This window comes from Rhopalosiphum maidis, chromosome 3 (genome assembly GCF_003676215.2).
Source record: "Rhopalosiphum maidis isolate BTI-1 chromosome 3, ASM367621v3, whole genome shotgun sequence".
In the NCBI taxonomy this organism is placed as follows: Eukaryota; Metazoa; Arthropoda; class Insecta; order Hemiptera; family Aphididae; genus Rhopalosiphum; species Rhopalosiphum maidis.
In genome coordinates, this window is record NC_040879.1 from 22376018 (window position 1) to 22519216 (window position 143199).

Sequence of the window (143199 nt, forward strand, 5' to 3'; positions counted from 1 at the left end):
CTTCATCACTCCCCCCCTCACCAATAGACGGTAACTTTATACCTCCTAATCAATCGATTTTTCGTGCCCCTCGCAGGTCGCAAGAAGAAGGACAAGGCCATGCAACAAGCCATGATGATGGCCGGTATGATGGCTGCAGCGGTCATGGGTCCAATGGCTTTCAAAATATTGGCGCTGATTGCCGGAAAGGCACTGTTGCTGAGCAAAATCGCACTGGTGCTGTCCGGCATTATAGCACTCAAGAAACTGCTGCAACCGCAACAGGGTGGTCACGAATCCGAATCGGTGTCCCACCACTACGGCCGGAGCATGCAACAGCTCGAAGCTCATGACGTAGCGTACTCGGGCCAAAAGCCGCAGTAGACGGTACTTTGTCATGGCACTCGCATTATCGCGACGCGTTTAGTGTGCTACTATTAATTTATTACTAATTTATTTTTTATTTATTAAGCCAAGTCGCGTTGTTTTACGATACGAAACCGGCCGTTAACAAAAATTGTATTCGTTTGGGTTTTGTACTCGTCTTTTGAAAACATATTTTAATCATTGTTTTAATATTATTTATGATGTACTAAAGAAATATAGATCTGATAAATGAAAAAAATTCAAAATATTTATGAATTCGAAGTGTTTATTTTGTTTTTAAATTAACATATCTAACCATTTATTGTCACCTTTTAATGGTTAAAAAAAGATTCTTTCAGTGATTCGCGATCATATCACAATAATTTGTTTGCTAATAATATTAACACGTAAAATTATTATTACTATTTCTCGCGGACGAGACTGTTTATCACACGTTTAGTAACGTGTCAATAGTACAGTTGGATTTCCCAAAATTTAATATCACACAAAATAATACATAATAATGGCATGCGCCGTTTATAATAAGGTGATCATATTATTTGTACACAGCAAACGATATTCACTCAACTCTAAAAAAAAAAAAAAAAATGGGCAGCATTTTCAGTAGTTTTTATACCTATATACCTATAATAATAATTTGGAGATTATATTTGCCTGTTATATATGTGGTAAATATCACTCTTGTTATAGGGATTCATAATATTACACTGTGCAATACCACAATACGTACTCGTATTCATCACTAACAACTGTACATCAGATTATATATATCATACAATAAATAATAATATAATGATCACATAAAAAAGATCATTCTTGTTACAGTCCATGTATTGGTTTAATTTTTATATACTAGTATTTACAATTAATGAGATACTTAGTAATATTTTAAGTGTATATACCTAATACATAAAACTTGCCGGTTAAAAAAAATTTCACAAATTAATCGTTTTTATAATTTCAGAATAATAAAATAAAATATATAAGATAAAATGTTATAATATAGGTAGTTAAAATTTTGCTATTAGTTATTACTTATTAGTTTATTACTTTCACTATATACCTACCTATAATAGGTATAATATTAAAAAAAAAAAAAATGTTATTTTTATGAATTGTTAATAATTAGGGCTCGGATTTATATGTATTTATGAAACCAAAATATGTATTTACGTTAGAAAAATATGTACATAAATATGTGCTAAAAAAATCAAAATATGTATTTTACTAATATGATTTATTTATTAATATTTAATTATATAATATATCTATATGAGTTTCTAATGAAACAAATTATATTTTAAATAGTACAATAATTTAAAAAAAAAGGTGTTACAAATTATAAAATACAAATAAAAAAAGCTAAAAAAATTTTAATTATCTTGATTACAATGTATGATAACAGCTATTTTGAAATTTTGAAATTCAAAAGATCTTTGATTTGGTCGTAAAATTGCCTTATACCGACTAAATGATCTTTCGGCTTCCGCTAATGTCATCGGATAGTATTGCATTTTGACTATGTCTGAGGGAGTAAGTTATACCTACCGTAGATTAAGTTTAATAATTGGTATTATTTTGTTACTATTTTTTACTCTTGGAAATTAGGGAAATTGTTTGTATTAAAAAATACAATCGTACATAATTAATAATTATTAAAAAAATCATAAATGAACAATTTGTAAAAATATGTAGGAAAAAATGGAATTATTGAGAAATATGTAAAAACATGTACTTATTGCAAAATATATAAAAATATGTAAAATAAAATATAGTCAATTTCATTGAAATTACTTGAAACGAATTTATCACTTACCTAAATTAATTTATCAAATCACAGTAAAAATATGTATTTACATATAAATCCGAGCCCTATTAATAATATATTATTTAATTAAACGTGTTGTACCTACCCATCGCAATATTTATTTAATGCTCATCAACAGACAATATGAAATTTATATCGTGTCATTGATTAATTTAGGTACTATATCTATTAGTTTTATTATTTATGAATTCGTTATATTTAACATTTTAAAATATTATTGAGTTTTAAAATATCCCAAAATAGTTTGTTGTTATAATTTACTAGCTACATTCTAAGCATAAAAATGTAATTAATTTTTAAACTTGGTTGGATAGTAGTTTTTTAGGAGATTTTTTTCGCAATACAGTGTATTACATAATATGTATTATATATTTATATACAACTACAGTTATTAGCAATGGGGTGAGCGTATTTTTTCGAAAACCCTTTATTAATTATTATTTTGAGATATATACGTATAGGCAACATCGCAATTGGATTTCAACCAAATTATGATATTTTGGTTTTAATTTCGTTACGAGATTATAATGAAAAAAAAAGTGGTAAAGTTTATTAAAATCCTATAGGTAATAATATATTGATTGGTACTTATTTAAAAATATGTGTAACGTATTTCATGTCCGAATTACAAAAAAACAATCGTATCCGTTTGGCATGATCGTTAAATGTATAATATGTGTCTAAATAATATTATAAATACCTAATAGCTCTATAATTATTTGTTGCAACCGCCTACCAACAAGTTTGTGAACCTTTTTATACACAAATCATACAATCATAATAACTATTGCAGGCACATATACTCTAAAATAATTATATATGTGTTATATCTTATATGTATGTAGCCCATTATCTAGTGCTTTATGACGTGTTTATCGTATACTACTTAAGCGGATCGAAAACGGAACATTAACTATGAAATACTTAGGTACATCCTATAATACACATATTATTATTATCTTGATACGTTCAGCCTGTTTGCTGACAACTATAAATTATTTTATACCTACTTACTCGATAAAATGTAATGACAGTGATGATGATGGCAACGAATTATGTACTTATATGGCTTATGCTCTATAAGCAACATTCGATAAGTTAATATACATTAAACGATTTTAATTTGTAAGTATCGTTTTAAATAATTGCATTAATTACAGAATGTATGATGACTTTTGAATTTTTTTATCATAAGTATAACTACTGCAATGATAAAATAAATTCGAATACTATAATGAAATTACGCACTTAATTTCCAATATTAATACATATTATAGGTAAATTAACAAATTTGCACAAATTATAAATATACGTCATGTAGAAATATAATTATAAGTTGAATTTTATTCTGTCATTTTGAATATAATATTATGACATTATTATGTCCGAACTACGAAACGCGTGTCACACAAAATTAATTTAAATAAGATTTCATTTCACGAAAATTTAACCACCACGAAATGTAAAACGAAATATTTCCGTTTAGTGAAACGAATGATATTATACTAGGTATGTTCAGTTCGTAGATATAAAAACTGATATCACGGTAAATATGAGTCACGACTTCAGACTTGGGCTTTCAAATCGTTCAAAGATCTTATGCACTTTTCAACTCTAACCTACATTGTTGTGCAAGTACTAGTTAAAAAAACTTTATTACTACTTACTGGGCCTACTGAATGTTATTTTCTTTTATAACAATTGTCTACCATCAATCTTAGAGATTTATGTAGAATGTTGATACTATAGATATAGTGTAGATAAATTATTACTCTCGTTAAATTTTGGACAAATATTGTTCTTTTCATAAATGATTATCGTGGGAGATCAGAGAGAGACTTAACCCTTTAAAATTGTTTGCAAGCTTCCCAAATAGTATTTTTAAGTTAATTAAATATGTACGAGTACCTATATAATATTATATTAATGTTTATATTTTTTAATTTTAAGACAAAATCAATCACTATTGATTTTGTCTAATAGTGATAATAATAACTAATTATCTAACTTGGATTAGATCTTTGACATTCTCAGAAAAGTTACCATATTATATCGAACCTAACCTATACTTTAAGTTTCTTAACTAATTTTATCCTCAAAAGTTCAACTTTTTTATTCATACTTATTATATTTTATTTATTTATTATTAAATGTATTATGTTATATTGCTTACTTATCTAGCATACGATAATGATAATAATTAATAATTAAATTATATTTACATGTAACTTTAGATTTGGAACTATTTACGACTCACAAACCCGGTATTATAAATTACTAGCAGACTAAGCTGGAGAGGCTTGTCTACCGATAAAAACAATTTCAGAAAAAAATTATCTTAAATTATTAATTGTATTATGTTCTAAAATAAAATTATACTTAATAATAAATAATTGATACATTAAAATATGTTACTGATATTTATAATTAGATACATAAATAATTTAATTTATTTGTAATAAATAACTTGGTACCTATATGCTAGTAATGTTTTTGTTAAACATTTTTTTTTATTGACAAGTTGGTTGAGTGCCCTTCAACCAAGTTCCCTTCTGATATTTACAGGATTTCCATCGACTATATACGTGGTTCCTTACTAGTTACTTTCTTAACTTTCCTTTTGGTCAAATATATTAGTGGTTACTGGTTTAAGTGAAGACTGTATAGACTACAAATTAATTACGATTATACATTTACTCTATAGAGAATTTCTCGATTAATCCTAAAAAAGAGACATATGTAGTTGAAATAGCAAAAACAGATTACGGAAAACGTTCTGGAAAAATCTAAAAGTATGTATTGGTCTTTGAGGCAATTAAAAGTAAATTGTTCAAAATAAAAAACTAGTATGTATGAATATACTTTATGTCTTTATACATGTGTGTACTGTGTAGATACATTACTGGTATAATTATATTGTATTTAAGAATTTGCCTGGTCTACTATTAAATAATTCGAATGTTTTTTTTTTCGCTTTCAGTAATATAATAAATTTAAGTGTCTAGTAAAATAGTAAAACATATGTTGAATTCGTGAATTTCTTTATAGTAATTATTGTTTAACACGTTTTTGAGAAAATATTATATTTTTAGCAACTTGCCATATATTTCATTTTAAACAGTTATGAGTATTTAATTTAGCGAAAATTCTAAGTATATAAATATATATAACTATAATTATATACGTTTACAAATAATTAAAAAAAAAAAAAAAATAATTGTTCGAATCATTTTTGGCAATGGTATAATCTACTATTATTTTTTTTTTTTGTACTCAATTAGAGCATTAACAACATTGGTTATTATCTTGGAATTATACATTGTAGACACATCATTTTAGAATTTATTCTGTTCTTATACCAAAAATGAAAAAAAAAAAGTAGGACAAACTAAGTACAGCTGTCCGGTCAATGATTCCTATCATTCCTATCGCTTCGCTCATCAGTCGGTGGTAGCCAGAGTGTTAATTACATACATTATTAAACATTTGAAAGCAGTGATAATTTTTCATTTAAACACCGATTTTGAGAAAAAAAATATCTTTATAAATATTAATTAAAATTTTAAAATTCTATTTAGAATGATATAGTTGTTCTCCAAAATTTAACATCACAAATTAAAATTTTCCAATAATTCTTTTACGATAAAATATACTAATCACGTCCAATTTTTAATTGATTAAATAACTTACAGAAAAAAAAATTTAAATCGTAACTCTATAACTTTAAAAAAAAAACCGGAGAGAACGCAGATTTTGAGATAAAATTCAACGCGTTCAAATTTTTGTATTTTGAAATTGAAATGATAAGAAATATGTCTAAACCATAAACACTATAATTTTGTAGGATTTTGGGAACTAAAACAGTTGTATTTTAAATGTTATTTAAAACAGTAATTATCATAGATGTCTACATAGATAAAAACAAAATTATAACTCAATATTTTATGTGATGAATATTGTCTTCAATAATATTATTATGTTTACCATAACACTGCAGACACCTGTCAGCATCACACTAATGCATCATTCCATTATATTATAATTATAATAATATGATAGATACACTTATTGTTTCGTTTCGTATTTTTATTTTTTATTTTATTAATTATTATTAAATAAAGTCTCAACTGTGGCCATTGGCAGAATTAAATTACATATGTTTACATGTACACTTGATTTTAAATTACATTGTGTGCATACCAACTTAATGCTGCATGTCACTATGTCAGTATCGTTTTGTTTATTTGTTAAGAACATTATAATTATATATGATGTAATAATATAAACTATATTAGTTAATTGATTTTGGTAAAAATAATATGAATGTGGGTAAACAGAAGAAATTATATTTAAAAAGTATTATTGTTGGTTCTTTTTTACTCTATGGTTTATTAGACCGAATTTATCCCTAATCCAATAACAAATACTAAACGTTATCACTAAAATGCGCTTATTGTTTAGACTAATAAGCAATAACATACTGAAATTTATCGGTTGCTATATTTTCGAAATTGTGTAAAATTATGTTACGTAGTTGTAGGTATACAATTAGTATATAGCAGGGGTGGCCAAACTGTGGCTCACGAGCTGCACGCGGCTCTCTTCATCGTCGTATGCGGCTCGCGGTCTTATTTACAAAAACCAAAATTTTTTTTTCTTTTCGCATACATTTATAAAAAAAAAAAAAAACATTTTTATTATTATTATTCTTATTTTATAATTTCATATTTCGTAATTTGATATGTTTATCGGATGTTAGCTGTCCTTATTATTTTTGTGGTATAAAAGTACAGATTAGATAATTTGGTTCTTGATATAATTGCATTAATATATATGGCTCGCGTACATAGTCATGTTGGCCACCACTGGTATATAGTATGTAGGTAGGTACCAATACCATAATAAAATAATAAACCTTATGACATGGGCACATGTATATAAATATATAATGACATAATGTATACATTTGCACGTGTATTAATATTTGTAATATAGTTGTACCATTGATAATAAATACTATGATCTCTCACAACTGTTAAATCTTCATCATAAAAATTCAACACGCGGCTTACTGATTTGTATGATTAACAGACGTAGTTATCTGCAAATTTGAATTATAAGCCGGTGAACAGTGATCTGGACTCTGGTGATTCTAAAATTATCAACAATATCACACACTATTAATAAAATATTAATGTTACGTTATGTTGGAGAAAAAATTACTTTTAGAATAGACATTATGGTGTTTTTTAACAACAGCGTGTGGAACTAATGTCAACACTTAAGCTTTTGGGTTTATTTACAATAAGTACATATTTCAATATTTGTTTAAAAATGGTCATCGCATTTATACCGCTGCCCAAGACGTTTTAGACTTAAACGTCCTGAATTTAACAAAAAATAAATTATATTTAGGTGTAAATAATTTAATTACAATACTACTGTACCTACTAAAATAGTATTAATAATTAATTATAATAATATTCATACACGTTCAGAAATGAAAAAATTTAATACAAATTTATATTTTTTTCATATTTAGCTCATTGTTTGGAAGCAAGTGAAAGTTTAAGTTTGGATAATCGCGTTTTTTACCACAATAATTAAAGTAAAAACACTTAAAACTAGAAGCCATGCTTATAAAAAGTGAAACTGAACAATTAATGCAAAATAAGTATAATAACTCACACAAATCTATAATATTGGAACTATGATGAATAACGATAGTCGTGATGAAAAGATGACGTCAATAAGGACATATTATGAATAATGATGGGTTCTATAAATATATATATTATGAAAAAGAAAAGGGTAGGAAATAAATCGTATTATTGAGAAAACCGACAACTAATATAATTATTTTTATATTTCTAAAAATGTGTTTATCATATTTTCCAAAAATAATTATTTTTATGCTTTTCAATTTAGGTCACATAAGAAATAAAGAAAATTATTCATCTATTGAGGGGGTCGATAAATGCACAAATATATCAGAGGAATTCTATTATCCTTCTGTTTTTAAATTAGTTAATAAACTATTAACTAATTTAAATTTAAATTGTTATTAAAAATCTTGAAAATTGAATACAAAATGTCTTATAAGTTGTTCCAAATATATATATATATATATATATTTGCTTTTGATCCCCAAGATACCAACTAGATCGAATTAGTTACCGAAAACACCCAGTACTCATTTAGTTGAAAATCGAAATATTTTCGTTGCAATATATACTCATTGCTCCGCTCTGAATCTAAAATGGTTATGATTATTAATACGATTTACTACATAAACCTCTACAAGAATATCGATTGATGACAGACGGTTTAATATATCAGTTATAATAACAGTTGTATGCTGGTTTTAGACGATTCATTTAATAAAATATGTTTACATTTTTTAACTGTCATAAGAAAAATAGGGAAACACTTAATGAATTCTTCGCTGTCGTGCAGTGAGGCAAACCGTGTCGGAACAAAATACAATATTATGCAGCTGTCGAGTACTTACTTAAAATATTATTATATTAATATGATGGAATAAAATCCTCGTCCGATTACACATGATGTTTACGTCCATGGCACGTGTTTTCCTATGTGAAAACCAGAAAACGTATCGGACGGTCACGGTTGAACGCGTACAGTATTCCCGCTGCGGAGCCAACAGGGACAGTAGATATACGTCTGCATCAGTCGCCGTCGAATCCGATGAAACTCGTCCATAATTTTCACGGTGCTCTGATCAAACAATACGCGAGTGTGTGTATATAAGTTACCGGCGTCCGATTAGGAACCATCACATCCACACCGACCACTGTCGAGTACGCACGTGGCCAAATAATATTTTTACTATTTGTACGCTTTAATATTACAATATAATACCACAACCGCGGTAATCGTTCGGCAACGAAAGACGGTAAAATCGTTATTAATCGTTATTTTATCGTTATAATAGTACTCGCGGAAAAAAAACAATGTTTTCTCCAGTCACGATTTCGTTCGTTTGCGTCTCTCTGGCCGTTTCCGCTTCCGCCGCTTCCGTGCCCGCGGCGCAACAACAACGGCAAGAGGACGGATTCGGCTCGGTACTGTGGTCGGTGCTGGACGACTGTTTCTTCGGCGACGGCGACGCGGCCACGCCTGCCACCGTGTGCCTCAAGACCAAAGCGCTGACGGCACTGGACAGGGCGCTCGGCAAGCCCGCCGTGACCGTCGCGGAAGGCGTGACGCTGGCCGCCCGGGCCGGCAAGTCGCTGGCCGTCGACCCGCAAGCCGAGCGGGCCGACCGCGCCGCCCTGGACGCGGCCCCGGACGCCGACGCCAAGAACGCCCTGCTGGACGACATGCTGGCCAGCCGCATGGACAGGCTCATGTCCACCAGGACCATCGTGATGGACGGTGCCGGCCAAGAAGGTGAGCGAGCGCGATTCACGCATTATTAAAAATAATGTCAAAATGTACATAGCGCAAAAGTATTTAAGTCGGACTTCCTGCTACATTAATATTGTATACCTACCGTATCGTGTTTAGAGTTGAATAAAATGCTCATCTTGTATTCTTGTCGGAAACGCATTTTCGGAATTACCATTTCAGTAACACCGGGTCCCGTTTAAACTATATTGGGTATAGCTGTATAGGTAGTTAACATATTATGTGACGTTACCATATTAAATTGTTTTTTCGGAAGAAGGCATTCGCCTCAGCTTAGACTTACTTCACGACAATATAATAACTATTATTGTAGGCACATATTATTGCCGTATTGGCGCACACTATTTACACGAAAGTACGTTATTATTTTATTACCTTCGTATGGCACGTACGTGTTCGGGGGTAAACAGTCGTTGCATTTCCTCACCTTGTAAGTCTATTTTAATTGCAGTTTAAACGGCTCGCCGTATCGTCGAAATTACTGCTTGTAAGTATTACGTATTAACCTCCATACGTTTCGGCCAATATCATAACGCGCGCGCGAGTACGCCAATACCGAGATCGACGCACAGCGACTCAACGTTTATACCCTAGAACCGTGTGTTGTCCTCCAAGTGTATAATAGCTATGTCCTATTGGTGAGATCTGCAACCAAGTTAACTGTAATCAGTTACAAATCGTATAAAAAAAATTTGAATTTACATATGATATTACTAAAGTCCTTTCTGCACGTTTAACTCGTGAAAAGCTGGAAATCACAATGGGGCCACCACAATGCTTATACATTTATAATATATCATCATAAAACGTGTTTTCCTTACTACACGATAATAACGGAGGATTCGCTTTAATTTGTCATACCATAGGTCGCAAGAAAAAGGACAAGGCCATACAACAAGCCATGATGATGGCCGGTATGACGGCTGCCGCTATAATGGGACCGATGGCGTTAAAAATCATCGCTTTAATCGCAGTCAAGGCATTGTTGTTAAGCAAAATCGCGTTGGTGCTGTCCGGTATTATGGTGCTCAAGAAACTTATTCAGCCGCAACAGGGAGGTGGTCACGAAACTGAGTCATCGTCCCATCATTACGGCCGGAGCATGCAACTCGAAGACGCTGCTCACCACATGGCGTATTCGAGCCAAAAACAATAATACTAACCATCGCCACGTGGTTTAATTTATTATTTATTTATTTCGTGTACATGATGGTACTAATAATAATATTATAGTTTTTACTATTGTTAATTATTCATCGTATAATATTTTATTTATGTGACTAAATGGTACGTATTGTTTGTGCATTGTGCTCAAAATTCATTTTTTGTTTATTTTTAAGCATTTATAAACTTTTTCTTATTGCCTATCGCAATAATAATAAATATATTTTTAGGATCGATAGACAATATTCACTTATTATTTATGTTTATTTCCACCTTTAAACATTTTAAAAATTTTAAAATGTTATCACTTATCAAAGACTCTTTTCCATTATCAACAAATTGATAATTCATGTTGACTGATGGGATAAATGTACTCCTTATTACGCAGTTTTGTCCGATCAATGGCGTTTCTACGGAAAATGATGCGACGATGCGAGTGATGGATGTATCATCCCCATTTTTTTATAAACTTCAACAATTTGGAAAATTAATATTGCACAAAATACGATCAAAAAAGCTTATTATTTAGACCGTAAATAAAATTAAAGTTACACAACACTTTGTATTTCAATACTAGAGTGAAGTGACATATCATCAAACATAAAATAAAAATATTATTAGTGTTAATACAAATTCATCAGTGATATATATATTATAAGCATTTTAAAATTATAGTTATTTACATACTCATACTTTAAAATTTGAATACAAACTAAATACTGAAACATCGTAAAACGTAGATAATTATTTTCATCTCTTGACTTAAAGTTTGACAACAGTTCAATTTACTCAATACTAAAGCAACACTACAAAATTGGTTCTGCTGAAATTAAGGTTGCTTTGTTGATCATGGGTTAGAGAAAGAAAATAAATAGTGTTCAGACATCCTTTTGAAAAATAAATATGAATATTTGCTTTCATTTTCTATAATTGTGGAATATATTTTAACTATAGAATCAGGAAATTACAAAAATGTTAATAAAAAATACTAAAATGTTTTATATAATGTTTAAACATGAACTTCTTTGGAGTAGTTAATAATTGATTATAAAAACTAGTGATTTTCTCATTTTTGATTTAATACCGCCGTGTAAGTTATTGTTTTATCGTAATAATTACTGTTTTAGATTATTTCTTTTTATTATACTACGAGTTTTGTTAAAATTATTTTGTACATATTTGATATAAATAATCGACCTATTAACAGTCATAAAACACGAAGTCGTCATGTACGCAATAATATTAATTTAAAATTTTAAGAAAATATCACCAATAACCCAAACTTTCTGCCACTCCTGCTACAAATTACGTCAATCTTTACACATCACTGAATGATCTACCTAAACTACAATAACCTTATATCCAATCTTGTACTTATTTTCTATAAATAAACGTTTTAATTTTTTATAAAAATATGTATTTAAGTATTAAAATTGAATTGCATTATAAATTTATAAATTCTTACAATCAAATACCTATATAGGCTATACATGGATAATATTTTAGTCTAGATATACCTACGTCTTACACCTCTTAAAATTATAAATTGGTCTAGCCCACATACAATTAATATCCCACATAGCAATTTTAAAATATTTCTTATTTTCCTTCAAATATTTTAGAAATGTTATAATAATATTTTCCGAACAATGTTTTGCTGTAATACATTGGAAGAACATTTTCAAAATATTTATATGACAATATTTTATAATCATGTATGGTGTAATATTGCGAAAATGTATGTCAATAAATAAATTACATTTATGTTAATTACATTGATATTTGTAAACAAAATATTATGAACCATGGTCAGAGGGTGCCTAGAAATTTTTTTCGGCATGGGTTCAATATTTTTCCGCATATATATTATATTATGTACAACTTTTGTTAATAATTATTTTATTTTTTTGGGAGGGGGTGGGGAGGGGGTGAACAATTCATATATTAATGCATTAATGCACCATGGTGACAAATTATATTTACATATAATTTATTCGAATTAATTGAGAATAATATTGTATATTACTTATTATATATTATAGTTTTTTTTTTAAAGATTTGAAACCTTATACTTAAATTATTGACGAAATTACGATTTCCTTTTGATAATGATAATATTATATGATGATAGATAACCCAAAAAAAGAAAAATCGGTAGACATCTCTAAACCTAGCGTATAGTAGTTATATATATATAATAATTTTTTTTCTTTGAGGTTATACTTTATTGTACTTATAATATACAATTTATTATAATGTCCAACTTTATAACCATGAAATGCAAATTTCATTTAAAATACCTATAATAACCAATACAGAGTCCTTGTTATTTGAGTTGTATAAGACCTAACTCAAACTTTTAAAATACCTCTTTAGGTATTTATTATATGCTTATAAAATATAATTCACAAAGCCAATCTTTTTGAAACATATAGATTGTAGTAGCTTGCATTTTAATTTGTATAAGGTTTTTAAAATGCAGTAGTTGTTTTTATATATTATAAATTCATAATATAGGTAACACAATAATAAAAAAATATATTATGTATTATATATAAATTCGAAATCAATGTTTAAAAACAATTAATCATTGGTCTTATCAGTTATATATTATGTTCATATTTTTTATCATATCATCGGAAAAATATGCGATTATCGCATGTGCATGCGCATTGAAGGCTACATAACTGTTGACTTGTCTCTAACATGTACATCAAAATATTGAGTTGTGACTCTATCCATAATATTGTATATTATGAATTATGATCTATTATAATTATTATATAATCTTAGTCCGAAGTATTATAATATAATAAGTTTATATATATTATGCCACCACAGAGGGGAGGGGAGGTATTAGAACGACCCATGGTACTGGGGCTTAGCGTTCGTACCGGGCTAATAATTATTAACTTCTAGATATATTAGAAAAATGTTTTAAATACTTAAATTTTTTTCAAGATTTAAGTAAATTTTAGGATTATGTTGATTAAAAAAATCAACTCTAAAATCATATGCGAAATCTATAGCTTATGATTACATCTTAAATATTATGATATTACACCAATTATTAATAACTTGAAAACAATCAATCGCCTATGAAATTTTTTCCTGTTTTCCCTAAATTAGTTACCATAAACTACTACATGCAGTAGTCCGTAATCAATTATTTTAAGGATATTTTATAATATCACTATGTTTTGTTTAAGTATGTACAGTGATTTACTCAGTGACGAATGACGATCATTTAATGAAAGTATTTTAAATTTTTAATTACTGCAAAAGGTGAAGATAAACAATTTTAAAATTAAAATATACAAGGAAATGAATTTAAATATATAAGGCACGCATCACACAGCATTTTGAAACAAAAAGTCAAAATATTCTTTGATCCGTTTAAAACTGAATACATATTAATCTGAATAACAATTGTGATACATTTAAGTAGGAATTGTAATTATTAATATAATTAGTGATTATTGTGTTTTAATTCATAACTTTTAGACTGCGTCATTTTGAATTTTTATCTAAAATTTTCTATTAGGAAGTAAATTAGCAAAATAGTATTAGAAAGATACATTAGAGAACGGTTAATGCTTTTAGAACAAGCCCCACGGAAAGCATCTTTTGCTATGCAGGAGAAATACCCCTCCAACTCATTAGAGATAAGAATACTCTTCTACATTGTATAAAAAGGAAAGCTACTCTTAACCACATAGGCCATATAGCACTTTTCAAAAACCAAAACTCAAACACCAACCACAATGTCACGAAAAAACTAAAAACAATACAAGACATCTACTCCAATTTATATGGAATAAAATGAATATATATATTCTTTTAAAAAGCATATTTCCCATTGACTCCAATATCAATATAATGCGTGTAAAATTTAAAATTTAAAATATTGTATAATCAAATATCATGTTATTTTATTGTATTTCTATTTATTATGTTTTATATTTCAGATATGTAATATATTATTAAGAATACTGTATACTTAGATAACCCTGAGCCTCCACACGAGTTCTCTCAGTGAGGCCCAGTAATCTTTTTGATTTAAATTAAAATAAATAAATAAAATATACCTCCGTCGAAGAAAAAATTATTTTTTAAAAAGCACCACCCTGGCTATGGAACTTAAAACTCTCAATAGAATTACTCACACTCTTCAAACACAAAACAAACTGCAACATAATTATTTAACATTTTTACAAAATTATCTAATTTCACTTCCCTAATCACACTCAAATTTACATGGATGCCTCTAAGTCTGAACACGGAGTAAGGTTCTCAGTTATTCACAATCAGACGACCATCCAATACAAACTCCCTGCAATAACAAATATATTCACTGCTAAATACTATACAATACTTGAAGCAATAAAACTAGCAAACTCACTACAAACAAATAACTTTTTAATAATGAGCGATTCCCTCAGCGTCCTAACTACACTTAAAAACCCGTGGCCCAAAAACGAGATTTCCTAAAAAAAACCCAATCCGAACTAATCAACTCTCAGAAGATTATTGATTTTATGTGGGTACCTTCACATGTAAGAATAAATGGAAACGAAAAGTCAGATAAGCCAGCCTTCCTAGCCACTAAAAACCTAATCAACAACACTATTGATAAAATATAATCCAATGACATCTTCACATCTATCAAAAACAAAATCTTTTTGTCATGGCAGCACCACTGGGATTCCATCCCTCTTACCAACAAACTGAAGTCCATAAAAAGGTCGGTGAAACAGTGGCATACACCTCCAGATCTCAGCTGACGTCAAGATATCGCCATCACCCGAATAAGAATTGGCCACACTTTAGCTACACATTCTTTTCTAATCAGCAAAGACCATCCACCTATATGCAATATATGTCAAATTCGCGTCACTATAAAACACATACATGAAGAATACCCTATCTACGAACCAACACGCACGTCCTCAACTAACTCCACAACATCAAAGAAATCCTTGACGAAGGACAGACCTCAAACATCATTAAATTCATCATCAAATGCAACCTCATCAACAAACTTTAATTTAGTCAAACTACATTGTTAACACACCTTATATTAACTGTAAATACGTATTTTATCAATCAATTAATCTTTGTAAATATTACCTTTTTTTTTCTTTAATTCTTTATATTTAGTTTAAAAAAAATATAATGATGGCTTATAACCTTAGCAGTTGAAGCCTATAAACCTTAAAATAAAAAAAAATTTATGTTAGATATTATTATTAATATAAAACTATCATATATAAATTTATTCAACAGTTCTTAAACAAGTTTAAGTTGAGAATGATCTGCAAATGTAATCATGTTTTATATAATAATTGGCATCAGTAAATTGTATCCACTACTGTTGCAAATGTGCAAATCGTCGTTAGTCGTTTTATGCTATAATGTTCTGGACGCCAACACTAGTCTGCGTTTTGGTCGTGGCCACTTTGACGTCCTAAGGTGGTCAGCAGACGATGGTCGGCGATATAGGCCGATCGACAAGTCGTAAAAAACGTATCGTCACATGGGGTGTAAAGGGTTGACTGAGACGAGAGTTCGCAAACGGAAGTCAACGGATCGCTTTCGATGGGTCATCGATACACCGTCGCTTAGCCAACGCCATCTATGGGCGCCGATAATCGTCGTTCTAAACTGTTCAATGCGGCGAGTTGACGCGACGTCGCGACGTGCTATGAATGCTATGGTACTCACATTCGTGCGTGGATATATTAATATAATTAATTACAATAATTATATTATATTATATTAATATAATATTTGAAAGCATACGGGTGTTGACGGTCGATTACTTACTCGCTTTTTAAACAAAAAACGAATCGATTCCATAATCATGCAGTAGTCTGTGCTAGTAACTAAAGTTGGCGTGTTTTCAAGTTTTAAGGGATACCTATAAATGTATTGATATTTTATTTTTTAATTTTACCTAATCTTATAACCTATACATACAACAATATTTATGATATATTAATTTTAAAAATTAATTGATATTAAAGAAGGGCCTGAATTTAGTTCTGTACCAGAGCTAAAAATGTGATGCGGAAGGCTTGTATAACTATATATGTATATTTAAATATAATAAGAGTTTTTTGGCGAAAAGTGTTAACGTTTCGTATTTTCTCGTATCACTCTATACGTTGGTATCATATTATTTTGAAATAGAATTAATGCTTTGGCGGAGCACACAAAAAGATTTTACCAGCCGGCGTCCGTGAGGACATTGGTCTGGTGTTTGTAGCTTGTTATATAAGTCGATGTCTACCAGGGTCGCGACTGAGTAGAGGCGGACGAATTTGTGCGCTGCGGAGTCGTTTCTACCCGAGTTAGTTGAGGTGAACAATCAGATGACGCCCTGCGCCCGTGCGCAGTCTTTTATGATTTAATAATAGACATCGATAATAGTGATGTAGTGGATTAGTGTTATTATATATATATATATATATATATATGCCCCAAGAATCAGTGCAGCAGTGCACTGGTCTAACTTTAACCATAAAATGTAATTATTCAATACTCATAGTGTATTTTTTTTAATGCTCTAAAGCGTGTAGTCGTAGGTACTTTATATTTTATTTATTTGCATTGCCTACCTACCGCAATAATTTCAAGTAACTTACAACTCGTGTAGTTGTATGGTCGACTTTCGTATTCTTTACTTACAGCGTACAGGTTATGTTATGTATTAATGCAAATAGTAAATACCTATATATTATTAATCCACAACTGACGTACCTACTTGTTGACTAATTTTGCATTAGTTAATAACGTGAAATAAAAAAATCTTCTTAGTTCATGGTAAATACGTACAATAGTAATTAACATGTCGTCGAATAAATCACTTTTTTGTCATTATATCCTATTGTTTATTTTCCCAATATTTTTTATTTAATACTTTCTATAATACGTATTGACTTATTAATTAAGTATACCTACATCAGTTGTTGGCATCTTCATAGATATTATATCTTTTGGCCTATAGTTGAGAAGAATGATTTCTCATGGACCATTTCATTATTTTAGTACTAATTAATCATTGAACGATATTTTTGTTTAAGTAGGTTCCTATCATGTAATGGATAAATGTGATTAGAATATTATTTTTTTAGTTAGGTAGGTACTTGATTTTTTTAAACTAATTATAATGATTTAATATAATTTGCAATGTTACTTCTCTCCAAGTTTTTAAATACCTATAAATAATTTAAATAAAAATAAATATTAAATATAAGTACTTATTATAAACTATTACTAAATATATAATATAATAGGTAGGTAATTACGACGTGTGTCGGCTACGGCTACAGCGGAGCGGCGGTGTTGATTACTTCGCGAACTTTTTTAAAGCCACACTCCACCTTAGGGTTGTACTGGTTGACCGACTCGATGGCAGGAAACGTATCCACGTTCGAACGACAATATAGTAAATAAAAAATAATCAAGTAAAAAATCTCAATAATAATATTTTATATTATACATTTATACATACATTTATTTGCAGCCAGCCGGACGTTACCATCATAGCGCAATCATTATAATTATAGGTGATGTTTCTATGGTAATGGTGTATAGGTTTGGCAAAAAAACGATCAATTGTGTATTTTATTATATTCGTCTTATATACGTAATACTAATTATAAAACGCACATTTAATCGCAATCTCAAATAGAGGTATTTTTTTACAGTATCGTTAATGATTTGCCGTACAAAATGCAGCCAAATCGTATCTACAGCGGTAATTGACTGTAATAAGAATATCGTTAAGGACGGTTATTTGTTATTGCGACATATAGACTTCGCTTTTCCAAACGTCAACTATAAGTTTCTCTATCCCCGATCGATAATTTCCATGCCCACCAGATTACGATAGTATGGCATCGGTAAATAACACGATCAGCAACATTTGTTCGAGAAATATAATCCATGAACCAATGCAGCACACGGATTCGATGGCCGAATACGATGGAATACGATTCGTCAGTAGATATTCAACGGCTGTTTCCCGGCTTCACGAAATTATGAGTGTGTATGATAAATCAATACAATATCAAATGCTTTCCAAAGCGGGTTCATTTCCAGATGGTTTCTTTACCTATAAAGCCATATGTGGAAAAATCGAAACTTACGGACACGGTTCCTCGAGTTATGAAGCAACAAACGACGCAGCGAATAAATTTTTGGATAAGCTAGCGTCTATTTCTAACCTAGATGAATATTTTCTGAACTCAACAAACTTATCATATCTAGAGAGTAACGTTACATTAACACAATCCAAAAATTACATTGGTATACTGCAAGAGTTATGTGTAGCACGTGCTTGGAATCTGCCAAAATATGAATACAATAAAAATGTTAACAGTGAATACAAACAACATTTTTATACTGCAATATGTTCCGCTGGGCCCTATAAATCCACAGGTATGGGGAAAAGCAAAAAAATCGCAAAAAATCAAGCCGCATATTTGACGTATAACCAAATTAATTTAAGTCAAAATAAAACCAATAAGGCTAATACGTCGAATGCTAGAAACGGAAAAACGATAGATTTCGTACAAGATTTTACAAAAAATGAAACCGAAAACGAAGCAGTAAACATAGCTATGAACCAAATCTATCATGTCGACAGCAACAAACCCACAATATTTACCAACTACATTGGTAAACTACAAGAGATTTGCTTAGCTAATGGTTGTGAGCTGCCAACATATGAATACCACCAAGAAAATAAAAATGAAAACGAGAAGTATTTGTATTGTGCTGTATGTTCCGTTGGACCCTATAAATCCAAGGGCGTTGGGATAACCAAGAAAATCGCCAAAACCCAAGCCGCTTATTTAGTGTATAATCAAATTAATATGAATCGACATGAAATCAATGAAACTTACACGTCAAATGCCAAGAGTAAGGAAACAGGATATTTCTCATTCGATTTTCCAAAAAATGAAACCGGAAATGACACCATGAACATGGCTTTGGACAAAAACTACCATATAAACGCCAACGAAACCAAAACTTTTACCAATTACATTGGTAAACTACAAGAGTTATGCGTAGCTCTTGATTGGAAGCTACCAAATTATGAATACCGCCAAGAAATTGACATTAAAAATAAAAAGTATTTGTATTCTGTGATATGTTCCGCTGGACCCTACCAATCCACGGGCATAGGTAATGCCAAGCAAATTGCAAAAAAACAAGCTGCTGAATTAGTGTTTAACCAAATTCATTGGAATCGACAGGAAATCGCTATGCCTCGTGAAAATGTCACACATGAAATAGCTGATAAATGTAAGTCTAAATGATAACTTTAACAAATGTCGATTTATCTGATAATTTTAAACTCAAAAATTTTAGGCTCTAACCAATTACTATGGTCTAAAAAAGAATGTGTGCAAAAACTAAAGAAATGCAATTCATTAAATGAACTTAATATGAGTCCTTTTAAATTTTTGAAAAAACTTGCAAATGAAGAAGACTTTGGTACCAGATACATACCATATCAAATGGATTGTTGTAAACTTGAGATGTCTTTGGAAATAACAAGACTAACAACTAAACCTGACTTGATCTGCTTAAGTACTGGAAGTACCATTGAAAAGGCTCAAAATTCAGCTGCCAAATGTGCATTAAAGTACATAAAACGTTTCATAATTTAATGGTGTCACTATTACTATTTAATTAAAAATTTTTGTTAAATATTAAATAATATTATATGCTATGATAATTGTTAATTATTTTAATTGATAACTAAAAAATATAATTTTTAAATATAGTAATTAGTAGGTAGTTACTTTCAAAAAGGTTTCAAATTAATTAATAGTCAATTTTTATGGACACCTTCATAGCCGGACTAGATCAAAAATTTCTACCGGAAAAATGAAACAAATTGGCCCACTTATGTATATACATTCAAAAAGGAATTATACTTAAAAGTCCGGTAAAAATGTATTTTTAAAAATTATATTAATATATATATATATATATTAATGTACACTAATTTGATTTATATATTAATAATTATTAATTAATGGAATAAGAATAATCATTTACAAATATTTGCTTACCTAAATTATAATATTGTATTATTATATTTACGGTTCCTTTTTTTTATAAAAGTTATTTACAATTTTACATACTTAAATAAAACAAAATATTCAAAAAACAATACAATTATTACGAATTACGATTTTTGTTAATATATGAATTCTTTTAAATATCCCAAAAATACAATAATAATAATAAAATATATAGATAATAAATATGTTTTTCTTTACACTTATTTTTAATGTGAAATTAATTATATTTTGTAAATTATACAATGTATATAAGCAGGGCTCGGAACTTATAGAACTTAAAATCATTAAAATAAACACTTAAAAACATCATTATAATCACTCAAATAAACATTTAAAAGACTTTTAATTTTAGCAAAAATATTTAATAAAAAAAAAAAAACTTTTTTTACATGATAGATTAGGTACTAGACATAATTTGTAACTGTGCTAAAAATAATATAATTTAAGATTACAAATAATATTTAAACAAAACGATTAAGAAAAGTTTCTAAATAAAAAATCAAAATAAATCTTTATATTATAAAAAAATCAAACTTCACTTTTGAGACATTTTGCCTATTGTTCATAGATTTTCCGAGGGATTTTCTGAAAAAAAGTAAAAAAAGGAGAAAAACTTGTCAAAAAAGCAAAAATAACCAGAAAAACTGGAAATAAGCATCTTTTTAGAAAATCGTTGAAAAAAGCAAAAAAAAGCACTTTCAAATTTAATAATTGAACGTGTTGTAACATGACATACACTTCCATAGCACTCTGTTACATTTTAAGTCAATCCATAAAAATAAGCAAATGCTTTAAGTCTCGAGCCCTAGCTGTATATAAGATTATTGGGTAAACACTTGGTGAGAATTTAAAATTTCTAAGAAGATTCTACTTCATAGATTTTTAATTTTGTTGTTATTCAAAAAATATTAATTGTAGATACTTGAAACATTTTATTATTGCTTAATACTTTCAATGACGTAATTTGATTATATTTTTAGGGGAAAATGAAATGTTTTTACCATTAACCTACCACTCCTCCCCAAAAAAAATTGTATTTATCATAAGAATCTCATTTCAGTGAAACAAGTGTATATATACCTATATGACATAATAGAAACAAATAATTACAAAATATTCAATAATATTCATCGTTAAATCAATAAATAAATGTAGTTTACCAGTATTTAAAAAAAAAGTCATAGGAAGGGATAGGATAACCAAATCCCCCCTCCCCCATAATTATGCCACTGATTATTTTAACTAGAATTTTCTATTATATAGGCAATTAAATGTAATTATATTTAGAGTAATTTTAAGCTAGTTATAGACATTTGATATTTTGAAATAATGACAATAATAAATAATTTTAGTTTTTTATTTTTATTTTTAATATTGATAAAAGTTTTAAAGCTCTTTGAAAAAATTGAATATTTAATACAGATTCCACGTAAGATTTTCTTTGACAATTTAAAAAATATAAAAAAATATAATATAGGCATGATTTTTTTATAATTAAAAATAATTAATTAGTTAGAATTTAAAATGTTGTTAAAATCATGAAAATATGCAATTTATTTCATATTTTAATATTAATAATATATAACTTTTAATTTTCATAGCTTAGGAAAGCTTGCATATTGAATATAAGAATTCTCATAAGGTTTTCTTACGGAAACCTATAATAACTAAATTTAATTTAAATTACTTAAAATATTTTATTAATTTTTAAATTACATTCGAAAGTTTCCATATTTACTTTTAGGTAAATTTGATTATATAAAAGCACTTTACTTCATAAAACCTAACTTTACCTTAGTTAACTAAATATGCTCTACTCATAACTATTTTTCAAATTCGACGATAAGTCATTACTTTCAAATTTAAAATAATTGGCGTTACCTTTGCCCCGGGCTCTTGTCGTTGTTAAGAATACGCTATACGACTACGCAATATATATATATAAAGAACATAATTGCGATAGATCCACTTCTATCTCTCTTTTAAACACTTAAGGAATGAAATACACATATTAGGTGTTGATGGTAACAAAAATTTATGGAAACTCAGTATATTATTATCATTATTTTAAAAGCACATCTGTCTGAGTTGTTGCTAGATAAATTCGTGTAAAGCCGTAAAGGTCAATACCGGTTACGGTTACGGGAACTAATCTCCGTGCAAAATAGAAGTATCGGTTATTATATTAATTATTGTTATAATAGTTTTAGTAAATTTACCTATATTATATTTACTTAGGTACTAATTAATTTATATCATCAATAAATATGTAAATACATACGGGAAACGATAAAAACGTACAGTGATAAAAAAAAAAAATTATTGGTTTAGATTATAATTTCAAGCCTATCATTATTAATGTATTGATATTATGGTATTATACGAAACCATAAAAATAGTATCAGATTTATATATTATTTATTACATTGAACATAATGTATCAAACTTTCTTGTGATAAATTACGAATATACATATAGGTAAAATAGATTAAGTTGGTTGATTAGAACATACAAAACTATGTACTAAAAATGTAAAGCCCTAAAAGCTAAATCAATTAATTATACAATTTTAGTATTGTGCAAAAAAATAGTTTATATGTATATTGTATACCGTATATTGGTGAATTAACGAAGAGTGCAATCAAATAATCGATTTTCGATGTAGAATTAGGCGTTATAAACAAAATGTGTAATGAGTCGCAAACAGTCCAAAGGACTAGTTTTTGATCTGGATGCAACTGAATCACTAAATAAATTCTTAGACACAATTATGAGAATAAAGTTCCTACAGTGATGTGAATAGGGGGGCTTTGGAGGGCTTGAAATAAATTGAATTTTGCCAGTTCTTAATTTTTAATGGGTCACTAAGGCTATCTACCTGGTACTTGTATATTGCATTATTATATTTAATTTAATATAGTATTAGCCTTATGTTCGTTATGGATTTATTTGAAATTTGTACTCAATCTCTGAGATCTGAAATGTCCGTTATAAAAACGTGTTGGGTGAAAATTCGAGTTAAAAGAAAATTAATCATAATTTGTCATTATAATGTGATGATACAATATTTTCTAATACTTGCAAGACGTTCCAAGTAGCTGAATTACTCTTATAGTAAGTACAGCAACCTGCAAAAAATTATTTTCCATAATGTGACGATTAAAAACGTGGTTGCGTACTTTTATGAATCAAGATATCTTCAACGATTGCTTAAATACTTTTTAATAAATAAAGTGAAATTATAGTATCAATAGTAAAGATTTATTAAATATTTTCGAAAAACTAAGAGACGGGTATACGTATACACATTAAATATCTTAATTTATTATAATAAATATGTATAATTTTAATTTATGTTGCTAAATTTTACAACAGACTGTTTATTTGATTTTCTTATAATAAAACAAATGCATTCGTTTTCTATCACAAAGTATGTCACAATATTTGTACACAAATTATAGAATATAATAATATATGTAAATATCAATATACATTACAATACAATTTAAAAAAAAAATTTCTGGTGGCTTGAGTCCCCCCCCCCGACCATATTTTCATATTTGCGCCACCGAGTACCAATTATTACCTATTATTAGTGTATAGTACCGTTGGTTATATAAAATACGATCGTATATCGTGTATTTACAATCAACGGTAATACTATTATTTTTCCTTCGCATCGGTCGCGTATAAAATATATCGAAAAAGGAAACTTAACGTTTTACTCTATACCACGACGCGATGGACAGGCGTAATATACAGCGGTAATAGAGCTTACGGCGATCCGCAAAACGCGATAATTAGAAACGAAAAAAGCAATTAAAAAAAAAAAAAAACGCACACGGAGATAATAATATTCACCGACAAAACGAGCGTAGCGCGTCAAATGGATCACACTTGATCACTAGAACGATATCGTACACGATATATCATAATAATGATAATAATAGTAATAATTACGACTGTGATAACGTTAATGGGACAGAGTGCCGTACGCGGACCGAGTGCGCTGGGAAAAACGACGACGGCCGCAGCAGCCGTAGCCGAGTAAGCCGCCGCCTCCGGTGAAACTCGTCCGCCCACTATTATATTTTCACGGTGTTCTGGTCCCGACCGCGCCGCCGTATATATAAGCGCCCGGCGACCACGTCCGTACCATCACATCCGCACCGACGACGGCCGCGTCCACCGCAACCTGCAGACAACCGATAAAGCCATCACCACGACCACCGCACAAACGCAGAGATAATACTATCGTCACGATGTCGTCCACGTACGTGTTTGCGCTGTCGCTGTTCGCATCGGCCGTTATCGGCATCGCCGCAGCTTCCGTGGCACCGTCGCAACAACAACAGCGGCGGCTGCAAGAGGACGGCGGCGCGGCCGGCGCGGTCCTGTGGTCGGTGCTGGACGACTGTTTCCTCGGCGACGGCGACGCGCCCGCCACCGTGTGCCTCAAGTCCAAAGCGCTGACGGCCTTGGACCGGGCCCTCGGCAAGGCCACCGTGGCCGTCGCGGACGGCGTGACGCTGACCGCCCGGGCCGGCAAGTCGCTGCAGCCCGTCGACCCGCAAGCCGAGCGGGCCGACCGCGCCGCCCTGGACGCGGCCCCGGACGCCGACGCCAAGAACGCCCTGCTGGACGACATGCTGGCCAGCCGCATGGACAGGCTCATGTCGACCAGGACCATCGTGCTGGACGGAGCCGGCCAAGAAGGTGAGCTTTTTCGTTGAGAATACCACTCTCGATAACCTACCTCGTATCGCTGCGATATTTCAGCTGGTTAACCCACGCCGTCTTGGCGATTCTTTTGGCCACAGCGATCGCGGCGCTTACCTTCATTTCGAAAATCATATATTTTACGCGCGCTTTATGTCGACATTCGAAATGTACTTTATAGTTGGTCCCGTCGTGTAAATGGCACGACAAATGTCCGCTATAAGTATTTTGGCAATCGGTTCTTAAAACACGAAAAGCCTAAAGAGACGAGTTTAATAGTTTTTATATAATACTTTATGTGCAATCGGTGTGCCATTGTTTCGTGTTTATTGAAGGAGACAATAATTTATTGTTCGTCGGAACTTAACACTCAAAAACCACCGTTAGTACTATAAACCTATCATAGAACGTTATAGAATTCCACGCCGTCCGTTCTTTAAATTGTCCCGAAATACATTTTTAAACAATAATTGAAATAGTCGACAATTTAAAAATATTTATAAATCGCTTTACAATATTAAAATTAAACCAAAAACTTGTATGTTTGTAAGACGGAGACAACTGCCGACACGCGTCCCATACGTCTCAAAAACGAAAAATATTCGCTAATTTTCAATATTTAATTTTAGAGGCTCGAAAAAGGGATATAGGTTAAACGCTCACCATAACATATTCTATTCTATAACCATATACATTTCAAACAAATTTGGATTACATTGAGTCACTAATAATTTATAATTAAGTCATAATACATTGGGTTCTAAATTTATATACCTAAATAATTGTTTAATGATTATTAACAAATATTTGCTATACTATTTGATGACACTACTCATAGTAAAAACTCTCTAGTCTTACTGTCATACATGTAATGTTACCTACATATTTTTATTAAAACAAAAATACATATATTTACTTTATTGTCAACTTAAAATTGGTAAAATGAAAAATAAAAATTGCGCGAGTATATTATACTCGTTACCGAGAATATTCTTTTGAAAAAACTCTGCTCTCGAATCACTAGTCCCGTCACAGAAAAGTAACCTTTCAAAAATAATCTCAGTCGTCGTATCGTGTAGGTATGTGATTTCAAACCATAATAAATTAACGATTGTCGGTTATTTACGTTTCGCTCTGTATCGCAAACTCGTACCATAGAACGTCACCTAAGGACGCGGAGGGTTCGCTAAGTCACGGTGTATGAAATTATTCATATAGCAATCAGTGTATAAAGAAAAAGTTTCTAAAAAATTTTTATTTGGTTGAGTTCTAAAATCACTTTTCAGCATAATTATTTTTGGATTAAATTAAAAAAAAAGTTTTAAGTATGCATAAACATTAAACACATCGTTTCATTATAATATATATTATTAAGTAGGTCAATTGCTACATCACTTCGAATTAAACAATTTAAAAAGCTGTAACTACTTTATAAGATAATTATAATTATATAGGTGCTTCTAACATATCATTCAATATACTATGCTGAGCTGAGTTTTAATTCGTAACCTAAATCCTACGTCATTCTATCAGTTCGAGTGTAAAACTATTTAAACACTTACAGAAACACAGGTTTTAACTGTTGTGGAGTTAAACTTAAAAACGTACAACATATCAAATGTGTGCACTCGGGGTAACTTATCGAATTAGGACGCATTCAGGCTATGTAAAATATGTGATTGTTTTTCCTTAAAAAACACCCCAAACTACTTAATTTCTTCCTTAAAGTTTCTATCCCTATTATACCGGGGATTCGGATTAGGTTTTCCATATATTTCGATTAAAAACAATATTTATAATATCAGTGCCACACTACTGTACGATTGCGCTACATGAGATATAGATGTCCATTTTATAATTTGCCTTCTCAATTGTACAGGCTTAAGATTGACAACAAAGTTAAATTGTTGGCTATAGTTAAAAATTGTTTTATATTAAGATATGTAGGTACATACAATACACTATTTAAAAATATTAATACATGTCATATGGCATAATAAATATTAAATATTCGTCACATTTTTTATAATAAATAAATATTTTCTAAAATATATTAAGCCAACTTGATAAAATTAATAATATTTAAAAATAAGAAATCTAACAGGACCTTATTTTTGGGCTACACAAATATATAATTGTAATTCGTGATTTTTATTTTTTGTAAAAAAAAATCAATTTTATTAAGTTATTTTATACATGTATCATATATTAAACAATTTTTACCTAGCCTACAATTTAATATTTTTGTCAGTCCTGAGCCAATAAAATTGAGAAAGAAAATTGTTAAAAAGTATCTATCATCTATATTTCATGAAGTCCAATCGTGTTGCGTTTTTTAGGTAAAAAAGTAAAACGAGCGTAGTCGTGTAACGCTGTTGAAAACGGGTCGTTTTTCGTGCATTTAGAGCAATAAGCGAAAGAAAAATTTACCCAGTAACAAAAGTCCGATTTTGAAAGCATATTTGAATTCCTTATTCTCTTTTCTACGTTATAAAGGAAATGGGTTAAACAATTTTTTTAATACACTAAGGTAAGGTGAATTTTGAAAAAAAATATATATATACATGTAATTAGTTACTATAGTAATTAAGCAATACAAAAATCGAAAATCCATTTCCTACATAACCTAGAAAAGATAATAATAGGAATTCAAATATTATTATGTTTTTAAAATTAAAATCGGACTTTATTGTTGAAATATTCTTTCACTTTTTGGGATTTTCATGTAAAAACTTTTTTTATCGCAAATTTTAGCGACTTGTGACTGCGCATAATTTATCTTTAATAATTACATAAATCGTTCGGGGAACTCACGTACACTAATGATCAGTCACAACCCACACAGTTACACATAAATCACGATGGAAATCGAATGTTGTCTAAATACGACCCCTTAAAAATGGTTCGCTTTCAACAGCCTCAATAATACGTAATGTATTTGTGTAGTATACTACAACTACACAATGCGTTGTCGGTTGCTACCTACTCGAACGGTTTACGCGCGCTAGTCTGCATGGGACCCTGGTTGTCACGACACACAAATTCACGGTATCGACTGTTTTATGTTGCAAATGTTTTTGGGTGCTGTCGGACATATTATTTTTCAGTTTGTGTCTTGTTCTAGTTGCCCGAAGTACATATTTAGTATTATTTTCAACGACATCTAAAAATCGAATGTTTAATACTTGATAAAATGAGTACAGAAAATTGAAAACAACTAATTTGTCATGCAAAATATATTTCAAACACTGCTTATTTTTGACATTAACATAATTTATACCGCCGTCTTACCTCCAAAATACAGTCTTATGAGCGATCGTTTTATGTATTTTTTTAATAAGAACATGAGGTATTTAATTTTTAATTTTTAACAATTTTGAATTCTAAGGTCATTTTTTTCATTATTGAGAGTATTTCAGGGTTTTTAGAGAACATTAAACACTAAAATCTGGGTTTTTTTAATGTACTCGAAAAAAATCGATTTGCTATCAAACTAACATGGTTACGTTCTGTCATCTATATCGTCAATAATATTATTATAATTTAACATGACGTATTCCTAATGATTTGTGTATCCCGTCAGGTCGCAAGAAGAAGGACAAGGCCATGCAACAGGCCATGATGATGGCCGGTATGATGGCCGCCGGGGTCATGGGCCCGATGGCGTTGAAGATCATCGCCCTGATGGCCGGCAAGGCGCTGTTGATAAGTAAAATCGCATTGCTCCTGTCCGGCTTGATCGCGCTCAAGAAACTGTTCCAGCCGCAGCAAAGTGGCGGACACGAGCATATCGTCGAGGCGGCGCCGTCCGGTCACCATTACGGCCGCAGCATCGACGCCCATCGCGCGGCGTATTCGGGCCAAATCCAATAGTTGATTGAAGCAGACAATTTATGTTGATAATATCGCAATCTTACTACTATATGTACGAGGACGCGATACTGCCAATACAGTTATGACATATTAATAATAATTATTATTATTATTGTATACGTGTGGTTGCCACCACTAATTAATTTATTATTTATTTATTTATCTATTTATCAATAAATCGAGCCTACGATGTATTCGTCATTTCGAATACCGTAGTGTATAAAATATGTTTATAAATGTATTAACATATAAACATGAATTGACTATATTATGTATTATTGTTATAATTTGTATAACGAAACATCTTACTCGTGTAAACGATAAATTTTCATAATTTTTTTTAATAGTTTTAGTAAATTAGTAATTATTTTTATTGTATTTGAAATGTGATTTATACCTATTTAGTTCAAAAAAATAAACATGAATCTGAATTTCAAATTATTCTACTATTTAAGGAGTATTCCGAAGAATTACAAACTTCTGTTTTTAAAATGATAACCTCTCATTTTTCCTATAAATTATTTAACGGATAATTTTTCTGGAAATTTTGACGCATCAAAATCAAAATTTTAACCTCGGTTCACAATAATGAGTTTAAAAGATGTAGTAGTGAGTTTTAAAGAGCGTATAATATGATAATTTGAAAATGCTAGTAATTATATTAATCTAACAAAATATATTTTATAATTTATAATTTATAAAATACTCCAAGTGTTAATAATATAATATACAATATTTGATATTAAATCTGTGTTGTATAAAAACAATTGTAATACTGTATAATTGATTTGAGGGTAAAAAAAAACCACTTGTGAACATATCTATATTATCTGTATTTTGTACAGTAGGCACTAATTATTTTACTTTAAACAATTTACTAATAAAATATATAATATTCTTTTCACATTGGAGAAAAAACTTGGATGACAAATTCAGAAAATTTGCATTTTTGCCGATCGATAATTACAGTAGTTATATTTCTATTATGTTAAAAACTATTTCATTTATTTAGAAACCAGTAAGTAAATAGTTTCAACATTTCATGGGATTTATTCGAGTGATTGTATATACTTAGATACTCATAAACTTGATTTGGCTAACAATCCGCTATTGCATTTAGCAAGTAGTCTAAAAATTACTGGTAATGAATTAGGTATGTGCAAAAAATTTTAACTTCTAATGACAAGGATCACCAACTTTTTCATACAAGCAAGCTATATTCGATATTCTAAGTCTTCGGTAATCGAAATCTAGGAGATTTTAAGAGGAAAATATGTTTGATGAAAAAAAGGGTCATCATATACATTCATTATAAACTTGTATGTCTGGGCGGAAAATATATTTATTGTAAAAATATGTAATTACAGAACTTATACCTACATTTTTTAGAGTTAATTATAATATCTGAATAATATAGTTATATTTTGGCCTAATTTATTTTGATTTTTAAAAACAGGCTGCTCTTGGTTCAGTTTTGATTTCATTGTTTTTAGCTTATCTTGTTGTTGTTAACTGAAATTTGTCGAAAAATTTAAATCGAAATATGTATATGTCTAGTTCGATAATGCCTTTCTAAGTTTCCGTGTTTGAAAATTAAAAGAGTATCTCGGATTCCCGGCAATCAGCATAATAAATATACTCACTTACAATTAACGTCAACTCTCACTATACTAATTAAAATAATAATTTTTACACTTTTTATTTTTATTTATTTTATTGTAATATCAATTTAAAATTTTTAATAAATCCGGAAATATATACAGAATATTAACAACGTTTATGTACGTTGCATGTAATTAATTGACTGCCATGTTATACTATCATTTTCTAACAATAATAAACTATTCGACTATCACGATCAACCGATAATGATAAATACCTAGAATACAATATTGTATAATCATAGACAATTTGTCTGTTTCGTGAACAACGCTATACGTTAGCTTTTTAAGGGGTTTCGATTTAGGTAATTTTAACGACATATTGAGACTTTTTTTGAAAAATCTATAAACTGTCCTAGCGAAGCAAAATAAGTAAATATAATAGCATAATAATATATACAAGTATTTGTATGAATTACATGTGAGGAGAGAGGTCATCCATAGTGATGGAACTCAACATGATTGTAATTATGACTCTTTTGAGTAAGTCTTTGCATCATTAGCATTTCAAACAGCGAATTAGATTCCCTGGGAGAGATTTGAATAATAGTGCGGAAATTATAAGGTTTGTATAAATAGATAATTTATAGTGGAATCTGGAGTAATGTTTGGTAGCTGATTATCGAACTGTTTCCATTTTTAGATAGAGCCTAATAAGCTAGACCGTTTTTAGCGATAAAATATGTGGGTATTAGTAGAAACTAGCCAATACTGTGTAAACTATTATCGACTACTCATAAACTATATTTATCAGTTATAATATCACTTATTACAGATTATTCAATTATTCAATACTTGACACGCCATGATGTATCACAAATATGTACACGTTAATTATTATAATAATATGACAGTTTCAGTGTACAATATTCACGACTGAACTATAAAAATAATAACTTATAAAATTTAATTTAAACATAAATTTAAAGAAGTAGTCACACCTAAACATTAATATTACATGGACTATGAATTTCTACTTGATTTTGTTGGCATATAAATCATAATATTAATATATAGTAATCGGTAGACAAAACTAATTCGATGCCCATATATAAGTAGTTGTTTATAAAATATTAATGTATATTTTTAAATTGTTAAGTATTATTATGTCAACAATGGGTGAATACTAAATAAATTGTTACCAAGTTATAAATATTGATTTTTGTATGAAACCTTGTTTTTATATTTAATTAATTAAACTAATATATTATAGATTAGAAAATTAATCGTATTTATTAAATTGTTTACATTACAAAAAAAATGATTTTATCAATAGAAAAAATCATGACCACATTACAACTATTATTATATTATACATTGGCGTTAGACAAAAAGGTTTTTATCTCTATAAATTATAATGTATAGTTATTTTGTTTTAATATTAATAATAACACAACTACAATTATCACAGTTATTAAAAAATGAAAATACATTTAGTTCAGATTGCATTAAATAATATATCATAGAAAAAATTCACACTTTTAGGGAATAATCATATTATAACCAAGTTAAATATATATTATATACTATAATATTATGAAGGACATATTATATGATTACTAGTTCAATTTAATAATAAATTGTTATAGTTTCAGTACTAATTAAAATAAATTATAAACAATGTAAGACGTTATTCATAGTACCAAAACAGAAGTTTAACGATGGTTAATGAATATATTAATGTTCGTCTACAAATTTATAAAAACATAATTTATTTTATGAGCAAATCATATAATAAACAATTTTAAAGCAAAATAAACATTATTTGAATGATTAAAAACTGAATTCCAAAACAACGACCGTTTGTGCCGATTATTTATAAAGTCTATTCAAAATAATATTTTTAACCTATATAACTCATCATTAAGGATAGGATATAATAGCATTTTTTTTTTTTTATATCTAAAAGACATGGCATTTAAAATGTATAATCAGATTTATAGATCAGAGTCCATACAATTTTAAATTATACATTTTTATAACTTTATATTTTTCTGACTTGATTTTAATCTGAATTTTTTGCATCTTATTAAAGCTCGGAAAATTGTTTGTTTTTATTTTATATTTACATACATGAAAACTTTTTTTTTATATTTTACTTGGTGAATTCAGGATCAATTTTTGAAATTTCATCACCCAATTAAAAATTAAAATATATTCTTAATTTGATATTCATATTTCAAATACTTAAATTTATTAATTAATTTTTGTATATTATGGAACATAAAAATAGTGTATTATATATTTTTTTTTAATTTTATGAAGGGCATTTTTTATTTTTAGAAAATGTAAGTTGTTTTATTTGTGATTTGATTTTGTATTTTGCAAGTCCACGGTTGAAGTGCACAACGTTAAAACGAAAAATATTAATGACAGGCATGCTACAACATGTTTCTATAAAATATATACAATTTAAAATATTTTATAATTAGCTTATTAAAGAACATACCTAACCTAACTTAACCTCACAAACTCTCGCCCGCAGCTCGCGAAGCGGTGCGAGAAATAAACTGTATAGTTAGAACACACACACACACACACACACACATTTTGTTCATTGAATAGGCTTCAAACGGTTATTGTTTTGAACGCGGTGATACAGGCGATATTATATAATATTATGTTACGTATAAATAATTTTATGCCTAATAATAATTTTTATTGATAAAATAAAATATATAAATCACGAAAAAAAGAAAAGAAAAGTTAATAAGGTTAGAGCGGTTAGTTGTGTGACGGCGGGCGGACGGGCGGGACGATGGTGCTTCAGACGTCCATCATCGCCGCGCGCGCGACGGCCACCAACAGCAAGACCACCGCGGCCACGGTGTGCGGCCCCACAGTGTGACCGGCGTTGGTCTCCAGCAACGTGTACTTGAGCTCCTCGCGGATTTCCTCGGTGTCCACGCGCATGTGGTCGGTTCCGTCGGCGTTCCGGGCGCCGCCCTTGGGCCTCACGTCCAGCGAGTTCGAGTTGGTCTGGTTCCGTTCGTCCGCGGTCGTGTCGATTTCCAATTTCACTGCGAAAAGGGCGGACGACGAATTTTATTTTATGTTCATGAAATCGTAAATACAATATTAGCAAGTAATGTGTTTCAGCTGTAGACACAGACAATATATGCACCAAATCAAAAACAATTTTTATCACCAACATACGGTGATTTGCCCCCATCTCAGTTAGTAAAAAATGTAAATTGTGATTTGCACCAAAATTCGAATGTATTATTCTTTCGATAGTTTTCAAACTATAAATGTATAATAGTATATAAGTACATAAAAAGCTATTAACAGACAATTTCGTTTTTAGACTCTGAGCGATCATTTCACTAATCGATTCACACCTTCATATTATTGTAACATAAAAGCTACCTAATCATGAGAATATAAATGAAAAACATATTATCTAATAAATTATCAATAATATTTTAATAAATATACTATTTTTGTCAAAAATGTAGGTATATAGATATAATACTGAGAAATAAAAGGTTTACAACGAATCGGACATCAAACTTAATGATGGTAATGCCTACCAGTTAAGAGACAGCGTATAGTTAGAAATCCCGAAAAAATATTATTGTTATTTGAGTCTCGGCATCAACGAGGATATACTGACTATTTATTATAATCAAATACATAAATACTCAATTCGGTGCAAATTGCAAACTCCATATATTTTGTCATTGGAACCGTTTTTTTTGCGTATGAAAACTCTAGGATAAACTTTCAGTTTCGTGTAACGCGAAATTGTATTTATTTTAAAAACACTTCTAACGCTTTATGCATGTCAGATTAGACTTAGATTTTCATAAATCTTCATAAATGTAAATTTTTTGGATATTTTTTAACGTTGCTATTCAAAGTTTATTGAAGAATTCGAGTTCAATGCGTCCAAATCTGAATTTTATTTTTTCGACACTTACTGTATAGCAGAACGATTTCCTACTCCGTTATTATTTACTCCGTTTATCTAACAACCCTTTTTTTTATTATTATTTGCTGTAATCGTACCCTATTTGAGCGGTGATTTTAGTGATATATAACTTCTACAAACACGTTATTTTTAAGGGGTGATGTATAGGCAATATGTCGTTCAATGCGTACATGTTTTGCATTAAGAATACTACCCTATTCAGTGATAGAGCTAGTTAAACAGGAACTGATATTTATAACGGTTCTGATATTACACAGTAGGTAATGCCGATAAAATTAATTTTTTTATCATTTGAACTCAAAATATTAAAAGAAAGATTTTTTTTCTATTTTTAATTATTATATTTATTATTGTAGAAGAAACTAATTGTTTATTTTATTTATTTTTATACAATAATAATAAATTAATAAAAAAATATATAATTTTTTAAATACAATTTGATATTAGGTATACATGAACAATCAAAATAATTCACTGTACACCAAATGTGTGAATAAATGTTAGAATATATTAATTGTTATTAAATAATGTGTTTTTGATTGAAAACGTTTTAAAATTTGTGTGTTGTATTTCATAAATAATAATAAAATATCTACTCCAATTTTCTACTATGAATTACTGACGTTGTTAATGAACATAAATACGTTGTTTTTACCTTTTTCTCGGGCCATTTCACTCTTGTAATCTACTTTGATAAAAGTGGTCATGGACACTTCAAACACCTTATTTGGGTCAGGTGGAATACCACTGATTTCTCGCTTCTTCCTTCCGAAGCCCACTTTACCGTTGCTACAATCCACCTAAAACCAACGTTTTATATAATACTGGGTAAAATAGGTCATGAAAGCGTACTCTTAAAATCTTTTTACTAATAAACACTATAACACTACTTATAATATTATTAAGACTTATAAGTCATATGAGTTTACAATTTAAAAACAAACTTTTACATATTATAATTAATTAGGATGTTGAGTAGTGGATGAAAACTGAAAATAAATTTTCTCAGAATTTGCATAGTTTAAATTAGTAGTACAATTTATGCTTTCCTGAAAAAATAGGCCTATCTGTTACCGACTACACTGGTTATAAAATGCGTATTGCGTATTAAGCAATTTAATAATAAAAATACAAAGTCCTAGGCTTAGATTAAATAGAATATAAAATGTATGCGTGTTTCTAATCAATTTTAACAGCGATTTTTTTTGTATTAAGCTTATTTTAATTTTTTCTTTAGTCTTTTAATTAAATATTTTGTAATATTAAAAATCAATTTTAGAAAACTCGTTTTACTTCTTTACAGACGAAATTATTGAGTGTAACGAATTATCGATTTTTAGTCAGTCGTCTTCTGAATTGTCCAACACACAAATTTAGTCTCAGAATATTGGCTATTCCAGTAGTAAATTTAGGAATTATTATAGCGGTAGATAATAGTATCAGTAGGTATTAAAAGCTAAAATATAAAAACTGTTAGACGTGTCAAAATGTAATAGATATAATACAGTATATTATTATATTTTAAATTTTATTTGATTGTACAATAATGAGATAAAATAATAGAAGAATATTTCCTAATTTAGAGTAGACATCTAATATATTTTTAAATACTAACGAGATCAAATCTTATACAAATTGATAAATTACATTTGTTGTAACTTTATTTGTATATCTTACTAAGGTATAATGACACACGCGCTTTTTACAGTTTATTCGCACTTCGTTGATCGTGATTCGTTTTTAATGAGATATCTGTTTAACAAACTGTAATGTCATTAGTGTTCTAATGAACATTTTACGAATAATGTATATTACAATTTATTATTTATTTTGGACGTAATATTTTTTCAATTAATGTCTGTGTAGTTAGTACCTAAATATCATCATTAGATGTATTTACGACGCTGTATGCATTCATTGATGTAATGCGGAAACTTGGGTGGGCAGCGCCAGACAAATAAATTCGGAAATATTATATAACTAAGAAAACATTTTTTTGTTACCTACTGTCTTATCATTTATTTATCGAGTATAAATAGAATCGATCTCTTTAATATTTAGCTCTAAACGTATTTAGCAAGTAAAATAATAAATAGTTATCGAATATTTCTTGTTGCTCTCAGTTATGTTACATCTATAAATATTTGTATTTATATTTTTGCCAAATGTGAAAAAAAATTACATTTAGTTTAAAATTGTATCTTATAAAAATATCTTCTGGATCTTTAAATTTATTTTTAAGCACTTTTAATAATGAAATTTATAAACTATCGTTATAAATTATTGAAACCTGCTGATTTTTTTTTATCAAATTTCGTTGAAATTTATGTGTATACTATAATGCGTATAGTAATGCACTGTATAAAGATAGGTATATATTTTAAATTTTTTTAAATTTAAATAATGAAGCACCTACTATTATTTTTAAATGTAAGTTTGTTTACAAAACTATGTTAAATGATTAAATTAAATTTTGTTTAATAACACAAGTATGGACGACAAAAACATAACTATTATTTTAGAATGGTATTAATTTAACGTCTGAACAAATAGGTAGTTAAACGTGGCGTGCACATCATTATTTTTGTATAAACATATATAGACATTAGACACAATATTAAAGTCATCGTCGTTTGTCTGTAGTGTTCATTAAAACAACACGCGTCATATAATATAATTACATATAATATTGTAGTTGTATTATAAATTATAATAGTATGTATACGCAATATACATTAATGGAGTGTAATGTAGGTACTAACCCCTCTGCACTTGTCTAAACAGACATTAACGGTGCCTTTGAACTGCACGTACGTTGACTCGGGGAACTTGAACGCCCTGAATTTAGCGGTCAAAAAATCGCCGTCCACCGTATTAAAGTTTTCAAACAAATATGGATCCACCGAACAGCTGTGGGTAAAATATATATTAGTATATTATGTACAAATATTCAGATCGAAGACGGCGTATTCATAGGTACACTCATACATTGTAAAATATTACGGGTACACAAAGTAAAACGTATTTTTTTTTTAAGTAATATTTGATACAATTATCAGTTATCACATTTATTGGACTTGAATATATTTTGTAACTTCTATCGACGGTATAAAGCATAATATTATAATATCGCAACTTTCAAGTTTCAAATAATTATTATTTGATATTTTTACTTTGAAACGAATAATTAAAGCGCACAAAACAGAATTAAATTGTTTATATGAACTAGCTATTACTTGTAAATTAATAGGTTGACAGGGTATAAAAAAAATAATTTAGCTTAGAATCTATTTGAAAATGAAAGACCAAAAACGATCTTCTATCGATACGATTACTTTAAATCATGTAACTTGTGTTTGTCTTCCAAAACCACCACTATATTCTCCGTATAGTGTTTTTCGTATGAAAAATGTAGAGGTTCAACGGATTTGAAGTACCTTACGCTATTATTTGTATTTTCCGCATCGATGACTATATTTACCCATTGAATATGATAGTTTCTTCTTGCGCTTTGGTATCTGTCACTTGCATGTAGCTCACTAGCAACCCATAAATTGGAGCACTATCTTTGTCCAGGTATATTTCCATTTGCAACGGAGTGCCCGGGTTAACGTTGAGTTCGCCGTTTACGATACTACCGCCCTGTCGTACGCCCACCTTAAGCATGGGAACCGGCGCGTTTTCTGTCAACGATGTAGTTATCTCCAAGTCCCTGTAATGCAGTTGATAATTAAATATATTGTACACGGCATCCGGCGAATTCGTTGTAAGGAACATCGTTCGCTGGTTATTTTTAAAATCGATATATATATATAAAATACGGCGCTTTATCGGATATACACCCGATAAAGCGCCGTATTTTATGATAGTTAATTTTGTCCCTGTGAGATTACAGGTTATACAGCCAGTGCCCAATATAAATGTATAATATATGTATATATAAATATATTATACAATATATATTATGTAAGTCTAGTCTATATACTCTATAGTCTATAGTATAATAATAGCTATGCAGTATAAACTATTATAAAACAGTAGCGATCATTTTTCAAATTTCCTTAACAGCATAGGTTTTATATATTTTAATACCATAAACAAGAAACAAGTTAAAAAAACATATTTTAAACACAATGTCTGATTTTTGATATGAATTAAATTTGACAACTTGTAGACTTAAAAGAATATATTATAATTTGCTTTCGAATTTTGATAGTAATAACAATGATTGTTTAAAATACCACACTATTCAAAATTTGAAATCATAACAATATTTTAGTAATTACAAAAAAATACTAAAATAACGGGACTATAATAGCATGTAATTACTAATTAGGGTATAGATATAAATAACCTGTTTTATTTAAATAACTATGTCGGAAACTAGATCGTTTTTTTTTTCAACGATTTTTGGCAGTAAATTCCAAAAACACATTTTGACTACTTACTTTTATACTTATATTTTGTAAGTTTTCAAATTTTGTTTATGTATCTGGTATAGTAGATACATCTACTTAAAAATGTAACATTGAAAATTCAATTGACAATTTATTAATTATCCCTCTCCCAACACCATCCTATATCAATGGATAATTGTTGTGGTTATATTATTATAATACATACTTTCATTTTTTATTTCGTTCAATAATACATAATATTAATGTACTCGATGAAATCGAAAACGAGCTGCTGTAGACAACTGTACTACAATTGAATATTGCCGGAGAATAAAGATTAAACCGGTATGGCCGGAATTGCAGTGTATAGACCTATAGTAATTATACCTATTGGTAAATACAGCATTACTTACATAATATAAGTACTTTGATTTTTACCGCATATTCGATATGATGTGTACAATAATAAAATAAATAAATGTATTATTATTATATTATTAACGATCCACAATGTCCAGCGATAGACGTATGGTGAGTTATAGATACTCATATCAAATAACCGTATCAAAATCCTTGGTTCTATATATATCAAACATTAATGATATTTTTTAAAACCTAAACCTTTTACCACGCGATTAAATATTATCTTTAAATCATCATTAGTCAATCATTACAAATAATAAAGATATAAATACTATTTTTCATAATTTTTAAAAATAACTTCCTCGCTTAGCTACCTAGCCCATAAGTTAGCCACATTATACGCTTCGAGAATAATACAATAATATGCTCGAATGACTATAATGTTTATACTCTATACTACCTATATATTAACATAGTAATAGATATAAACAAATAAATTATACACGTCAGCGGGCACGTGCGATCGTGTGGTAAATCAACGAAGTATATTGTTTAAATTGTATTGCCTTATAATGTATTAATTATTAATGTTATCATCGACGTAGAAACTTTTTATATAGTTATATCCTACCAACTGAATATTTTGAAAATTATTTTGAAACTGTCACACCTCAGTACTGAAAATGGTTTTGAAACTTACGTAGTAATAAGTTATATTTTTATAAGCATTAGCATAAAAATAGTTTATTATATTATATTCGTAGAATTTCAGGTTGGATTAGTTCAAGTCTTAGGCGACGTAATCGTAAACTAACTGTACAAAAAAAGAAAAAAACACCAAAGTTGATATAATATTACATTATTTTTAATATCTTCGTTTTGAAGACGATTATTATATAAATCTTCATATAGTGTATTTTCAATAAAATAATTATTCGTTAAGTAACAATTATATTAATAATAAATATTAATGAAATTAAAACTATAATTTAGAATACGTAGTAGATAGCCAGATAGGTAAAGAATTTTCAATACTAAAGATTGTCTATGTTTTGCATCAAAGCCGTGAACTATAACGATTGTATTTACATTTATTATTACACATTCCATTTAATTATTAATGTTTTGAAAATTAATCATAGTATTAATATAAATAAAATATTAGCATAAATTATATGATCTCTGGTGCTTTCAAATTTGTCAATAATTTATAGATTACAGCCGATCCCTGAACTTATACATGTGCACACATAATAAACTTACTCTGGCTCTTGGAATCCAGCGGGTAGTACGTTCCTCTTGGCCACTGTGTGATTTTTAGTTCCAGAAAACCAACACTTCACATTTACGAAAGACTTGTGTTCATAGTTGTTGCCGCCGTCTTTCTCTATGACTATCTGATGATAGTACGTGACTGTACCCTAAAAAGTCAAAAGTTTTCCATGCAGAATTTATGAAAAACTTAAGAAATGTTCCAAACTCTTACGGTTCCTTGATTGGTCACTTTTGTCAGTCCGCATTTGAACACGTCTCGTAGAGATAGTTTGAACTGAATGAGGTTTTTTTCGAAAACCGGTTGGCAAGCAAGTTCTGATTATGATAAAAAAATAATTGAAGAATGAAGTTTAAAAAATTGTGTAAAAAATAGATATTATATAAATACACTGGATTTTCACATTTTCTACAAAAAATCTACGACTTATTACTGCAATAGACGGGGCAAATTTTAATTTTTTTCTTATTCTTAAAGAACGTTTGTTTTTTAATAAAAAATACTATTCCAATATAAATCTATAATAACGAATTACTCTTTTATGTAGTTTTACCGCATATTCCATCAGTACATTTATATACATGGGCGATCTAATATCTATACTGTCCACATACAAAATGCAATTTATCAATAAGATTTTAATAATAATAATAATTATTATTATTATATATTATATAAACAATATTATCATAATACTGTAATAATAGTACCTCTAAACATATATAATAAAACTAGATGTTTCATTGTTAAATAATATGTATTATTATTATTAAGAAAAGCCTTATTAACATCTGGGCTGACAATTTTTTATTTATATAAATAATTATCAATTTTTTTTTATTGACTTTATTAAATATTTTACATTACATTAGGACTACGTCGCCTAACATCAATTCAACTTTTTTACTATTAATAATATAAATTAAAAATATCATATTACCTGGATAAAATTTCATTTGGTTCAGATAAATGCTTTTAATGTCATCGGTTTTTTTAACATCGACGGTCATGTATTCATCGTCACAATTCACTTTGTATTGAACTGAAACAAAAAATTTAATTATTTTTATACAACTTTTTCATTAGTTTTAGTTTTATAAATCTATTTTTATGAATAAAAAAAATCATATAAAAGATAAAAGAAAATATATTAAATACTATTGACAATTTTCTATTATAGTAAATAGTAATAGCAAGAAAATAGTATAATACATTTATATATATATGCATAATATATATTTAAACTATCCATTATAATTGTATCATTTAACTTAATGTTGTAAATACTAAATTACAACTTAATTAATATAATAATTACTAAACTGAAAATGTATATTAAAACGCATGTTAAAAATCACAAAATTCGTAATTTATTATAGTTGTATATTTTTAATGAATTAATGGTCATTTTTTATAGTAAAAATAGACTAGACACATGTGACAACATAGAAACCTGTAGCATGTGTTCAAACTAATCTACATATCTTCGTTTTACGAACGTACACACATCATACCAAATTTGTGTTCAACACTTCCATGTAATAAACTTTAATAATAGAGTGTGAATTGACCTATTATTAACTTATGGTGTGAACACTGCAAACATTTATACTTAACAGTGTTATAATGAATTTTTACAGTGTTTAAATTTTAAATATTACAATTTAAAAATGTTCATAAACACGTGATGTGTTCTTACGTTTAAAATGTATAATAGGTAAATTCAAAATTATACTTAAGTTTAGTAGACAGTAGTCACATTACACAAGACGAACCATGTGTTTAGTTTTTTAGACATTTTATACTTTTAATAGTGTCCATAGTGATAAATTCAATTGTACTGTATAAAATTATACAATATATTTTTAGTAATCAGATATTTTGACTATATTCAACTATTATTTTATCTTGTTGAATAAATATTACAAAAATACTATACACCTAAATAAAAATATAAAATTTATTTAATGTTAGAATTTCAAAATGCATGAAAACAACTAATGTTTTATTACAATTTACAAGTCTATCGAATTCAAATTCGATTTCAGTTTATAATGACAAATTAACTAGTTTCATACAATTATTTATTTATAACATAAATCGAGATAATTTTATCCATCATGATTTGAACGATGTATATACCTATAGCTTATTTTTAAAACGAGATCAAGTTTTATAATATACATTTATATTTTTATCGAACAAGTCTTTATTGGTAGTCATTGGAAAATAATAATTATACAATTTTACATCTTACCAAGGTGCTAATTGGATACAGAAAAAAAAATCAATTAAATCTGTTATCAACTATTCAAGTAATTTAATATACCTAATAATAATTAAAACAACAGTGCAGTGGCGGTAAACTATTTTATACGTGTAAGTAAAAAACGAGCGGCGTGACTGTCGGAAAACCAGTAACGCAACAACAATGGTTTTGGTAGCAACAAAGACGATGTGTGCGGCATACGAGATCGATAATAATTTCCATTCATTTTCCGGGGATTTTCTGCAAAAGATTTTGTGCCGTGACCAGGATTCGAACCTGGGTTATTGCGGCCACAACGCAAGGTCCTAACCACTAGACGATCACGGCCGGGTGGAAATAACTCCCGTAATCAGGATATTTAAGGAGCGCGCTGTCGGCGCCGTGACGATAACTGTAGTGAAACGATTTCCACGGAACGCACTATCATACTATAACAACTATATAATAAATATTATTAGTAAGTAGGTATTATAATTGTATACAGGTAGAACTGGTAATACTGTAAATTATTAATTGTTTTAATAATGGACGTAGAAAATGTCAACATACGTTATAGCGGACATCCGGATAATCATAATGTTCATAAATAATATTATAGATTATGTTATTATAATTTATGTTACTACATATTAGTTTTGTATTTTTGTTCTGGTCATCAAAGAATTAAAGAATTAAGAAAACAGTTTACAATATTTATGATGATAATTCATAATTCTTTGTTTACGTTATCGTTATCACTTACTAGTCTATCATAATCATAAAATAATAATAATTAAAAACTTCACTCTGCGGAAATGGAATTACAATGATAATGGTATAATAATGGTAAGCTTATAACAATTCAGGAAAATGGATAATTTTAAAATTTTAAATTACTTCGATAACTTTATTGGTAGGTAACTGGCAACAACTGCCTATAAGCCTATGTAGTACCTATGTAGAATTAACACAGTTGATTTTATATTATTATGCTTATAATAAATTAAGTATATAAATATTTATACGCTGACTTTTGGAAGCAGTCGTTATAGCTACTTATTGCCGTTTAGGCACAATACATTATTATAATATGTGTTTAATAATATAATATATGGTAATATTATACATAAGTAAATAAATTATAATTCATAATAGTTGTAAGAAACCGGTATTTATCAGTTTTATTTATATTAAATATTAAATAAGCATGCATACCGTATAAATTAAACAAATTATACAATATATTTATATGGGGTTAGGCATAAGAATCTCAAAAGTTTTTAAAAGGTTTTTAAAATTAAAATATTGTATATTATTCCTCTATGCACTAAGTAATGATTAAAAAGGTAGAATCCGATTGCCCATGATTTACCTATGGGTATAAAATTACGTATGATATTTGATAATTGATAATAATAAATAAACCCGTCAAATGCAATATGATGACGTTTGAACTTTTTCGGGAGATAAAAACAATAATCTGAAACATAGATGAAGCCACTTACTTATTTCTGATTCGCTTTTATATTCAACACTCAGTTCAAAGTTTTGAATTGCCCTCCACCATGATTGGAAATACTGATTTCAGATAATATGAAGATGAAATTATTAACAAATGAATCGATCTCACCTTGATATAATATTTTTTTCAATTTCGACATATACCATCGCAATAGATGTTAACGTATTTAATGTGAGAAGGCACATGTCAATGTGAACACTGACCGGGTAAACAAAAATAACTGGCGGAGTTTACATATACCCATTTCAGGTAAGAAAAAAAAACTGGCGGAGTTTACATTTTTAGTTTATTTTTATTACCATTTTATCTTCACCGGTATTCTGGCGGAGTTTACAATCGCCCGTTTTAAATAGGTCTTAATAACATTGACAAATTTGTAATTATAACATTTTCAAAATAACACGATCGAATAAATGGTTGTTTAATAATATCTAACTATGTTTTAAAAGTAAATATAAATTAATAAATAAATAAATAGTCAATCGCATACTACGTTTATATGCAGCAGTTATAACTAAATAACTAAATGCGCGGTGAGTTAATTCGCATTAACCGCTACATATAAACGTAGTAACATAATACTATAGCACTCCATGACAATATCATTAATAAAACAATAATTAAAAGTAATAATAAATTGAATATGGTTTGGTATTGTGTTTATTTAATCTCGTCATAAAATTTCAAGATAAAGATAAATATAAATTATATTATCGTAAACCTGTCATCTAATAATATCATATATAAGGTACCTCCACTATACACGCACTAGCGTATTTTTATCATTATTTTTTAATACATTTATATATTTTAGAAATTACAACGAGCGAGTAGTAATAAAAGAGGTCTGTGAACTCTAAACACTTTTTATGCAGGTATGCACTTAAAAATGACAAAATGTGCAGATTATTATAGGGACAATATTCAAATTAATTTGTTAAAACAATTGTAGGTACATTATAATTGATGAAATGTACCATTTAGCATACATATTTTTAAGTGAAAAATATAGATGATATTATCATTATATGTAGCCATATAGGTACATGTATTTTAAAATATAATAGCTTTACCTAATAATACCTGTTGGCTGTTGGTCAAAACAATGTAAATGATGTGCTCGCTAACGCATATATATATTAAATGATATTATGATAAGAGTGTATTATATTATTGATTCTTATAATGCATAAAAATATAGTATAATTATTATAATGTTTATAACAGTTTATTAATATTTTATAAAAATGCTATCTCAATTCATTGTACAGTGAATATTATTATTTTTTTTTATAACAATTGCATTCTTATTTACGACGACACAAAGCAGGATACCGGTTGACGGTTACTAATTAATTATGAGCAAGGCGTATTATCTCTATTATAGGAAATCCAAACTTTTATATAAATTGTTTTAACATACCTTTATGGCTTTCTTTTAAATTCTGTAAGTGGAGCATGGAATGTTTGGTTTTGTAATTATATATATATTTTTAACTAAGTTATTCTAGTTATTTTAGGTAAGACTGAAGAGCTATACTGAAAATAATTGAGAAATAAATTAAAAAACCAACAGAATACATTTTTTAAATTTAATTTTAAATCAGAAATTTTTCTCTAGAGACTTTAATTCTCACTTATTGTTGTTATTGATATATAAACATATATATATATATATATATAGGTTCGTGAAATATATTTTAAAAATAGATATAAAATAATATTAAATGAAATATTTCGCTCAGTATGAAGTATAAAAATGAAACTTATTTTTTAACCAAGTTCGGGTTTTTTTTTACAAAAAATTTTACTGAATTTTTAATCATGTGTTCGATTATAATAACGATGGTATTTTAAAGGTAGGTATAGTCATGCTATAACGTACGATAGATAAAATATTGTAATGAGGAAATCAAAAATAACTAATTATAGTGTGACAAAAAAGACACACATACTTGTACGTCTTCTTTGTATTTAAAATAATAATCAGCGATTAATAAATAATAAAAATTGTATTGCACACCAGCACAACTCCACCACCACGTCTTCGGCGGAGAATGGAACGAGCGAACCAAAATAGATTTCCCGCCGCTCAATTACGACGATAATATTTTATTGTTATAGTTTTGTTCCCACCATGAAAAATCTTATGGACCACGGCTTTCTCTTGCCGGTTTTCCGTGATTTTCTGCAAAAGATTTTGTGCCGTGACCAGGATTCGAACCTGGGTTATTGCGGCCACAACGCAAGGTCCTAACCACTAGACGATCACGGCTCGATGGAAAACCTAAGGAAAAACTGACTACATAGTGTACATTTTTGACTATACATTTTCCGTATAAACAATAATACAGTATAAGTGTTGATAAGCGTACAGGCGATGTCGCTGGTCGGGGAATTTCCATTGAACGTGCGCTCAACATCACTGTACCGCATGACCATAATAATATTATGGTATATTGGTATGTTATATATATTATATATATATATATATACATATTGTTAGTAGGTACCTATAGTATAATATACCTATTATGTTAAATGTTTTTATTGACGAATTAATTAGTTCCTTCAATAATTCTTATGAATTACGTTATTTCTTTTTGTGCACATGCAACCGAAATCGATGATTTGTTTGACCGATACGGCCGCAATCTAATTACGATTCATCCTGCAGTGGATTAAAGACATCCAGGTTTCGTAGAGCTATAATATTTTTTAATTAGTGTAAATTTTTTAGCATTTAAAAAATAACTAATGTCCAGCTCGTTTAGTACTCTAGTGTCACAAAAATCTTTGATTAGTTATCCAGATTTTAATTATTTTATGATTAACTATATGTGCACAATGTGCACTGCACATATGATTAAGTGATACCTACAAGACACGAGTGTACAACTTATATTAAAAATAAATGACTAAAACAGACTTGTTTATACACCTATATGGTTATATACCTATATAGGTACCTACCTACTAAAAGGATGTTCACGATATCATGACTTTTGGTTCACGTCTTATATTAACGAAGCATGCTTGTTGATGTTATTTTAATTGTGTTTGTTTTGTCTGGAACTCGTTCTAACGCAGAGGATTTGTTTAAGATTGCTATCAAACCTGAGAAAAAGATATTTGGGATGTTCCTGGATGATGTACTGATACATTCGATTATCCGTAGTGTTAGTCACACACAGGAATGTCTTTAATTTTTAATTAAACGCAAATGTATGAGAATCGAATGAGTTATTCTAGCCCATACAGTAATATTGCTATTTCTGTATGTAAATTTAAATATATATAAATTGAGTACCTATAAATAATTGAACTGGAAATGAAAAATAGGATATTAACTCTTGATAGTGTTAACATTTTAATTTACTTTGCATTGTGAGCTTTAGATGTCTCACTTCATTTGTATTATCTAGATTTCTACATTCTACATACCTACCATTATTTTCTTAAACTCTTTACATTATAATATGTTCTGTGATTAAAACTATAATTTATTGATTTATTAATTTTATATTTAGGTTTCTAATCCATATAACTTATATACGCCAGATTACATACCGCAGGTAATACTAACAAATTAATTAAATATTTTTTTTATACATACCTATACAATTCTTTAATATTCGAAAAAATTATGATACATAATATTTGTATTTTAAAACTTTAAAACCAAAATATTTTTTTAATATTTCTTACATATATCTATGAAATTATTTTAAGTAAAAATGATGTATCTATCATATCAAATTAAAAACAATTTATTGTATAATTTCGTATCATTATTTATATCTTTTGACTACTCTAAATGTATTAGATTTAATTTAGTAATAGTTATAGGTAAGCGTAAGAACTTGATGTACAGCTATATTTTCTTCTGTATCGAATGGCTATAACTAGATTTTATAAAACGCTCTCGTATTATATCATGAATAACAATATCAAATTAAATAATAATAATAATAATAATAAAGTAGTTACCTATGGACAGGATACCTATAGTGAATTGGTAATGGGCACTTTTCTCGCTTCGCTCAACTGGGATCAAGCCAGTAGATTTACCTATTATGATGTTATTATCATTGATAATAAATAATTTAATAAAAATAAAACTAACTGGTTTACCTAAAAATCGTAAAGATTTTGTTAAAAAAAATGGTTGTATTTTTTTATTCTTTTTTTTTTTTGTAGTTTACTAAAAAGTTATTTTTCAAGTTCTTTATGTGTGCAATTTTCAATTACATGAAAATTGTAGAGTACATAATATTGTCATACTACATAAAAGTTATACGAAATATATGATTAACTGGTATATATTGCCCAATGTGCATAATTGATATTTTAAAAAAAAAAAACACGTGAAAATAAAATATACAGTACACAAAGTAAAAATTGTTAATTACTTAAATATTCCATGACATATAATGTTTTTCGATCGTTCTTAAATAGTTATTAAAATTAATTATAATAAATAACTTCAATATTTTATAGTTTAATATACAGACAAAAATATATAATATATACATAATTATTTATTATACATATTTGTAAATAATTGTATGTCAAAAATGTATTAATTGGACTTTTGTAAGATTTTAATCAAAATATATCGACAATTTCATAATATTTATGGAAGAAAATATACAGGGTTAAGTATCGAATTTATTATAATATTTTATTTTCAATGCGTGATCTTCCAAATTTTCGTGACAAAAATGTATTTACCCACAATAGCGTATTACAATAATTTATAATATTGAATAATACAGTTGAACGACCTAAAATCGACGCCGACGGGTTTTATGAATGAAGAACAAGTCCGGGTGACCCAAACCGTGGATAATTCTGGGTAAGAAGAAAAATATAATAATAATACTTATACACATAACGAACTACGTTTAAATAACAAGTCGTTTTTGGGGATCTATGTGACTCGTTATTATTTATTAGTTATTACACAGCCATTTAGACAATATAAACACAATATTATAATATGCATATTAAAAAAAACTTATGATTGCGGGACTGTATATATCCGGATATCCGGGGTCAATATAACAATTGATGGATATAAATTATGGTATAATGGATTTTTCTATATTATATATAAAAAATAAATAATAATAATAATGCATTATTTGGTCATGGTCATTGTTTTATAAACGTGTTGTGATTTTAAAACGTCGGTGAGCCTGCATAGTAAAAACGCATAATATAGTTATTACTTATTAATTTATTAGGTACATTCTTGCATACTTTAGGGGTCGAGGATAAGTATTGCAAAAATATTTTTTTAAATCTTAAGACAGAATCTTAACCAGGGTGCTTTGGGTAACTTGAATTAGAAATTTCGTGAAATTATTTCAAAAACAGTAAAGTATATACATATACATATGTTTTATAATAATATAAATAAAAAAAAATATACAACGTGTGCATTGTTGATGGATTAAATAATATTTTTTTTATATAAAAAATATAACAATTTGTGTGTAATGCATTTAATAATATGTCTAAGTTTTCAAATATAAATATAAAAGTTCCTCTAGATTTTTAGAATATACCTTAGTGTACCATAATTAATAAAAAAAAAAAAAAATGAGAAACATCTGCCTTTAGAAAGCATTTTTGGTGTACACTAAATTATTGTTATGTAGGTACCTATAATTTATATTTAGTACTATTTATTGCCGTTTGTTTATTAAATTGATAACATTTAAATGTTAAATGAAAAAAAATAGTCATAAATTAAAATTGACAGTATACTTAGTATATTTTTCAGGATTATAATACTAATTGCACATTATATTATACTATTACTGTCTATTTTATACATCATGTATACGATAAATATTGAATAATTTTGGATTAGTATGATTTCTTTCTATATTTATTGAATAATAATAATAGTTACCACACACCAATACGTATACGAATGAGAAACTACAAGCAAAACTAGGTAGGTAACCTATGTATTATTTTGATTATATATGTAACCTCTCTATACTAGTATTAAATATTAACTGGATATTAAGACGTGCTGAAATATGATTTGAAAATGAAAATGGTTTTTCTATAGTTATAACTTATAAGTTAGTTACTAGCATAAATAATAATATGTGTATTTATGTATGGAAATATTACTAAATTGTAATTATTTTAAACGTATATAATCCATAGCTCCAGAGCGTCATTTGATATGGGGAGGAGATTAGAGTGTGTGATTGTACCACTAACTTAAAATGTTGATAACACACCAGATACTAACGATTGACATCGTGGTTTCGTTCCAAAATTCTAAAACGAGAGTTAAGGAAAATGGAACTTAATTTGGCTTCCATTAATGCTCCAATACGCCATCATAATTATTAACTTTTTTACTTATATACTTATTACCTTTTGTAATTTGAGGAATTAAACTATATCATTATAAAATAAATATTAATTTAGAAAAATCTTTTTGAATTAATATATATATATCATAAGCAAAAGTTTATAAGATTCTATTTTTTAAATAAAATAATACAAATAATATAAATTGAGCTCGTGATAAATCGTGTCTTTTGCACATACTAATGATTACATAAATTCACTTGGTAAATTGCCTACATCGAACTTCTTAAAAACCATTATTATCAAATCCCTTAACAACTTTGAAATAATTGTTTTTATTATAGTCGATCTAAATTGCAAGTCTTAATCTAAAACCGTTATATTAAAAATTAAAATAAACATTCTCTAAACTATAATTTGTTCACGCATTTATTCAAACTAATTAATGAAATCAAGAGAGCGAAGAACTTTACGGTCAAGTAAATACAAGCACTTCAATAATTTATTAAAGATCATAAAATATATGTGTGTAGTCTTGTAGGTGCGTACGAATACATATTGCAATTCCGCTATTATAGCGGTTCTATACTTGTACATTATTATTTAAAGAAACTTTAATCCCTAATATAGTATAATGTTAAATAATGTTTAGGTACTATTTATACTATACTCTTTACTAGATACAATATATTATGTATTGATAAAATATAGGTGGGTATTTAAAGTGGAGTACATCTCTACTAATTATTTAATTACATTTGAGTAAAAAATAAAAATATTTGAGTTTTGACAGTAAAAATATAATGTTTATTTATATTTGTGTCCGTATAAATTTTGATAATAATTCAATATTAATAGAAAAGTTATTGTTTTTTCATTAACAATTTGATAGGTATGAGATAAGCTATAAAAGCACTTGGTTATAAATTGTAATTATCACAAATTTTGAATTCAGTAGTTAAGAATTTCCCAATTATAAATTAGGAAAATTTTGTTACCTGTAAATACAATAGTAGTATAGGTATGTACAAACTTCGAAATAAATTAATACATAAATATTATTATATCTATGGTTGATATATAGTAAACACGTGGAGATTAATATAAAATTATTTATAAATACCTATGTGCTAAGTATTTGTCCTTCACAATTATTTAGTTTGATGGCGGTTTATAGGTATTATAATATTATTTTATTGTAGTGTCACATTACCATACGGTGCTATTATTACACGTATTACACATTTGTGTACTCTCTTTGTCCCGCTCGTGTATGTACACGTGTGTGATTCCAGATGAGTTATCGTATTTCAAATTAATGTATACAATGGAAATACAAATTAATTAGTACTTATTAGACGTATACTAGCCTACTAAATAATGTAAGTATAAGAGCATATGATATTATTGTATATAATGTATATACGCTGATTGCTCGTAACGACAACCACCTTGGTTCAGTTGGTTTATTAATTGATAATTACTAATTACGTTTCAGATCAAATAATGGAATAAGGTAAATTATCATCAGCCGAAAGAAAATTTGAAGGAAGTTGTTAGACATTTGCAATTAAAAAAAAAATGTAAAAACGTTTATCATTTTATCAAGATTCTAGTGAGACTGTATAGACTAAAAAAATTTAATTTAGTACTTTGTTCAACCAATTACAAAATAACATTTTTCTACGATCTCTGAAATTGAAAAGCTAATGACATATCTATATATATACAGTTAATTTTAGTCGAGTTTCGACAACTCGAATCTCAAGGGAGATTAAAATAAATTGTATTAATGAATTTTTCGAGTCTTATACCTATCACAAATATAACTTAATAATATACATACTTCAAGAGACAAAAATAAAATAAAAATTATCAAGATTTTCGAAATTGGAGTTATTGATTATACCTATACTTACATATGTTCACATTATTAATTACAAAAAAAGTGGTACAACTTATGGTCCAAATTTTGAACGATTTGATTGAATAATTATTAGATTAGGATTACATTTACAATACTATTATTAGGAACTTTATTTTCATAATATTTACGAACTATACTATTATTGTATACGTACAATTTACTCATACACTATTATTATAGCATAGGTACTAATTGATTTAGAATCTCAAAAGAATCTATGATTAGTTAACTACAGTTAGGTTAAAGCCTAATTAGAATATCTAAACTAGATGACCAAGATAACGTGTCCGCGAAATCGTTCAGAAAATAATGTAAATACAGATTTCATATTTATTTGCTGTAAGTTAGACGACTAGAAAAATACGTGGAATACATTATAGGTATATTTATATGCATATAAATGTATAAAAAGTATTAAAAACAATTAAACTAAGCACGCGGAATAGTAGAACAATTAACTTCAGTATCAAGCAACCGCTTTTAATACAACGAATTAGTATGGATTAGTACGTCGAACGTAGCTGTGTAATATTCAAAAATACACACTCTCTTCCCTCTCTCATGTACGTACGTCAGCTGGTTAGATACCTCAGAGCCAGCCATGTGAACAGCGGAAGGAGAAGCTCAATCTCTCAATAGCTGAAATATTTTCAAAAAATATATTTTTTTCAAACATAGCTTAGTGAGAATTATATAGCTACACGCTCCATGTCTCAGCTCATTTGCCTCATACAGACTTATATATTCAATTTGAAAGTAAGTTGCAGTAAATAAGCTCATATATACATATTATGAAATCACATAACCATTTCTAACGACCATGTTAATTGGTTGTGTGCTACTTTTGTAAATGCTAACATTTTTGGTTTTAATTTTCCTTCTTTTAACATAAATTATTTAATAAGGAATATACCAATTTTTAGTTTTATACTTTTGATCAATTTGGATGTCTCGTGTTTAATTAAAATTAATTTTATAATTGTATTTTACATATAAGCTTATATCATAAAAATATACGAACCGGACTTATATCATTTAAGCATCAATCTTTTTTGACCACATAAAAATAATTAGTAACCATCTGTACTTTAAACATGAAAACGTCGATTATAATTTATTATAGTACGATGATTCACAAAATGTGGGTGTAGGGTGTTATAATATTATCGAAATATAGGTAATTATAATGGTTATTGTTCAGGCGTTTATTATTTTTATAATCACTTAAAATTGCATATCGATTTATAATTTTGATAATATGTGTACACTGTAAACAATATACGTTCGAATTCTGTGGGCCATAACACTAGCTGTGTGTGAAATTGAAACTGTTCTTTATGCGACGCTCTGCTGCAGGTAACTTCAACAGAAAATACGCACTACAATGCGCTGCGTGAGAAACGCCGTTTTGCGAATAATAGTTACATATAGTTTATGGCGAAGAGAGTCTTAAAAATGTCGGATGCATTATGATTTATAGGGATTAATAATATATACACAACGATTATTATTATTATTATTTTCATTCTATAACGTGTTGAATCGTTATTAATTTGTATAATTCTACATATATAGAGCTCCCTTATTATACCAAATTATAACTCTACTAGACTGACTCTGCACGTGATTTACAATAATATTTGATAGGACTATTCTGTGACGCGTATTTCTGCGCACGAGCGAAAAGGGTTTTCTTCCTATTTTTTTCATACTAATTGTTTTGTACACTTTATACTTTTTTCGTTCTCTAGTATTTACAACACAAAAAAAAAATACGGAGAGGGGAGGCTGTCACTTCAGACAGTGTTCGTGCCCGAACGTATGTATATAATATGTGTTTGCGCGCGCGCGTCTGCGTGTACGATGTGTATGATGTGTAGGCCGACGTGTCGTCATCATTTACATACGCGCGGAGAACACACCGTCGAAAAACCGACTCAAATAAAAGAATCGTTTTTAGAAGAATGAGAAAAAAAGAGTAAAATAAATAATGGTCTGACGGCGACGAACGAAGACGTAACACAATATAATACTATATGTAGGTATACATATATAATAATTCCATTTATGTTGGTTCACGTCGGCGGGACATGCAGTGGACGCAATCGTGTGACTCACTTTACACGCCTTCACTCCGTATAAGGTCGAGACTTTGGAACCCTTCTATTAGGTACGCGTTTTATAATAAGTGAACACACATACACACACACACACATTTGTACGCGTAATAGCTATTCAGTCGTATGTGTTTGTGTGTGTGTGTGTTGCAGCAGTAGGGTGAAATGAACAAATGTGAGTGCTTAAGCATTTTCATTTTGTCTTCATATAATATATAATAAATAATAATATTTAACAATTGTAAGTATACTTCGCACACATGTTATTTTTATTTTTGACAATACGAAACGTGCGTCACACACGCACGAACGTTTTATTTCACCGGCCGTTGAGCTTATAATAATATTATATGCGTATATATTTAGTCCTACCGTTTCGAATTTTATTTTATTTTGTTGTATAGGTAATATACAGAACTAATTGCAGGTTTATACGCAAATACACAATACCTATGTTTGAAAAGCTAAAATACAGTATGTAGTAGCCTATTACCAATAATATGTAAATCGATTGATAACTCGTAAGCTTTTTTTAAATTTCACAATATTTGGGTACCACAGCGACAAATTTTTAACTTGGAGGTGAACCATGAACATGGTTATACCCACGTTAAAAGCTGTCTTAAAACATTTTGTGAACGCTTTGTAATATTTGGATTTGTAAAGAGTTTTAAGGACGATTTATTTGTCTTACAAATGTATTTATAATTACTGCTTACGGTGTATAATTTATAGGATGATTCACTTATAGCATGCTCCCTTTCATTTTTCAAATTCTCAGCATTAAAATTTTTAAGTAAACTTAATAACAACCATATTTCCAAATACTAAAAAATTGTTTATTCTATTTATACGGCAATACCAATTTCTTTGTTAAAATGAAAATTACTCTTTTCGCAGTAAATTGTCAACCCCATGACTTTTAAAAAATGTTAATGTACGATTAGACTAAATTAAATTTTAGGTTTTTGAGTGATTTAATCTTATGTATTGAAGACTGAAGTTCTATAATAATGGATAATTATTATAATATATATAAGATATGAGAGCTATGATGACTTGAAAATGTTTAATTTAAAGATTACTTTAGTAATAATTAATACTTTTCCTAGACAATAATAAATTACATATGTTTTATATTTTTATAGACTATCTTTAGGTTATATATTTTAATAATTCATAATCATAAACTACTCGTTTAAAATTTGATTTAGATAGGTGGAACAACAACAATTAGAAAAAAAAATAATAACAACTGCTCAATAATATATAGGTAGTAAAAAATGTTGGTTCTTATTTAAAAATAAGTTTTGTACCTCTACAAGACACTCCTAAATTGATACATAATTTTAAGTAATTGACAATGCAGTCCTTAAATGTACTTAAAAATTCTATGTACTAAAATTTGAATAAATAAATTAAGGGTTAAAGGAAAAAATGGAGGCAAATTTGCTAGGTGAATCATTTAGTATATAAAATATATACAGACGTACAGTATATTCTCGGGTAGAGTATTTGTGCTTCATTCTCAAAAATCAAATCGTTTACTAGGTATCAATGTTAAGCGTCAAATACTAGTAAAATATAATAATATAGTACCTACATGATACAGTTCCGTGCCTAATATAATATTGTATATTTGTATAATATATATTATTGTATTTAACTGAGAATAATTTAAAGAAATATAACCTAATGTATAATTATATTATGTATTATGTAATTATATTATAATTGTACCATTTTTACTTAATATTTAAGGTAGTTATGATACATAATACTTATGGTTGGAAGTATTATTACTACTAATAACGAGTCGTATAACTATGTGCAGCGTACTACACTTACAGGTGTGCATACTCGAGTATATAAAATAAAATAGTAGTAACGTCATTTATTTATACATATCCAAACTCTCGTCAACGCAATATCAAATATTTTATGTATAACAACAAGTACCTATACAGTATACATATAAATTAAAAGAAATTCTACCGGTGTCGGGTACAAAAGCTAGGACTGGTTTCCACTCGACTCTGTAGTATACGTATAATGTAGCGTAGGTATAGTAATCACACGCGCGTGCAGATCATTTTTCAAATATTTCACATTACATGTTTCATAAATATATTATTATTGTTATTATGACATAAAATCATAGTCTCAAAGCGCGCATATATGAATACTACATATACCTATACTATTCCGAACGTATTTCCTTTTTTTACGACGTATATTTTACGCGAGATCGCGTATATAGTAGGATACTATAAATAATGAATAGTTACCGCAGTGCATATATTATATACTTTATATAGTATTATAATAATTTACACAGGAACTATAATATACGCGAAATTTTATTTACCACTTTTGAAGTTATGGCAAATAAAATTGCTTCAAACGTTGGGGACGGTTTCCTAAATTATTAAAAACACAATTTTTTGAAAATGTTGATATACCCAATTCAAAATTTGGACGGGTAGTTTTTCAGTTGACAAAATGTTTATACTAAAAATAATAGTCCTTCAAAATAGTTTTATAAAAAATGTAAAATATATAGATGTACTATCAGATCTAGTATTTATTATATAGGTGCTTGACTGTTTTTTATAAATTATAAATATTGAAAGATTAATATAAATAGCAAATACTTTCAAATCATCTTAGTCCTAATCATTCAAACCCATAATCATGGTCCAATATTATTACTATTTGCACACGAAGTTAAATAGCTCAAAAACTATTCGTTCGAATTTTGATTTTAATACATACGTTAACATTTTCAAAAAAATTATCTTCTGAATAATTTAAAATAGAAAAGGAATTTTCATTTATAAAAACGGAAGTTTACATCTCCATTACTTTAGTATAACAAATAATTTCAAGAATATTAAATAATGGTCATTAATTAGTATAATATTGTTTTAAAAATTTCAAAAATCATATTTTGAATAAATACATTATTGAAGAAGAAAAAGGGAGTGAGTATGCTCAAATGTTTAAATAAATACCTATATATATTTTACATATTTATAATTTGGTCTACATTTTCGATATCACGTGTGAAAACAATATATTAAATTAATATGTTTATTGCGACATATAATAATAGTGACAATAGTACCTATATTTACATCCTATACATAAATGCAGCTTTACCCATTTAAGGAAAATGCATACCTAATGAGTAACGACGTCTTTGTTCTATGACATTTACTATAACACAATTTTCCTTGTAATTGATAAATCCGGGAAACCATGATATTAATTTTCCTCATATGGTGCACATGATTTTTTTTCCATAAAAATACCTACAGTTTGATGTAGAATAATTACAAAGGTTATTTTCGATTAATTTATTTCCCCATTAAAGAAATAGGAAAAAAGTAGATATTTTTATATTATTGTCTTACCTATCGTCAGTAATCAGCTTTATCATTTAAAAATAATTAAAAAGATTATACAAATTGCATTTTTATTTAATATTATAAATAAATCAAACAAATTTAAATATTGTAAAATTCATTGTTTAAAACGATTAATTTAGAAATTATTGACGGATATAATATTATACCAAATTATTACGATTTTTTCCGTTTACGTCAAGGCAAATCGAGCAATATTAATGTGTTTTTGATTGTTTTACGCTTTATTGGTGACGACCGGAAAATAAATACATAGTTTAAGGCTTATTTAAAAATGTGAATAAAATGTTTGCAAAAAAATAATTTTAATAGCACAATAATAATGGCAGGTACCTAATAAATATACAGACAAAAATAATTAGATGGAAATTTAAATTTAATTTTTCACATATAAATGTTTTATTTTTTCTTATTCAAGAATTAAACAAACCGTGGAAAAAAGTTTATGATAATTTTTGCGGCATAAAAAATAGCACTGCACAATGCACATATTCTACAGAAACGTTACTGCTATTGTTTGGAAGAGCATTGGAGTTGAGATTCGCTTTTTTGCTTTTACTTAATTTTTATGAACAGTGTTTACAAACCGTTTGGCCTGGAAACATCGAAAAAGAAATAGAACAAAAAAAAACTAGAAATAGGGTGTGAACCGAACGTTGGTTGTAAACCACGTACCACCTATACTGCAGCAAACAAAGTGCATGAGGAGAAAGTTTTTTCTGTTTTCGATTATTAGCTATTGTTTCCGCGTTGTACCACGCTCGACTTTATTATTCTCTACTTTTTTTGAATTAATTATCGTCTAGACTCGAGGTATTTCGATGTATCAAAATCAAACGAGTAATCAATTAACTATGACTGCATAATTATTAAAAATTTAGATAAATGGAGTAGTGAACTGACATTTTTCAGATTATTCTTCTGTTTAACTACTTTACGTTATATCAAAACTTTGAATATCTAAGTACTTTTAAGTTTTAAATATTCGTTAAAAACTCAATTTGTGTATATCGTCTTTCGATAAATATTCTGCTTAAAAGTCTGAAATTAAAAATGTATTTTGTCATTAAAAAAATTAAAAACTTATAAAAATAATTAGGTATGATTACATATAGTTTCAAACTTCTTGTTGTTTATAATGCCAAATCATGTACAAATAATATTTTTAGATAATTTTAAGCTTCTCAAAAGGATCACTTAATATGGTCATAGTAAATAGTGTAGTAATTTTTTTTCATAATTATCGAGAAAAATTACAGCAGTAACTTGAAATTTCTGTGATTACTTAATAGTTTATTTTTTTATATCGCTTGTTTGCATACATATTTTATACTTAAATGTCCAGTTTTGTAGGTTAGTAAGTAGGTACATACCTCATTTGAATATCGACCTTCATTAACTAGACTGAGTTACAGAAAGCAACTGCCTTATTTTCAATAATTTTATTAGTCGAAATTAGAATTTTTTAAAAACGAGAACCGAAAAATTATGAAGGTGGTTCCAAGTCAGAAATATGAAAACGGACGCGGCAATCGAAACATCGCACAAGGCGTGCCGGCGAAGTCGGGTCATCCGTTCCAAAGCCTCCCAACCTATAACGATATTATTATTATTATTACGTACAAAACATCATTAATATACGTATTACGTACACCGCATCACGAACGTGCGGTGAATTGAAGTTTGGCCGCAAAAATACACTGACTTTTGATTACAGTGATCGAGTTCGTTTAACAACTGGCACGTAGGTATATTATTAGGTATGTTATAATGGACGGTGGTTTGTCTACCGCCAACGAATACACGCGTTAGATTCACCGTGCAGTGTGCAGGCCCCGACAATATAACTATTTGTTTCTGTTTGAAATGTGATTTTGAAAGAATATTATTTATTATCATTTTCGGCGGAAGGTAAATACACAACTAAACACAATAAATTATCAAAGATCGTGATTTTTTTTTTATGCTCACTTGAACGCAAAACACCAATCTCTCGTTAAATTTATTTTATTTTTTCAACCATCGAAATTCGGAAATTTCCAATTCATAGTGATAATTTTGAAAAATATTTTAAAAGTCGGATATAACTACTTACTTACTACCTACACCTTTGGGAGTATATTATTATGATAAGCAATCCTCCGTGGATATGGGCAAGGACAAATTGCAGCGCTATAATTTACATCACTTTATTACAACCGCGTTGTCTTATTTATTGTTCCTTAGTCTGTTTTTTCTGATTTAACATAAATGTTCTAAACGAATTTAAAAAATAAATCAAAAAACTGTATAATAACATATATGTATGTAGAATACGCACAAGTATAAAATGTTATTTCATCAAAATAACATTGGAATCGAATGAGTCGATAAATGTGTTGTGATGGCCCTTCGATTATTATCATAATTTAAATAAAACTGGTAAATAGACTTAATTCTTATCATAGACAGCGTAATGGCAGTTTTTTTTTTATATTTACCTACTTGAAATTTTTGCTCGAATATCATTTAATTTGCTTTAGTCTATTATACAGGTGACGCGTTAGATTTTTTTTTCTCTACGAATGGTTCCGTTATATTATGTAAACGAGGCGTGCACGATTGGATTGTTAATTTATCAACATTTTCGAACCGTCATCAACACAATTATATTATACGCCGATTGTAGTACCTATATTGAACAAAACGATGCGAACCGTTTTATACCAGAATCGCAGTTTCTGATTATAACGATACGGATATTGACATCATGATGGTAGCAAATTTAAAAAAAAAAAAAAAAAAGGACAGAACATTAATCGTAGTATTACTTGTATTTATATATCGACTGCGCAAATAAACAACACTACCTACTGCAATATTATATTGTTTACTTGACTGTTTACGACTACTCACAATGATAATTATAATACTGAAGAGGTTACTGCACCCACTGGTTGGATTAGGTTTGGTTAATTATTTTTATATTGAGGAAGAATGCGGTGTTGTGTACTTCAACAAAAGATTATAGGTAGGTGTATGGATAGCGTGAGTATCAAGATGGTTTTTGAAGTACCTATTCAGTAGATATATTAATATATTAAATATGTAAATTTAAAGCTCGGTTACTAATATCTAAATGTTTGACGGTATTGTGATACTTATGCTATACATACATCAGTTAAGTATAGTTTATTCAAATTAAATAATATGTTGAAATTAAAGTTTATTAATTATAACATTGTTTTTTTATAAATATACGATATTGTACATGTACACTGTATGGATATTGCGATTCCCCCAATAAATAACCATGAAAAGAATAAATTAAATGTACCTACTTAACATACATATACGCGAGATTTTAATGTCAGTCTATGTATGATTTAAAAACAGATAATTTTTTTAGTCATAATAAATTTGTATTACAATGTCAATAATAATAAGTAAAAAAAAATTATATTAATATTTTATAATCATTTTTTTTTAAAATTGAAGTTTATTTTTTCATTATTATCAAGAGTTTTCTGGTGGAAATATAATGTTTCCGGAAGAAACATCGCTAGAAAACTTCGAATGGTGAACTTAGAGTGTTATGTTTATGTATTTGATATATAGTTCCACTCACGTATAGATTTCTTCAAATTATAATAACTCCTCGGAACCAAGAGCAATATTTAATTTTATATTTTTAATTATCAATTCATATAAAATAACTATTATAATAATTAAATATTACACTTGCCCCCATCTTTTTTTTAATTTTTCAAAATCTCATATAGGGTTATTTTTTCGGGGACTAAATGTCTATTATTATTTTTTCGTGATACCGAATATCACATGTTTGAAAACAGTGATTTGAAATATTCAGTTATTGATATAACCACTTTAAGTTATGAGTTAATTCATTTTTGATTTTTGTTATAATTATTATATTAATAAATAAATTACAGTATAATATACAAATTGAATAGGAAGAAAATATTTTCATATGCGCTTTAATAGGTACTGTATTCAATAAGCATACATGCATAGGCGCAATTTCAATAAAAAAACTGAGGGTACTTAATCTCTTCATTTCCCGGGCATAGCGTTGAATAGTTACTGATTGTAATAATATAAAAAATATATTTTAGGGTGCTACTTTTAAAATTGGGGGTGCTAATACCCCCTAAGTGCCCCCCTATTTGCGCCTATAACGGCATGATAATATTAAACTATGGTTACATGTAATACATATACATGTTTTAAAAATAAACATATCTTGGTATTTACAATTTTAAATATTGTATTTAAAATCAACAAAATCAATAGCCAATTGTTTAAAAATTTAAAATACCAAAATACGCAATAGTTATTTGACACCATTTTAAGGTTGTACGTTACAAATAATTTAATAGCATTTAAAATAGAAATAAGTTAAAACACTAAATTATTATAATACATTGCTCAATATTTTTCATGACGAGGACTTGACACATCGCACTACATTAGACCAATTTAAAATTTCATATGAATACCTCTTTTACATACTAAAATATTATAACACCCTCAAATGATAGAAATTAATTTTTCTTTAAACTATCTTTTTACTTAAAACTTGTATAGAATTCAACACTGTATCTATAAAATATATTAATTACATATAGATTAATATTTGTAGGATTTTACCGCATTAGCCATAAAAGTATTAAAACAATAACAAAATTGTATTCAAACACCTTGAAAATAGTTATGTATTTTATGTATATTTTTCAATTTTAAAATTACCACGGGAGCTTAGCATCACTGGTTTAGGGTTATAGTCAATACATTTTCTCTCGTATTGGAGCCTAAGTTAAATTCATTAGAGTAGTAACATTAGTAACCATATAGGTGATAGAACATACGTATTATTATAATTATTACTTACTAGTATACCTACGTTCAAGTTTATTGTTTATTTTACACGAAATGGGCGTTCAGATATAAACATAAAGTGACTATTAAGTACCAACTAAGTAGATACCTATTTATAATTGTTTTACAACAATGTAATATTTATTTGTGTGAAAATAATACATTGTAACTTAATACTTAAACCACTTAGAACGTATATGTTGTAGGCACTTCGCCACTTCTAAAAAAACAAATTCACTGATTTAAAGCGCTGTGAAATATAATTTGTGTTTATTGTTATGATCTTATATTTATATAATTATAGTTTTTTATGAAAAAAAATCATAGTAAAGAAGAAGGTAAGGAACAGTAAAATGTCACGTTGGGTTATTGTCATTTAAAATAAGATACCGTAGGTAAAATTTACGAAATCAGTATAATTCTAAGCACCTACCTAGCTGTAAATAATTTTTTTTTGAATAACTAAATTGGTATTTAACTAAAAATTTAGATTTATTTTATTAAAAAAATATTTTCAATAAGTATTTAATAACTTGTAAAAAATAAAAATAAATTATCCGTAACGGCGTAACCACGATAATGAAAGATCCATTATTATTGGCTTATTACTTTACTTCAGGTATTGTTTGATAATTGATAATTACCTATGCAGATAACTTATACTAACTGAAAATTGCAACAAAATTATTGTTTTCGTCGTCCACGTGATGCAGCTATTTAAAATAGATATAATAGGTATACCCTAGAAAAAGCTCAAAACCTGAAAATCAAATCCTGAAACCTGACCACCACCACGTCAAAATTATAAAAATATACACCACCTTACATACAAAAATATACGTTCAGCAGCTCCAATTTTATAATCCATTACAATGATCACTCAATGACGAGGTAGGTATGCTATCCGGAATTTACTGTACAACAGAGTGTTACCTACTTTCTAATAAGCTTATACTCAAAATTCGTTTAAAAATTAAAATATCATAATAAATCGACAGTAAAACACAGATAATTCCCTTAAATTTTCATTAATTTTGGTATGTTGTGCTTTATTTAAACGGTGACAGCACATCGGGTCTTCTTATGTTTGATTTCGATTTTAAATATAATTTTGTTATTTATAAATTAAAAATATATGTATTATAAACGTAAGTATTATGATATCGCTAAAATAGTTTAATCCTAGGGACGATTTCGGTGTCAAAGTACTTTCTTGCAATCGATAAAACATGAAATAAATGTTAACATTTTTCGTGGTACTATAGTGTAGTAACTGTATCTTAAAATGAAATGCAACTGATTACGGTGAAATAGTTCCCGCGTGGAGTCAAGTCATGGTAATGTATCATCCGACTCGACAAAATAACGAAATGACATTGGGTTAGGTGTCTTGTCTCTCGAACCTACCCAATACGAGTTTTTCCGTTGCACTTTGCATCCAGTTTATTATTATAATATAGTATATACAATAAACAACATTATTCAGTCACCGGTTTTTGGCGCAGCGTGCACTCGCAGTTCACACACCCGTCTTTGGTGTTGTAATAAATTACTATAAGAATCCGGTATGCCCACCTACGACCGAAAATCGCGTGTTGGAGTCAAATGTAAAAATATATACGAAATTGAACACGACACTTAAAAAAAATAATACTGTACTATTATAGAAATAATAATAATAATATAACACCTATAACGAGACAAACGGTTATATGAGCTACACGGTCCAATGAACAATGGTCCTTTGATAAAATACGGACTAAAAAATTACTGTACTCTTGGAGATTGACATCGCGTTATACTGTACAAAAAAATATATGTGCATCGAGAATAAGAAAGAGTGAGTGAGAGAGCATAATATTATTGTTGTGTAGAAAATAGTCCACAGCACTACGTCTGTCTCAATAAGACGAAGCGAAACTAAACCGTTTTGGTACAATATATAAAAATATCGACTGTGGAAAAACAGCAAAGAACGGAATGACTTAAGATTCGATAATAGGTTTACACGCCTCTATTAAAATATAATAATTGCATTAAAATACAAATACACTTCAATTATTCTACGGTATCTATACTATATACTATAATTATTCAATTGTGTTGTTGCCTAGATAAACGTTTGATCAAATAATAACGTTTGAAACGCTAATAACGCCATAATTCGTGTCCTCGGAACATTTTTAAGGGAGATGATATTAATTAATAGATAAATAATTAATTACTAAATAGATTCTAGACGAAGAGGCTTTTCAAAGTCTTTCATTAAATTTTAAATCATCAACATTGAAGAAGATTTTTGCAAACAAATTTTGTTGATATAAAGTAATAGTTTTTCAGTAAACAATCAATGATCAAAAAAACTAATAAAAGACATATTTTATTAATAATATAATAAATGCAATATGTTTTCGGAAAAAATTAAAGTAATCTACCAACTAATAGTAAAATTAATTACTTTAATTTAGCTACCTATATCAAAAAACAAAATATGTTTGATATTATCATGAAACGTATTTAGTAATAATATAGGACCGTTGTCTTGGCTCAGAATCTTTTTTCGTACAGAATAATTATGTATCATTGTGTTCAAACTTAACACATCTGTAATAGATGTGTACTGTAATAGTAACACACTCGAAACCTGCCATACAACAGAGTGGTATCCACTTGCCTACCTTTTTTATGTTATATTATTGTATAGATAAGCGAGTAAACATTGCATACATTGCATCGTATTTGGTCTGCGGCACTTTCTTACTAGTTAACGACTAACACTGCGATTTTCTGGGAGTGATAAAATTGAAATAAATCCACTTAATAAAGTAGAGGGTCTTTAACCTGTTATTAAATATCAGTATGAGCATTATGTTTCGGTTCACAGTGGAATATTATGACTATTATTATACCAACTATTTCTGATGGAAACTACAGTTCAACATGATATTCGTGCGACCCCGGAAGCATAATATAAAGCGACATTTTGATAAAATATTAAAGTCTAAATCTAAATCTAAATAAGTGGAAATTATATTATTATTAAATAAAAAAAAATATTTATTTAATATTTCTAATAAACAGTATTTGTTTAATGTTTATAGTGCAAGAAATATTTGTTTAAAAGTGTATTAAATAATACAATTAAAATATCATTGTATATGTATAAAGACATACTATAATGATAAAAATGTACTCAAGTCAATTACTGTTCTAGTTTAGAGTGTATTTCATATATTATATTTATATTTTATTCATTTATTCAACATATATCTATTATAATTGCTTTACAATCTAAATTCATGTTTGTTTTAGATTTTGATCAACCGTTTAAAAATTCATAATAAATTATGATTCATAATACATGAAAGTAGGTATGTAAGTACCCAACGGCGCCGATCACTTTATGTATATAAGTACTGTGCATGCAATATCTAATTTACGTGGGTGGTGCTGTAGAGGACTATGATAGTCTGTAAAGTATAAATACATTCGAGCTATGGATATTTGGATATAATTACATACAATTTGTCTCGTATTTTATTGTAATAAATTCACCTTTTACTAGCTGGTAAGAGGTGTCCTATCACAGGTATAGGCAGTGGCGTTATGAGCTCTAAAAAGTTAACTAGAATTTAAAAATAAAAATTCGCGTGAACGAAAGTATAATTAATTATCATAGTATTTTTGTTATATTAAATTGTTGATAACCTACAACAAAAGACGTGTCTTATAACAAAAGTACTAAATTAGCATATAGTTTTAAATTATATATTATGTTATAAAAAGGTAGTGGGTGGGTAATTGTTTAGATACTTCGCTTAGGGTTTGAAATATGCTTGCCATGTCATTGTATATAGTTAGGACAGTTAGGTACATTCAAAAACATACACTGTATAATTTTTGCCAAATTTTGTCAAATAATATGATTTTACTGAAACTCCAGAAATTAAAATATAATAATTTATTTATTTAATTTAAAATTCAAGACTGACGAGGAGATAGTTTGGAGCAAATTTTCTTTAAAATTTATTTTAATCGTGTAAATATTCCTTTAACCTAGTCTGTCATAATATAGTTTTTCAAGTATGATTTTTTTTCCAAAAAATTATTTAAAATTGAAAATTTGAATTTTTTTTTATAAATATTAGTTTGGTAATAAAACTTACAGACATGTAAACGAATTCAGCTCACTTTAATTAAAATAACTTTTTTACAGTATCCAATTCAGCGCCAGTGGGGTAAAAGCTCGGGAACTAATTCCGTATACCAGTTCGTACAATAACACAATATACTGGTACCTACCTACCTACATACGTTACATGTAACCAATAGTTATAAAATGATATATGTGTGCTGTTCAGATGTGTAGGCGTGCGTGCACCTACCTATATATAATGCGGAGGACGAAACCGGCAATTTTAATATTATAATAAATATGGCGAATAACTTTTTATATATTATGATAAAAATATAACCGTATGTGGTGTACATAATGTAATACAACCTATGACAAAATATAATAACAACAATAAAAACCCACTGGTGTCTTTTAACATAATATTATTGCCCCGTGTATGATGTACGCGTATTTTTATCGATCGACCTTCGAGTGGATCTTTATTAGATGAGTGTTCGGCAGTGTGACAGCCCATATTATTAGACTTTTTTATGATGCGATTGATTTCCATCCTTCAAAAACGTATGAGTATAAATAGCCGAAGAAAAACCCATGGGTCACCAACGAATGACGAAGAATATATCAAAATTACTATCGATCATATATATATATATATATATATGTGTGTGTGTGTGTGTGTGTGTGTGTATGACCAATGGCGTAATTGTGTGTGTGACAATGACAAAGAAGGGAAAGCACTTAACACTCCTGAATTTTTTCCGGAGACAAATATATCATTGCGCGCCACCAATAAATATGTCAACATTAAAAATCTTTAAATCTTCTAAAACGTTTTAGGAGTTGTTTGCCTATATCATATGTATACAGAGAAACGCTTTAGAGTTGATTTTTGAGCCAAACAATTTTAATATTTACGAATAACATGTACATTACCAATACAAGTTTGAAAAACTGAAGTTATAAAAAGCTCTATTCCGGATGGTTGAAAATAATTGACTTTGTCCAGTACGAACCTTTTACTTCTGGACCAATGATGATAATAACTATAGGTACCTAGGTGGTGACGAAGATTTCTTGGTTTATCGATTATAGTTTGGAAATCACCACCGCCCACCGCGCCGGGTGCGTGATGAGGTTAGTACGTCGGTGCCTATTATACTGTAATACGTATAATATTAAAGTTGTATACCCATTATAATAAAACAATATATTATTATATATGAATCTATGCATGCGTTCCCATATTGTATTATATAGTAAGTATAGCAGGTAGCATATTATACCTGTATAGCACGAGTAGTAAGTACCTACGTCGACTTTAGGTACCTAATACGCGTAACCCATCATGCTTGTATAAAATAATAACCGCGCGTAGGTGGTAACCGCGTAGGTAGCACACTTTTACGTTACATTATCATTATTATTGTACAGACCGGTAAATAACACGCGCACGAGTTACACGCGCGTAGGTACCTATATATCTATACGTTATACAGTGGATGCTGCGGGAAACGACGACGTGTATAAGTCCACCTATATACATTATATTCTATTATGTGAACTCGCGGTCTTCCATAACACGATATTATAACTGTTAACTGCGGTAGGTTATTTGAATTTTTTTTTTTTGCGATAGAAAATTGAGAAAAAAATGTACCAGTCATATCGTCCATTATAATATTATATATACACACGTATACATGTATACGACGTGCATTGTAATAATATGTATTATAACTATTATAAATTCGTATATATAAAGCCCGTAAATAATGATATTATACAGTTTATAAATGTATATTTAGTATATAATATATATACATTATATATATGACTTCACGTCTTCGCGTGTGTTCAATATATATACTTAATAATAATAAGCGTATGATATATTATAGGTATTTATTATATATTATATGCATTTAGCTATACGACGCCTATAATACATATAATATGCATCTCGAGTAACTGCCGTGTAACTTACGGTACCAAACAGCTACCGATATATTATAATGTAGTAATGTACACGATGTACATCATATATTCATATGCGAGTACCAACGCGCGTATAAGTGTGATGTACTGATGTTTTATTATGTTAAATTCGGATTTAATAGTATATACGTCATGGTGATTTCAAATAGGTTTACATTCCGTTTTTCCTTTGGCTATGAAATTATTCAAATTCTGATTATTAGAATTTATAAGTATACTTATAAAATATCGTATTTTAAAAAATATCTGCTTAGGTTTTTAAACCATTTAAGGAGTGTTACGTGATATAATATAGGGTCGTATTTAAAACCTAATGCTGACGGGTAGCCACTACTCCACTAGCCATTTATAAAAACCCGATGCTTTTATTTTGTCAATAATTTTTTTTTGCTTAACATGCGTATTTAAAATTGTATCTTTGTATTCTATTTTATAATATCTAATAGTCATATAGTCATATATTTAAATCGAAAATATATTACTGACACACGACATTTTATTTTAAACTGATCAAGACATCATTTTAGCACGATAACAAATTAACTCTGTTATAGACAGTACGAATAACGGGTAAAAGCAAAACCATTTTTAAAATCGGCCGGAGTCTAATATACCTAACATAGATACCAAACGTAATCGATTTAATTTTCGCAGATAAATTATGAATTATAAAATAATTAAATGTTATATGAATTTATGATATTTGTATATAACACTGAAACGCTCTTGTTTGTAAACATTTAAATGTACAATAATTACATATTAAATATAAACATTAATATTTTAGAAATATGAACTTTTTCTATAAATGAAATTTTTGTGGCCGGCTATAAAAAAAAAAAATAATTAAATTTTACTCTTCAGCGCACCTACATATATCTATACTTAAAGATATCATAATATATCATTATGTATTATAACACGTCTCTTCGGTATTATCATTATTATGCATGTCCATTGACCCCACCGAACCAACGCGCGTTGCCAATACGTATCTTAGAGGAAAAATAATGAAACGTTTATAAAATATATATTTTTACATAATATATTATAAGCATAAACACGATCGGCTGTTGCTAATCGACGAGAATGAGTGGAAAATAAATGTGTAAAATCAAAACATTTAAAGCTGCCGATTATTGTATATCATGATACGTTTAAAGTTATTGGTGCACGCAACGTATAAATTATAATATTTGCGAATGTCAGATCTATCATATTCTTGTGTATATATTATTATACACTTACATAAATATAATAAAGACAATAAAGTATATTGTGTAATAATTTATATATAATAAGACGTATACACAATACACAACACATATTATATAGGGCTTGATTAATGTGTTGGCGAAGTATAGACACGTGCCTAGAGCTATTTTTTTAGTCCCAAATTGTATAAGTTTCTCAGTGTGCGAATAAATAATGGAGATTTTTTTCTCTAGGTACTAAAATTTAATCACGAATATATCAGCACGCTTTATTTGTTTTTTCGATCTGCGCAATGTGTAATAGCTAGGTATGGCGGTGTAACTAACCTCCGGTCAGCAGAATTGATCTTGTATTGTTAGTATTAATATTGAAGTGGATTGAAGTACAATAATGTTATTTTATAGCATTTTTAAATTATAATATTTGTATAACCTAAATAAGAACACAGATGAATATATAATATCTTAAAATTTAAGTTTAATGAGTTTAATTCGCTTCTACTGAATGCAAATTTTCCATATATGTTGTGCGTGTGACAACGAGAAAAAAAAGAACTCAGAATATCCGGTATCGTCTTAACAACTCTTGTTTCGCAATATTATTAAATCATATACTATTATACTAAAAAGAGAAAAGAACAATATATGATGATGTTGATATGTTTTAAACAACATAGTACGATGTTTGTTAAACATTTTTATTGGCACAATTTTTTTTTTAAGACGTCCACACCGACGGCAGACACGAAACAATGCAAACATCGCGCCGTGGATATGCGTATACAGGTACACGACTCATCGTGACTATACATAGATACCTACTACCCACCTATGTATGCGTTCCAGAAACAAATGTAATATTATAATATCATCAGTCTCTCGCAGTCCCCGTCCACTGGAATAATTATTTCATAATATTGTTTAATTTTATTTACGATTTGACAGCGTCACGCGGTAACTTATATAGAAATACATGACATTACATACGATGAGTATCTACCTAAATACCTGTGTGTGTTTGTGTGTGCACTATAAAATATATTATACACATCCTATTAATTGTTATGCAGCTAAGGTCGTCAGCGAATACTAGTCCCTCGTACAATACACATATATAATAAAAAAACATCTAATATACCTAGGTAGTATATAGGTATATATACGCGTATTATAAACTTCCAATTCCTCGGCGTATTTTATACATATAAACATATGTACATATATATAGCTGCCGTCCGGCAGTGCGTAATACTAATATACCATACATAATAAAAAAACAATAGTACTTAATATTATATATATAGTTTTCACGGGTGAAATCATTTTTCTCCGTCGTCGAGTACATCATGTCCCCCGTCGGCAGCCCACCCAAGCGCGAATCCTGTTTGCAATGCACGCGCGTTTACAACTGCAGAGTACAGAGCAAAAGTAATAATAATAATAATAATAATAATAATACGCTTCTATTATAATATATTTATAATAATACGACATCCGATGGGAAAATTACGAGTAGGTATAGTCGTCAGTCTTATATTATTGTATTATATTACGGTAATAGCATTATATAAGTATAAAAAGTGATCTTCATAGGTGTAATCTGAGGTAAAAGGGGCCAACTGTGCCCCGGATATTTTACTAAAGGGGCAACAGTGACACTTCTTACCTTAAAAATAATACTTCAACACGGAAAAATAAAAAATAGTGCAATGCCTACAACAATATTTTATTTTTAATCTATGATAATAATACCGTTCATGTTTGTATTGTGTACGGACTTATTTTTTTCTTATCATAGATTGTTATTAATTAATGCAAGGCGGATATATAATATCCACCTTGAATTAACGTTATTATTATCAACCTGCTTTCCACATATCTAAATCAGTAATCACGATTATAAATAATCTATTAGAACATATACGATTATTGTATAATATGATCAAAGGATAATATTATACTGGTTAGCAGTTACATAGATAATCATCGTCTACTTAATGATAACATAATAACATCGAGTCTATAACCGTATATATAGACATATACATCGAAGAATTGAGAATGGATAAAATTTACTAGTACAAATTCTGGTTCTGATTTCACTCAATTTTACACTGTATTAAAAACTTAGATTATTTTTTTGTCTCCATATTCTTAAAGAAATTTTAAGCTTGACTTTAATATGTTATATTTATGTGTTAGGTCACCAAAAAAAATTTACAAAACTGTTAAAAATATTGTTTAATTGAGTATTTAAAAAGTTATAAATGTGATTGAACATATTTTAATAAATTATGTATGTTATCAAAAATGTGTGTAATAGAAATAAATTAAATCCTCCAAAAATTCTAAGAACGTTCAAAATTTCAAACAGACACAGTGGTGGATGGTGATAATAAATAAGCAGTTTATACAACATCCGTTTTATGTTCAACACTATTTTAATATTAACTTTTACGTCTTAACTATGTCCAAAATCGTTTTTCTAAAAATAAATAGAGGATTAGGTACCCGCTTTTTCTTATCTAATAGTTTAACCACATTCTGCCTCCTTCTTCAAGAATTCACCTCAAGTTACGTCAATGGTGTTCGAAGTCCGCACTATGGAAAGTACATACCGTTACTATTTTTTACCATTAAAATATTATTTCAATTACGTAAATAAGTATACACATTTTGAGTTCTTATAACGTGTTTTATATTGTATTATTATATTATAATATTTTGTTCACTTCAAATATACTTGCCAAGTATTAGACATGTTATGACGATTAATACTATAAAGTATCTACAAATCGAGTCTTAAAATTAAATTTTTTATATTTTTTATACTATTTTATAATATACAACATCTGGTCAACTCTATTGTATTATCTGATATCCATTACCTATAGGTACTATTATGTCTATCCACCTTGACAGCTGTGCCTACCAATCAATCCCGGATAAAATGCGTAAGTTGCTGAGAATATAAAACATTTCATACTATGACCTTTAATTAATACAAACGAGTTGTAAGACAATAAAACAAAAACAATGTGCATCAATTTATAATAACATTATACCATAGATTTTTTTTTATATATATAATTTATAGCATAGCATTAATTATTATTTCTATTAAATTTGTGATTTAATCGAATATAATTCGTTTTTATATGATATATTATTTTCTAACGCCCTCGTGCCCCCGACCACGGTAATTGTAACATTGTTTTTGAATTACGTACCTATTGGTATTATTAATATAACACGTTCTGTAAACATATTCAAACATGCCGGTCTGAGTAATATATTATCTACTATTAATATTTTACCACCGGTCGAGATTTTTCTTTTGTGCCGCGTACGAGACGGAAGACAAGTTAAAACCCGCCCCTTTTATTAACCATCATCGTTTATATGGGTAAAAAATATATTACCATGATCTATTTTACTAAACAGTCAAATCATCTGACGTGTCTACGGTAATATGATGAACCAAACGTCATAGAATACTCATGACGACGCCTTATACATTGTATTAGAGGGTTAGGGTCAGACTTAGAAGGACGGTAACTTGAGAAATTTAAAAAAGATCTATAAGCATGTATTTTATATTTAATTAGGCTGTAAATTCCAACTAAAAAAATCTTTGACAACGTAATGACTAATGACTTTAGGCTATATATAGGGTATAATATTAATATTTTATAGTACAGTTAAAAAAAGATTGTATTTAAAATTATACTTTTACTTAAAAAAAATATATATATTTACATAAATGTAAAATAAATCAATTAGAACATTAGGTAGTTACTGATATATACACACAATGAAAATTAAAAAAACTTAAATGTAACCAAAACTTTTATAAATTTGGATATTATAATGTTTATACAGACATTTTCAATCTCAGGGAAGCATTTATACATATTATGCATTATATTATATATTAAACAATATAAAACGTGGGAATAAGATATTTTGTTTATCTTTACTGCATTGACCGTAAATTCAATAAAATATATTATAAATAAATACAGATAAAACCATTTTAAAGCTATCATATAATATTATTTTTATATTCCCAATATACTCGTCATACGCGTGTATATAATAAATAATACGTATATTTTCCCAGTCATAAATGTTTAGCAGTTACGAGTAAATCAACACAATATAAATTATAATCGACTAAAAAAAAATATTACACAGGTTCAAGACTACACAATAAAATTACTGATCACACTTTATTAATTATATATACTTATATGTACTTATACTAATATTGTATTTCTCCCTCTAAATACCGGACAATATTTCAGCGACTGAAGGTGTTCGGTATTTAGAAATTTCACTGTATAATAATTATTGTGTGAGATGAGTTTTATTTTTAAGTCATAACTAAAATCTTCGGATTAAATCTGACACAAAAATATTTACTAACACGATAAAGTAGTTACTCTGGTTAAATAAAGTTTATTTTACTTAAATATACTATACAATATATTTTGTAAAAAATTAAAATAGCTGAAGTACATATAATATTCAATATTAAAAGGTGATACTATAATATTACCCATGTAAAGCGTTTAAGTCTTTTCTCAAACTTTAAAAATGAGTAAATAAAAATATAAATATAATTCTATATTTTTGATTTTCTCCTGACAAAAACCAACGGCTTTATAATAAATTCTGTTTTCAATTAACAATCTTTCATATGAAATGTATTAATATTAATATATAGCTTAAAATAACAATAAAACATTATTGAACGCAAAATATATACGAACAACACTAATAATTTTGTTTATGACTATTTGGAATTAATAACATACAGAACCAATAATTACAATAATTAAAAGATTGCAGGATGTCAATAATTTTCAATTGAAAATAATATAGTCCTCGTATGCTTATTATGTACACAAGTTATACTATGTTAAGATACGAGACGTTCCAAGATTTAAATACACGAAGAAATTTGAATAAGGTAACCTTCGAATTATGTCATTAAATTTCAAGGACAATTGGTAAATTGCAATCCAAACACCTACTCTATATATAATAAATATGATAATAACAATATCAATAAGTGAATGTACTTTGCACTATACTTAGAAATATAAATCATAATAGTATTAAAAATAAAAAAATAGATTACAATAAATGCCATATCGAACATTAATTTTAATATTCTCAATTTGAAATCAATTAGTATATTTTGTACACTATCACTTTTTGTACGTACATAAGTTTTAATGGAATTTGATATGTAATATAAAAGTATAATATATGTATATCGTTATTTAACATTTTGAGGAGTTTAATATTATTAGTCTAACAATTAAACTTTAATTTTCCTAAAGCATACCATATTTGGAGACGGTCAAATTAAAGACAGCATTGGAGTTTTTTTGTTAAATTGTAAAAAGTACTCAAACAAATATAATTTATTGCACGGAATACATATAGGAATATTATAAGTATTCAAGTACTATTTACAGCTTACACGTGGCCTTCGTCAGTTCATATTTTGAGCAGGCAATGTTAATTATAACCCCACGCAGAATATTAAAGATTACCAAGTATACCTAATAATCATATATTATAATATAACTACGCTAATAACAATACCACGTATTTGACAATTTTACGAATAATTTATTATTATCCGTTATATAATCTCTTTAAGCGTCTTTGGTTTTATACAATAGTTAAATCGTTACTTATTCAATGACAATAATATAGTGTTTAATTAATAACAATTAATAAGTATATAGTTGTCTTTCGTCATTACAGCGATGTACAATATACGTATGACACGTAGCTTATGATGTTTTAAAAATAAATATATCCGAATCGGAACAAACTCATCGATAAAGCTTTCCATAGGGACCTTGTGCAGTTGTGTATTTGCTATTTGTACACATCGGATATAACAATAATCAGTATAGGTATGTTCATGATTTATTCATTCTGATGGTAGTATTGTCTCCAAAGGCTAAACACAATAATTGAAACGAACCACAATTTATGATGTCGAAATTCAAAGTATATTGCACACACTCGTTTCCCTTTTATTTCTTAATAACAATTGTAATCGTGAACCATAAGAATAAGATATAAATCTTAAAAACGGTGAATGTTGGATTTTCTACGATAAAAAATACAAAGTTCAGTGCTTATAATAATACGATATTACGGTCACCATTTACCGTTTATCAGCAATGTTGTTGTATAATGACTAATAATGAGTAGAATACATAGATACCGCTGATACCAGTGTAAAATTTAAAATCAAAAATCGTATGCTAGAGAAGTATAAATATTTACTGACGTTTATTTTATTTATGTTTATTATTGAAAGAAATTTATCTACATTTTGTGATAAGTTAACAAATTCTGAAAATCCTATTTTCCCAATATAATAAAAAACTGAACTTGACCTTGAATACTTTTATACACATGAACTGATACATAAACTATTAATATTTATATAATATTATAAGAATAACAACACACTATTATCATTCAAATATAATAATATCATATATTATTATTCCAAAGTAAACGTAGATACATGCCCTTTTCTTGCGTTTTCGATCCGTTCGAATTTTTCGTAATTTTCAAGGTCTACATAATGAATACACTTAACTCGTACTATACAACTACAGAGTGAAAAACTGACGGATAGAATTGTAAAGAGACAAGACATAGGACTCTCGTTTCGCTTCACTTATAACGACGCAGGAGATAGATGTGTGTCCTGTGTTATTTATTACTACATTTTAATACATTTGAACAAAGTGATAAATATTATTGTATTTGAAAAAAAAAAATGTTTCTGAATTTATTTCCATATTTATTTATTAGTGTTCATAAGCATTTTTTTAAGTTTTATATTTTACCCACTCATAAAGTCATAAGCGAATTTAATAACTAAATATTTTTAACGCTTTTTGTTGTTAAATATACTATAATATTAATTAAACTGTTAAAAGATAATTCCAAATCATACAACGGTCCAAATTTATGCTTAGTTTATTACTAAGCATCGCGTCCCGACAATATAAAAATACAAAAACTCAAAACATAAGTAGTAGTATTTGACTTATAATTTTTGAATTAGATAAGTACATATTTGTAGTTAAAATATTAATTATTACTTAATTTACTTATATTAAGTTTTCCGACTTATGAAAACAAATGTCCACCAACTATTAATAATAGATGAATATTTTAAAGCTAAACTTATTTTTCGAACTAAGACTAGATAACTAAAATCAATTCTGTTCAAAATAGATATTATCGAGAAAAATCATAAAACACTCAATTTCCGAACAGCAAATAGTCCTATTTTTTTTATTACTTTTTCTAAAAGAAAAACCTAAAGCAAATAAATTAACAAACACCAATCGTGATCTTCGTAAAGTCAACAAATTATTAATGTACATACATATATGGCTCTGAATTCGTCGTTTTCGATTGAGTAGAACAGTAGAAGTCGAAGATATATGTACAACATTGCTATACGTGTTCCGATTGAAAGATATCAGATAGACGTAGTAATAGTAAATATAAAATAGTCGGTTAATTCGATAGAAAAATCGATAGTTGATGGTGTCCCGTGCAATTTTCACTACGCGCAGGGAGCTTGTAATTATATTTCATGCAATTTGTTGCCCTACAATAACGTAAGTATCCGGCAACATGTATAATACGTATACCTATATATCTACACGTTAATACGATTATATTATATATATTTAGAAGTGGTCACGAGAAAACGACAAATCCTTTCACTTACGACTGGCGGAGTGAGAGCTGAATGCGAAGTAACAAGGTCAAATTAGGCTCTATAGTGCAGCTGTATAATATGAGCTACATAATATATTGTTATATTGATTATATTACGGATAATCTTTCTATGGCATAATAGCGTCCGTCGTTGTTATTAATTATTCAATCGAATAATGGATGTGCAGCTGTGGATCGCGAGACAATGCGTACCCGCGATGCGATAATATACTTATCGTGCATATGTATAGTCCTTACTTCTTAACCCCACAACCTTTCAACCTATATACGTGTATTTACGAGTTTTTGTTTGGGGATGACGACAAAAAAAATTCTCTCTTTACACGAATAGTATACTTTTAAAACGGGCTTAAAGTTGCTTTCTCCACAGAACTTTCATCTGTTGAACAAACAAAATAGTACAGACAAATATTATTTTTATAAAAACTTTGTAGTTCTACAAATTCGAATCATCAATAAACACAAACCGGATAATATAATTATGTACATTTCCAATCATTAAAGTATTGAACAAATTATTAAAAGTGGAAAATAATAAATAAAATAAAAAGATATGAGTAAGCTCATGTATAACCTAACCGAAATGACCAGAACACAATCATAACATTTATCTACGTGTTACGATAAAAATATAATTAATAAAACGTTTTTTGAAGACTTGGATGTAGCTGTTCATATTACATACAGCTACAGAAACTGTTAATGACAATTTGGTTGTCCTGCATAACATTTTTACGAATTGTTCTTGCATTTAATGTTAGTGCGGTGCGGCTATATATTCGAATATACGTTATAGTTATATATATCTACACCATTATGTAATTTAAATACGCGGCAACCTACTGTGAGCTACTTTTATACATCCTTTTTAATGCACTGGAGTAAGAAAATATAAATGTATACATAGGTAGTTGTAGTACAAATTTGAAAAATGTGTTACTTATATAATTTCGTTCATATTTTCTAAAAAATGTTTATAACTTAGCTTAAAACTTTACGTTTTTAAAAATTTTAAGACGTATCTACATCTTGTAATCTCTCTTTGCAAAGTCGTATATTCGCAGGTACGTATGTATATCTATGGTATATGTATCAATTTATTTTTATTGATAACCTATATAGTATATAGCACATATATATGTTTAATAGTTTCAAAATACTTATATGAAATTAATGATGTATAAAATAAAAGTTAAATATTGAAGTGATTGTTGTTATTTTTTTAATAATTATATTATGTTAAATGTTGATAACAGGTGAGTGAAACGGTTAGTGCATGTAGGGTGCCTCACAAAATGTGTGGTCTACGTTTACTACTCGCGTCATACTTACGAGTACAAGAGAAGTTGAGTCGGACACAAACCAGTCGACGAGAAACTTGTATTATATGACTAAAGGATTTCAATGCGCTATTTTCATTATTACTTATTATTAACGATAATGATTTTTTTTGTTTCATGAAACTATAAATTATGCTGAGATACATAATGCGTGTACATATATACAATTTACTGTCTCGAAATAATAGGCAATAATATACAATAATGTGAGCCAAGAACGTATTTTGTTACACATATAGGAACACAAATCATATACATTGCAATTTCTTTTGCCTTCATCAAAATTATAGTTGTAAATAACATTATTTTTTTAACCTCCCATAAAATTGGTTTCATGTAGGTACTTACATTACATTTTTGTGCATGTATTATATTGTATATACCTACCTACAGTGTATTAAAAATTATTTTATACGCTTTTTTAAATTGAAAATACTTCTACACATTCCTTATTTAATCTTATTTAATATGTTTCTATATAAACATATAATACGACTCATTTATCCATTTAAATATTTTAATATTTAATGGAATATTAATGTGAGAAGATTAAAGATACTGTTGTCTTTCCTCCCACGTGTTCCACAATCTGCAGGTGAAATGTAATCAAAGATAACACTTATTTTGTCGAACCTGTGTTTTCATATATAATAATATTATGCATTTATAAGAACGCGCGCTTGCAATACGATTTATTATATATATATTATATTGCTCATATACATACTAAAAAGGTACGATTGGTACGAATTATTTGAAAATATATTAAATCGAACTGAATCTTACACCTTCCTACTATTAAAACAGCTAGGTAAATGTATATAGAAATACTCGACCGCCGTCTGGTGTTGTTATTTTTATTTAATTTTGTTTAAATTTCCATTCTAATATCCAAGTATATACGTAATTGTTAAGGATAGCATACACAAAGGACAGCGCGTTATATATAGTGTTAACAACCATCATTGTTTTGTAGGTTCTCTGTACAAGGATAACATCACTGATGTCTGCAGATATATATTCAACAATAATAATAATAATAGCAGCGGGCGGCGATATTGTATTAGGTATTAAGGTATATATTGTATACACGTATAAATAATAGTACATCATACATTGTATTATAATATTATACAATATCTTAAAATTCCAAACACGTCGGATTGAGTTTATTCAGTGCAGTGGTACCCATGCACATTGCACAAACCCCATCATCGAGATGAGCTTTTCTATAATGTATACCTATCGACCAAATTGTATATAATTATGTAAAACGTTCAATCGGAGCTAATTACAATTGGATAATGTTTCTCGAAGACGTTTTACATTGTATATATAATATACATATAATATAATATGTATTATTATTACTACTTTATAGTTTTATACATGCATTAGTTTAACGAGTCGGCCGTCGAAGTGTTCTCGCGGTGTACAACACTCGGGTAAGTAATATATATACACCTATAAATGCGTTAATTAAAACGCTATTTGAAATGATTGTTTTACGAGGATACTATTTGACGTTTGACGTGCCTACCTATTATACAAAAGAATCATATTATTATTATTATTATTATTATTATTATTATTACTATTATTATTATTATTAGGCATAATAGATATGTACAAGACGACGTCCAATTATGATATATGAGTATAATAAGAACCACATTTTGTAAGTTTTCTATTCATATTACACTCCGATGGAGTCACACGTCTATCACCTTTCCAGTTTCCTTGAAATATATTTAAAAAAATATTTAAATATTTTTTCCAGTAATTATTTAAATTTATATTATAAAAATAAATGTTTTCTTGTTTGTTCTTATGGAATTAAAAAATCAAAAATTACATTGAATAATTTCCAATAAATGTTACATCAATGAATTCCTCGAGAGTCGGTGGGTATTAATTGCTAGTTTATTCGACCTCTATAATCTATAGGTTTCTATAGAGTGGCTCTCGCATGTATTTAGTTTTGGCTCAAAAAAATTTAATATTTTTTTTTTTATTTTTGATTTATTATTATATAAGAAAGATGCAGGTGCATACGATTCAATAGACATTGTATTTTACAATGATTATTACCATTTATTTAAATGGTTTCCATTGGTTACATAATTATACCTAGTAAAATGTGGTGTATAATCATTTTTACAAATATATTTAAAAAAAAAAAAACAAATACTTAGGAACACAATCACAATAATTATTTTTATGATTTATTTTCTTAATGTTCTAGAATTCTAGATGAATATCAATCATAGCGTTGATGTATTTACAACAGCTTTTAAGCATTGGATGAATCTGTCTGCAGTTTATAATGTTAACATCAAAAATATGTTTAGGATTGAGAAATGAAAAATTATAAAATTATTCATTAATAATTGTGTTTATAATATACATTCAATTAAAGTAAAACGAAAAATGATAGAAAGTTAAAATTAATTTCAACCCTAGTGTAGTTGAATAATACATCTATAATACTTATATATATCATAAATATGTTCAAGAATAATTTAAAATACGTTTAAATACCTACTCGTCCATGATAGGTCTTCGGAACTGGAATTTATCCAGGTTAGATTTATTTTTTATGACGCATAAATATTTTTATGATATGACGATTAAATATAATAAAGACAAAGTCAACAGACGAATATCCATCTAATTTATCATAAAAATATACAGTTGATTTTTTTAGAATATTTTTTATTTTTAATCATATAAAATCACAAAATAAATATTTTAAGTGTGTTTTAAATACCTAACAAGTATGCGAATACGCGCAATAACACTATCATCGTTACTCGGTCCCGCCGTAAACAAAATGTGAACGCGTTACTATAATATAATATTATTGTTTATTGTGAATGTGTATCACGAAATATGTAGTGTTGTGCGTCTCTGACTATAATGACGGTAATAAAACCATAAACACGCGAATGTACCTAGCTAGCGATTTTTTTTATAAGGAGATGGGACGAACCCACTCGAACCTCACGTAAAAAATAAAATAATAATATATATCATATTATATAAGATATAAACACAGTGATCAGAGACACGCTGTACTATACGCACAGGGCAGGTGGCGTTGAATTGAATTTTCGCTCAGTTCGGAATCCTCCTATATGAAACATAATATACCTATTATTTTTATTTATACCTATTTCAGATATCATGAAAATATCATTATGGAATAAAATGCGTTATATCGTCATATTAATGTTTTCCGTTCAATTCGGCGAACATGAAATATTAAATAAAATATGAAAGCGAATACTCATTATTACGAAAATTATATATTGACTTTTTCGACCAATTCAAACGGTAATAAATATAATATTATGTACCTATTGCTTTTATTTTTTTTACAGTCCTTAGTTTTTTGGTTAATCAATTTATCGACTTTTAGGTTTTTGAATCTTGATCTATGATTCTCAATTCCATTGTTTGAATATCTACTTTTCTAAAAGCATTGCAATTCACAAAACATGTCGAAAATTGAACATATTATATTATTAATAATTATTTTGTAAGCTCTAAATATTTGTGTATGGATCCGTATATTATATATAATATAATATTATGTTCACGATCATCAGAATTTCGACGTGTTTTTATAACTATAATAATATTTTAGTAACATAATACATTCGTTTCGTATTTAATTATTTTTATAAAAAAAAAAATCCATTCGAATGTCAGAACACACGATGGATTAGTGCACGTAAATTATTCGAAATTGCGGAAGTCGATGACATAGCTGCGGGTAGCATACCAAAAGGTGCGTTATACGCGGTCAATGTTCGTTGTTTTTTAAATTTCATTTTCGAAAACCACATGGGCTGTAATACCATCGTGATAATTACCGACATGCCTATTTTAAAATATACGAGTTCATGTAGTGTACCTATACCGATCGGCTACTGATGAATTCGTTCCGCACAGAAAATCTCTCTATCCATGTATGACATAATTGTAATTATTTATAACGTTAGATTCGTAAATGTTGGTTTTAATCTCGAATTCAGCTGTTTTAGAAAACGAGAAAATCGGAAAAAGCGTTTAATTTTCATCATTATTAAGTGTCAACTATAATTAATTATCTTATTTTAGTGATCGGACTGGACATCAAACAAAGACAAACTGCTATAGTTACAATAACTGAAACCGTGTAGCTGCATTTGGTTCGTGTCGGTGTAAATAAACTGTATCACACGGAAAAAAATGTGTACGTAAAACTTTAAATAATATACAAACGATTTTCAAGTATCATTATAATACTTATTTTCCTATGATAATTATTTGTACTAAGATAAAGATAAACTATTAAATGATTAGGCATATCGTAGTATAATACGCATAAAAAAAATAACATCGTAATAGGTTATGATTTTATGAATATTATTAATTATGATCTGAGAGACATCAACTGTTTTATACGGATGGACATATTTATGTACAAAATTATACTATTTAAGGATTTATAATAAATCATAGTACATCATACATCAACGATATCGAATTAATGTAAATAATAGCTAATAAATTATTATAAGGAATTATTTTTCTGTTATACACGTCATAGCTCACATCATAGCTCGCACAATTGTCAGGTACACGTCGACTTGATTGGTGAAATAGTTTTCTTCGCAGTTGGCCACCCCCCGATCAGAGTTTGATGATGCTAATTTGGTTTTGCGAGGGTTAGGTTAGGCAAAACTTGTGTTGCCTGCGTATAGTCTTAAATACATCCTCACTACAAGTTACAATAAATGAATAGGTACGACTAAATAAAAAACAATGTGTTACTGCGTCAGTCGAGAATCGTAAACGCCATCACACCGTACAAAGTATTATAATAACATGTGCAACGATAGTCTAATAACATTGTATATACATATATATACCTTATTATCTTGTACACGTGACTCGAATACCTCGCGCCGGGGGCGGACGTGTTTCTTGGCCCCGCTGAACAGACCCAATGCCATTATAAAGTAATAATATTATTAGGCGCTCATATATATTATTTGCGTTGCGCTGTAGACATTGTTTCCAACACAATCGCGTAGTTGGCCGGCGTACATGATATATTATAATAGTGTATAGCGAGAGGCGGTTTCGATGAATATAAGCATTAGGTACCTATAACGAGAAAAGACAACCGTTAAAGTTCTTCTAGTTGGGCGCCGGCACACTCGAAACGTGTGTATATGCGATGCGAGACGAGTACATAGAGTGGTACAGTCAGAATTCGGAACAGCGTTGAACCCTCGACAGAAAGTTGGTTTTATGGAAAAAAATGTAATATCGAATAATATATTATAAATGAATAACATTTTTAAAACTAACTCACTGAAAAAAATCACCCGTCTGTAACAGCCAGTGGTTTTCAATCAGTGGTAGGTCCGTCGATTTAAGAAAAAAAAATAAAAAGATTATTAATATACGAGTGTATTAAACGTTGGTAAACGTGAAATTTTTCAAATTTTTAGCATTGTTTAATTACAAACACAAACTGCGATGTTTTCGACTTCGAATTCGATGGCATAGGTTAATTCGCGATGTCCGCGTGGGTATCAGAGACAAAAAAATAACAAAAATATAGTACACGACGTTCACTTGTATAATAATTATTATAATTCCCCGACGACAACGACGTACCTCATGATATCGTGTCGTAGATTAAATATTATTATTAGTTATTTATTTATTATCCGAGTCTTCCTGTTGATAACACAAGTTGTAAACCGTAAGCCCTACACTATATTATATTTTAATCTGTGCCGGTGCTATAGGATATAATAACAGCCGCCATAATAATAACAATAATTATAATGTTAACGTTGTATTGAAATTACGTTTTTTATTACAAAGGAAATTGCACGGCCGGTCGCAGAGAGACGTCGGGCCAGCGCGACGGTGACGGTCGCATTGTCTATGGTGCGCGTCGTAGAGGGTGTTAATTTCATGCGCGCGATTCAAACCGTGCGCGTTGTCGCAGGCATAATATAACATTATATACAGGCGTATTATTATATTTATTATTGTACGACCGATCAGACTTTCAATTGGAAACACACGCACACAACGTGTAGGTCATTACCTCCGGTTTGACGGTAAGCGTGTCGTCCGTTCCGATATCAATACTGCATAATACTATAATCGTACGCCAATACACCAGCCATCGTGTGTCATCGTAATTTTCCCGCGGGGAAAATTCGTGGTTTATGTGAAAGATGCGTTTGCATCGTACAGGTCAATGGTTCTGAAACTGTTTCACCATCCGTCATACGTGTATAGTGTATTGCGGATCAGTCACGTACCCATACGTGCCTCTTCTAACGATTAAAAATGAACCTAATCAAAATTTTGATAAATCTATAACAAACCTGCAGTATTTAGATAAAATATAAACATTAGAAGCATTGGAAACATATTTTCCATCATATTTTATGCCGCAAACAACCGTTTAAATGGTACAAGTGATGTAATAGAAAATTTTTGAAGTATTTAACGCGTTCGTTTGTGGCCAGTTTGGGAATTAAATGCATTTTACACAGCGTTAATTATTTCATGCATCATAGTTATTATTCTCGATCTTATGAATTTATAATATCAGATACGCGATGAAAATGCTCAATGATAATGTTCGCTGTATGAACACGAACAACAACTGCACGTCTCCGCCGTTTTCAATGTTTTTTTTTTTTTTTTAGTAGACGTCATTATATAATTATAATTATATTTGCGTAATTGGATAAAGTCATTAGTGAAACCATTCTATTATCACGATAATAAGATCTAATATAACTATATCTCGGTTGCGGATGACGGATTCTATTGCCCAACGTGTTCATGCCGCGAAATAAGGGCCGAAGTGTAACACATTTCTTCGCGCGGCTACAGCAGCAACTTTGCTTAACAATTATTATTGTAATAATATTTACCGAAAGACCGCTAAAAGTGTATTACTATATTACTCTGTCACCGTTTTCTGCGTCAATCGTGTGGTTAATGCGTTACCGTAATAGTTTACCAAAATATTCAACACTATAGTAGGTCTAGGTGGTTATTAAATGTGGTTATTACAATAATATTAGCGAAATCTTTTTGCGTAGGTAATATATTATTGGTTCATTTAGTGGGTAAACAGCGAGAAAATTCTGAACACGGACTATATACGGTTTAAAGGAACAGTACCTACAGTAATATAATATTATAAAATATATATGTTGATAAATTAATTTTATAAAAATTATCTAACTACATTTATAACACACAGTACCTACATACACTGTTTTTTAATGTGTACGTGTACCTAATCTTTTTTATAACTTATTGCAGTATTACAGCGTTTGATAGTGTAGATATTATTATAATGGAAACAAGTTTCTATTGAAAAGGGAAAAGTACACTTTTAGTGGAAAAAACTTTTTGTAGAAGCGGATACCGCCCATGACGACGTTGACATACTTTTTTCGTTTTATAAAATCTTATCAACGCGTTAACATTATATAATAATAACGACCGTGTCCAAAACGGAGTCACACAGATCGGGCTAGTGTAATGTTCCTGATTTATAGCAGCTTTAGTGTCCAATCGCCATTACGATGCGCGACAATATATTTTTTTTTATTTTTATAGCCTTTCATTATTTACATCATCGATGCTCATTACAATAATATTGTCGTAAAACCCACCTATAATATGAAATTGTTTAAACATTTCGGCATTTCAACGATATGGAAGTGGATTATTATAATACGGCCTACCGCTATAGATGACCGTCATATAATACACGTACATTTTACAACGCGTTTTTCGACTCGTTTTACAAATCGTTTGGTGCGAAGAACAACGCTATCGTTATCGTGGGTTATGAAGTACCTATACGTCCTATATACATATTTTTATTAACATATCCTCCTAAGTACCACCTGCACCCACGACCAATGACGTAGCAAGGATTTTCCTTGAGTGGAAGCGGCTGACAATTTATATATTTTATTATGTAGAAGAGATTAACCCTATAATAAGCAGTAAAACATAAATTTCTTAACATGCATAGTTTGAATTAATTATAAACGAATAAATTTTTGAAATTTTTATTTTGTATTTTTATTACATAATTTAATTTTTTACTTCCTAAGGTTGTTTTTAAAAAATGTTCGATATTTCTAATAATCTCCGTCAGTTAAAATTGCTTATTACACACATTTATACAATTTTTACTTTTTAATAAAACTTTATTGATTGTTATACTTTTGAAATTTTAATTTTTGAGTGAATTTTTCAGGATTTATAGTTTATATTTAATTCGAAGTTTTATTCATACGTTTGGAATACTGATAACATGCGTATTATAGGTATGTAAAATTTTAGACTTTTTCAGCATTTTTCATACTATAATTACCTACGTCTTACAAAATACGTTCGAGAACAATGAAAGCATTTTATGGTTTTTCTTAAATTTCAAGGAAGACTGCAGTCCCCCGCAGTGAATGAATTACCAAAAATGCCTGTATATAACGATTTTAAAATATTATAATTTGGCCGTGAGCCTACAAGAGCCTATAAAAAAATAAACGAGTGGTTCGCGAATTTGGTTTTTTGGAATAAAATATTCATAAGTATAATAATATCATAATATATTCAAAACGATTCTCAATGCCTGCAATATTCTTAATTCTTTATAATTTACGGCATTATAATAATATTACATAATTGTAATATTATACCTGACACCTGTAAAGAATATCAAAATAATAAGAAATGTTTATTGATCTTAAGACGCCTCAAATCCGCCTTCTCGAGCTTCTCGTCCATAAAAGGCCACAAAACATTAGGTGTATTATGAGTCATAACCCATTTTGGGCAACGGGGAAAAATTGTTAGGATAAAGCCAGCGTATTATATAATTATAATAATAATAATAATAACAATAATAGTAGAGTATATACACAGTCAACGGACGCCGAGCCAATGGCATGTAAGCGGTGACATTAACGATGGTAAAAAATAAAATTGTTCACAATGGAATATTATAAAGGTGTAATAAATATAATATTATTGCGTGAATTGCTGTTTAATAAAACCGCTTGATCATCGGGACGAGTGCGCAAGGTATAATTTAATTATCTATCCAATATTATAAAATATTGATATTATATTTAATATAGTTTTCAAACAGTGTGTATTTTTTACACGGAGGCGTATAATAATAGCATATATTATACACTTTTACGAGATCTATAACAACAATATAATTATATTTATCAGTCATCGCATCGCGTTATTATAATATCGTGAATTTTTTATTGATAAATTCAAACTTAAAACTGGTTCATATTGAGTGCATATATAGTATATTAAGCTATATTCTTAATTCTATTTCGTTTTGTATTTTAGAATCTATACAAAACATAAAAATATGTTTCACGTTGTTTTTTTTCTTAAAACTTTCGCAATGCTTATAATGACTGTTATACCCACCCATATGATGTTGAATATTATTAATCTAAAATTATTCATCTTCGTGACTACTCCACAGCAATTCGGAATTGAAGAAATTAAATTTAAAACCGTAGGCGCGTACGCAGACAGGTACTTGCACGTTAAAAACTAATTAATCTCATATTTCCCGATGAACGTGTTACGAATGATATCGGTCTTTTAAAAATGTATATATATCGTTGTGTATGCGCGTTTAGTACTCCCACGTGCACGTGGGATACACGTCGTGTTAGAAAATATATAACGTCTTTCGACATTTCGAGGTCGACGAAAACGTCGATTTTGACATATGCGTCATAATACTATGCGACAATTTGGCTTTGGATTTCTCCCCTCGTGACACCGATAATATGGTCACGGGTAACCCATAGACAGGCAGAAGTATACTCACGTTTGGGGTCGGCGGACGACTCGACGGACAGAACGGCGTTCGGGAGCAGTGCCGCGGCCAACAGCAGCAGGGCGGTGGCCGGCGACCGGACCGACGGCGGTCGGCCGAGTGACACCACGGCGGGATGCATCTGGGACGACGGCGTCTCGGGGTTTCCCGGTTTTCTGCTGCGGCGATCAACCCTCGGGACGGCGGCCTGTTGTATCGCGGCGACGGCGCTTGGACTATAATATTATTATCGTTGTTGTGTGTACGCGCGAGCTTGGGAGTGGTCACGACGGGACGAGCTTCTGCTGTGGGTGCGCCGGGACGGCGTGCAACGATCGCATAGTCGTCACCGTCGGGCGTGTGTGTACGACGGTATACTATATGTGCGTATAATAGCAAAGCGGGCGAGGGAGACAGAGTGACCGGGAGGGAGTGAGAGCGAGAGACAGCCCGTCGCCGGTACGAACGATACGCGTATTTGTTTATTTATTTTGTAATATGTCGTTACCGTCTGGCCGGGCAATATGGACACACGGCAAACGCACCCGAAACCGGAACAACGTGTACTGGCGCGCGCGCGCTCTCGACCGTATGCCGAGGACGACGGCGGCGGTTCCATTCACTCCCACCCTGTGGTGTTATTCGCTCGCTCTATCTCGCTCAAATCTCCATCGCTCCATCACTAGTTCCCTCGCTCGTTGGCCGGTTTCCCACCGCTCCGTCGTCGCACGCGCGTTGCGACTGTGAAATAATAATAATATTGTGATTTCGATGTACTAATTGTTCTTTTAAATGTTAATTCTGTCTACATAGTATTATATACAATATATATTATAAGACTGCACACATTATTATTGAAAAAACAGCACAATAACGTGTCAAATAAAAATACGTTTAACCGAGTTTAAAACGATATTATGTTGTTTGGAAGAGAGAATAACTTTTACATTATGAGTGAAACGGTGTGTGTGATAATTTTTCATTTATATCTATAACCTAAAATATAATATAATATACGTTATACGTATTTATGATGTACGGTTATACGTGTTCTTTTAAACTTGTTATAAGACTCCGATCTTCAACTTCAAAAGACGTTTCTGGTGCCAAATTGAATCGAGCTGGTTCTTTAGGGTAATGTAAAGGTAAAAAATCCTAAGTTTTTAAAAAAAGAAAATAGTAAAGAAATGCGAAAAATACGGGAAAATCGGAATACTTACGAAAAACCATTCTTTGACAGAATTAACTTTGTTGTTATTTGTTGTAATTCAAAAATGAATAACCGTAGTCCGTAGACATTTGACATTTTAACTAAAATTTATATGTAGTATGTACTTGACAAGGCTGGGTATTAACAAGTTAAAAAGTGAAGTTGTTTAACGAGTTTCTTTTTTTTTCAAGTAACTTCTGACTTAACGAAAAACCCAGAATGATTTTAACATATTAACTATTAAGCAATAAATTCGTTGTGTCGTCAAAAATTATCATTTGTTTATAACATTTTGTTCGTATTGTTTCATGTGACCTGTCATGTAATTAATTTTACACGAAAAAAAGAAAACTAACTTATTTTTGACTAAGGTAACTTACTTTTTTTTCAAATTAACTTATAACGAGTTAAATAAATAAAAAAAAGTAACTTTGAATTTTAACTTAACTTACATTTTTCTGTGTTAACACTGAACGAGTTAAAATAATTAGTTAACTTGCCCAGCCTTGGTACTTGAATACATTTTTTTTTTACTTATGTATAATAGTATAATATATAAAAAAATTTTGTCAGTAAAAAAAACTTGATAATTTAACGTTCCTCACAAGTATTGTTCTTACAGCGATTAAAAAAGCGTCTGAAGTCAATTTATTTTGTAATTAAAAACAAATAAAATTTTCAATTTTAATACCTGAGGCTTGAACATTTAATACAAGGTTTCTCATAAAAATCCAAAAGTGCGATTTTTTTAAACACATTTCAAGTTCAAACTTTTAAGAAATCAGATAGGTATTTAAACAAAAAATAACAATTTTAGTTATATTAATATAGTTATTATACATAATAGTTATATATAATTTAAAAAGTATTATTAATTGGACATTTTTTATATATTAAATACAATGAAATTGTAGGTACTACAAAATTGTCTTATTTAAATACTATATGATTGGGCGCTGGCAATCGAGCAACCATTAGTAAGGGAAGTGCGAATTGATAATATCATAAATATATTATAAATAACGTTAATTTGGCCTTTTAATTTTAAAGTAATTTACCTAATAGTTTATATAGACATGTTTTTAATTCTAAATATTTGTACAAAACCACTGTTATAACATAAATAGATTAATAACCAGGGCTCGGAAGTTCTAGCAAATGCATATTTTTCTTGGTTCGTCCTAGAACATCCAAAGTAAGATACAAATATGTTTCACACTTCTCTGATGTCATACACGAAATTTTATTTTGCTATTTTTTGCATATTTACGGTTTTTACTGCTATTTTGCTAAATTAAAATTTTTAGTGCTATTTTTGGGTATATTTTCCCATAATTACATATTATAGGAGCTATTTTGCTAATTTAGAGTTATAAATGCTGTTTATGAGCATATTTTTAAAAACTAAATTTAGTTAACCTACCAAACAGCCGCCTACGAATATGTGAACGAAAACAAATTGTTTTATTTTAAAATCGTGTCAATCACATCGTACTATCGCACTAGCATTGGATTCGTTGTATTATCGTGCTGCAGTCGTATTCCTATCAATACCTACCATCATATTCTACGAAAAACATTAAAAATCTGTAATATTAAATATATCTTAAATTGCATGCTTAAAAAATTTTGTTGAAAATTTTATTTTGCATATTTTCCAATTTTTAGTGCTATTTATAGCGCTGATATTAATATTTTTATGGGCATATTTAAGCGCTAAAAATTAATTTTTTTAGTGCTATAACTTCCGAGCCCTATTAATAATTAACAAAATATTTTTTAATTCTTAGGATTACACATTTTTTTGTAATATTTTTGGTACCCGTTGTAGTGTTGAACAGCAAAAAGTCGATGCTTCTTATAGGGAATATACGTGTGCGTATCATCTAATGTTATTGGATAATATAAAATATCTACAACAAAAATCTACCAATAAATGAAAAACGAACAAATGTGCTAAAATATAATGTATGCTTTGAACTATTTTGTACAAATAAAACGTGATGAAATACGCCGAACGAAAACGCCTTGTAGGGTTATACGGAAAACGATGAATCTTAATCGCCTTATACAGAACACCGGTCTTTTTAAGATTGTAGTCTAATGCGGTTATGATTTATCTAATACTATTACTAAGTCCTCAACGACTCACATAATATTGAACATCTCGTTTATTGTACCTTTATAGTTTCACCATCGTTTAGTATCAAAATAATAAATAAAACATTTTTAAAAATAAAGTATAATAAAAATAGTATGAATGATATTAAATAATATTTGACTGCTTAAATGTACTATATAATTGACTATATCTGATTGGTTAATTTTTTTTTTTGCTATCAAAATATAAATTATATTTAGCCCGTAGGTCTCTAAAAAGTCACCGAACATACACTTTAACACCCAAAATATGCATTTTTAAATAAATATTTTTTAAATTTAAAACAATTTTTTTTTTTTATTATTATTATCTTGAATTTATTTTATTTAGTTACAATTATTAATAACTTTACAACGACCTAGCATGACTAAAACGCTTCTAAAAAAAAATAGCGTCAGGTTAACAGCCATGCCAATGCCATACTACCTATAAATTATGATAAAAATTTAAAATAAATTTAAATTCAACAATATTGGTTATATGAAATAAGAACATAGATGGATAAAATATTAATCAAATTTATTAATTAATTAAAATTTGTATCAAAAAGTGTAAAATAGCACAATATACCGGTATATTTTTAGGGCTCTAAAAGCAATTATACCTCAAAATATGTATTTAAATTCAAAATAAAAAACTTTATAAGACTAGTTTACTTGCTTTGTTTTAGAATGAAACGTATTTATTTCTTACTCATCTATTTTTATAATTATGCAAAACAAAATATATAAAAATGCTACAAATCCTTTACCATAACGAAGGTTAATTATTCAAAAATGTGGCGTTTGAACTGATTGAAAAATTTTCAAATATTTAAATTTGATCGATAGTTTGAAAATTATTATTACCAAGGATTCAATATCGACCAGTTTTAAAGGAGTTAAACATAGGCAATAATTTAAGCACTTGCGTAATAAGTGGTCACTGATCATTATGCATGATTTTTTTGTACTGTATACGACTTACCTGAGATAGTAAGAGATAGTGCAATTAGTGCATGTCAGTAAGTCAGTGTTATCAAACTGCGGTTGATAAGTAATATTTTTTATTAAAATGTGTGTACTTTTTGTTTATCATATCTACTAACAAAGCTAATAATTATTAATTGGAATAGAAAATTGCAAACATATAATATTTAAATTTGTTATGAAGTTTATTTAATATCAATCATTATCACTTTTTAAATTATTTTTTCAATTTTGCTTAATCACTATTTAAATTTTTTAAATGTTTACATTTTATAAAATCAAATATAAGTTAAAATAAGAGTGGAAATTAGTGGCATAATCTCAAGTCAATCTTAAATAAACTTAAGAACAAGTTTAAATATAATACATGAGTTTTTAAATTTGTATGGTTAGACAAAATTTAAAATATAGTTATGTTTTCATCTAAATAACTGGTCTTTATTCGTACAGAATATCAATGAGTTATCAATAATTTAAGGCATTTTTAAAAATATTATTTAAGCCGAACAATTAGGCGTACTGTTCACTTCCGATCTAGTATCTCAATGCGAAACATAAATTTCACTAGATTAATTAAATCTAATGAATCTTGAATCGGAGATAATTAGAAAAACATGGATCTGTTTTTCAAGGATGAAAAATAAATATAATTTAAGACACCTTTTGTGATTTATATCAGACAAGCATTTTATTAGAAAAAAAAATTTCAAAAACACGGTTTATTCAACTACATATTTTCGACTACTGAATTTGAAACGTCGCAGGTTGACGTTTCGTTTTCTACTGGGCGGAGGTGCGGGCGTTTCATTTCTTCTCTACGTTTGTGGGGAACCAATTCTGGCACGCGTCCGACGCGATTTCGCACATGGTGTAAATAGTTTTTCCGGGATTTTCATATTCTGCGCAAAAAATACACATACATAAATAAATGCTTTATACAATAACTTATTAATGTTTTACACTATAACGTAGTATATCATATTATTATTTTTACTTTGTTTTATTCGCTGTCAATCAAAATAATATCGAAAATTTCAGTTATTAAGGGGTACATATAGGCAATTACTTCTACAAAAATACGTTTAACCGTTATAATAGTTGTGTCGGTCTGGTCGATCGTATAAATTGAGATTATTTTGGCTGTACAATTTTTAGTTTAAGGAAATTTTCTACTGTTTAAGAACTTTTCTAATAAATTTAAAAATAGTAAGGATTCATGTTGACAGCCAAATAACATTTTGAAATTTTTTTTAAATGTTCGTTACATTATCAATTAATTTGTTAATTTACATTCGAAATGTTTAAAGTTTGTGATATTTTTTTAAGAAATCTTCTGTTAAAAAAGCTGCTTATTATTTAGTACAAATGTTTGTTTTTGGTATTTTGATGAACAATTTTTGTGGTTTGAAAAAATATGAAAATGCGCTGCGGTCGCATTCTCTATAGTATAGATATAGATATAGGTACATGGTGAAAATAGATGAAAATAATCAATTTATAAATCCTTAAGGTCGTATACAATATATTGTACGCGTTACGGTCCACCTTCAAAATATTTAACGATCATTTTTGTGCTGAAAACTAAATGTTGGGTGGGACAACGCAACGTTAAACAAATAAAGGGTGACGTACCGGGATAAGAAATAGTTCGCTTTCCAAAAATGCTACCGTTGAAAGGTGGTTTCCTGAACCCGTTTGTGGAGTCCGTGGCAAACATCAACACTACCATCAGCAGGAACACGGCTACAGTACACTTGAAGTTCATGTTGAAGTTAGGCGGCGTTTCTTTGGGCTAAAAATGTCATGGTTTAATATTTGCAACGTGATAATAAATATGCATATATTATTATAAATTACATACTTGTATTATAATTATTTACAAAAAAATCTACTATTTAGACGATTTTAACTAAACATTTAAATATTATATTTAAACACTAATTCGAAGGATTTTACAGAAGAACTCCTTATATTATTGCCGTTGATACAAAAATATGTAGAAAATAAACATTACAATGCATTTCACTTAGATTGACTTATATTAGTTATTACTTTTGAAAAATGATAATATTTTAGGGAGCATTGTATATTATATCGTACATTATGTATTTTTAAAATATATAATATTTAGTAATAATTATTTTACAATAATTAAAAATGAGAAAAAAGTTATTGAAACAGTATGAACTTATTTTAGCACCATTGTTACGTGTGATCTATGATCTATCTATATCAGTTATCGTTGTTACGTGTGATTTACCTATCGGTTTTTGTTAATATGTTAATTTAAATAATTAAACAATATGAACATTTGATTTTGTCACTTGTAATGTGTCTGTACAAAAAATGCATTGTTAAAAAAAATGTTAAAAGCACGTAAGCCAGAAAAAAAAATCACGTAATAATTTCACGTATCACACAAACGTTTAACAAATTATTAGCAATTGACCATTTTATTATTTTAACATTTGAACCATAATTTTTGTATTATCGTTTTTGGTGGATGATATGATTGTTAAGTTTCAAAGTTTACCTATTTTACCGATAGTAAATTATAATCACGGTATTTCATACATATATTTAAAAACAAGTTTTAATCGAACAACCATGACAATGGTACCCTTATTTTTACTATGCACTTTTTTATACAAATACCAATCAGATAAGTGATTATCTCAAAAATATAGTTCAATTTGAAAACACTAGATAAGTAGAAAACCTTTTGAATGAATTTATTTTACTAGTTACGTTTGTGCGTTTGTCGTACTTTGATTTATATGCATTTTAACACGATTTATATACACAGATAAAATATTATCATAATATGTTTATAGCATGAGCAATTTTAATTAAATATTTATCTGACAACAGTTAACAATTTTAAATTAATTTTCGTACTAGTTAATTAAATAATATTATTATTATATGTTAAAGATATACGACAAATTAATGTTTCTTCTTTGCTTTGTAAAATTTATAAATTTACATACCAACGCCCTAAAATTGTAATATGAGCATGGAAGTGTGATTGTAATCAAGTATCTTTATAATCTCAAATATTATAAAATATTTCTTTAAACCGTGAATCCCTGAATATTTTTGTATTGTAATATCGATACAAATAATTTAAAATTGAACTAAGTTTTATTTTTTTACAAAATTACTCTACAGGAGTTTTTTTTCTTATTAATATTCTAACATCAAACATGAAGTAATAAGTTATACAAATTAAATGTTCTAGAACAAAATCTACGGAGTACAACTATTATAAAAACATATTTTAAATTAAAATATAAAATTGTTGAAAATTGTATATGGTTTTGTCGTTTAGAAATATTTAAAAGAAATAAGCTAAATACTCACTATTTTGTTTTGAGGAACAGAGATCTTGTCTGGTCGAGAGCTCGAGTGACTTGTTGACGTGTTGCGATGATCGGGCTCCTTTTATAGTACCTTTTCACGATTATTTTAAATCTATATACGATACCACGCATGTTCTAAATTGTGTTATTTAATTATTAATACCGTACAGCAATTCCCAAAACATTTACTGAACTTTATTACCAGCGCATTTCCCAGATGATATTATTTTTTAACCGTGTCTAATATAATGACACCGTCTTGTGGAAACAAATCAAAACATAACATAATTATCATACGTGACATGGGCGTAATCAATTTTTTCTATCATAGATTCAACTTAAATTCAATTATTAACACATATTCTTGATAAAAATTAATAATACACTCCTGCGTCCTGCAGTCTTACATTTACTTTACCTTTATTAAACCCCATGCCATATTGTGGCTTAAATTTATGACGGTCGAATGTAATATAATATAATAAAGACTATATTTGTACGTTAAATTCCACTGTGGCACAAAATATAATATGTATTTTGATTGGAGACATAATATTGTAAAAATAATGATCTTTATCATAGCGTATAATAAATTATTATTTATTATTAAAAATGTATTAGTTTTTAATGTTTAGAAGTTTGAGCAAGAAGGAAGTCAGTATACATTTCTCAGTATTAAATGGTTTGTGCTTTTTATACTATACCTGTGTGGCTGTGCTAAATTTTTCTAACACAAGTATTTGTAGAGCTTAATGGTAGAGATAGGTAAATATAATTGTACACCAGAAAATTATAAATATATCAAAATATTGCGATCCATAGTGACTTAATGTAAATTTATTATATAAATAATTATACTTGTTTGCAGATTTTCATTATTCAACATCACAGCAACCACAGACTTTTATGACATGCAGGGCCGGCGCAAGGGCAGTGCAACCGGTGCACCTGCACAGAGTCACGCACAAATTTGGGGCCCCGCGGAAAACAAATAATTTGTGAAATTATTAATTCAAGATTCTCACCAATGATTGCTGTTACGTTACATTGACGATTTGTACATCTGAAGTGAAAAGTTCGGTCCTTCAATTGTTTATTTTCACTTAGCTTATATCCCTGTATTAAAACACATCGTCTTCCTCGTTTTGTTACAAATATATCATCTATGGAGTTCATGGTAAGAATATTTACATAAGCAACTACGGCACTATATACTTGACAAGCGACTACGAACTGATTGCATTTTGTTACACTATTAATACAACTTTGAAAATTACAGATAAATCGATTTTCGATATTTTCGTATTATTAACGTCTGTGATTTCGCATTTATCGTTTTCTACTATAATATTTATTATTGTAGGAAGTCCCGAATGCGGTTATTATTGTCGTGCTCGTGTAATGTATGTGACCGCTCCGCTTTTTTTTTTTTTACTTAGCTTCACGCCACTACCGTCGCACTGGATTAAAGGTATATACAGATATACAGTATATACTTACCTATATGATTTTGATATATATGTATATTTGTATAAAAATATTATGCATGTATATACATATTTTATATACTCTTTAAACAAAAGTATTTACATTTTATATTTTTTAGTGCCCAAACGTAGTATCTTTTTAGGGATTAAGAGTGCCCAAACGTTGTGTGGATTTTGAATACTAAACAGGTAAAAATGTCCAAACGTGCTGCACCGACGATTACAATACGTACAGCATTCGTTAAATCAGTTTCGACATTGTAATGATCTGTAATATAATTCTTGACAAAACAAATCATTACTGAATAAATATTATAATTTAGAAAATATTACATTATTAATGAAAATATTATATTTTAAACTACAGTTGAAATAATAGTTTGGTGATATCTTAGAGTACTTGTGTGCTATATTTTTATTAATACTGTACTGGTGATTGACATAATAACTTATTAATATACTTGTAATAATATTATTTTTATTGTATTTATAGTTATAGCTATTATTGTTGATAAAAAATAATTATGGGTATTTTCGTAGTGTCAGCTGTGCATGCATTGATTAACTGAAGAGTATAAATAGATTATGTTGAATATTGTCATGTTGATAATATTATTTTGATCTCATTACTTGTGTCTACTGATATTATTGTTTCATTTATGAATTTATGATTTATCTGTCATTTGCGCACACACATTACAAGTGTTGAGACACGCGAATAATATTATAATATATTAATATTTTTAATATTCATACAACTGGCAGTCACTATAGGTACGTAACTTTTTTATTATTAATATTATGATTTCATTTATTTAGTTTATACAACAGTAAATAAATGTATTGCATTTTAAATTATTTAAAAAGTAAACATTCTTATTATATTTTTGTATGTAATCTGGAGTGTATTTATGTGTTTATGGCACTTATTAATATATAATATTGATGGGAGAGTGGTCACCTTCATTTTATGTCAGAATGTTTTAAAAGAATAAAACAATTAAATTAAATTAAAATAATAATAGTATATTTATAATCATTCTACACGTCCGGCCCAACTCGGCAAAAGGGTGCAGACAGACTACTAGATCACTGATAGACATAAGACATACTAAAAAACATAATTATTATAATCGATCTCTATTGTCATTTGTCGTCGTGGTCGGTCCGAATCATCGGGCGACGCATTCTGACAACGTATAATAATATAATAAAAATAGATCGAATTATATAAAAAGTCGCCGTGCGTCGTGTAGACCACGGCGATAACACAAAATAATATAAAAAATTTTTATATTATAATATATTATTTTATTGTATACATTTATTTTATATATATAACTAAAAATAAAGAGTAAATATTAAAAATTAATCGTTGTGTATTATTTTATTTCAACTATTTTGCACGGGGCCCCGCAATTTGTAGCGCCGGCCCTGATGACATGGTAATAATTAATAACATTTAGCATTTTATAGTTCCTATTGCCTAAAATATTTACTATTTATACAAATATTTTGCAATATTTTAACTAAAGGGATAATGATGAATTGAGTCCACCAGTCCACGGATTGGGCGTTATTCCTGTCGAATTAGAAATGTTTGGGGTCCCCAAGATTAAGGGATTTAACACCAATTTAATTTTTTCTTTAGAGTAATTAAAAAATAGTAGCTTACTAAAATTTTAAAAACGTTGACATGTTGGGACAAAAATATTTGATTAGTGCTATAACAGTAAGAGTGCGTAAGTTAGCAAGTAAGTAAACATATTTTGACAGTTTTCAAAATATTAAATCAAGAATTCCTTGGCTGTGTAAACAGTCCTACGTTACTGACAAGTTAGATATGTAAATTGTATAAAAAGCTAAGCTAGTAAAGGTTAGAAATGTATTTTTAGTTAAACATGTTGAAGTTATAGAATAATAAATTGTTTGATAATCTTCTCTTGAACGTTGTATACTTTTCACTTTTGCTAAAAGTCTAGAACGGGATCTTAATAGTTAAAAACTAAGTATATCAGTATAAAAACGTTTCAGAACATAGTAATCCTACTATTGATGTACAATTAATAATTATACAAATTATAATACAATATGTTATATCTATGATATTATGTGGATATTATAACATAGATAGCCAATAGGTATTGTATTTAGCATATCCTATTTTTCATTTACATCAATGTTAAAAACATTAGTACCTATATCATTAATAGCTTGATTCATAGTTCAAGACCTATGTTGCTATGTCCTATATTTATATATTTCGATTTAATTTTCTAATTTTTGAAATGTTGTGCTTCCTATCTGTTAACACAAATATGTAGATGCCTAATGAATTGATTTTCATTTACAATAATGAAATAATATATATATATTTAACATAACATTTATAACATTGGTACCTTTTTGTATTTCTAAATAACATTGTGTATGATTAATAATTTTTATATATCTTAGTTTAAATTATTGTATAATATTTTGAAGTAAAAATTAAAATGATTTTCTATTCAATTATTGAATTTTGGTAGATAATATTGTTGTCTATTGAAAAATTTGAAACAGAACACACTGTAGTCGAGAGATCCACTTGAAACGCTCATGTGCCTTATAAATATTTATTTTGTATATGTATCATGTAATAAACAATGCATACAATTTTATATTTTTCATTTATTTATATATCTTTTTTACTATATTAGTATTTGGTACATTTAGCATAAATATTTATTTAAACGTTACACTTCTTAAAAGGAATACTAAACTAACACCTACCTATTGGTTTTAACATAATTTGATCATTTTTTATTTTTATAAACATTTTTGAAGCTAATATTTAATTTAAAGTTTATTTATTAGATATTAAAATTTGTTGTAAACATGGGCAGAACTACAGATAATTGGCTCCATATAATGTATACATTAGCTAAAAACATATTATTTTAAATGTAATAAAATAAATTAGGTATAAAAGCGAAGAAAATCTGAGAAATTAATTTTACGTAATAAATAGAATAGTTTAAATGTTTAAAATTTATTTAGTATCTGTTATTTCACATGTAAGATTTAAGTTTAAATTAAAAGTGATACAATTTTATATTTATAACATTAATAATTACTTAAACCAGTTATACCTATTATACATTTGTATTGTAATAAATACGTTGGTGTTCCCTATCGCTCCCCACCCTTTCCTTAGGGTGGGATAGGTGCAAAATTACTCTCATGAGATGCCTAGTCTAATGAAAATGTCTAGTTCCGCCTATGATTATATAGGTACTTATTTCAATTATAGAACCCAGAACCCTGATATTTTGCGTTTATATTTTGAATATAAGAATATTAAACTTCTACATTTTTCTCTGTAGACACCAAACAACTTTATGATTTTATAAATTAATAAAAAAATAAATATTTTGAATCGCTATTATTTTAGTAATCCACCATTTTATATATTTTTCAGACTAAATAAATATTATTACTCAAAAAAGAAAATTAATTAAAATTTCAAGTTGTCTATAAGTAATAGTATGTTCACTATATCTTTTCATAAATAAGAATACCTAGTTCATTAAAAAATTGTTTAAATTTTAAAACATAATTATCTTGTTTATGACGGAAATTAAAAATATGCATTTCTTATTATAATTTATTTGATAGGTAGTTTATACTTTATACTACCTAGCACCCGTAGTACCTGGTAATATAAATTGTATAAAATTATAAGCTACACTATTTTTATCTTTTATGTTTCTACATTATTATTTTAATATTAAACTTAATAAAAAAAACCATTGTTAAAAGCTAGAGATATAACAAAAAAGAGTTTGGTTAAGACATATTAATATATTATAATACACGCCCAATCCTAAATACAGAATCCTAATTATTATGTTAATTGATGATAAGTCTAACAGGAATATTAAAAATAAAACATAATATTATCTGCATCATGTTTCTAGGGTAATATTAATAGGTACTTAAAATATTATAGTATGGTTGGTTTACTATTTAATTTCAATAATTAAACTTGAGAATTTATGAAGAATGAATGAAAAAAATATTGATGATAGTACTAAAAATACTATAACATTAATAATAAGCAAATCATAATTTTCACCAAAAAAAAGTAAAATGTAATTTTTTATTTTGAAAATAATTTAACAAATTTAAAAACTGGTAAGTCATTCCATGTAGTTGGTTTAGCGTAGGTATTGCTCTTCATTAAAAAAGATCACTGTATTGTACATGTTGAATTTGGTTTCAATGGACAATGATATCATTGCACACAAAAAAAACCGAAACAGTCTGTCAGCCTATATTTCTAAGGATAGTTTATAATAAATTTTATTACAATTACAGTTTTAACGTGGTCACTGGTCAGTATCAATTATTTTAAGGATATTTTATATGTTTTGTTTAAATGTATAGTGATTTACTCAGTGACGATAATTTAATGAAAGTATTTTAACTACTGCAAAAGGCGAGGATAAACAATTTTAAAATTAAAATATACACAGATATGGATTTAAATATTTAATATATAAGGCACACATCATACAGCATTGTGAAACAAGTCAAAAATATTTTTTGATCCATTTAAATATGAATACATGTAAATATAAATAATAATTGTTGTACATTTAAGTAGGTATTGTTAGTTATTATTAGTGTAATTAGTGATTACAGCGTTTTAATTCATAACTTTAAGACTCTGCATCAATTTACATTTTATCAACAATTTTTTTAAGGAAGTAAATAAGCATTGTACATTTTATACATATAAGAATGGTTAAAATGTTAGATGTTATAATAAATATAAAACTATCATATATAAATTAATCGACAATACTTTATCAAGTTCGAGTTGAGATGGATACCGCCAGCATTGACTCATACTTAACATAAAAAAGTTAATTATTATTTAATATAACAATTGGCATCAGTAGTTAGGAGTGGCATCAGAATTCCAACGAGATCCTCTGGAGAAGTTCTCGTTGGCGCAACACGGTTAATCAGTAAAGATCATATAGTTGCTTCATCATATGAAATGTAATGGTTAAATTGTAACCACTACTGATGCAAAAGTAGAACGCGTCGCCAGCCTATTTATGCTATAATGTTCTAGACACCAACACCAGTCTTGCGTTTATGATCATTGCCACTTTGACGTCCTAAGGTGGTCGGCAGATGGTGGTCAGTGATATAGACCGATTGACAAGTCGTAAAAAGACGTATCGTCACACGGTGTAATGGATGGCTGAGACAAAAGTTCGCGAACGGAAGTCAACGGATCGCTTTCGATGGGTCATCGATACATCATCGTTTGGCCAACGCTATCTATCGGCGCCGATGATCGTCATTCGAAACTGTTCAGTGCGGCGAGTTGACGTGACCGTCGCGACGTGCTATGATACTCGCATTCGTGTGTATTATATTATTTAATATAATATTTGAAAACATAACGGGTATCGACGGTCGATTACTCGATTACCTTTTACCTCTACTCGCTTTTCAAACAAAAAACGAATTGATTCCATAATATTCGAATCAAACTTAAATTCGTGGTGAATATTTTTACTTTTTAATTATACGTGTAACTGTTATTTTTAATTATACACATAAATGTTACCCATATTATTGTTATATTGTACTTGGGTATTCACGAAATACTTATAGCTGATACTTGGAGTCGTTTTGTATACTATGACTCGGTCAAGTTTTAATATTATATCAAATATAATAGGTAGAACTAGATTCTATTTCGAAATACTGTTTTCGTTCGAACGATTCGCCAAGAAAGTAATTTTCAATTTAGATATAGTTCTTACAAAAGAACAAGTAGAACAACATTGTAATTTTTCAGTAGAACCAACTTTGAAATTACCTTTGATTACACTTTACTGTAAGTATTTATAGCCTTTGTATTATTTAATTGAAAAAAGTTAATGTATATAAAACAAAAAATTAACACTTCATATTGTAATTGTATTTAATGATTTGTTCTGGTTTTACTAGTTTACTTAACTTATTTTATCGAATAATACTGATTACATCAAATTTTTCTAAGATAATTTCAAGTTGTTATAAATTTATATCAAATTTTTGATTTTAGTTCATATTTTCAAATTCTTGGATTTTTATATAACTTATAGAAGATTTGATGACAATGAAAACTTTTTTTTCAAATAAGAATCATCTTTTTTATAATAATTGATAAGCCATAAGTATATGATGTTTTTTTTTAAATGTTTAAATGTTGATTAAATAGAAATATGAATAAGTAGTTTTAGAGTTAGTTATTTTGGTATGATAATTTTAATATAATTACAATTTATCTATAATTTAATTTTTTTTTATTAAAAGGTTAGTAAGCTTGGAATCTATGTGGGATTAGGGTTGTGGAATACAATTTGAACATTTAAGTTTTTATTAATGTCATTAATTACCTATGTAATATAGTCTTTAGTATATAGTACAATCAATGTTAATTGTTGATATTGATGTATTCCATAGTTTGTAAAAATTATCATAGTATAACAATAAATAAATACTATATCCAATGTTAAATCTGTTTATTTTTGTAATACCATTTTTAAGAATTATTATTCTTAGTTATTGATATTTTAATTCATTATTTATTTATCCAATAATTGTATTTCAAATTAAAAATACTTGCAAATATACATACTACAACAATGTTCTCATAAGTGTATTTTATAGCAATTTAAAGATTGTTATAATACTCGATGTAAAATTAAATACATTACCAGTATATTATTAAGTTGATGGTAATTAATTTTACTTTATATCTGATGTCTTACCTACATGATTATATTAATCTGAAGTTTTTCTGAAGCAGAAAAAAAGTTTTATATAATACTATTTTACACCTTATTATAAAATATCAAAAACAATATGTTATATTTACTTATATTTAACTTACCCATTCCATGATTAGATTGACTCAAATTTGGTTGAAATACTTTTATTTTTAAGTACCTACTTAATCATATTTTTAGATGAAGTTTTGGTCAGTTTTTATGTCAATAACTTTAGCAACAATTAGGTATATACTTGTTTGTTGTATAGTATTATAATAACTATGTTGACTATGATCTTAAACTATGGAAATGTTGACTTAAACTTTAATAATCTTAATTCCAATACTAGATGTTCAGTGGATGAGAATAAGTATCATTAAGTAAAATAATAAAACGTTAGGTAAATTTAAAAATTTTTTATATCGCGTGTACCTACTTATTATATATTGTCTAATCACGCATTGTATCTTGTATAAAGTTTGTTACAAAATTATATCCATAAGTTATAACCATCAGTATACCAAACTTTTAAAGGATCCTAGTTATGCCTTCCATATATAAAAATAACTTTTTGGTTATTACTCTCCTTACTTCAGAAAAAATATCAAAATCCTAGCATCACTAGTAACTACCAAAGTTGATTATCATAAAATTAAGTTTTACACCGTATGGGAAAGCAAATATAATACAAAAGGTATGCCTATTTTTTTTTTTAAATATTAAAATATAAAACAAAACATAGGTAGGTATTTAATAATAAAAAATAAAAAAGCTAAATAATACACCATTATAAAACAACATAATTAATTTGTTAATTAGCTAAAAAGCTATATTTATGAATATTGAATAATCATTTATCATACATAACTATATTTTCATAATTGAAGTAATCAGAAAATAATTTTCCAAAAATATGGGTACTGCATAAAATCTTAAACGATTATCATCAATTTGCAACACGGAATTCTTATCACACAAATATAATTTGGTATGTTTATATATATATTATATATGTGTGTGTTTATGTGTATATATTTTTTTTAATTATTACATACATTTGAAATATTATTTATAAAAATTATAGTAAAAAAAAATATGTATGACAAAAATATTAATAATAAACACAAAACAAAATGTATAAGGAAGACAGTCCAAAAAATATCACCCAAAATCGTATAATATGTAAATTTAGATTAAGACTTAAAAATAAACATTGTAATATTGTTTAATATATTATATAATTAAAAATACAATTATTAAATATTATAATTTATGCTATAATATAAATATACATTTTATTTACATAATTTTTTGAGTTTGAATCGTGGAACTCTCATAGAGATCACTTTAATGGTTTATCTTGTTTGAACTGAATAGTTTATACTATTAATATTATTAATAAGATTTATAGTTTTTATAATATATTTATAATATTTAATACATCTAAGTATTTGTTAATTATTTTGATAAATCTCTTTTATACGATATTATTAACATAATATTGTTTACAAGACAAAATATTAGGTACATAATATATTTATATATTTAATATAATTAATTATGTTTCAAATTAAATTATTAATATAATAATAATATTGAAAATTCATATTTTAACGGAAGTAATAAAATAATAAACAAACTAAATATCAAACCTAAGCAATAACGTACTGAGCTTAAAACAAATACTAAATGTCACTATTCGGTAAAAACAAGTAGGTAAGTACTAATTTCGGGTAGGTATACATATTTTCGGTAACTGTTAATAAACCGTTTTTAAACTTAAGCAGTTCAAATGTACAAAAAAAAATACCGTCAATCAATTATATTAAAATACAAGCACCCTAAAAATCACCAATTTTCCTGAAACAATTATCCATTATATTTTGCGCAAATCAAGATAGCAATACGTCGATTTCACCGTTATTTTCGGTGGCTTTACGACGCCTATCTTGTTGCTTAATAAATGCACTCAACCGGTTCAACAGAAACTGTTTGTCGTGCCCTTCAAGTACAAGCTGCTTGCGTAGAACCACAATCATTTTTTTATTGGATCTCATAACAGTGTGATAATAATAGACAATGCACGAGAGTATGAAAATCAACGGAACTACGAAGTTTACACTAAGCAGTATTTCGTAACAAGTAACCGTCCAAGAGGGTATGGTGCGAATGTAATCAATCAAAACCTTCCAAACAGACGGTAGTCCTTTGAACGGACCGCATGACCTAGATGGCGTTATTTTTGATACGGCCGCCAACCACGTAGTGACACATAGGACGTAAGACATGAGTAACATGGACATGATCATTGAATGTGCTCGCGACGGACTGTATACCTTTTGAGCTAGGCTATAGTTAACGATACAAGAAAATCGTTTTATATAAAACATTATCACCATTGATATCAGTCCTAGAACTGGTAGCAAGGCTACATAGAAACTTCCTAACCACACGATTATTTGAATGTAAATAACATCCAAAACGTGCTTCGCTAAGTTAAGTTCTTGCTTGCACATGACTTGGAAAAAATTATTTTTAAAATGCCTAACAAGTATGCTCCGGGGACAACTAATCAAAATGGTGATTCCGATTTTGCATGCGACGTCAACAATAAGAAGCTTATACATTATCTTACCCACGTAGGTCTCCCAACAGAGCGGAGAACTGCATAATGCACTTGCACACTGAGATTTTTCCCGCACGCAGTTAATCAACTTATAAATTGAACCCAACAATACGACCAACAACGATAATCTCACACATATTATTCTCAATATACATAATCGGGTTTCTTGATACATGGAACGGTTTTCAAACTTTAAAAAAACATCAAAGATAATTGGCAACACTATGTTGTAAAATGTTATCGCTACCGGTGTCGCAAATTCCAACAAAAACGCCCACATGAATGTTTGGTCTCGCTGCAACAACTTTATAGAGTAATAAAAAATCAGATAAACCGAGAAACAAGCAGATCCGATTAGCGCAATTACTAAAAATGAAATGAGCAACCTAATTATTATAATGTTAATTTGTTTACTACGATTCCTATTCTCGAATTTTGGTCTATCGGCGATCAAAAACGAACGCAACTCATTGAATATTGCCTTTTGCTTTAGTATGGCCGATATTTTATTGTTAATACAAAAGTCCCAGCCAATGAAAATACTGTTTGAGTACAAATAATATTGTACTTGAGTTTCTACCATTCTTTGTTTAAATCCTTTAATTGATTTCCTAACAATGATCAAAAAAAATAAAATAAAATAACTAATGGTAGAAACGATATATGCTAACGGTACATGATAAGTGAATAATTTGCCAACATTAAACTGCTGATTTGGATAATAACTATAATACATAGGCGTCGTTTCAACCCAACCCGTACCTTGAATAATATCCATAATGTAATGCATGTTTACTCGAGGTCTTACTATCCTAGTAGTGTTCTCGTAAATAGCACTACAGCATTCAATTGAGGCACTCTCATTACTCGAACCACATTCATTCCAGAGGTCTGGTGCGATTCCTTCTTTTAATTCTACCCAATAAACTGAAGGAAATATCAATATAATTAAAACCACAACCATAGTAAAAGCATTTAAAAAAATTAACAATTTTATAAAAAGAAAGAATTCCACTACACCTGCACCACAGTGACCTTCGATTTTTTTAAAACTCGAACTCCACAAATTGAATTTATTATAAAACTCTAACCACTTGATTTTCAAACAATTACAAATTTTTCGCTTTTGCCACTTGAGCTGCTGGAAACCTTGAAGTCTAAAAGCATCTGCACTCTATAAACAAAAAATAAATATTTAAATAGATACATACTTATCAATGTTTATAACAGTTTAAGGTAAATTAAAAACTATATTTAGGTAATTAAGCAACTATCTAAACAGTTAACATAATAGTAAACAATTAAAATAAAATATATTTCATCTGGCTTCACTTTTTATTTTAGCCTTCCTCCTATAAACAGAATAAAAAAAGGTAATAGACTAATACGAGTAAGTACAATGTAAATAAATTATTAATAATGTACAATTTACTTCTAGCTTTTATCTTTTTATAGGCATCTAGTAGGTATCACAATAAAATGTTGTTATAAATTATTTATTTGTACAATAAAATATTTATTTAGTTACATGTTTACCTACAATTTATATATATAATATGAATACATTATTTTAACGAGTTATAATAAATATTTCAAAAATATAATATCTTATGATCGAAATAAATTATTCAAATTATTAGTAATTTATTAAATAGGTATGTAGCTAAACCTAATGTCAACTGCTTTTCTAATTTTACTGTTTTACTTTTTACACGTGTTAAACATAAAACTTACTTTTAGTTTTGCTTTTAATTCTTTCTTGTGTGCCATGCTAATTGGCATAGTTTTGATTTTCATAATTTCTTCCCACACAAGTTCCTCATTAGATAAATTCTCTAAAATCATTCAAAGTTATGAATTATTAATTGTTATTTAAAATTATTGTAGCGTTATATTACCTGACAAATCGGGCATTAGTGATATTTGAATTTCATTATTACAACCCATAGTGTTTTGACATAGTGTTCCATATTCTACCGGTTTTAATGTAGCTGTTGCTTGATAGCACACAGTTCCATTATTGATTTTTTTCCTAGCTGAAAATTACAAACACAATTTTATAACTGTTTATCTCAATATTATTAACGTGTAAAATAATTATGTGTGATGTTTTGTGTATACACAAGATACCTTGAAATTTAAAATAATGTATAAAACAAAATTACATAAAATATATAGATGAATCCATGTTTTATTATAAAAATTTCGAAATGAGTGTATTTATTTTATAATATTGTCGTATGGATGAAATGTATTGTTTTTATTAGATACTTTATATATTAGTTATAATTAATACATTATTTTGAATTGTTGATTAACTACGGTATACCTTGTAATTGTAACTATAATTGTTTTATGAAAATCTCAGCAATAATTATATTTTGTTAACATCCAACATCGTAACATAAGTATATAAACTGTGTACGAATATTATTCATACAATTAGTTAATAATAATTTGGGCTATGAATTAATTTAAAATCTTTGAAATACAAAATATATATGTATAAAATACACTATGAAACACAAAAAATTGTCTAAGAAGAACTTATAAATTCCTTAAAATCTTAGTAAATTCAGTAAAAAATATACTATAAATAAAATTAAAAATCATTATTTAAAAAATAAGAAAATATATCAAGTGTAAAATATTTTCAACTAAAGATTTATTAATTTAGTACGTGTACGCAGAACATAATTTATAAGACGAGAATTAAAAAATAAAAATAATTTATAAAATGTATATGTTAAAAGTTTTAATTAACGGACATTTTTAAAAATATCGAAAAATTTAATAAAACTTAAATATTGATCTAAAAATGACAAGCAAAATGCCCAACAAATCAATAATGACAAAATTGAACTGTGTATTTTCATTTTTCTATTTATTTATCTTATCAATAATGACATACCTATCCATAATACCTATATAAATGTTACAAAAATATAATATATATTATTATTTAATTTAAAAATTAAGTTTTTTAAGTAAATTAATTAAATAGGAGAGAACTAGCGAGTACGTAAATAATTGTGATTAATAGTGAGTGCGTAGCAACTTTGCAATCATAGATATAGTATCGTATAGATGTTATCTTAAAACGATGTTACAGCTTACAGCTACAATGATACATGTATTGTATACGTTTTACGTTAAACGTACAACATAACAAATTTGTGTTCAGTAAAATTAATTTTGTTTTGTTAATCTTCATTTAAAGCCGAATTTACTATAAAATCTAAAGGTAAGAATCCTATTATCTAGGGTAGTGAGTAGGTTTTTATTAATACTTGGTTTTTAAAACGAGCATTTTAAAATTGTAATATTTTACAGTTATAACTCATTTTTAAATTAAATTATCAACAAAAGCCTAGGAGATACTCTAGATTCTAGAGTCTAGAATCTAAATCGTACTTTTATTTTTAAGTTTGATAAAACATATATGACAATTTGTAATTTTGAAACTAATAAGGTAAAATGATTTTTCTGGACGCAATTTTTTTATGTTCTACTCTTTTATGACGGAGATAACAGTATAACACATACATTAGTGTATTTGTAACCGTAGCGTCTTATTAACATAGAACTGAATATTATGTGATGTATGATGTATCATATCTTACAATATCACCATGAATCATTTATAACATACCAATAATAATATTTTATAGTACAGTGGGATATAATAATATATTTTAACATTTGATCAACATACATCTGATATAACTATATAAGTACAATGTAATGATTGTAATGATTAAATGATTATAATTTTATGTTGATTTATATAATATTATATTAACCATTATAAGTTCTATGTTGCTATGCACAAATAAAAACAATTATGAAGATATATTACATTACCTGTTCTTGTTTTATTACTAGGTAATAAAGTTGAAAGCTTATTTGGATTTTTTTGGAATGCCTCTAAATCTGCTTCCATGCCCGGATAGCTTTCTTGGTAAAATTCCGAGCCTGCTTCTTCCCAAACATCTATACATTGTGATCTCTTCTTTCTCTCGCTTTCCGACATTCTACAACTATATATATAAATATCTAGTTAGACGAATTGATTTTTATGTATCTATATTTTCATACTTTACATTAATTGATTCCAATCTTATTAAATTATTTACGTAGATAATTTAATGAATTATTTTCATCATTTTTAGTAGTTCGAAATTTTTTCTATTTTGATTATGATTTCTGTAAAATAAAAAATTTTTGTATGATAAACTTAATACTTACACAAATAACAATCAATAATAACAAAACCTATACAGAAAAAACAAATAATTTTGCAAAAAATATATAAATTTACCAATTCCTGTCATTTAACATTACACAACGTTAGGTATACTAACCAATAAAATACAAATTAAATTATAAAAATAATAATTTTTCAAATTAAAATAGGTAGGTAGGACAGGTAGGTACCTATATATATATAAAGAGTTTAATGTGTTTATTTTATTTCAATATTAGTAATTAAAGTTCTAATAAATATCACAAAATAGTATAAACTATACCATTTATAGAAAATCATTAAATAAAAATTAGGTAAAAATTTCAAGTATCTATAAAAATTATACGTTTTTAATAACAATAAATCAAACAAATCGAATTTATCAAAAACTGGATCTTCGTAAAAATTTATTTTTTCCAAATTATTTAAAAAAGTTTATTTATTATTGGTTTTTAGTATTAAGGTAAGTACTAGGTCAATTACATTTTTTTATAGAAAACATTATATTTATTATGTTATTAATATAATAATGTACACTTATATAATATACAATTGTTCTTCATTTTAAGTCAGATTAAAATTAATCTTTATGTTTTGACTTTTGAACACAAAACATGTCTTGTATGTTTAAAATATAATAATATAAGTAAAAGTTTTAAATACTAAAAATATTTTTAAATTAAACAAAATATGTACAATTGTTATCTACGTTTAATAACAAATTTGAAAAACTGTAGACATACATTATTGTCTATAAAAAAATGTGCTAATATATTTTTTGACTATTTTCAAAATAAAATATTTTTGAGGAACTTTGTATTAAATTGTCAAGTTTTAGCTTTAAAAATTGAACAATTTATGATTTTTTACTACAAATTAATTTACAATTAATAAATGGATAATTATTGAAATTTTTTTTCATATCTATAAATAGCTTAAAATGAGCAGTGGCTTTTCTTTAGTGGCGTTGCGGGCATTCCCCCATGGGTCGTACAACACGTGTGCATTGTATTATAAACATGCATTATACTATATTTAAATTAATTATAATTTCTTATTTTATGTATTACAAGGTTATATATTTTACAAGTATAAAATAACCTAATTATTTTGTCTATTAATAAAATTATTGTAGCTGTGACGTTACTTTATTTAAGTAATTTTCTATTTTATGAGTAGGTGAAAATATATCCCCCCCCCCCCGAAACAAGATTAAGATATTACAATTTTGGCATTTTTACTTCTTAGCAAGGTGATGACAGCAAAAAAAAAAACATATTTATTACATTTATTACTCCTCTCAAAATTTTAAATTCAATACAGGTAGTTTGGGTATTTTCGAATGAAAATATTGCAAATATTGTGCTGATCTTTTCAATCTTATTTTTATCAGAAACATTTTTGTGTATTAGGTTTTATATTACGATTTCCAAGAATAATTCTATTTTTTATTTAGGTACAAAAATATTTTATTTTATGTCACTTCTTATATTAGTTTATATGATCAATGATAATAATACCCTGATCCAAAAATAAGATAAGTACTATATCAATAATTGTATTTAGGAATATGTAATTAATTGGTTATTACTCCTGTGTACGCTGTGTTATCTACATAGTTAAGACTTAAATTATAATATTTTATATAAAACACAATACGGACTAAATCGTTATTTAAAATAATATTCATATTAAATGATTCGAAACTATAGCCGTACCTACTCCTCAGTGCTTACAGACTAAAAAGACTACTGATATATTTAATGTTAGTTAATAAAAAAAGTTCTATTGATACGGGTATTTTCCACAAATTACAATGTATTATGATTTATAACAGATGGCGTGTGCGCAACAAATATTTCAGCCCATAAACTAGGTGCGTACTGCGTATGGAAACTTTCTATTTTAGCGCCGTGACGATTCTGGAAAAAATAAAACGACGATAAACGGGATGCGTACGGGCTGCTCTCGGTATTGAAACAATTGTCATTGACACATGGTAACGTATTATTATGGTTTATTACGAGGAAACTTGTGATGAATACCTACCTATGTTAAGTGCGTTTGCAGTTATCGTACCAGACCATGGACCGTGTCAGTTGTATAAATAGGCAACACTATCACACTATCATAGTTATTATTATTTATTATTGCCGTGTACGTTACTTGATTCCGAGCGGACGGAGACGGCGGCTGTCGGGACGCTACCGGCTGGGCGTCGGACTGCGCGGGCGGCGGCAGTGGCGACGCGACGACTGCAGCAGCGGTTGTCAGTCGGACGGCAGGGCGGCGAGCACAGCCGCGGACCGTCGCCGAGGCGGCAACAACACCGGCGGCGGCCGAAGTGCCGTGTCGCCGCCATGGCGTTGTCGCGCCGACCGCGATTTTATTATATTATACAATATTTAATACTGAAATATCGCGAGACGAACCACAGACACTGGTAATATATTTAAATAAATGCAACGCGAAACGGTGTGCGAGGGGAAGCGGCGTGACGCGTATTCGCCGCGGCGTTTTTCTAATAAATAAAAAACAATAATAATCGTAAATAACGCGAACAATGACCTGCCCCGTACACAACGACGGTGTTATTATTTTCGCGTGACCGCGACGTTTGTCTCGCGTGGATCGCGGCGGCGGCGACGAAGATGTGTACGCGTTACCTACCTATTTCGGGACGATAATAATAATAATAATAATATATAGTTCTCCCGCGGCGGGACGGGCGGGCGGCGGCTCTGGACGGCGATGGCTGTGGCGCGACTTGAGTGTGGGTGCGCTTGTGCGAGTGTGCGCGCCCTAGATGGGTTTCGCGGGTCGGGTGCCCACGATCGATAACCACCCTCTCAGCCGTACAACCCTGTTTTCCCGTACATGCACGCGCGTAGGTAATCATTTCACTACCATCGTCATCGTCGTCGACCCTTTGGCCACGTCATCGTCCGCCCGCCCACCCGCCCTCGCCCGTCAACCAGAGGCACGGTGTGCAGTCTAGAAACTTTGAAAACGTATTTATATAATGTGTTCTCGCCGCAGCGGTTTGATCACTACATATATGTATATAAACAGTGGTTACACGTAACAATACGCTTCTTTGATGTGTATTATCGTGTGTTGTACTTACCGAATATCTATATATCTGTACTATAATTACTAACAAATCGATTGTTCGTTCTGTGCCACAACACTATATACTATACAAATATATTTATGGTATTATGTATATAACGTGTGTCATAAAAGTACTTGTTGTTATACGATCGCACTTGAATTCATAAATGTTAATATAATATATGTCCAACTGTATACTAAATGCTATCGTTTTATAGATTTAACATAATATAGAGATGAGTTAGATAATAGATTTGTGAGAGACAAATCATTATTTGTAACTTGTACCGTTAGAAACAAATTGTTCAAGTTGGTTAACTTTTGACTGTATCAACTAAATAACCACCGATATATATATATATATATTAGCACGAGTATCAATAGCGTATATCTAAAGTACGAGTTTCGACCCAGGGGTAGAAACGGGATGATTAAATTAACTACTATTATATATTGATGCGGGAGGTTCCCTTCTACGCCTCACATTTAACGACTTATTGAATTTCTGTTTTTTAATTATATTATTTTTTATTTTATTTAATGCTTATTTGAAAATTGTATATCACAGCTACAGTTATAAATAAATAAAAATTCCAAATTACCACACCCCCGTGAGAGGAAATCCACCCATTACTCCCTCAAATGATTCTGTCACCGCTAAAGTATAATACAGGTAGAAAAAAATTCTCGTCGAGTTTATAAGCATTATTATAATAAAAGAGGATGCAGTTACTTTACTCAGATCCTATCACAGGATTAACATACCTATACTTACTGCAGGCTACAACAGCTTATAATGAATTCACATTACTGCATGCTTGACAATATTTACATTTTTATTGATTGTTTTTTACACGTGGGAGTACGCGAGATATTTAGCTAAGTGGAGTCGAGGACTATCTTACTTTTATTCCTAGAATTTTAAGTACCTATATAGTTACCACCCTATTCCTATGTATGTATTAACTTGTTTAAATAATCGATATAATATTATAGAAATACATAAATAAAAATGTACACAACTTTTAAATAATATACTACTTTTATTAGAATTTTATAAATTAGTCAACCCTTCCTATAGATTTATTCTTTGAGGCAAATATTCACTATAAGACTTACTCTTACTTCATCTGCTGTAAAATTTAATTTTTATATTAATAGATACAATTAAATAATAACCCGGTAGAAAATAAATTTGATCTTTCTTTTCTCTATAATTAATATTATTGCTACACACGAATTGCGTCCCAGCCATATTTAATGACTACAGTTACTTGAAGGAAAACTTTTGGATAACCTTATATTGAGTTTTTTAACTTTAGGTATAAATCACAAACATTTTACTAATTTTAAACTTCAAAATTCTTTGCAAATTTTTGCAATTTTGATATATTTTGTAAACATTTAAACTTTACATGCTTATAAACAAAAATTGTGATTAACGATTTTTAATTTTTTTTACTACAATAAGTACAACTTATAATAAACCTTGTATTAAATTTTAAAGACTTTTTAGAATAAAAAAGTTATAAATATAAAATTAAAAAACTGTTGAAACCTTGAATGGAAAACTTAACCTTTTTTTGTGTTCTTAACTCAAACCAATCATTTAAATTTCCCTCCACTAACTTTGACCTAAATGAAACCTATTACCTACATCCTTTAATTTGAACTGATAGCCACGCGATTAATAGTGATGAATGAATTGCTTTTTTAAATCCTGTAAGTATTAATAATTTAAGTGAAAATTTGATATTATTTTTTAGAAATTCAGATTTTAGATGAAAGTTTTAGTATAAGTATTTATATTTTACATTTTTATTAGAAAATAAAAAAAATACCATTGGTATATAATTATTATTTTTCAAGGCATAGATTTTTAAAACTTAGGTTAGGTTACAATTTTAGACAACTAGTTCCATCCACAAATATTGAATAAACTTAAAAATTTTAAAAACCGGACGCAATTCATGTAGTCATTTAGATAAGGCTGGACGCAATTCGTGCACGAGTTACATGTAACCACTTATCATTTTTTTTATTTCAGGACGCAATTCGTATGTAGCCTAATATTTCTATCTTTTTAAGGTTTATCTTGTGCCTACACACAGTTTTTTTAAAAAAATGTTAAGATTTTGTCTGCATGTAAAGTGATATAAGTTTTAGGCTATTAGCAAGGTGTAAAATATGACTAAACCAATTAATGTGACCAAAACATTAATACACTACCACTACCAAACAGAACTGATGGATTAGGGAGTTTAAGGGATTGTGACATCCCCTCACTTATTGAATCACATTACACATAAACATATTTTTACAGTCAGTACATAAACGCGTACATGAAAAAAATATAAATAAATACAATTAAATAAATTTGATAACAAAAATAATCTACAATGGAAAATGGGACATTTTCTATTGTAAGTCTTTGAACATAATTATATTTGTTCGTGTTTTTTTTACATTATTAATGGTATTATTGGTATTTATATCTAATATAGTTGTAGTAAAAGATATAAAAAAAGTGTTTTCCTAATTTCAATAATTGTAACGCGTTACGTATAGCGCATAATATAAAATAAAATAAATATATTAAGGTTCCGAAATAAAAATATCGAATTATTAACTACTGTTATGGTCTTATGGATATAGTCAATAAACTAAAGACTATAATTTATTCTTATAGCTTGCAATGTTGTTTTGTTTTAATACCGGTTACCACGGGTTTGAATAAAGGATATTCCAACAGGCAACAGGTCAAAATCAATGATAAAAAAACATTTAAATAAAACTATGATAGGTAGTAGTTCCAGTTTTCTAGATGAAGCGATTTACTTAAATTTGATTCTAAAAAAACATTTTGAATATTATAGAAATGACAAAAATTATTAAAAAATGGGCATTGTCAAAAGGAAAAACAATCTCTGTATAATATTTAACATGGAATGTCACTGTTATCTAAGATAACTTATCTTAAGTGTTTTTAGTCTTGGACTCTTGGTATGAATTATAATAATTTATTTAAGTTATTCTTATTTTTTATTTGTAATATTCAATATACCTTCTGAATGATTTTTTTTATCAAATAATGAAATAACACTCATTATTAAAAATATATTAACGTTTTTGAAAATATTTTTTTACATAATGTCTAGTTTTTATTAAAAAATATATACTATGTGTGTAATTTCAATATTTATTGTCCTTATATTTTAAAGTTTTTACTTTTTTGAATGATAATATACATTTTTAATTTTAATTTTAATATTTTTTGGTATATTTCAATAATAGATACAAATCGAAAACGAAATTAAAAATTGACGATATTATTAAAAAAAGTATAAAACTTAAAAAATATATAAGCAATTATTTATTTTATTTTTACTGTAAATAATAAAAAAGAAATATTTTCAAAAATGTTAATGGTTTTTGTTATAATGAGTGGTTTATAATAGAAGAATTGTAATAATAATTAATTTACCAGAATTTATTATTTTATTATAACTATAAGATTTTTTGATTTTTTGGTAAGTACCTATTAAGATTTTAAAATAATTATAAGAAGATGAAGATACTATTTTTACAATAGTTAATAATTTAAGTTAACTCAAAAAACTGAAAAAACATAAAACAAAATAGTGAACTGACAGTTACTTAAAATCAAAACTTGATTAATATAGTGTTTTAGTACAGGAAGTCTTAATCTTGAGTACATAGAGAAAACAAATTATATGTCCTATTCATTTATGAAATAAATAAGTCTTCAATTTAATGATATTTTAAAAATATGTAGATTAATTTTAAGATATTATTATATTACCTACTTAAATAGAAATATAATACAATGGTATAAATATATACTATATATATATATGTATTTTATTTAAGCTACATAAAAAAAATATACATCATGAAATATACTTAATGATATAGGGTAACAGACTGTTTCCGCTCAGAATCGTTTTTAGTACCTATTCAATAATATATCATTTGATTCAAATTGAAACACCTAAATAATGAATTACTCGACGACTAATCTACAACAGAGTAGTACACAGTGGCCTACCTTTTTATATTTTTAATTACTTTTTTTTTTTTATTGATTATATAAACTCGGAAACTATGGTCATTAGTTACAATTTAAATTGGTTTGAAGTTCAACCGTTGAACTATTAACAGTTTTTACAAATATTGTTTTTATTTTACAATAGTACAAAATTAAAGAAAAATATTGTTACATATTTATATTAAATATTAATATACTATTATTATTATTATTTGTTATTAACTTAATATAAGTAAAAATATTGCGTATCTATTACCAAGCTACGAATTTCTAAAATTAATATTTTTTAAATTATCAATTACAATATAATAACAATAGGTAATAACTAAAATTTATGGAAAAGAAAAACCATTGTTTTTCGTTTAAATAAAATTTTTTTTTTCTATCTCATGTGATGTAATATTTGTTGTTTTATACTAAATATTCAAAGCTTTTTACTCACAAAAAAAAATCTGATTTTAAAATTGTAAATGTCTATAAATAATACAACAAAACCCAAAATATTTTAAAAATTATGTAATATCTAGTAAGTTTTAGTATAAATATTTGGTGAACATTTCAAGTGGTTATGAGTGTTGAATAATAACGATAAACAATATCAATTTCGTCAAAAACCAATGTTACGTAACTATTCCTGTATTTCCATATCTTTTTTAGTTTTATTGGAATATTTTGAAAATTACTAGGTTTATTTTCACTAAAATAATAATAACATTATTTCGTTCGCTGGGAGTATACAATTTTAAAATGAAAATATCCATCGTTTTTCTAATTACGCTGTTATTTTTTACGTATTAGATTTAAGGGGCCTCGAAATTGTTTTTAAGGAGTATTCGATATCAATACTCCAACTAGGTAATACAACTTTTGCTTTTTAAGGAGTTAAATATAGGCAATTTAAATTAAATATAAAATTTATTATTAATTTAAAATTTCATATTTTATATGAAATTAACCCATTATCGTCTATCGAATTTCAATGTAAATTGTAAAGTAAGTTCTAACTTAGGTATAAGTAAGAAAATAGTTATATGAAATATTGTTTAAAAATTGCTAAAAAAAAAAAAATTAAAATCAAGAAAACAAACCAACGAAATAATTTTCTCGTTTAACCTTCCTTTAAACCATGCCACCTTGATCATTTTTAATTTATTAAAATACTATAATAATTCGTACTTGGGTAATTTAAGTTATCGTAATTCTAGCGGGACGCGGATCGACTGATATAATAATATTATTGGAGGTAGATTTTGCAATAATAAAATAACTTTTACCGCCAGCTGATAAAACAGCTTGATCATTGATAAGAATGCGTAACGCTTGCGCACATCTAATAGCTCATACTATAAGTCGTTGGTTTGAAGTCTACAGTCTACACAGTACACATCTCTATTCATTGTATACTTGTGTGTGATCTGATTACATCGCTCGTTGCAATTTATAGTGCAATATTTTACGGAACAGTAAGTTTTGTATTCAATAGCTATTAACTATTAAAAAATTAGTTTTACGAAATACAAAACGGTAACTGAGTATTAAGTTTTTGCCTTGAAAACTTTTTTTAAAATAAAAATCACTACTTTCATTATGTCTCTTTTATTTAATGCGAGACTAGTTAAATGCATTAAAAGAATTTTGCCCATTGTTAAACATAATATTCCGATCAATAACAATCGAGCCATAACATTTTCTAATTCTAAACAAAGTATACTAAACTCTATTCGAAACATACCTTTGTTAAAAAACCCAAATGCAACCAAATCGATAATCTATGGATTTTCATTACTTGGCTTATTTGGACTTGACGATAACAGTGAATCGGAGCGTAAACTAATCTATACCATTAAAAGAGGCCTATTGTATTTACAAGTAAGTAAACATTTAACTAATCTAGAATAAAACACTATTCATTATATTTTTTTCGTTTACCTCATCTTGAAGATCCTGGTAACAAATGGTAGGTTTATTTTCATAGAAATAAACCTAATATATATTATGGTATGTAGTATTTGCTTTGATGGTTATGTTTACTGCAGTTGATAATAGTTATAATAATAATACCTACCTAATCACCACAAGTAAATAAATAATAATATTATTTAAATAAATGCTTATTTTTCAAATATATAAATAGATCGCATTATACGTATAGTTGAGTTAATTTACACTCTCATATAGTTGTGGCACAAAATATTTTTTATTGGATCACTAATTTATAGTACAAGTTTTGTGAACTTATTTATAAATTGCTAATAAACAATAATAAATGAGCTTTAAAAAAAATGAATAGCACAACACTATGATTGATTATTATACCTTATTCTATACTTATTAAATTAAATTTAAATGATTTAGTGTGGGTATTTAAAATTATCTACATTTACTTTCTTTTTATTTAATATAATAGACATAGTGGTAAATACTAAAAATTAACTAAAATTGTCAGCACTAAATTTATTTATGATTGGCCCACATCGATGTTATTATTTAACTTGGCAAGTGCCCATATTTATAATATGACAACTCTCCTCCCACCACACATTATATACACTTATATATGTACATACATTAGTTCATACCTGTCCTTTAATTCACCACTAAATATAGGTAACACATATAGTCATATCTTATACTTAATAATTTCCTGTGTATCGGTTTAATAATAATTGTAAACAGACATGTATTCATATACATGTATATATGTGTTTCTGGATATGATATAGCAGCACTCATATTTTATTTTTGACTGAGGCAAAAGACTAAAAATTATCTCTTAAACCTAAAAGGTTATATTAACCCATTGAAAAATGTTTTTATCAACAGTATAAAGTATACTTAATTAATGTTATATCATATAATAAGTACTCCATATTAACATTTTTCTCTGAAAATTTTTTTAGTACATTTCAAGCTTCAACAACAACTTTTGTACTACTCTAGCCTTGCTTATGATAATAAATACCTAATACACATATTTTAAAAATTAATTAAATAATTTAATTTATTCATAACTAATAAGTAATAAATGACAATGTATTAATATTGTTTTATATGTTTTAGAATGATGATTACAATGCTTTTGAAAAAACATTACATGAAGCTCTCCAAATAGCTAATGATTTAAACCATTTTGATGGTATTACATATGTATATGATGTCTTAGCAAATGGAGCATTTATGAATAAAGATTATGATAAGGCAAAATCATTATTCATCGCAGTCATTAATCGGTTATTTGATCAAGGAAGTTTTGATGATGATCTTAATGTTCTGCATATAAATCTTAAGATTTCTAAAATCCTTGAAGCTCAAAAAGATTACAAGTGATTATTATATTATATATTCATTTTGTTGTTACATTTTACAAATAATATTATAAGTATTAATTTTATTGCTAAAATGCTTGATCAAATTTAAAACTTAAAATATTATCTAAATTATAAGTTTAAATGCCAAATTGCTTAAACGATTGATTCATTTAATAGGCCAATCATGTCCAATGATTGTTTATGTAACCCGCCAGTATAATCATAATAATATTAATAAATGATATAGAACAACTAAATGTTAATTATTTATTAATGATATTTATCTGTGATGTAAATATTTTTTTTTTATCATTTAATCAAATAATGTTACATAATTAAACAAAAATATATAAATATTTTTAATTTATTTATATATGTCAATAAGCTATATACTTAAATCGTAACTAAAAATTCTTCCTTTTTTTTATCATAATTTTCAATCTATTATAAAATATGTACTTAATATGTATTAAGTAATGTTAGTTCACACATGTTTTTTTTTGATTTGAAACGTTAATATTAGTATATTATTATACATTATACAATATTCTCTAAGCTATAAAAAAAAAATATGATTCTAAAACTTATAACAAAATTATAAGATTATTCATAAACTTTAGTACTTAAATAATGAATTGATCAATTATTATTATGAATTTAAACATGTTTCAGATCCTCTAAAATTGGTTATGAGTTCTGTTTAGATCGTTTGAAGAAGAAACATGAGTTTAATCCAGAAGATGAAGATGTTCTAGGTTTATATGCTTTAACATTAGATGCATATGCTCGTTATTTAATGAACCTAGGATATACTAAGCTTGCACGCTCTTATTTTAAAAAGGCATACGAAATTAGTGTTAAATTAAATGGTGAAGTATATGAGATGAATGTTATTTTGCTGAATGATCTAGGAACTCTGTATTATCTTGGCGGAAAGTTAGAAGAAGCATTACACTTCTTCAAAAAGGCGGAAAAAATTGGGAAACATCTTCCTGACATGGAAAATTTTTCAACAGTATATATAAATCTGGGTAATATTTTCTTAAAACAAGGGTTGTTAAAAGAAGCAGAAAAACATTGTGAAGAAGGAATGAAAAATGCTAAAAGACATCATTACGAAGAAGGCAAAAAAGAAGCAGCTATTTGTTTAGCTGAAATAAAAAGTGCCATGAAGTAATATGTATTAGTTTAAGTTATTTTTATTTTGTTAGCCAAATGTTTGTTTTTGTTTTATTTCTTCAAATATTATTTGTTACTTTAATCTTCATAATTTCCTATTGTAGATATTAAGTATGAAATTATAGTAGTAAGAAAAAAATTGTTAGATTATTAATCATTTAGTAGTAAACTTAAAAAAATATTTATATTTTAAAATAAAAAACATAATTTAAATAAATATAGTTTGATTATATAACAAGAACTTTTAAATGTATATTTACATTTGATTACTACTTTGAATTTAACTCGTTTGATTGTTTTGTATAATTTTATAAATTATTGGTTGGAAATGACTATTTTTTCTGATTGAGGACTTGAGGACGAATATCTTTCTTATAAAAAGTTTATATGTTGTCAGTTATCTTTAGCTTATAATACTATCTTATTTTATTTAATATTTATTAAAGTTTATACACTACTAGTCAAAATAATTTATAAATTACATTTTTTTTTTCAGAAAATGTAATGACAAAGTTTGTTTTATCATAGAATAAAATATATTAATTACATTATATTATTATATTTATAACCAAAAATTAATTTAATTCATTATTATTGATATGATACAAACTTTTATTACTATAATTTTAATTTCCAATAATATTACCTAATAATTATATAACTGTTTTTATTCATTAATTATCATTACTCTACCATTATTTTTGATTTGTTTTACTAAGTATTTGTATATTAGTATTATGATAACAGTGTGCAAAATGATACAAAGTTATACATTTTGTTTTAATATTATTATATACATAAATGGTTTTTAATTTATTATGTTATACATACTATTCAAATATTTCTCATTATTTAAAGCTAAACTATTTTAGGTTAAGTATATTAGTTAAATTACAACTAATTTAAATATTTTTTTGTGATTTTTAGTGACATACCAAGTTGTTGATTGAAGTTTTTCTTAATGTTAATAATAACAATTTGGATGTTCATGAAATTATGTTTTCTTTTTTAATGATTCATTTTATTGGTAACCTTGATAAAAATCTTATTTTTTTAATGCTCTATGGACGATAGACAATTCCAATTAAGAATTTAATATTCAATACCTATGTTCCTTTATTATTAATATTTCTTAAATAACAGTTTATAAAAATGAATTTAGTTTGATAAATAATTAAATAGTTTTAGTTATTGCTGTGAAAAATATATTTTTAAATAATTTTTTTGTGTGAATGAAATGTTTAGTTATACATATTCAAGTGATTTTAGTTGCATAAATATCTGAGATCTATTATTAATTTATTGAAAAAAAAATTCAATTTTAAATCACCAAATGGGGATTTGTTTATTTTATTGAAATAAATTAATGTTAACATCTGACATGTGTTCACAATGCTTACATACATATTATGATAAACAATACATAGTACATATTTATAATATTTGAAAATAATCCATACAAATAGGCTTATATTAAGGATTTATCGCAAAGATATATTTTGAGAGTATTTTACTTTTAATAGTAGACAAACTTTTATGAATATATTATATTCTTGTTTAGTTTTTTATTAAAGTGTAAAAGTAAATTTTTAAAAACTAAATTTTATTTCAGTACAAATTATAATTATTTTTTATAACTATATAAGTAAATACTCAGTAAAAATGTATAAACAATAAAGAAAATTATCTTATTCTAATGTATTTATTATAAGCATTTATTGTGTACATTTAATGTTTTATAATAATATAAAACATAATAACATAAAAATGAAAAGCTCTATGATTATAATTTTGCTTGAGTATTCTTTTGCTATTAAATTGATTGAATAAAATATCTAAAATAGTATCATTAAAATTAAATTGGTAAAGTAATAAGAACATTTTTGAAAAAAATAATACTGCAAAGTATAGACAAAAGAAAAACACCGAAGAGCAAGAAAATGCAGAATTTATGAAAAATTAATAATGGTATGTATAAATGAATTATCACATAGCTTTAATCTCTATGCTGGTTTTAAACAAAAGAAAATATCTTAACTAACCTTAGGAATTAAAACTAAAAATATAAAAAAGTTAGAAGTTGAATTAATTAACAATAATAATCAAAGTAACTAATATAGCGTCACTATAAATCAATATAGAATTGCTATTAAACGAAACATTAAAAGTATTTGAAATTAATTACTATATGATTCAAAAAATTTCTTTTTAACTGATTCACGACTAAAAAGATTAATTCAATTTTTTTTTTATTAAATTTAGTAACAAAAAAAAATAATGATGCACATAATACATATTTGGAGACGATTAATTAATGTAACTAAGTTAGTTTAAATGAAGAAATGATAACTATAAACATAAAATTGTTGCTAAAACATTAATAATGTTTTTTTAGTGAATAATAAAGAATTTAAGAGGGTTCCGGACGGTCATTATATAAGGAGTAGGAATTAGGCAAATTATGTGGCAGATGCATTCGGGTCATGTACTTATGGGTGCGAGTATAAATAGACATTAGTGTATGTGCTACATACAGTAACGTATCTCAACGCCATAATCGTTTTCTAAATTAATTTTGTTAAAAGCTTAAACTTCTAAAAAGTGCTCTAACATTTCTCTTTTTTATACCGACTAGAACCACTTTAATTAAGATTTTTTTTTATTGGATTATACTATATAAAAATTTTAAATTAAAATAAAATAAAGAACTAGAAATTACACAGAAAATGTCAAAATATCAAAAAACAAATTCCAAGTGATAAAAAATAATATAAAATCACATATTTATAAAGAATAACGATCTGAAGTCAAAATATGAATTCAATATAGGTAGAAATCGGCTAACCAGAAAAAATGGATGAATAGGACCATGTACAATTTTGAAAAAAGCTCAATATAGGTACATAAATACATAATATTATAACAAAATTATACTGGTCAGTGGTAATTTTAAAATTTAAAGTTTAAATCATACATTTTGTATTTGTATGCATGAAATTAAAAAATTTAAACATTAATTAAGTTGTAAAAAAGGAATTGCAAGAAGAACAAATAATAAACTTTAAATTTCATTTCTTTGTTTATAGGTAAAACTCTGCTTATAATGTAATTAATAAGTTTCTAAAGTAGAGTTATAAATTAATAAAATTATTAAAACTCAATAAACTCAATCTGGTTTATTTATTTTAAAAAATCTAACAAGCCATTAAATATTTATATACATATTTGAATTATACTCGATTCATTTTTTTGGTACAGATTAAAATATTTTTTTTATCCATTCCGATAATAGGTACTTTGTTCTCAAACGTCTCGTAGTGGCTGTGCGCCGACGTCGTGATATCAAGGAACGCAGGACCGCCGGCCGCCTTCTTTTTATTTTTATCTTCACGTAGTCATAGAACCAGATCACTGGAATGTCTACCCATTTTTCTTTACAGTCTACCCAGTTTTCGTCATTGTCTCTGGTGGAGCGGCAAAAACTCAGGATAAAATTCATCGTGCACAACCAGCTTAGAGCCCAAAATAATAGCTGTCGGGTGTTTATATTAGACATTTTTACAGTAATAAATGTATTTGTATGGGAAAAATAAATTATAACGACATATTTTTTATACCTATATATTTTATGAAATATTCCATTGTAAATACGTGTTCATAACATAGACGTCAATAGAATGACGTTTTACTTTTACATTATACTTAGTTATACTATTATATACTTTATGCAAATTAAAATTATGGTCACTCATAACGATACAACAATTGTGTAACCCGACAGGATTGAAGACTTATCATATTATCATTATTAAAAACGCCATTTAACACATAGGTACACTTTTTAAATTAAATGAAATATTATGAATTATGATTAAATCAAATTAAAATGATTTTTTTAAAATACCAACTAATTCAAAGAAACGTATGTATAAGTCATAATAGTGACTTAACATCAGTAAATACCAGACGATACAAATGGAATTATTTCTCCAGTTAAACTGCACACTGTTAAAAACATAGATATGTCCAACAGATCATTTAAGATTGTATGTTGGAATACTGCAATCTTAACATTTTTATCTACCTATCGATTATAATAATTAAAGGAAAGCTATTAAAATGTTAAGCACGAAACAAAATCAACTATCAATTATCAGTATATTGTATATTATGTATACAGCATTTTCAGTAAGTGAGAAAAATAAAAAAATAATATAATATTTGATGGTTTTAAGTTTCGATTCCATATATATCTTTAAAAAATGATGTACAAGGTTGTAGCTGTTTGTTTGAAATCATATAAATCTTAATTTAAATGCAAAAATAACTTTAACACAGATCAATCTAAAGGGCATAAGTACATAACCATTCAAAACCAGACGATAAACTTATAAATCGACAAAAAATTAGCAATACCTTTAAGAGGAAAGCTGCGTAAGATATTATTTTGTCAAAACCATAAAAACGTTTACACGCACAATGAAAAAATAATGATGTAGAAACAATAACAACTAATGATGTAGGCATGTAGCATTAATTAAAAGAAATATTCATTATGTACGTACATCTATTCACCCATAATAATATAATCTATGAACTACGTGATTTTTTATGTGTATATAAAATAAAAACTAATAAGCAAGAGGATCTATTATTATGATCTATGAATGGCATAGTTAGATTTTCAACGATATCGAACTTAAAAGGTATATGCAATGTACAAAATATTTATTTTGACCAAAACCGTTTTATTTAAATTTTTACTAATGTAGATCAGAAATATATGTTCATAAATTATATAACACATACACATTTTTATTATACAATTAACCAAAATATTTCAAACACATAAAACAATATAAATTATTAATAAATACAAATACTGTAATAATAAATATATCTAGCTCGAAACTTAATTTTTGAAAGACTATATGACTAACCTCCTCGTGGTGTCTTCTGGGTATCGCTATTAGACTAAATCAGCAATATATAGGGAAGCAATTAATCTGGTATAGTAAAATACAACTGTGATGTAAATCACCTATATTTTTTAACCAAATGAGACGCATTTCGTATAGGTACATATTAGCATAATATATTATTAGATCGAAAAATATGAAATTAAATATAATATTATGATTTATATATATTAGATATTTTATATACTGACGAATACATTTTTTTTTTTATAAATATTAAATTAAATATGATATGTCGTGTATAGTGCAAATTTGCAATATACGTGGTGAGCACGCATCTTGTGGTGGCTTCAAACCGGCCCTACGTAGGTACACTAAACTGATTCAAATAATATTAATACTCTTCACTTACTATAGATACTTCGTAATACGGTTGTACAGATTGTTGGCTAAACATATTATTAAATCATTGATTTTTTTGAGATTGAAACAGATGTGGTAGTTAGTTCAACTATACTCACAAACTATTGCGAAAATAATCGTCCATTGATAGTTTTGATATGTTATAGTATACATTTAAATAGCAGTTGGTAAACTGTAAACTGGTAATCATCGATCGTACCAAACACCAAACATCGTACCAAATCAAAAATATACGGATGTCCACTAAACGCTGCGACTGCATTCCAAACACGGCACTATTTAAAAAATAATAATAATAATATTAACAACTATTTTAAACTATAATAGTTCAGATTGTTACAAAACTCGTCAATCACGAATATCTGTAAACTATTTTACAGATATTTAATTTATTTTTTTTGGAATTTGTAATTTATTCATATACCCTACTCTTTCTCTAATATATACCTATACTCTACATGCACGCGCCAATGCATGTTTTCTTATAAAAATTAAAAACGATTATACCTAGACTAAGATGCTGCCGTGCAGGGAGATAGTATTTTGTGTCAATTTTATAACCTGTAATTTGCGCCAAAATATAAAAACATAACATGTATTTTGCGTCATATCTAAAAATTAATTTTGGTAATTTGCGCCACCACAGAAAACGAAATGGAATATGTAATCTGCGCCACACTTTTAATTTCAATTGTTAGAGTTTAAGTATACTTATATACATTTATTTATAATCATAATATAGCTGACTTTTACAAAAAAAAAAATATACAAATATTATTTGATACTTTTTTTAATTACTTTTCTTAATTTTCTAAAAGTATATAACTTTTAAAATTAATTTGATTGATCAATACACTATAATACCTACGCTCTAATACACATTGCCAAACCGATCAGCAATAATGGGTTATTCATGAATGTGTTGACACAATTCTCGGTCTGGTACTCGAAAATCTCGTTCAGCAGGCGCGTCCGGTTATCTTTACCCGACCAACCGTGTATGGTCAGTTTTGCGTTGTACAGGAAAGCGCGATAACGAGACTGGGCCTGCATAATCATGCCACCGCAGGCCAAGCTCACGGCAATCGCCATGGCGTACCCAGCCATCCGAATCCTTTGAGTCCTGGTCGGCAACAAGTGTGTGTCCGTAAGTCGGACTGTGTTCATTTTTTCAATCTCGTTCTTGTTCGCTAGTCAAATATCGTAGGCACAGGGTTAGTGTGAATACATATGTGATTAGTGCGGCTACGGTATAGGAAAACCTTATTGGTAATCAATTGCAGAATACCGAAGATCCAATATTTTAAAACTATGTTTTATTTATTTTATTTCTATAGCTTTTGACATAATTCGTATATTTTCAATACATTGAATATATACATCGTAACTATGGTAACTAAATACTTGTATTATGTTTAATTTAAAATAGACTTGGTTGTTAAACCAAGCTGTTAAATATACCATTTATTTAATAATATTTTATACAATTTTATTATAAACATTAAGCACATAGCTATCAACGTTTTTTTGTACATACTCATATCCATAACCGCCTATTATGTTGCCGCGCTGCCACCGCTGTTTATTTACCATTATGATAAACACCGTATCCACGACAACGCAGCAGTATACGTATAGTCTGGTAGTGGGATCATTATCATGTGTGTGTGTGTGTACACGGCAGGCGGGAAACACGCCAAATTGTACTATACGGAATAAATCAACTAGTGTAAACTACTACGAGCATAATTAATTTCTTGAATATTTCGCAATATTTGTCATCCTTATACTATAAAATTCAATCACTCGTTATGAAAATAGTCAATATTGAATTCAATTTTTAAATATTTGTTCACGGTTTACACGAAAGACCTAAATCAATAAATAATATAATATATTAAAGAACAAATTTTAAACCAATGTATTTTTGACATAATACTATATACGTAATAATTGTAACTTTTATAGTGTAAGAGAATATATAATAACTAATAACTAAAGGACAAAAACTTGAGGTAGATACACAAATTTTATTAACCAATAAATATATGTATTGAAAGTCATTATGTATATTCATTTTTCGAGATCAAAATTTTGGATTTTGGTTTATGACAAAGAGTTTTTGAGTATTGGATTTTGAATCAATTGAGATACTTTAAATTATAGATCAGTTTATCGTGTGGGCCGTTCCCGGAGGTACTGCAATACCGGGTCAACCCGCGGTGGAGCAGGAGCAAGCCCCAGAATCTCCACCAATTTATCAAAAATTAGTTTAACATTTGAACCACTCGATGAGTGGTGTATCAGATGTTAAGCTGATAAGAACAGATACTACACTTTGATCTTAGCCGATAGGCCGAGAAGCGATAAATTTTCAATAACACTGAGGTGTTTTAAAGATTAACACGATTATAAGACGATTGCAGTTTCAAATTTGAGCGATTTCAATAAAGCGAAAATAACGTTTTTCGAAAAAATCGGATTTTAAAAAACAGCTGAATACAATAATAATTTGATGAATTATACATCATCGGTTCACGATAATTGCATTTAATTATATAATTGCATCGATAATTCGTTCAAAATCTGACTAAAATAAAGATATAGCTCAAAAGCGCTATCTATCGCTAATAAAAAACGAACGCATACACGAAATTGTTTTCCTTAATAACATGTTTCCGCCGTCTATGACGCCACAATATTGTCTTTATTTTCACTTAATATTGTTATAATGACAGACAGTATAGTACATAATATGAGAATTTGCAAATAATTGTTTGAAATCTATGTATTATGATCAGTTTTGGTACGAATTACAACAAATTACGTTACTGCTATTGCACAGACCGAAATTCGCGGCAGCTGTCGGTTTGTTTTTGACAAATGTGTCAACGCTCATTTGACTGTCACAATATACACAACGATACAACTATTTGAATACTAAAAACGTCATGTTCATTCACTCGTAATCTTAAAAAACAAAATTTCATTTTCCTGCATTTAGTGACTATGTACGGCAGAGTATGACGGGAATACCGCGTTTTCGCGGACGACACCGATATATACCTATAGCGCATTCTCGAAGGCAAACGATTTTCTCACGTTTGTACAATTTTTTGGAATATATGACGGGAGTTTTAATTCGAATATCTATCGTATGGTTTTAAAAATTCAAATAACCATATAAATTTCATATGATTTGTCAATGTCAAAAATTTCATTGCGTATTACGATTATCACATGCACGAGTAACACACGTAAAAAATTAGAATGTAAGTACATAATAATAATCTAAAAAAATAATAAATAATTAATAAATTATAAAAATATTGTAATTAAAATATGTACCTACTTAAATACATTTTATTTATTTTAATTACATAATTTTGTTTTTTATTACCTTGAAATTGTTTGCTTATATATTTGTTTGCTAATTCAACTTATAGTTTACCAAGTTCAACTGCCATAATCTTATCTTATATTTCAATTTATTCATACTATTACAAAAAATTGATAAAAATACAAAATAAATCTGTCCACCACACCATTTAATTTCTTGGATAAAATTTAAAAATATGATATAGATATAATGTGATATCTTAAACCTATAAATTCTTAATTCCGAATAAAACATAAATTATAACTCAAACAATTAATTTGTCAAATTACAAATATTCACGTTAAAGTTCATTTTCATCACTAATAAATGACTTAAATTATCTAAATATTTCGAATATATTATTTTGATTATGTATAGAAATAGAAAATTATCAATTAAGTAAAAACTCTGTATTTAGGATCTTTTTCAATTTCAGTAAGAAAAAGTTATTATGTTTAGTCTTTGAGTAAATAAGTGATTTGATTTTTTTTTTTTATTAAATCCGTGCTTTGAGTACTTCTAAGTAACAAAATCTGTGCTACAATATAAATTATAAATATCGATGTTTCAAAAAATGTACATTTTGTGTACGAATTACATGGATGATATTCTGCTCTCAAGAGTGCGCTACTGATACATGACCTCAGCGTCGCATCGTGACTTATAATACTTTCATACATTTTTTTTTACATTTTTGTGTGCATATTTATGTGATACAAAATACAATACGTGAAGTATAACCCCGGAAAAAATATCCAAGGGAAAAAATCACTGAAAAAAATCCATCAAAATTGTTTTTTTAATCATATGAGCTTCACATTTTATTTGTATTCTAATTTGTTTCTTGAAATGAGACTAGATTAGTTGCTGTACATGATATAAAAACAAGGTATTATAATTTAGGAACCATACAACCAATAAAAAAAAAGGAAATTAACAGTAAAAATCAAACTACGTTAATACGGTTATGCATAGACTACAATAAATGAAAAAGCACAATTTCAAATTTCTTAGAGGCTATTTCATTTAATACACGGATTCAACTCGATTAACCTTATGAGTACTTCAATAACAACAACAAATTATTAAATAAAACAATTATATGTCATTTACATAGAATTGTATTTCCGTAGTTATTTTTTCTGCCTATCAAAAAATTAATAAAAAAAAAAATTACGAAAATCGAGACACGACGCTGTGATCGTGTATCGGTGGCCCGCTCTTGAGGCGGAACTTCACACCATTCATGTCCAATTTGTACATATTTTTAGAATATGAACATAAATATGGGTGTTTTAATGAGATTCGGATATTCTAAGTATTAAAAACACAGATTTGATCAACAAAAATTACCCAAGTACCGAATCTAACAATTTTTTTTGTCTGAAATTTAAAAAATGCCAAAAACACAAAGATATAAATATATTATGTATAAACAATTTCTTATGAGTGTAAGAAAAACAATTGTTAAAAAAAATTCAATTGACATATTTTCAGTTTCAGTCTGTCCAATTTTTCATTAAAAAAAATTCGGTCCTGTTTGATCGTTTGATAGTACTGAAAAGTTAAAATACCGATGATAATGTGGCTCGATGTCAAAAATATTAAATAAATATAAAACCAAGTATGCTATTCTCTGATCATAAATGTTTTTTAATTATGATTTATGGTCGTATTATTATTTTCTGTTTCCTCCAAACTAATACTCTAGATAAGTAGTGGTCAGTGAAAATTTTTAAAATCAAATTTGCAGATGTCTTGTTGTATTAAAAAAATACCAGATACCTCCATTTATATGATATATTTGTAACTATTTAACAATCGGATTTGTCTGGTAAATGCACCAAACTACACAGATTTTTTTTTCTTAATTTACAATCAAAAACTAATCTTTACCAAAGTATGGATATGTCTTATAGTTGCTCCTAGGTCTTCTATTATGCTACTGTGTTGAACAGTGTTTGTAGTTACTAACATGTTAAGTAAACTTATATTTAATATAATTGTAAGCTTTATGTTAAACTTTATCATAATACTTTTGTATGTTTCAATAATAGTTATTTCTATGTGTGAAGAACTAAGAAGTATTTATGGAATTTGTAGAACATTATTCATGTCCAAAGTATTATTTTCATTAGATTGTGCATGAACTATTTGTAATTACTAATATACATATTATTAAAAGTGGTTGAAGATGATTGATTTAGAATACATTTTTCCATCAGTGTTATATTGTATTTTATTGTTTATTATCATATGTATTTTATTTAATTCATGAATTTACATTCTTGTAGAATAATGTTCTTTTTAATATTATTATTATTTACTGTGGTCTGTAATTTCAACAAAAACAATGTATTTACTTTTTATAGAGAAAAGTCGAAAAATATGTAAGAGAAATCTAGTTCTAATAATAGGAACAAGAATAATTAAAATGTACATCATTATAATACATATAAGTAAAAATAAAACAAATTCTCTGTTTTGCATTTAGAATTGAGTAAGTTATTCACTATTTACAGTAACACAATTTTTTTTTCAGATTAGATTTCATATTTAAGTAATAACTAATAATAGTAATAATAAGTACAAATATAATATAACTTCTCGCTGGTCTGCTATAAAAGAGTAGATGACAAACTATTAGGTCATTCTTCCATAAAATCTTCAATTTTCAGAGTTAAAAATAAATAAATATATAGTATGAAATACTCAAGAAAACGTAAAATATAAGACAGCTTTAATACGTATTATGGTACACATTAATGGTACTAATACTAATTAACAATATACGATATACTTCCAATATTCTAATAAAGTGGTAATAAAAACTTGAAAATATGAATTTTTCAAATTATAACATTAAATTTAAAATTAAAATTAAAACCGGAAAGTTTCGTACGATCTACAGACATTTTTCTGCTGAATTTAAATATTTTTTTCAGAATTAAGATCAGACAATGTTAACTAATTTTAATTTTGTCAAATCAATAAGTAAGTTGTCGTAAAATATGTTTAGTGAATTTTTATTGTTATCGAATTATTGACATGTGCATGCGCGTACGACAGTGGCAACCGTCGATGACTCCAGCCGGTTGCGGTACCCGCATTGAATTTCACTTACACTAATGATTATTCACAACTAATACACAGGTCTCGGACGGCTAAGACGAGATTATGAATTGCCTAAATGTTGTTTAATAACCAAAGCGAGGCCCCTTAAAATATACTGATCACATGCCAATCGTATCAACTATCCTAGTCATCTGATAATAGGTACTTCTGAAAACATTTTAATTCGTTATAAAGTTTTCTTGTAAACGATATTTCCAATATTTTTGTAATTTAATTTTGAATATTATTAATTTTAAAAATGTTAATATTATTCAAGTGAGAAAATTAACTTAACAAGTTATGTAAGTCGTTTTTCAAGTAAATTTCACGACAGTGATGTATTAAATTATATTTTCAGAAATTTTATTGAATAAGTAAGTTAGTTAATATGACTGGCAAATGATTGATGCTTTTGATAAAAAATAAAAAAAAAAAACAAAATAACTAATAAGTAATATTCGCGTAGCACGTTTTTGACATTCGCGTGTTTGAGCGTAAGCAATCCGTTACCATTACAGTAATGATCATTTACAACGCAGTACGTAGTAAATTGCCTATATTAAATTCCTTGAAAATTAATTAAAACGAGTCACCAGAACGGTTTGGCTTGCGTGCAACGTTGTAGAAACATTGTGGAAACGTTGGAAACACTGAAAATGTTGTTGAAACATTTTGGAAAGGTTTTGTAGGTTAGGTTCTAATTATTTTAGCTGGTTATTGGGAAAAATATTGGGGAGAACTCTAAATAAATGTAACAGGAACGTATGTTGTGATCGTGATAGTTATTGAATCTACAACTACTGCCGCCGCCGCCGCCACCGCTGACGTTACGGAAAAGAACGGCTGGCCCGTGCGCCCCTGGTACTTCGGACTCAATTTTGTCGGAGTCCTCGGGTTACGCAATCGAAAATACAGATATATTTATTTATATTTTTTTTTTCTAACCTATTTTTTCCACCGATTTTTGTGTAACGTTAAATTCCATGAAAAGTGAGCTCTGTCTCCAGCGTTTCCACTTCTCCAGTGGCAATTCTTTTAATTAAGGAACAATTAATAATAATGATAAATTATCAAACAAAACCTCCCCCAAAAAATATGATTCATAAAAATAAGTGAAAAATATCGAGTGACGTGTTACGTGTACACATGATATCGAAATTTATAAGACAATGCACGAACGCCATACCATTGATTGTAAAATATACAGATAAACTATAGCATAGGAATTTTCGGTGACTTAAATAATAAATTGTATATTTTAAAATCAATGGTCATACCAACAAATAAATATACATATCACTCACCCGTCTTTTTAAGGAATGGTTGAATGGTATTTTATTCAGGTAATTTAATAAAAATAAAATTTTAAAGTATATTTTATCTATGTTATAAATTATAATATTTTAATGTCTACAAAAGTTTTTGTTGCGTTGTTGCTTTATTAGTTTATTACGATAGATCGTATGGAAGATTGGTTTCGTACGTGAAAAAAGCCTATGCGAGCAGGGCCGGCGCTACAAATTGCGGGGCCCCGTGCAAAATAGTTGAAATAAAATAATACACAACGATTAATTTTTAATATTTACTCTTTATTTTTAGTTATATATATAAAATAATTGTATACAATAAAATAATATATTATAATATAAAAATTTTTTATATTATTTTGTGTTATCGCCGTGGTCTACACGACGCACAGTGACTTTTTATATAATTCCATCTATTTTTATTATATTATTATATGTTGTCGGAATGCGTCGGCCGACGATTCGGACCGACCACGACGACAAATGACAATAGAGATCGATTATAATAATTATGTTTTTTAGTATGTCTTATGTCTATCAGTGGTCTAGTAGTCTGCTGCGCCCTCTTGCCGAGTTGGGCCGGGCGTACAGAATGATTATAAATATACTATTATTATTTTAATTTAATTTAATTGTTTTATTCTTTTAAAACATTCTGACATAAAATGAAGGTGACCACTCTCCCATCAATATTATATATTAATAAGTGTCATAAACACATAAATACACTCCAGATTACATACAAAAATATAATAAGAATGTTTACTTTTTAAATAATTTAAAATGCAATACATTTATTTACTGTTGTATAAACTAAATAAATGAAATCATAATATTAATAATAAAAAAGTTACGTACCTATAGTGACTGCCAGTTGTATGAATATTAAAAATATTAATATATTATAATATTATTCACGTGTCTCTACACTTGTAATGTGTGTGCGCAAATGACAGATAAATCATAAATTCATAAATGAAACAATAATATCAATAGACACAAGTAAGTAATGAGATCAAAATAATATTATCAACATGACAATATTCAACATAATCTATTTATACTCTTCAGTTAATCAATGCATGCACAGCCGACACTACGAAAATACCCATAATTATTTTTTATCAACAATAATAGCTATAACTATAAATACAATAAAAATAATATTATTACAAGTATATTAATAAGCTATTATGTCAATCACCAGTACAGTATTAATAAAAATATAGCACACAAGTACTCTAAGATATCACCAAACTATTATTTCAACTGTAGTTTAAAATATAATATTTTCATTAATAATGTAATATTTTCTAAATTATAATATTTATTCAGTAATGATTTGTTTTCCGCGGGGCCCCAAATTTGTGCGGGGCCCTGTGCAGGTGCACCGGTTGCACTGCCCTTGCGCCGGCTCTGTATGCGAGACTCAGCTAGTGATCGAATTATTAAATTCGTGCGTTTAATTCTCGTATTTAATAAAACACACAGATTACAGGAAGTGACTAGTGATAGACAACGGATATAGTTAAAAAACTGACCGTAAATATCAAGAATTATATTACAGATCATTACAATGTCGAAACTGATTTAACGAATGCTGTACGTATTGTAATCGTCGGTGCAGCACGTTTGGACATTTTTACCTGTTTAGTATTCAAAATCCACACAACGTTTGGGCACTCTTAATCCCTAAAAAGATACCACGTTTGGGCACTAAAAAATATAAAATGTAAATACTTTTGTTTAAAGAGTATATAAAATATGTATATACATGCATAATATTTATATACAAATATACATATATATCAAAATCATATAGGTAAGTATATACTGTATATCTGTATATACCTTTAATCCAGTGCGACGGTAGTGACGTGAAGCTAAGTAAAAAAAAAAAAAGCGGAGCGGTCACATACATTACACGAGCACGACAATAATAACCGCATTCGGGACTTCCTACAATAATAAATATTATAGTAGAAAACGATAAATGCGAAATCACAGACGTTAATAATACGAAAATATCGAAAATCGATTTATCTGTAATTTTCAAAGTTGTATTAATAGTGTAACAAAATGCAATCAGTTCGTAGTCGCTTGTCAAGTATATAGTGCCGTAGTTGCTTATGTAAATATTCTTACCATGAACTCCATAGATGATATATTTGTAACAAAACGAGGAAGACGATGTGTTTTAATACAGGGATATAAGCTAAGTGAAAATAAACAATTGAAGGACCGAACTTTTCACTTCAGATGTACAAATCGTCAATGTAACGTAACAGCAATCATTGGTGAGAATCTTGAATTAATAATTTCACAAAAAAATGATCACAATCATCCGACCACTTCTGAAAATATTTTGAATCGACAAAAAATAATGTCTACACTTAAATGAAAGGCCATTGATGATGTGTTTACTAAACCAAATAAAATAATCAGAAAATTACTTAAGGTGCGATTCCTATGCACGCGTCTAGAGACGCGCGGCTGACGCGGCGCGATTTGAATTTTGGCCGCGCGGTCATTTATTTAGCCGCGCGATCTAATATTAATTCCTATGTACGCGTCAGGAGACGCGCGGCTAAAACACTACGGGACTAGAATTACGCACGTACACGTAGTTGTGTCAAGTCCTCTATTTGAAACGGTTGTACTTGTATACTCATAAAAACGTGTTTTAAAATATTACAATTTTACTAGTTTAACCATGTCCTTAACGAAAAAACAAAAATTGATCTTAAAACTACTTCTTTTACAATAAGTAGAAGAAGAACAAGCTATCATAAAATACGTTGTATCAAAAAATAAAAATGAAGTGCATGAAATGTACTTAGCCAGGGAAGCTGAGGGATTTTTCAGTGTCCTGATTGAAAAACATTTATGGCGAGACAAAACCAAATTCAGGGAATTTTTTAGATTAAGTTGGGATCAATTTAATTATGTATTGAACCTAGTTGAGGAAGACATAAAAACCAACCCAAGCATCAAAATTAGAAAACCAATATCTGCTGCTGAAAAACTAGCAGTCACGTTGAGGTAATGTATAACATAATGACACTTTTGAAGACATTTTGTGTCACACAGTGTTAACGAAATGCCGAACTTTGAAAATTAAAATATGAATAGCCGCGCGGCTCGTGCGATTTGACTGCCCTCGAAGCGGTCGTCGCCGCGCGGCGCTAGACGCGTGCATAGGAATCGCACCTTTAAAGATCAAACTACTGTTAATATAAGTCATTTTATTCAGGAAATCTATGTATGAAGCTAGGCGAAAACTAATATTAACTATTCCTAAATCAATAGACGAGGCTAAGCATCAACTGTTTTCAAATCAAAACGATATCATTGCTAATAATAACGAACAATTTTGTTTTATGAAAAATAATGAAAGCATACTAATATTCACTTGTTATACAAATTTAGTTATGTTGTGTGAAGTACGTGAAATTTTTGCTGATAGTACTTTTACATATTGTCCGTCATATTTTTATCAACTATATACAATCCACATATTACAAAACAATTATTATCTGCCTTTAATTTATTGTTTTTTAAATTCGAAATCAGCTGATAAATATAAGGAAATGTGGACATTAATTAAAGAACTTTGTAAAAAATTAATTAACAAAGAAATACAAATTAACAAAATACAATTCGATTTTGAAAAAAGTGCACATATTGCAATCGAAAAATCGTTTCCAACTGTACAAATTATTGCGTGCCAATTTCATTTGGGTCAAAGCTGGTATCGTAAAATCCAATCAAATAACTATTTACTTAATCAGTATAAAAATAATACAGAAATAGGGTTATGGCTAAAATATTTTTTTGGTCTAGCATTCTTACCACCTGAACAAGTTGATGATGGTTTTGTTGAGCTCATTACTATAGCTCCTACGGATAACCATACGTTTACTGATTATATTTTAGAAAGTTATATTAATAAAAAGTCTCAATTTCCACCAAATATTTGGGCAGAAACTCCCATAAATAATACTAGGACAACCAATGGACCCGAAGCTTTCCATAAACATTTCAATGCACAATTTTACCATCCGCATCCAAACATACACCATGTAGTAGACGTTCTAACATTCAGGTAGAAAATGCATTAAAAATAAATAGTATAAAAAAAAATCAATTCAATTAAATTAGAAAAGAGGTTGGACTTAAAAGGAAATTCTTGATTGATAATTGGAATGCTTATGAGTTATGACAAAGGAGACATAACACTAATTGAATACTTAATAATTATGGGAATTCGTCATCAAGAAAATAAAATATAAATATTATAATTGCATAATATATTATTCATTTTATTTTATTTTTTATAAAACTTGATACCTTTATTATTTTGATTAATATAATATTACTATTTTTATTTAACACGAGTATTAATAACCTACGTATTTTATAAAACTTTGTAGCTACATTATTGTATATTTTTATTACTTATATTACTTTATTATTTTCATTACATTATATTACTTATATTGTTCAAACATTGTACATATTAGCTGTAATATAGGGGTTAGAGCGTAGAATGTCTTAAGGAGTAATATTTAGGCAACTCTTATGACATGTACAAATGGTATACGTATAACATTAAACACTAAATAGTTACTAACGACTAATCTCTTTATAAGGTAATAAGTAATAACATTGAGTACAGTCAACCGTAATATGTAGAATGTATCACTAGTATCAATTTATAATATGTATGTATGTATATATATATATATATATATTTAAGATGTTTATATGAGCGACCTGTTTTTTATATTTTGTTTATAACACTACGGTATAAAACTATAAGCTATAATACTATAAAATTAATCTTATGTTTTTGTTTGCGTCCGGATTGAATCGTTATCATTATTAAAATGAATGTGTACAAGTCGATAACTCAAACTTTTTCATGATATTTGATACAATCAGAGAGTTCACTGCATTTGTTATAATCTTATTTTAATATCATGTCTATTTTAGTGTTATTTATAGTCTTATAGATATTAGAATTTGTTTAAAGCATTTTTTCAATTTATGATAGTAATATTTTTATTTAGTCAAAAAGCTTGAAAATATAACAAGATTTCTCATGATATGTTCTTGAGGCAATTAATGTAATATATTTATAGTCATAACTTATTTTTACAAACGTTTAAATTTCAAATTTTAAAGAAATTCATCATCAAAGTCAAGAAAATTTCTAAATAATTTTGTAGTAATCAATTTATAGAACTTTCAATTTCAAGTATAGTTGTACCGAAATAGGTAGTCTTTGAAGTATATAAGATTCTTTATAAGTTATTCATAGAGAAATGCAAAAATATCGAAAATACAAGCAAAATAAATTTTTCATAAAGAATTCAAAATATGTTACGATAAAATAAAGATTTTTTCTTCTATAACAATTTTAGTTATTTTGTCGTGATTATTCAAAATATTCATACGACTTTACTTAGTTTTACTAATAAAGTAATAACCAATTTATAACTTCGTACAATTTTCTGTACAGTACGTCGATAT

The 143199-nt window shown here is 27.9% G+C and overlaps 9 protein-coding genes and 3 non-coding genes across 16 annotated transcripts in view; 5 read left to right on the plus strand and 7 right to left on the minus strand.

Annotated features, from left to right (window-relative positions):
- Positions 1-621, plus strand: part of LOC113556727 — a 2661-nt gene extending 2040 nt beyond the window's left edge. Inside the window, exon 2 of the mRNA XM_026961850.1 lies at positions 77-621. Coding sequence (XP_026817651.1) covers positions 77-363 — 287 coding nt within the window. The 3' untranslated portion in view covers positions 364-621. The remainder of the gene's footprint in view (positions 1-76) is intronic.
- An 8372-nt stretch (positions 622-8993) lies between these two features.
- On the plus strand, positions 8994-11017 carry LOC113557333. The gene is made up of 2 exons (XM_026962795.1): positions 8994-9607; positions 10492-11017. Exons 1-2 carry the CDS (start codon positions 9169-9171, stop codon positions 10779-10781), a joined length of 729 nt encoding a protein of 242 aa, XP_026818596.1. The 5' UTR covers positions 8994-9168; the 3' UTR covers positions 10782-11017.
- A 7670-nt stretch (positions 11018-18687) lies between these two features.
- LOC113557830 lies at positions 18688-20472 on the plus strand. Its single transcript, XM_026963373.1, is given in 2 exon segments — positions 18688-19102; positions 19235-20472. Coding segments are annotated over 2 exon segments (1653 nt in total).
- Positions 20473-25063: 4591 nt separating this feature from the next.
- Positions 25064-29792, plus strand: LOC113557636. The gene is made up of 2 exons (XM_026963202.1): positions 25064-25608; positions 29195-29792. The coding sequence occupies exons 1-2, from the start codon at positions 25155-25157 to the stop codon at positions 29482-29484; spliced, it is 744 nt and encodes a 247-aa protein (XP_026819003.1). The 5' UTR covers positions 25064-25154; the 3' UTR covers positions 29485-29792.
- A 3564-nt stretch (positions 29793-33356) lies between these two features.
- On the minus strand, positions 33357-90527 carry LOC113556333. The gene is made up of 8 exons (XM_026961206.1): positions 89984-90527; positions 42053-42154; positions 41326-41429; positions 41103-41260; positions 38561-38791; positions 37842-37989; positions 35735-35879; positions 33357-34165 (listed from the first exon to the last, which is right to left on the minus strand). The coding sequence occupies exons 1-8, from the start codon at positions 90111-90113 to the stop codon at positions 33912-33914; spliced, it is 1272 nt and encodes a 423-aa protein (XP_026817007.1). The 5' UTR covers positions 90114-90527; the 3' UTR covers positions 33357-33911.
- Positions 43637-43708, minus strand: Trnah-gug. Its single transcript has one exon. It is a non-coding gene; the product is annotated as a tRNA-His (tRNA).
- Positions 47086-47157, minus strand: Trnah-gug. The gene has a single exon. It is a non-coding gene; the product is annotated as a tRNA-His (tRNA).
- Positions 90528-94953: 4426 nt separating the features above from the next.
- On the minus strand, positions 94954-97796 carry LOC113558650 (neuropeptide SIFamide). The gene is made up of 3 exons (XM_026964143.1): positions 97674-97796; positions 95943-96102; positions 94954-95209 (listed from the first exon to the last, which is right to left on the minus strand). Exons 2-3 carry the CDS (start codon positions 96073-96075, stop codon positions 95115-95117), a joined length of 228 nt encoding a protein of 75 aa, XP_026819944.1. The 5' UTR covers positions 96076-96102; positions 97674-97796; the 3' UTR covers positions 94954-95114.
- A 9766-nt stretch (positions 97797-107562) lies between these two features.
- On the minus strand, positions 107563-115154 carry LOC113556283 (transmembrane channel-like protein 7). 5 transcript variants are annotated; one of them, XM_026961138.1, is made up of 6 exons: positions 115019-115154; positions 112705-112812; positions 112471-112646; positions 110505-110642; positions 110341-110441; positions 107873-109780 (listed from the first exon to the last, which is right to left on the minus strand). In XM_026961138.1, the coding sequence occupies exons 3-6, from the start codon at positions 112637-112639 to the stop codon at positions 107873-107875; spliced, it is 2316 nt and encodes a 771-aa protein (XP_026816939.1). In that variant the 5' UTR covers positions 112640-112646; positions 112705-112812; positions 115019-115154. The 5 variants fall into 5 exon arrangements, with proteins under 5 accessions (XP_026816942.1, XP_026816939.1, XP_026816938.1 ...); XM_026961137.1 differs by having other exon boundaries at positions 114902-115123; XM_026961139.1 differs by having other exon boundaries at positions 112471-112662; positions 114902-115123.
- A 6426-nt stretch (positions 115155-121580) lies between these two features.
- LOC113556949 (tetratricopeptide repeat protein 19 homolog, mitochondrial) lies at positions 121581-124842 on the plus strand. The gene is made up of 3 exons (XM_026962196.1): positions 121581-121904; positions 123096-123358; positions 124016-124842. The coding sequence occupies exons 1-3, from the start codon at positions 121623-121625 to the stop codon at positions 124518-124520; spliced, it is 1050 nt and encodes a 349-aa protein (XP_026817997.1). The 5' UTR covers positions 121581-121622; the 3' UTR covers positions 124521-124842.
- Positions 124843-127781: 2939 nt separating this feature from the next.
- On the minus strand, positions 127782-131031 carry LOC113559254. The gene is made up of 4 exons (XM_026964908.1): positions 130733-131031; positions 129963-130139; positions 129854-129890; positions 127782-128054 (listed from the first exon to the last, which is right to left on the minus strand). The coding sequence occupies exons 1-4, from the start codon at positions 131029-131031 to the stop codon at positions 127782-127784; spliced, it is 786 nt and encodes a 261-aa protein (XP_026820709.1).
- A 1007-nt stretch (positions 131032-132038) lies between these two features.
- On the minus strand, positions 132039-132232 carry LOC113559498. Its single transcript, XR_003405998.1, has one exon. It is a non-coding gene; the product is annotated as a U2 spliceosomal RNA (small nuclear RNA).
- Positions 132233-143199: the final 10967 nt, after the last annotated feature.

Bases quoted from the DNA above. Each gene is read 5' to 3' on its own strand.
- LOC113557333 (XM_026962795.1), top strand. From the start codon at position 9,169: ATGTTTTCTCCAGTCACGATTTCGTTCGTTTGCGTCTCTCTGGCCGTT. The intron at 9,608-10,491 runs GTGAGCGAGCGC...GTCATACCATAG, and splicing joins GGACGGTGCCGGCCAAGAAG to GTCGCAAGAAAAAGGACAAG.
- LOC113557636 (XM_026963202.1), top strand. From the start codon at position 25,155: ATGTCGTCCACGTACGTGTTTGCGCTGTCGCTGTTCGCATCGGCCGTT. The intron at 25,609-29,194 runs GTGAGCTTTTTC...GTATCCCGTCAG, and splicing joins GGACGGAGCCGGCCAAGAAG to GTCGCAAGAAGAAGGACAAG.
- LOC113556333 (XM_026961206.1), bottom strand. From the start codon at position 90,113: ATGCATCCCGCCGTGGTGTCACTCGGCCGACCGCCGTCGGTCCGGTCG. The intron at 42,155-89,983 runs GTGAGTATACTT...TTTTTGTTTCAG, and splicing joins GTCGTCCGCCGACCCCAAAC to TTCAATACAAAGTGAATTGT. The intron at 35,880-37,841 runs GTTAGTACCTAC...CGTTGGTTTTAG, and splicing joins GTTTAGACAAGTGCAGAGGG to GTGGATTGTAGCAACGGTAA.
- LOC113558650 (XM_026964143.1), bottom strand. From the start codon at position 96,075: ATGAACTTCAAGTGTACTGTAGCCGTGTTCCTGCTGATGGTAGTGTTG. The intron at 95,210-95,942 runs GTACGTCACCCT...TTTTTTGCGCAG, and splicing joins GCGAACTATTTCTTATCCCG to AATATGAAAATCCCGGAAAA.
- LOC113556283 (XM_026961141.1), bottom strand. From the start codon at position 112,639: ATGTCGGAAAGCGAGAGAAAGAAGAGATCACAATGTATAGATGTTTGG. The intron at 110,643-112,470 runs GTAATGTAATAT...TGTAATTTTCAG, and splicing joins TAGTAATAAAACAAGAACAG to CTAGGAAAAAAATCAATAAT. The intron at 110,442-110,504 runs GTAATATAACGC...GAATGATTTTAG, and splicing joins ACTAATGCCCGATTTGTCAG to AGAATTTATCTAATGAGGAA.
- LOC113556949 (XM_026962196.1), top strand. From the start codon at position 121,623: ATGTCTCTTTTATTTAATGCGAGACTAGTTAAATGCATTAAAAGAATT. The intron at 121,905-123,095 runs GTAAGTAAACAT...TATATGTTTTAG, and splicing joins GAGGCCTATTGTATTTACAA to AATGATGATTACAATGCTTT. The intron at 123,359-124,015 runs GTGATTATTATA...AACATGTTTCAG, and splicing joins GAAGCTCAAAAAGATTACAA to ATCCTCTAAAATTGGTTATG.
- LOC113559254 (XM_026964908.1), bottom strand. From the start codon at position 131,031: ATGAACACAGTCCGACTTACGGACACACACTTGTTGCCGACCAGGACT. The intron at 129,891-129,962 runs GTGAGTATAGTT...TAATATGTTTAG, and splicing joins GATTATTTTCGCAATAGTTT to CCAACAATCTGTACAACCGT. The intron at 128,055-129,853 runs GTAAGTGAAGAG...AACACCCGACAG, and splicing joins CGTATTACGAAGTATCTATA to CTATTATTTTGGGCTCTAAG.